A 144,179-nucleotide genomic window follows, 5' to 3' on the forward strand; every position below is an offset into this window, starting at 1 on the left:
GCTGGCCCAGGGACCACCACCTCCCAAGGGCTCAAAAAATATAATGCAGGGTGTCCACCACATCCCGTGGCTAAAGTGAAGATTGAACGGGGCCCCCCTCCTGGAGCAAATTTTTTTCCTGTGGACAGACACAGCCAAAGACTGGCTCTTGCTATGTCCTGGGGTGCCCACCCCTGGGACATAGCTGTTTACAATAGCTTGGCGGGAGCTTTACCGCTCCTGCCTAAACCATAGCAAACTGTGATCAGATTTGAGAAACGAGAAAACCAAAGGATACAGAGACTTTATAGTTAGACTAATATTTCACTTGTACAAAACCTGTGAAATTCAGCAGTTATAGTTAATTGAGCTAGTATAACACGTGCCCCGCGCAATGCACTGCTTATGACCTTACATATTACATCACTCATGACATGTACAGCAATCCCTGTGACAAGGTTATCAATTGTGGCAAACCTGTAAGTACCCTGTGCAAATCCCCCCAAGTTTTCCTCTGGTGCTCCAAAGGGAAAGATTGGCCACCAGCACCCTCAACTCTGATGAGGACAAAGTCCTCAATCTGAACAAATGAATAAGTTCCCTGAGCAATCTGATGTCCAAAAGATGTCAGTGTTATGTTTCATATAGGTACCCTAATATAGGCCCGGGTAACATCATATGCTTTCACCTACATCACCGCCCCTACACTACACAGTAATAAGCCTTTTAGGATTGAACCTTTACCTAGTTCTAGTCCTGGGCGCAGAAGGAGAGTTTCCCTGAACAATGGCGTTCCATGACTACATCTTTAGACTGACACAGTATGAATGAATATTCATAAGAGTTCTTAGAAACCAGGCTGGGGCTACACCACCTCCCTCCCCATATCTACGTACACGGTTCTTCCCATACGTCATACTCAAATCCAACAATGGCTAATACAAGCAACAAGGTACAAAGGAGCCCTAGATACTTACTGTAAATATATAGCACCTCTGGCTAGTGTTAGTTAGAGGGAACCAAGCCAACACACTGACCAGAGACGCTGAGGCTCCTGCATGTAGACGCTCCAGCTCACAGCGGTCTAAACCTCCCTTGCGGGGTGTCCAACACAAGACAAAAATAGGCTCCCACATTCTCACACTTCAGGTAATGGGGTTTGACTAAATCCTAGAGGGATTCTTGGCTACACACTTACTCACATGCTAGGTACACTTAGGTACATCTAGATAAGCATCGTAGTAGTATGCGCACTTTTATCATGCATTTTATATTCATGTATTTATTCATGCTTTTGCAAAATTGTAGAACTGTACTATCCTTTTATATTCATAGTATTGCTAATCATATATCATACATCTCTGCTACTGTCAAATGGTTTTTGCAGCTCATACATTTTACACGAGAATACCAACTGTTCAATAAATCCTTATTGAAACGCCCAGACTGTCTATTCTGTTTATCTCTGAGATAAATTAAATGAGTACGAGTGACTGAGCAAAAAGTAGTACATTGTTTCAACTATCTAGCGGGATCAGGGTTGTCATGTTCTAAGGTTGCCTGAAACTAATCTCTCCCCGATAAGAGGAGACACTAGTGGCACTGTGAGCTAGCTTAAATGCAAACAGGCTACCATTTCATGGTGGGGGTGCACAGAACCAGTCTGCCACCAATCCCACAGTTTATGTTGCCCAAACGTACAGGGCCAGCATGGGTACTATAGGAACTACATGACAAGTACAAAATAAAGTACATTCCTTTGTCTTTAATTTTCTCTTCTTCATATGAATTCAGATGGCTTCAAGGAATCCTGTAGCCACTTCGGTCAATTTTGTAGCCAAAACGTGGGCTGTACAGAAGTCATCACACTGAAAGTTTTGCTGTTGTAAAACCGTATCAGTTCCCCAAATACTCATAGAACAATATTAAAATAGTAGCAGTACTCCTCTTCATATATATATGTATTCATTCTCCGACGGTAAAAGTTGTCATCACCCTGTAATCTAGCTCCTTAGTGATCATCGTGAGTACTCTCCTCGGAATTACCAAATTTGGCAGAAAGGTAGATGTTGGTCCAGAAAGCACTCTTTTTGTTAAATAGTGGTAATCTGTTCAGTAGTTGTGGAGACATTTAGGATTTTTAATATATACATAGGGGGTAGTAGAGGATCTGTGTCCCCAGCTGAGATCTCGGGCTGAGATTTAATTGGCTGCCAGCACTTCAAACCAGGAAGTGTTGGCAGTCATCTTGTGACATGGTTGAACTGAGTCATATAAAAAACATTTTAATAAAAGAAAAGGGGGCAGGGAAGAAACACTCTGACCCCCAAGGCCTCTTGGCCCAAAAAGTCATTTTTTTAAATATTGGTTGGAGTCGGGCTGGGTGCGTGAATCCTGCCAAAGATTTTTAAAAAATAAGCACAGGCTCCCGCGCTTTATTATCAATGGGCCCCCAGGTGGGCCATGTCCTGGGGGCTTTGCAAATTATGGATGGGGTGCAGGAGTCCCCCCTCCTGGGACTTCTTAGGCCTCGAGGACCACCACCTCCCTGGGGCTTGATGTTTTTAAAAATGCAAGGAATGTCCATACTGCCTCCCCCGCTGTCCTGGGGCTTCTTAAATTTTACGAAGGGGGTCACCTTGGACCCACCTGCAGCCCCAGGGGCAGTCACCTTCCCAGGGCTTTAAGTTTTTAAAAAAGCAGAGGGGCCACATGCATCTCCCTACCTCCCCACAGCGGCGGGGACCACCACTTCCCCACAGCAAATAACTAAACTAAAATTGAGAAGGGCTTTATGGACCCCCTCCTGGAGCCAATAATGGCCCTAGTGACCACCACCCCCCACTGCCGGATCCTGCAGTTTCCCAGGGTGCCCACCCCCATGAGATTGCAGTTTTCTAAAGCTTCAAGCCATAGAAAACACTGCACCGCTTCGAGTAAGCAAGAGCAGAAAATGCTCGCACTTACTCAAAGTGGAGCAGAATAGCATTTACACACAGGGAGCTGCATGTTAGCAGCACCCTATGTGTAAAAGCAATGCCTTTTCCCACAGGAGGTGGGGAGCCAGCAGGAACCGCGGGGACCTTGAGGTCACTCCCGTGGTCCCCAACCCTTTGCAAAGTGGGTGCCCAGGTTGGGTCAAAGTCACCCACCCTACAGGCCGGTCTCCAATGGGATGGGCTTTCCGGGTTTGAAATCGGCCCGGGAGAGGAGTCGCACCCTTGCATGATTTTTTTTTTTAAATAGGCTGGGCCCTAGGGGATGAGGTGCCCGGGTTCAAAATCATCCCCGGAGGATGAGCCCCTCGGTCTCCTCCCTTTTATTTTAAAAATACTTTTTTTTTAAAAAGGTGGGGCCCTGGAGTATGGATCCCCTGGGCTGAAATCAGCCCATAGAGGGGCCATGCTGCCCCACCTCCCTCATTACAAAAAGGCCTGGCCCCGGGGTATTGGGTCACCAGGACCTGAATCGGCACAGGGAAGGGGGGCCACACAGCCCTCCTCCTGTAAAATAAAAAATGCGGGACCGGCAATTCACCTGAGGATCCACCACTTTCTCCACTAATCTGCAAACGCCCCTCCTGGTGCAGTGATGGTTGGAGTACGAAGTCATCATGGATGCTGTGGGTTCTTAGGGTCCAGGAACCCCTTCTGTTACCTCCAGTAGGTCCCAAACAGCAGGATTTCTGAGAGGACTTTGAGGCCATGCCCCTTTACTTCACTACTCTGCAAATGTGCCTCCTGGTCCACTGCTGGTTGGAGAATGAAGTCCCCTTGGTTCCAGAAGGGCCGTGGGGACCAATAAGACCTCCTGTTACCTCCAGTAAGCCCCACACAGTAGAATTACTGCGAGGCAGTTGGAGGCCATGCCCCCTTATCCACACCTCTGCAATCATGCTTTCTGGTGCACTACTAGTTTGGGGATGAAGTCCCTGTGAATGCAGTGGATTTTGGGGGGACAACAAGCCCTCCTGTAACCTCCTATAAATCCCACACAGCGGGATTGCTGAAAGGTCTGAAAAATATCTGATTCATATGTGACTCAAAACAACTATTAGGAAGACTCATGGCTGATCATTCCAGGACAATCTGTATGTCACAGCCAGCCTGCAAGACAAAATCCAAGATAAGAAGGTGTGTCATGCACTCATCAATGGACAGAGAGAGAGAGAGGGAGAAGGTGCAATGAGCGCAATGGTACTCGGGCATTTTCGGACATCCATTCCAAATGTTGTGTGTCTATCGCTATTGGAGCAGCATAATTCAAAGGCTTGGCATCAATTGCAGTGCCAAGGCCACATCACATTTATAAAATGCAAGCAGTACTCAGACCGACATTAGGAATTAAACCTGCTTTGTCTCCGTACATAAGCGTTTTGTTGAGAAGTTCAGACTGTAGGTTTGGCTAAAGTTTCCTATGGAAAATTGATTTTGAAACTTTTTTTTTTTCAATTTCACAGCAACTACTGAACGGATTTACACCACTTTAAAAAAGTTGGCTTTCTTAACAAAGACTGAAGGACAGCTGCACCTCTGACCTTGGTCGTGAATAAGGCTGGTACCCCAGGAAACAGATACCATACTACATTTTGACGGCTCCCACACCACGAACTGCGTTAATGAAAGAACTACTTGTCCACATCTCACACACAGTATTCACTGCATGAGGCACCCCTCCATGGGATGCCCTTGACACTGGTATTAAACGCAATTTATAAGTACAATTGTTGCACACACATAGGACATATTGCATAGAGCTGTAGCATATCATCCACATAACTGACGCCGGTCAGGAGAGTGCCGGCTCTAGGAGACCAACAAACCTAATGGCAGGCCATCCCGGGGACATTCACAACCCCTGGCACGTGGAACTGTACTGTGGCCATATGCTGTATCTGTTGGGATCTCTGCCAATGACAGTGCTGCTGATAAGTTACTGTCTAAACTTCCGTCTTGTGTACGTGTCCTGCGTCCAGCCCTGGCTCTACTGTCGAACATGTACATTTGAGTGGCCCATGGAGGTCTGCCTATCCAACACAACGGTAGCTGAACTGGATTCTGACTTGTGTCTGTGGCCCCTTTTGGCCCACAAACAGGAGTGTAACTGGGATTCCTGTGCGTGGGATGCATTGATTTGTGGATTATCTGCTGGCAGCAGTGAAATGAAATGAAATGAAATGAAATGGGATTTATAAACGCGCAACTAAGCCCGAAGGCATCAAGGCGCCTAACCAAAAAATCAAAGAAGGCAAATCCAGAGCTAGGGGTAGGCTTTGGCAAATAGCCACGTTTTGAGCATCTTCCTGAAGGCTTGCTTAGTGGGGAGGGATTTAATCTCAGTTGGCAGAGCATTCCATAGCTTAGGAGCCAAGGTTGAAAAGGCTCTGCCACCCCATTTGGCTCTGCGGACACGGGGAATTGCCAGCAGGGACTTATTAGCTGAGCGCAGAGCTCTGCCAGGGGTATAGGGAACCAGCAGTTCCCTCAGACCTCTAGACCCATGGATAGGAGATTGCACAAATCATCGTGATCAGTGACCACATCTAGGCGCTACCTTATTGGGCTGTGGTGCGTATTGGTGAAATGGCTTGCATGCAGCACATATGTCTGGACCAGTTAATGGATTGGGTCTACCTCGTGTTCGTTGAACTCGAGAACAACGTACTTCTGGAAATGATTTCACATGAGGCTGCGCTCGCATTCATGGAGGAATTAGTACGTACCTGCAGTTACAACTGATTGTAACCCAGAGCACTGGTCCCAACACCTTGTTGCATCTTGGAGGAATGGTCACATATCCCATCACAACAGTGGACATGTCAGCATTCGCCCGGACTCAGAATGCATGTGCGTGTACCTACACGTGTTGGTACGCACCTTTGCAAGGTGATGCAGATCCAATGGGCTGTGGCTCTGATTCCCTAACACAGGCAATGAGTAGATGGCAAACATCACATAACTCGTCCAGAAGGGTAAGGTGGGCTGAGCGCGTTGCCACCCGTAATGATCTGTGTTCATTTTTGCATCCCCATATAGTGCACCTCAACATGTACTTATGCTTTCTGTTACTAACTGATGCATTTGTCTGCAGTTTCTGGCACTAGCCTTGCCCGTACTGACACACACATGCTAATAAAACATACCCTACTTCACCAGTGTCCAACTGTGATGAGTGTTGATGAGAATGACAAATCGTGGTCCTCATTGAGCATTGTCCGTACACAGGGAGGGACTGACTGACGCATGTACTTTGGGGGTGAGTCCCTCTAGCCAGCTTCACCACGAAGCGATAGAGATTGTGGTTGTGACACCTATTGATACAACTGTGCCCTTACGTGTACTCTGTAGGGTAAAGATACCTTCAAGGGATTTTACTGCTGTTAGATTTTAAACAAAATTTCAAAACATCAATTAGCGGCCTCACAAACTTGGTGCCGATAGTGCAAAAAGCTGCAACAGTAAGTATTTGGTCAATATACATAAGCCACCAAAGGTGATCTTAATGAGAATGAGAGCGACAAAAACGGTGTATATGAAAATTTCTTTATTTAATACTTCACAAGGAATAAGGGTACAAAACAGATAGCACTGTTATAAGAAGTACATTTCATGTATGTCAATCAAAGAGAACTTCTATATAACAATTCTGAACACTTTTCTACCTATTTACAATTGATTTACTGATCGGATAGAAAAAGCGTGTGTCGACGTTTCGGTCTCTATTGTTGAGTTGTTGAGACCATCTTCAGGACCCTGAAAATCATATCTTGAGAACCCTAAAAATAACAGAGTTATTATTAAAAAAAATCTCTCAGTTCTAAAAACATTAAACTTCAGTTATATATACACAATACACTTACGCTCTCTATAGAACCTCACAGTAGTTAAATGACTGGGATTTTTGCCATACTTAATAAAAGCTCTAATTATACAAATGACATTTAGAAATAGACAGGTCAACATAAATTCTTAACCTATATATGGTTACACAACTTCATCAATACATCATTTATAACACTGGCTTTTAGCATGGCCCAATCTATTTACATTACACATGACAGTTAACAAGACATTTGAAGAAACCTAGTATAGTCAAATATATACCTTCAAAATTTGGAAAAAGACTGTCAGCTATATTTCATTTATCCAGTCCCTTTCGTGTTCAGTACATGTGAAACTGGAAGACACACGAAAAACATCTTTTAGCGTACTACAATCATTGCTCTAGATTTGCTATAATGCGTGCAAATTCTTGGAGCTTTATCTGCTCGAAGACTTATTGGTATCGACATAATTTGTTACTCTGAGCTCCAGGCGACTCGGAGGCTTATTAGGATCAACATAACATGTTACTCGCTGCGCATCCTATTTGCAGCTCTCATATGATAACCACGGTGGAGTCTTTTGGGAATATTGAAAGACATTGATGTTTTGATTTATAGTCCGCCTTTATGTTATCGTAGCTAAGGACACACAGTTCTATATATTTATTAAGAAAACAAGTTGGACAGCAAAGCATTCAACAACTATTTCAGCTGACCAACATTCTGTTAGATATTAACCTATATATAGAGATACAGTTTGGACATTAACAAGTAAGCTGTCCTCAATTATTTTGCTTCACCAATATCCGTGTGACTAATTCATTAGAGGACCACGACCTTAAAGAACTGGTGTTTGTTACCCCAGTAATAAATTACATCATACGGCATAAGCTGGCCTACTGTCTCAATTAAACAGGTTGGTAAATGTACCTGTCAAATAAGGGTGTAGTTGCCTTCCCGGATATTTACTTGTGGATTAAAAATGATCAGTGGTGTCCTAGAAAAAGAGCGCAATATCTCGATCAATATTCATTCCACTAGAGAGGCAATCAGATTTCCCATCCATTTAGACAAGTACATACCTACTACATAGGGCAAATGGCAGCGCGTGTTCCGCTAATTGTTAATTTGTAAAGGAAAACGGCAGGTCTATTAATGAAAAAATATTAAAAATATATCAGTATATCTCATATTCTCATAGACATGATCAAATACTTTTGCAATCGGTTAGAACCCACATAGGGATATCTACCAATGATCTACAATTATTTATATCTCATACAGAAATGTCCCAGAGGAACCTTAACGGTCAAAAGTGGACAAAGTAAGGCATTCATTTGATAAGAAAGATACCTGCTTCACAAAGATCCTCGCGGGGCGTCTTACGCTACTTATATTGTTTGTTTAAAGAAGACGGCAGGTCTATAAATGGAAAAAAAACAGAGATCCATTAGGAGTCTGTTGGGCAATATGATCAACCTAGTTGAGTGAATGTCATATAGATTCAAACCCTAAGTTTGGGTAAAAGTCTCTCACCTGGCTCGAAGTGCTCAGAGAGTTGTCACCGCAGCAGGGGTTGAATATACAGCAAAAACCAAAGCAATCTCTCACTCGTGTTTTAAAGGCTTGTGTTTGGAGATCGAAATGGGACTAACATTACGGTATTGTCAGATCCAAATGCAAAGTACACATCAATTCGGCGGCCATCTTGGAGTGTACCTAATTTTATCACACTCAAAGGATGCCAGAATCAAATTGAACTAATAGCATGCCTCTATAAGTATTGGCAGCATTCTTTTTCAGTTAAACAGTAGACATTAATATCCATTGTGTCCATATGAGATATAAATGATTGTAATTGTAGATCATTGGTAGATATCCCTATGTGGGTTCTAACCGACTGCAAAAGTATTTGATCATGTCTATGAGAATATGAGATATACTGATACATTTTTAATATTTTTTCATTAATAGACCTGCCGTTTTCCTTTACAAATTAACAATTCGCGGAACACGCTTTGCCATTTGCCCTATGTAGTAGGTATGTACTTGTTTAAATGGATGGGTAATCTGATTGCCTCTCTAGTGGAATGAATATTGATCGAGAACTGTGTGTTTTTGGCTACGATAACATAAAGGCGGACTATACATCAAAACATCAATGTCTTTCAATATTCCAAAAAGACTCCACTGGTTATCATATGAGAGCTGCAAATAGGATGCGCAGCGAGTAACATGGTATGTTGATCTTAATAAGCCTCTGAGTCGTCTGGAGCTCCGAGTAACAAATTATGTCGATACCAATAAGAGCAGATACAGCTCCAAGAATTTGCAAGCATTATAGCAAATCTAGAGCAATGATTGTAGTACGCTAAAAGATGTTTTTCGTGTGTCTTCCAGTTTCACATGTACTGAACACGAAAGGGACTGGATAAATGAAATATCTCTGACAGTCTTTTTCCAAATTTTGAAGGTATATATTTGACTATACTAGGTTTCTTCAAATGTCTTGTTAACTGTCATGTGTAATGTAAATAGATTGGGCCATGCTAAAAGCCAGTGTTATAAATGATGTATTGATGAAGTTGTGTAACCATATATAGGTTAAGAATTTATGTTGACCTGTCTATTTCTAAATGTCATTTGTATAATTAGAGCTTTTATTAAGTATGGCAAAAATCCCAGTCATTTAACTACTGTGAGGTTCTATAGAGAGCGTAAGTGTATTATGTATATATAACTGAAGTTTAATTTTTTTAGAACTGAGAGTTTTTTTTAATAATAACTCTGTTATTTTTAGGGTTCTCAAGATATGATTTTCATTGTCCTGAAGATGGTCTCAACAACTCAACAATAGAGACCGAAACGACGACACACGCTTTTTCTACCCGATAAGTAAATCAATTGTAAATAGGTAGAAAAGTGTTCAGAATTGTTATATAGAAGTTCTCTTTGATTGACATACATGAAATGTACTTCTTATAACAGTGCTATCTGTTTTGTACCCTTATTCCTTGTGAAGTATTAAATATTTTTTTTTCATATACGCCGTTTTTTCGCTCTCATTCTCATTAAGATCACCTTTGGTGGCTTATGTATATTGACCAAATACTTACTGTTGCAGCTTTTTGCACTATCGGCACCAAGTTTGTGAGGCCGCTAATTGATGTTTTGAAATTTTGTTTAAAATCTAACAGCAGTAAAATCCCTTGAAGGTATCTTTACCCTAACGTACATATTGCCCAAACCCTCAAGGGTATATTGGGTTGCTCACTCTTTGGTTACCCTACCTTACGTGTACTCAGCAATGTGAGTATGGTATCCAACATCCTGTCATGTGGATCAATGTGATTCATCATAACAGGTAATGCCTACACAGATGTATGTGAGTAGGTAATGCGAACAAATGTTATGTTGCAACATGTGATGAGGGACACTGCTTCTGTCCTGCTACCGACTTTGACTTTTCTACACACAGCTCCATTTTATACATGTACGTAGGCCTATGTTGGGGGATTGCGAGATTGTTGTTCATGTGCAATGAGACCACAGCTAGTTCATCCCTTCACAGTCATCTAATTGGCCATGTGTCAGGCTCATAGAAGTGTATTGTTGTCATTTACCGGGGTGTATTTTTTGTGCAATCGATGTCCCTATATTCATCTAATATTTGAACTTTGAGTGAACATAGACATGACACATCTGTGTGATTCTGAATGTTTTGTTCACATTCTGTGGTGTGTCGGAGTTGGAGCAGTATATGGTCGTGCAAAGCCCACATTACATGTTTGCCCAGTGGTGGGCCAACCACAGTCCTTTGGGGAATGAACAGTTACACGTAAGAGGAAGAGTTTAGTCCACAGCCGTATTGCTGTGTCATTGGCAACCAGAGTGGCAATAGCAGTCCATGTCGGGGTCCAGTTGAATGTTGCAGAGTATTTAGGGGACAGTGGTAGGTGTTGTTGTAGGGCATGATGCATAGGGCTGAACCAGGCAGGGACAGGCCATTTGGCGGGGATTGATGCTGCTACCTCCATCTTCACACAGTCCTTACCATCCAATCACTACCCATGTACTCATGCAATGAGTCAGGCACTAACTCCGACACTGCTGAAATGCTCCATGCACTACCTATCCAGACCTCTAACCACCTACATTCTACTGATTCACTCCTCCAATTACCCAGGTAGTACCTATGCAGTCCAGCAATCCCCCTGTCACTTCCCATGCACTCCACCAATCACCCATTGCACACCATGTAGTTATCCAATCACTCCATCAATACCCAAGCACTTATAAATTCACCATGCACTCTCTTTCAGTACTCTAATCATCCAGTCACTAAGCATGTACTCATGAAAAAACCCAGGCACTAACTAATGCACCTGTACAATTCTCCATGTACTACCCATGCAGACCTCTAACCACCTACACACTACTGATTCACTCTTCCAATTACCCAAGTAGTACCCATGCAGTCCAGCCATCTCGTTGTCACTTCCCATGCACTCCTCCAATTACCTAGGAAACACCATGTACCTATCCAATCACTACGCCAATACCTAAGCACTTATAAATTCACTATGCACTCTCCTTGCAGTACTCTAATCATCCAGGTACTACCCATGTAGTCATGCAATGACCCAGGCAGTAACACATGCAGTGCTGCAATTACCTGTGCACTGCACATGCAGAACTTTGGATCAATCAATCTCTATGCATGTACTCAGTTCAGTTCAAATAACTTTATTCGATTCTTTAGAATCATAAAAGTTTGCATATATATATAATAAAAAACAGTTAAAAGCATTTACAAATTTTGCACATGTTCCCTTCCCTAAATCTTGGTATGTCAGCAGAAAATTATTCAATTTTAAAATCATCATACAATTCCTCCTCACAATTTATACAATTGACTAGTTCTTAATACTGCCTGCAATAAGTAACATTTACACAGTTTCATGTTTCACAGTTCATAGCGTTTTCTGATTGAAAGTGCAATTCTAATAAAACTAAGCACAGCACTTGAGGTTGCAGCCGTAGATAATGTCTTCAAGTAGTCAAAGCCCTTCTGATAGGAACAGGGCCGAATAGCTTTCAGTATGGGCTTAATAAAGTGTACTCTAGGATCTGTATAAAGTGAACAAAACAGAATAAAGTGCATTGTTTTCTGTTTGGCCAGATTGTTACAGGGACAGGGGGCTAGTCTCTCACACCAGCCAGCCTGTTTGGGATAAGCCACTAAGAAGTGCAATGTTCCAAATCAAAATCAAGTCAACAGAACGCGCGATTGCACATGCAAAGTAAAAGACAGGTAAAATTGCTGGTGTCTTAACGCCCCACTATCTAACATACCCCGGTCCTGATTAGACATACTTAATTCAATACGGTATGCATTTTTTATAATCATTTTCATGTTAGATCGGATGGTGTCTGGGTTATTGTAATATTTATCTAGGCCAATTTTATAAAAGGTGTCCTTAACATAACGTAACCAAGGAAGTGACATTGCATTATCCAAATACATGCAGTCCTTAAGGATACCCCTAGAAAAAGTCAAATCTTCTGAGGACCAGATTTTACCCCCATGACATAAGTGGTGCAATATGTATCCAGTCTTTCACATATTCAAGGCCCACCTCAGAATGGCAAAATGATGTTGAAGAGCTACTAGGGATCATTAATAATCTTTTTTAAAATGTATTCTCTAAAACCTGAATCTGGTAACTCTTATGGTAACCCCATACTCCGGCACCGTAGGTAGCCACCGATAAACATTTTGACTTGTATAGAGATATCATTTCTGCTACCAGCTTGTGTCCTGTTTAAAAGCCAAACGATACAGCCCCTGGAAGACGTCGCCAGGATTCACTCAATTCAAAAAATTCATTGGCATTCAAGATGTTTTTGTTCAGTTTAACTCATATTTATTCTCAAGTATTTTTCTCCAATGTTATTTCTTTTCATCATGAGTTCCAAAAATTCTGCCCAATGCATTTCGGGCATTAGCCCTTCTTCAGGGGACTTTATATTCTGTAATTGTAAAGTAACAGTCTTACAAAAGAATTGCTGGTACCATCTGATTGCACAATTCAAAGCATCATGACAACATAAAGTGTGAATTTGCCTTGTTTTTCTGATGTGATACCTGTCACTTTTGCTCAGTGAACAGGTGTTTAGTGAAAAATGTTAAAATGTGCATAAGAACCCTCCAAGAGTGTTCAAGTGTCATACATGGAGTCATGTGAGCTTCACAGACGAGTGAAAGTGATATACTGGAGTGTGAAACCTAACTGTACGATCATGCTACAAGGGACATGTGAGACAACGAACAATTCAAAGTGGAAACGAGACGAGAGTGAAAGAAACTGTGGGAGTCCATTGTGTATGGAATAAAAAAATTACTGACACATAATATTGGTGCATATGCCCGATTCCCGACACTGGGAAAGGTAAAATCTGTGAAAACATCGTACATGAGTGGTGAGACGTCTGTTGTCATACGTAAAAATGTGGAAGGCGAGTTAGGAAATTGGTAGTAAACGTACGATGTTGACGAGTCCAACGTGTATTACGTTACGGAGTTAACAGTCGAATAACTGTACGAAAAAGTATGAAAACATGTGATTAGTAACAAGCAGGTATCGCGTCTAAAAAAGGCACTGTGCGTCGAGTTTACTATGAAGCTGACCCTGTAGTAAACGGAGGATTGTCCATAGTTCATGTGCAAATTATCCGTGGATTACTGGTGTTCGTTTGCCGTTAGATCAAAAGAGTGTTTAGAACCTCTCTGGTCTGCCTATTTTAGTCACATGCCGTGTGGATATTGAGGAAAGACTCTCACGGCAATAGTGGATAAAAGGTGAAAAAAAGACTTCAAAGGTGAACGCGGTTGTGACGTCACGTCACTGTGATTCAGGGTAAAAATTATGAATTGATAAAACTAAAGTGCAATACGAAATGTGACTGTGATAAAAAAAAGGTGTAAAAACTATTGCCACAATTAAATGCGGTTACAACTGGAAGAATGGTAAAAAGCGGTGTGTTAAGTGAAAAATAACCCGAGTGAATCACACAAGTGAGGAACGCGAATATGGGGCACCCAGAATGCACCTTATGGTAATTTTAAGAAGTGTTCCTTCAAATATGCGACAAATTGTTAATAAAAAATTATGAATTATAAATGTTCACAGCTACTTTACATGTCGACAATGTCCTTTGAGAAAAAAAACATTTATATTCACATTAGTGTGCCGCAGGTGGGCCACACGACATGTATCCACCCACTACCTCTGTCAGGTCAGTTAAAAATTTGGGGTGAAAATGGATGACACCCTATATATGAAATCCCATATTCAAGTAGTAGCCGGACAATGTTTCGGCTTCCTTAAAATGCTGAAACAATTCCTGGCCCTCCTCGAGGTACCCCACAGGAAAACAGTGGTTCAGGTCTTGATTGGATCTATGTTGGATTATGTAAATATATTATACCTTGGACTACCGGAATACCTACTCTTCCACATCCAGGTGGTCCAAAACTCCACAGCAAGTGCCATTCTTTTACTCGGCCCCAGGACGCGGATGTCTCCCCACTTGAATCTCTTCATTGGCTCTCGATCTGCAAGTGGATCCATTTCAAAGCTCTTGTTCTGGCCTTTAAGGACCTACATGACACTGGAGCCTCCTGTCTTAGGAAAAGAGTCCAGCTCTATCATCCACGGTGCCCTCTGCGTTCCTCGTCCCTGTCGCTAGTAAGCACCCCTGTGTTCCTCCGTTCTCAAAAAGGAGGACGATCTTTTCAGGTACAAGTTGCCAAACTTGTACCTGCTGCCTGCATGCCGCTTACTTTGAGACAGACGCATAATCTCCTCCCTTTCAGGAAGGCCTTAAAGACCTGGTTGTTCCAGCAATAGCCTGCGCTGTCTGAACTAAACCAGCTCGTCACACTCACCTAGTGCCGGGACACTCAGCCGATTAGCTGTACGCTCTACAAATACCCTGGTAACATGACATAACATAACATAACAATAACCTAAAATACGTTAGATAGTTATAGTATTACATTTCACAATTCCAACACTTCACGTGAACACAGTTTCAAGATTATATGTGGGTGCATTCTAAACATGGTTATGGTGCACCTCTACAAATGAAATGATATTTCCGCTCTATCATATCTCACTTCATGAGTGCAACTCCTTGTGTTCTAGATATGGTTTTATGCCTTTCTTAATAACTACTGCACATTCTAAAAGTGCACGGCATAAACAATGCATACAGGACCGCTGAGTTTTATTTGCTCTTTATTGCTATTCTTGAGTGAGGGGAGTGTCATCCCGACCAACTTGGGCTTGAGTCTTGTAATGGCCAAGCTCCACTCTCAACAATGGAAATCAATATATTGCCTGACGCTCATGTAACACTTGGCCAAAAGCTACTATATGAAATACCTCACTGTTCTTCGCATGAAAGGCTTGTCAGGCATGCGATAAACTGCCTGCTCACTATCCAATAAAAGCGTTTCAATCCTTACAGTAAATGCGAAGGGGTGCGCACAGTCCACGGACCTTCTGCTGTGTCACCATCATCTGCAGCTCTGACTCACCTGTGCTGTCAGCACCATGCGGTGACGTCACTGCCATTCCTTGCCCATCACCCCCTCTTTTTCCTGTCGGGTATTTGCATATCTACCTTTGTTGAGGCTGAGTTGGCCCAATCAGAAGACGCGAAGGCGCGTGGCCTCGGGGTTCTGCGGCTGGCCCCGCCCTTTCCTCCTCCTCCTGGCTGCGGCAGCGGATCCGGGAGCCTGGAGGCGGCTGCACTGGCTGGGCAGACTCTTGAAAGAGTACCCGCTCCCCTGCGCGTGGTGACAGCTGCTCCCACGGGCCCCGCCGTGTGCCACGCGGTTGCACTGTGCACACATTCGCGCCTTGGACGAGGACACAGGGTCAGCCCTCGTTAAGAGACCGGAGCAGGTTCATTTCTTGCGTGGGGACACCGGAGGACTCAAGATGGTTTGCGGAGGCTTCCACTGCTCCAAGAACTCGCTCTGCGCGTTAAACCTCCTGTATATAGTGAGTGTCGCCACACCCTCCTTTCTCTGTGCAGTCGTCCCCTTTATCTTCCCCACCGTTCCTTCCATTCATTGCCTCTTCCTGCCTGGCTCCATGCATCTGCACTGTTACCAGGTTCCCTATTCCCAGCATCCCTTCCTCTTGTTTCCAGACGAGTATGTAGTTGCGATCCTTATGTGTGCCTTCAAATAGCCCCTACCAATGTCTATTCACCATCATTCACACATTATCTTATTTCCTCCAGTTCGTGGACACATTCATTGTGCCCCATACATGTTTTATCTCGTTTCCTTCCTTTGCTCCCACCTCCTTCCTTCCTTTTTTTTCATCCCCCAATGGTCTCCCCTCCAATCTTCCCTTTCTTACCTCATGTCTTCTCTCCTTTAGTTCATTTTATGCTCCCTTTTTCTCTCTTTCATTTACACCCTCTCGTTTTTTTTTCTTACGTTTCCCTCTTTATCTCTCAGCCTTCTTTTCTACCCAGCCTTCTTTTCTACTCATGTAGTCTCTCCGCTACTTGTCCCACCCTACTTTGTCTTGTTTTACCATTTAATTCTTACCCCAAAACTTATGTTATTTAATGTCTTTCTTTTTATGATTTGATCAGTGTCTCATTGGTTTTGAAATGTTTACTACATCGGAGTTCGCCTTACCGTTCAGCCCCTTACTTAACTTCTCTGACGCATCTCTTTCGCTGATTTCTTTTCATGCCGTCTTTTTTCCCCTTCTTTCTTTCCACCCTCACGTGTCCCTCACGCCCCCACCCCCCCACTGCCCAACTCATCTGTATCCCCCCTAATGCTGCACCTTCCTGCTTCAGCTCTGTCTTTGGGCATTTCCCGTCACACACCCAAACAATGCCTGCATCTTCCCTTGCCTTTTCTTGCATTTATTTACTTCTCTGTGACTCTGGAGTGCATTTGCTGTGGCCCTCCATGCTCCGAGAGAGCAGAGGGTAGGGGGCCAAGCCCATGCCTTGTGCATCCATAGCTACCCTGTGTGTGCTGACAAAGAGATGGGTGGTTGTCCTGCTTAGAGGAATTGTTTGAGAAACGTTATGTTTACGTGAACTTAAAAGACCTCCCGTGAAAAGTACTATTGATTTGGGGGCATGATGAGCATTGGGCTGGCCAGGGTTTAATACATATTATTAACCCCTACATTATTAATCATGTCACACGGATGGCATGTTGAGTGGGACAGCCAATGGCCTCCATTTTTAGGTCTCGCCTGTCGATGCGCATGCGCATCGAGCTTGCGAGCCTATTGCGGCTTAAACAGTCTTTAACCAAGTTGCAAGGAATCGTGGCGATTCCTTGCAGTGCCCGTGACTTTTAAGCTCAATGCGCATGTGCATTGAGCTTAAAAGCGCGTGCACATCAGTTCCCTCAGCCGCAATCGCCGTCTGTTCCCTCAGCCGCATTCCTCCGACACCTTTTGAAGTGAAGCTTAGCTTCACTTCAAAGGCCCAGCTTCTTCACACCCACATGCCGCTCTCCCCGCTCCGCCCCCTCCCCTCCCCTGCCCGCCGTGTGCATTTCTCCTCCGCCGGCCGTACTTTCACTTTGACGGCCGCAGGCCGTCTCTCGTGTTTCTCCAACTTTCAGCGTGCGTGCTTGTCTTTCTCTTTACCCATCTCCCTCTTGTTTACCTCATTTTTAGTACTCTTGTTCTCTTCTGTTGCATGTTTACCTTTTTTTTTTAATTTGTCATTCTCTGCCCATTTCTCCTTCTGTCTGTTTTCACTGCTAACCCGTCGGAACCCGTCGGATGGACACTTTGACGGCCGTGTCGCATTTCTCCTCCCCCTCCCCTTATCTGCCTTTCCCTCCTCCTCTCCTCCCCACTCTCTCTCTCCCAGCACAACCTTGTTTTAAGATAGCCTCCTCTGGGTCTCGTTTAAACTTGTTTCCTTTAACCTTTACTTTTTGTCTGCCTCGCACAAGAAACCCCTACCTGGTGTGCGACGTATTTTTAAAAGTTGTAATTGTAAATTGTATACACATAGTGCTTGCCAGCGCCGAACGAGCCGTTAAGCGCTTTGCAGCAAGTAGTACGCAGCTCTGGAGCCACATAGGGAGTAGATTAATAATATATTCTTCCTTTTCCTTGCAGAATTAGTTTCAGCTGAAAAATAGCATTGTAGTAATACCACATGTTCGTATGCCTCGCACAAGAAACCCCTACCTGGTGTGCGACGTATTTTTAAAAGTTGTAATTGTAAATTGTATACACATAGTGCTTGCCAGCGCCGAACGAGCCGTTAAGCGCTTTGCAGCAAGTAGTACGCAGCTCTGGAGCCACATAGGGAGTAGATTAATAATATATTCTTCCTTTTCCTTGCAGAATTAGTTTCAGCTGAAAAATAGCATTGTAGTAATACCACATGTTCGTATGCCTCGCACAAGAAACCCCTACCTGGTGTGCGACGTATTTTTAAAAGTTGTAATTGTAAATTGTATACACATAGTGCTTGCCAGCGCCGAACGAGCCGTTAAGCGCTTTGCAGCAAGTAGTACGCAGCTCTGGAGCCACATAGGGAGTAGATTAATAATATATTCTTCCTTTTCCTTGCAGAATTAGTTTCAGCTGAAAAATAGCATTGTAGTAATACCACATGTTCGTATGCCTCGCACAAGAAACCCCCGACATGGTGTGCGACGTATTTTTAAAAGTTGTAATTGTAAATTGCATACATATAGTGCTTGCTAGCGCCGAACAAGCCGTTAAGCGCTTTGCAGCAAGTAGTACGCAGCTCTGGAGCCACATAGGGAGTAGATTAATAATATATGCTTCCTTTTCCTTGCAGAATTATTTTTAGGCTGAAAATTAGCATTGTAGTAATACCACATGTTCGTATTTGCTGCTACTTAAACCGTCACCGAGTCCTTTTAATAAGACAAATCTCTCTGTTGACAACATGCTCTGCTATTAGTCTGGCTGTCATGATTGGCGATCTAATTTCTGCTTTTTTTTTATTAATATAAAAGGGAAACAGATTGTTTTCTGTATTTATTGACATTTAAAAAAAACGAAGCACGTTGAGCCTTACTAAATTACATCCTTCGGGTTTGCATTCGGGCGGGACAGTTTTCCATTTGAAATTAAAATGAAAACTGCATTCAACGGTTGAAGCAATCAGTAGCGCCTTGAATGAGTGCTGCAATGTGTAGAAATACTGAGGTGAACGCGCCCCTGGGTATTTTAATCAGAAAGGAGAATGCATTGTTGTGTTTGTATTATTTACACTCAGTAAGATGGAGAGCAACACAGCGCGACGGGCCTTTGTGAGAAGGTTTTTTTCAGCGCTGAATGAATGAACACTTTAACAACTGGTGTTACTATGTCCTGTTTACTTTTTCCTTTAACCTTCACTTTTTGTCTGCCTCGCACAAGAAACCCCCTACCTGGTGTGCGACGTATTTTTAAAAGTTGTAATTGTAAATTGTATACACATAGTGCTTGCTAGCGCCGAACGAGCCGTTAAGCGCTTTGCAGCAAGTAGTACGCAGCACTGTTCGGGTTCCTCTTTACAATGAGCCACGAGGAGCGCGTGAAGTGGATGGTGGGTGGCAAATGGACTCAAAGCGGCCGGTCGCTTTGGTGTTCGGATAAGCATCAGATAAGGATCTGTCTGGCCTCGAACACCTTCAAGCAGCGGCAGCCTGCCCTTCACACGCCGGCCTCCCAGCCAGCCTGTCTCTGAGTGCCAGCACCAAAGAGCGGGGTTTGATGCCCTAAATGAGTATTCCTTAGAATTTTTATGGGCGCTCCTTGCAGTTTGTAGTTACATATTTACAACTGCAGCTCGCCTGAAGAGCAGAGTGTGTGCTGGGTGACTGGCAAGCGAGCAGCAAATCCAACAGGCTGCTGCAGTGAACTGAAGGGACGAAGGAATACAATAAATCATATTTATAATAAGAAGAAGACAAACCTGTTGTATGACAGGTGGGGAAGACCCCGGAGCTGTCGTGAAAGTTAAAAAAGAAACTTAAAGATAGTCACACAACGCCGAGAAGAACATATCTTTAAATATTCGTGCCTCATTTAGACGATATTCAACAATTGTACCTAAGACAGGATTCCTCGTTCCATTTTGTATCTTGTAATATTATACTTTTTGGTAAAAGCCGGGTTGCTTTGAATCTGGAGCGGATTCACTTATTTTTCAGCTCGAAAAGTGCTGCGCATCAGGCACTTTAGTGTAATTTCTCTTTTCCAAGCCCCACACAAATACAATTTTATGTATGTATGTGGATAGATTTGTATAATGCTCGCAGACAGTCGTACATTACAGATCGTGTCATACCCACACCCCTTTGCCTCCAGTAACCCCAAATGCACCCTGCTCCCGCCAACATATTTTGATTTGTAGAAGGTATATCTGTTTTAGAGGTAACTCCAAATTCAGGTCTACAGCGTCAAGCACTCGCAAGGCAGAACAAGCAGACCGCCCACCACAATCCCCCACCTCCAGTGTCCATAGAAGGGCAGCAAAACAACGGCTGATTATTCGGCAACCACCAGTTCTTTTTTTCAATTCGAGTTTGTTCTGATGCTCGCACTCACTCTACGGCCCTCACTCTACGGCCCTCACTCTACCGCCCTCACTCTACCGCCCTCACTCTACCACTCTAACGCCCTCACGCCCTCACTCTACCACTCTACCGCCCTCACGCCCTCACTCTACCGCCCTCACTCTACCACTCTACTGCCCTCACTCTACTGCCCTAACTCTGCCACCCACACGCCCTCACTCAACTGCCCTCACTCTACCACTCTACAGCCCTCACGCCCTCACTCTACTGCCCTCACGCCCTCACTCTACCGCCCTCATGCCCTCACCCTACCGCACTCACTCTACTGCCCTCACTCTACCGCACTCACTCTACCGCCCTCACTCTACCACTCTACTGCCCTCACTCTACTGCCATAACTCTGCCACCCACACGCCCTCACTCTACTGCCCTCAATCTACCACTCTACAGCCCTCACGCCCTCACTCTACTGCCCTCACGCCCTCACTCTACCGCCCTCACGCCCTCACTCTTCCGCCCTCACTCTACTGCCCTCACTCTACTGCCCTCACTCTACTGCCCTCACTCTACCGCCCTCACTCTACCACCCTACCGCCCTCACTCCCTCACTCTTGCCCTCACTCTACCACTCTAACGCCCTCACGCCCTCACTCTACCGCCCTCACTCTACTGCCCTCACGATCTCACTCTACCGCCCTCACTCTACCACTCTGCTGCCCTCACTCAACCACCCTCACTCTACCACAATAAAATACACTGCACATATTCTTCACAAAAGTAATTTACAATAGTTTAAGCTATTGCTATTATAAATTACAAGAACTTTTATTTAACTATTAATTATTTAAAAAAATTAAAAGCCATTTGTATTTGTTATATGAATACATGTAAGTCACGTACATACAAAACATGTGGCATTACAAATGCTATAGGTGTCACATTTGAAAAAGTTAAAAGTATTGGCATTGTAAATGACAAAGCAATTAATTTTGCTATTTTCAAGACCAACACATAAAAAAAAGTTGTCATTTACAAAACCAAAGCTCCAACTCTTCTAATGCGAGACCTATTGCATTTCCAATGCTTGTTAATTCAGTCTATAAGTTTTGGTATTGGACTGTTTTGGCGTTTTTCTCAGACAACATCTAGCAATGATCAGAGGGGAGGGCTGGGTGTGTCAGCACAACCCCCCACATCTGTTCTTATTCCTGACATTTAACTAAAGGTTTCGACTGGCTCTGTTATCTATCAGCCATGACGCATTGGAACGCAGGCTTTGAGCAGCTGGAAGGTAATGTAAACAAGTTTGTTGGCCGTGCCATGTAAAGATATAGGGTCGACCATAACCGATTGAGTCTCTGTGTTCATTAATAAAGTTAATTACAACTTCAAGGCAAGGATGTCAATGTACCAATAAAGTGGGATTCTATGCAGCGAGTAAAACTCACAATAAACAGTGGTTGTTCAAGCTCCTGTGGTGAGACTTGTGTTTCAGTATCCAGTGTCGGCCCAGATGGGCCAGTGTAATGCCCCATTTTAAGACTAACCATTGACAACTTAAAAGGTGCGCATTTAGTTTAACTGCATTTAAATGCAATTGTGAAAGAATATCATGAATATCTTTGCTGGAACGGGCTCACTGGGCCCTAGGTTGGACACCCCTGGTCTAGTGAGTGGGATGAGGTGAGTGACACCTGATAAGCGCCTGGCCCTTTGCTCTGCTGCTCTGTACCTTTAAGTGATACCCTAGACTGGCGCCTTGGGTCACTTTACCACAGAGCCACGTTCGGCCGGTGTCCATGCCATGCTAGGGTTTCACTTCTAATCTCCAGAACAGCTTCGCGGGTGATCTACCGATAGACGGTCGGGGTTGTTTTACCACGGGTATTTTTAGGATGTCAGATCTAGTATCGGTATCCTATGTGAGGGAGGGGAGCAGTGCTTTAAATGGGCAGGTGCTGTCCGGTACTGAGTACCTGCACTTCTATAGTCTCATTTAAAGCACTGCAGGAGGGCCCCAACATGCTTAAACTGGGCCACACTGTTATAGATTGACTCGAACCCTCACCTATCTTCCTGTTGTGGAGTGGGTGGTAGGTTTACTGCTGTATTTTATTTTCGAGGCTATGCGGTCTGATGGAGACCTAGGCGAAGCTGGAAGGCCTGTTTTGTCCAGGGCCCTGTGTGTGTGCATGTGTATAAATAAGAATGTATTTTTCGCAGGGGATGTCACTGATTCACAAATTGCCCTAAAAAAAAAAGCCTCCTGGAATGTGTGGTCCGTTTAAATGATTAGTTTCTGCTCTGTTATCAGATAATGACACGTTGTCGTTGAAAAGGACAAAAGGCCGGCGAGTTTCCTGAAAGTCACCTCCCTGCGTGACTCGGTGACGCAGTGGCTGCTGGCACCACATGGTCATATGACCTCTTTTAGCAGTTTTGCATTTTGTTCGAGAAGTACAAGTTTCAGCGTCTTCTTAATGCCAGAATCACGAGAGTCACCTCAGCTTGTCTACTCAGCCTCTGGGGTGGTTGACGTTCATGATACACTTGTCTTAAGAGCTTTTATTTATTTAATTTTATTTATTTATAAAGTTTTATATAGCGCGGACTAGATCCCGAAGTATATCAGAGCGCTTTTTTATACCCCAGCATGCGACTTCTCCACCCACCATCAAGGTGCTCACTGCTTCACGAGACGTTTGGCAGTTACTCTTTGCGGGTGTAGAGCTGAAATCACATGACCTGGTAACACGCAGGCAGCAGGTTTTCAAAATCATTTCAATGTTGCTAACTTCACCATCCCGGAAGCACACATTTCACTATTTGTGCCCGTGGGCGTGGATATAATCAGATATAATCAGATATAAACATCTGGGCGTCGCGCTGAGGTTTGTACAGTATGTTCTGGTTACCACCATGACGCAGTGGCCCTATCTGCATAAATCCAGCAGTTCTCTCTACCCTTGCTCTAAATTTGGAGTATCTGAAAGCCTGCGACCCCATGCTCTCAGCAGACGCTGTAAATGTCTACACCTTACTTTTAATAGTAGCGCCAACGTTCTTGGCTGGCATGGTGAGAGGCATATGCAGGGCTTGTTTTTTAAACAAATCGTTTTTTTAATCAAATCGTCTAGAGCGATGAAAGTGAAAGAATGTAGGGGCATATTATCAAGGACCGGTGTCAAAATTATCGCAGTTTTATCGGCAGTTTCCTGTTTTCCAGTTTAATTGTAACATCAGTCCTTGATAATATGCCCCGTAGTGTGTCGGTATAATAGCCCATTGAAAGAAAGACCCGAAAGGTTTATTCTAGCGCTTCTTTCAAAGTCTAGCGTGGGCGCCTTCTTTCTTGAAAGCTCTTCTCAAGCTCTTGTGTTCTTTCTGACCATTAACCCTAGTTACAGAAAGGGTCCCAAGGCTGCGACATTGTTCTTCCATGACTAGGAATGCACATTTAGGGATCCATTACACCCTAACAGAGATCGGGACCGTCCACCTAAAGGGCGGGGGTCCCGACATTGGCATTAGGATGCGCCCGCCACAGTGGCGGGCGCATTCCTCAATGTAACATTGTGGCGGGCGGTGCTCACTGCACCGCCCGCCACAATGTTAAAACAAATGCACGCATTTGCATAATCAAAGCGGCAGGCACCGCGCGGTGCCTGCCGCTGCGATTATGCAAATGCAGGGGGGTACCACAGGTACCCCCCCCGTGTGCCACCCCCCTTTGGCCGTCACTCTGGGGGGCCCCCTTTCCGTGGTGGCATTGCCGCCACGGAAAAGCATTGCAAAATGCCCATTGTAATATGGCTGGCGGTGTCTCATAGACACCGCCACCATATTCAATGGATTGAATGAATGCCTGGCGGGGGCAATCTGCCCGACATCCTAATGGGCACCTTAGAGTCTCATTGCCCTGGCCTAGCGCCAGGAGTCCTTTTGCTTCGTATGTGTGGGTGCTGCACTTTTCTCCTACAAACATGCATTCAATCATGTCTTGGCATGCTCCCTGTAGACATGGCAACGTAAGCTCAGAAAATAAAGTACCTTTTGCATAGTCCGGTACTAATATGATCGCTTGAACCTCCCTCGAGAGAATACATACAGAACACTGTACTGAAGCGCGCGCGCACACACGTGCAAGGTTATTTCCTGTCTTGAGATGAGCACACAGAATCGAGTTTGGAAGCAGCGTTTCTGGAAAAAAAACACAGAGGCATTCAATGCAGTGCATGTATTTAGTAAGATGTAGCAGAGAAAGTGAATTTCTGGTTCGAGTCCACGTCTTTCAAGTGTTTATCGATTTGTCCACAAGGGGCCTTTTTCAACGCTGCTGTGTTTGATTGTCGAGTCTGAGGAGAGTCGGTGCTCAGTGAGTCAGAATATTTGAGGATGCCCAGACAAGAACTACTCCCTTAGCACAATGCCCAGTGTATTATCTGCACACTGTGTATAGTTTTCCGTTGGGCCTACTTACCGCATGGTATTTTTAATGTCTCTTTCATAGCACCCATTGCTGCTTTAATGTGGTTATTTGTTCCCGTTTTTGACGCAGCGCTATAGACCCCCGGTTGGCCGGAGGACTGACGCTGGGTTCGGGACCACCTATTTCAGTGACTCAGTATGATGTTCCAGCTGTTCTGCTCTTAAGGGCAGAGAAGTATCTATCATTTTAAGCAGTTCTTATGCATTCCCACTAATGTTCTGGTCTTTGGACTCGCTAATGTTAGACAATTAACTTGGGTGAACACTGCAAACCTAAAGCGTAGGAGTGTAGGTTGAAAAGCTGATCTGAATTAGTTAAACTCCTATCAGGTTGCAGGGATCACACTTTAATGATGCAAGCATCGTGCATTCGTCTGTTTGTGAGCCCTGATGTGAGCTTTTGCCCCTGTGAGAGTCAAGCCCTGAAACGAGAATTGTTGCAAGTCTGCTGGCATCTGTGAAGATGCTGTGTAGTGATACCTTGTCGATGTGTCCAGTCAAGATGCCACTAAAGTAGAAACAATTTCCTCATTCAATGTAGGCTACCGTGTCTCCCCAGATGTAGTCTGTCGCTCTCTGACACCTTCCCTGGCTAGCATCATAGCTGCCTCTATCTCATGCCTGTAGGACAGAGGGCACAGAAGACGCGTGAACATGAGTGCTGCAGTTGTCCAATCAGACTGGAACCACACCGCAGGGATTAGTATTATATCAGGAGAGGTGTGATATGCAGCGGTGCAGTGAGTATCTTGTGCGTTTGGTATCTAAAAGCGGATTCTCTCAAAGCTAATACTCTCAGAGCTAATACTTTCAGACCTAATACTCTCATTCCCAGGCCCCTCTAGGAAGTTCGCTCATCATTGTAAATTTGTAATTTTTTCTTGTACATCCCTCACCTTGCTTAGCTGTGTTGGATATTGTGTTTTTTGTACCCTACCTTTTCTAGTCTCCTGTTTATTTTTGTAACGCTCTATTGTGTAACACTGTTCTCATGTAACGTAACTGGTTCTATTGTACAGGGCTCTGACACCTTTAGGTAATGTCCACACTATATAAAAATGCATTAAATAAATAAATAAAAAATCCTTCAGTGAGCAGGGTGAATGTGGGCTTTAGGATGCCATGTCCTTTTTCTTGGAATGTAGCAGGGAATAAGCGTCTTGCATTGGTGGTGACTTTCGAAGGCCACAAGCATCTTGTATGTCACTTGCAGATCCCTCACAACAGCACCCCCATCCCTCCCCTACCTACCATTCTTTCTGAGACCTTCAACTAAACTAGATGCAGCTTCAGCTTGGGTCAACATTCAGATTTTATCAATCAATCAATCAATTCTTTCTTTATTCGTCCTTCCGAAGAAGGTCATAAGTGAAACACCATATTAAAAACATTCTATAAAATCATACACGTCTCAACAATACAAAACTAATTTTCCATTTAAAAAGAGTACAACAGCAAGCAAATACTGTAATTTTTTCTCTGAACTAAACTGACAATGCAAAGCGATTGGGTTCATAAGTAGCAACAGATATTATCTAGTATCTAATAGTGCAAAAGACAATAGCAGCCATAAATAGCAGCAAATACATAACCAATAGTACATGGTTTTATCACAAACCGCTACTTTCAAGTAGGATAAAAGCCTGCAGCCTGCCCTTTCAGATCTTTTCGGTGCTTCAACTGCTACATTGTTCTAATTCTGTCTAACCTAACAGGTCTTGAGTCGGGCAACGGTAGGACTCTATGGCCTTTATTAAAAAAAAAAATAAAAAAAAAATAAAATAACAACAAAAAAACGAAGTGTGTGTGTGTGTTTTTCATCACACCCCCTAACTTCTTGCCTCCCGACTACCCTTCTTTCTGCGATACAACTGGTCTAGTGCTCAATCCACCTTCCCCTCTCCACAAGCCAGGAGTCTTAGCTCCATAATGGGTTACAGTGCGCTCCCACCAGCCTCAGGACTCACCTACTGAAGAAGAAAGTCCTTAACAATCTCCCTGATAGCCAAACCCCTATCCCCTGCTTACCATCCAATGGTCTTCAGGCTTATTGATCTAACGGTATAATGTTATTTTTCCCTAGGAATAGAATAAACCACACAGCTTTGGAAGTCAGTCTCTTATAATCCCTTCCTACAGTTGGCACTAGAGAGAAACTATTTTTGTGTTTCCCTGTTAGTCAGCCTATAGGTTAGAAGCATGTTCTTACATGCCTTCTGTAAAGTCATGATAAAGGGTTAGGCTTCATAGGTTGCTGTCCCACAAATGCTCTGACCCCCAAATACTTCATTTAAGCCTATAGGTGCACCCCAAATACGCCATCTCTCAGGAAACTGAGACCTGATATTTCCTACATGGGGGGTCTACCCTGAGCACACAACATCTCTATTAACAGTCCAAAGTATAAAGACAGATCCTATAAAGTGTTCCAAATTATCAATTCTTTATTCCAATATTATTCTTTCAGGTCACTTTTCCAAAACTTGATACAAGGGTAGATTCACAGATATCCACAGTTCAATCAGGTCGCTTCTCCAAGATACAACTTGATGCAAAATTCACAGAAAGCCAACACGTGTTTCTTCTTGTGCAGTTGCACAAAAAAGACTTCTTCAGGGCTGATAGAGTTTCAGTATCTCACGTCAATGATTAATGCTTTTCAATCTTGTTATATCTTCTTCTAATAGTGTCTTAAAACACCCCTTTATCAGCGCACGCGAGTGAAGGTTGTCATCAGACATGTGCTGTATGTATTGGTAAATACAACTTGGCATAGTAGTATTGGGTGTAGAGCAGAGTATATCACGTGTTCATGACCTCGCGCAAATCTCCTAGTCGGGCATCCTTCTCTCTAGCGTGCACCCTTATTTACTCCCTGGAAGGTTAACTTGGTAATGGCCTGACATTTGTCTTTTTTGGTCCCTGCATGGTTCAGTAGTGAATTTATGTTAAATCCCTGCCTCTGCAGCTCACTTCTGTTACTTGTGCTTTTCGTTTTCTTTCCATTGTGAGATCAGCACTCCACTTTGGTTGTGAATGGACACTGGGATCTTCTACTCCTTACGGTACCTGGTTAACCAGCTGATTAGAGATTTTAGATGTTGATGCACTCCAGTTGTTCCTCCACTGGTAATTGGGAGCACACATGTCCTTGCTACTCTTTCTGGTGATAGATGGCATCACAAGGTGAATTGTTGCATGGAAAGCACACAAAGAGAAGCAAAGCCTGACAACAGAGCCCTGGGATTGGTGGCCATATTGGAGCTTGCCTGGCACTGCTACCATTCTAAATCTTACTACTACTGCTGGCCATTGGCTCCATCTAAGCATGGGGTGTGGCTGAGACAATAAGATAAAATAGAGACACCTAAAGATGAAATATCCAGGGTTGTTGTCTTTTTTAGGATGAAGGTGATATGATTTCATGCAGTCCATGATAAAATGCACAACATCTTTAAAATAATCAATTATCAGAAATATGGTTGTCTGTTAAATCTCCACCATGTTTCCCAACATTACTTATCTATATATTTAATGTACTAAATCCATATCGAATCTGTTCCGCTGTATATCCTTTCTTGGATGCTGTTATGTCAGATCTTTATGGCCCTGCTCTGAATGAATAAATAAATAACATAGCCTAAGTACATTTAGAACATTGGAATGTTGGGGGCTCCATTGCAGACAATGGAGCGCTCCCTGCTTCTACGGGTCGGTAAAGGCCCGCAGAGCAACATTCCAATGTTCTACAAAGGCTTCTCGAAGTTCGAGGGGATTTATATCCCCTCGAGCTTCGAGAACCCTTTGTTTAATTTGTTAGAACGTTCTGCCCTCTAGTGGCAGAGTGTTCTAATAGCCTTATAGCCCTTCGTAGCAGGGCTATACCGGCTATTAAAGTCCCGCTGTTTCTTTAAAGTCCCTCGCCTTCGGCTCGGGCCTTTAACGATTCAGCGGGCCTTTAATAGCCGGTATAGCCCGCTACGGCGGGCTATAAGGCTATATTATTACATTCAGGTGGAAGGTGTTTTTCAGGAGGTAACCGGAAGGTGTTCTTTAGGAGGGAGCTGTTGACACTTCTTTTTCCTAGACCCTGTGCTTTTGTTCATATATTGCAGATTTTTGTGGATTCCAGATTGGATTTTGTTTTTATTTTGGTGTCTTCTAAATAAAGTATTGTGTTCCTCTCAAGCTAGTAGCAGTGTTTGTTTACAGACAGCGGGTTGAATTCCATGATAGTCTCCTTCACTGAACAGTCTCGAAGAGACAAGTTGGTTGGTTTCTCGAACCACTGAGTCTTATGTGCAATGTGGACTTTTACAGTCACAATCCATACTAATGTTGATACGCACTCTGGCTTTGGAAGAAGCATATTAGAAGCCGTTTTCGCTGTCTAAAATATGTTGATTTGTTTGTGAACTTGCCTTCGTATGTAGAGACTGAATGAGCCGAGAGCTGCAATGTCAAATCTGGTTTGTAACTGCACTTCAGTCATTTCTTTGTGCCTTGATGCCTGTTTGCTACTGTTTAATTGAGAACTTCTAAAATCATAACACCCCTGATCTGTTATATATTTTTAATTAAAGAGTCAGTGGCAAATAGATACCGCATTAATGGACACGTACCTTTAAAACGGGTGTGGTATCCAGTGATTTGGGTGGGTGGAAGTGGTAAGAACTATACAACCAAAGGTTCCATTCTCGTTTGAAACGTTATCGATGCTTGAAAGGGTATGTCTGCCCCTAGATGCAAAACCCCAAATTTAATATTGATTAGTGGCAGCAATGACTCTTGACAGTTATCCCCGTCTACCATAATATGCTTTACAAGATTTAGGATTTACAAAGTAGGCAATGTGGAGCACTTGGGATGCTAGAACTACAGACTGGATGTTGGTGGCTGACATTGTAAGCCACATTGGCTTCACTCCAGTAAGGGCTCAGAGGAGGGGTTGCTTTGAAAACTGGCCTTAGCTGCGAAAATTATAATGGAACTCCCTGAAGTTAGGAAAGTTTGGATTCAGAAAACTAGACCCATGAAAGAAATTCATGCCGATGGTCCTTGAGGAAGGGTGAATAACTGGAAAGAATAAATAGGCCTGACATTAAATTACAATTCCACTCTTTTCTCCTGTGTTATTTTTCATTCATGCTCGAGTCTTTAAGTTTGTACCTGTTGTTCTGATAAACAAACTGCAGCACTGTTCTTCAATTTATATGTATAGTTAGTACAGGACTGAGATATCACATGGCATTCGTTTCCAGCAATGTATTTATTCTTTAAAACTTTTTCTTGTAGCCATAGCAAAATAGAGATCACGAGAACCAAATTTAAAAACACCCAAGGGCCTGCGTTAAGCTGTTAAATTCTTGCATGATATTCTTGTGATAATGTGAGCAGTCTAGTAGTTGGGATGGGAGGAGTTACGGGGTTGGAGGAAGAGGAGGAGCCAGAGCAGGAAAGGGGCAGTTAGAGTAGGGACAGGGACGAGTTAGGAGTGTGAGAATAAAGCTCCTGAAAATATGAAGGAAGTGTCTGTCATCTTTATGCCCAAGACACTACAGCTGGCGACGAGGATGGGATGAAGTGACCTACCATCCCTACATGAACAAGGAAAGCGTCCTGTCCCTGGGCAGCACGAAAACGTGGTCGCCGTCGCGACATGTGTGCCCCCAAAGAGATCGCCGCCTAAAGACCCAGGCAAGCGATAATTGACCCAGCTCCGCGATTCGCTGATCGCGTAGAGCCCTGCCTGACGAGCGTGATCGAGCGCTGGAAAGAATTGCACCCGAGCGCTGCTTCGCGCCAAAATCGTGAGTTTACCCCCAATGCGTGCAACTCGGCACGGCGTTGGAAGGGACCAGCGAATGAAGCGGCAAAGTCGGGAGCCCGCCCGACCCTCTCTGGAGAGTCCGGCAAGTGAAGGTGTGTAGAGCGCCGTCCCCGTGGTGCTGCCTGCAAGACCGGCGATCCGGTGAGTCCCAGTGATCAGATCGGCGTGCAGGGAATGAATGAAGTCGAAATCTCACGGGAGCCGAGATTTCCCTAGCGGCGGCCATTTTGGAACCAGGCAGCTAATGGGACAATTCCCTTGTGCCATGCGGAAGCGGGCATTTTGAGGTCAGGCAGTACAAGGCCTAAGCAAATGAGCACTGGTAAAGGCAAACAAGCACTGGTAAATGCAAACAAGCACTGGTAAAGGCAAACAAACACTGGTGAATGCAAAACAAGCACTGGCAAGTGCAAACCAAGCACTGGTAAATGCAAAACGAGCACTGGTGAATGCACAACAAGCATTGGTCAAAGCAGGAAATAAGCAAACAAGCATTGGTAAATGCGAAACAAGCATTGGCAAAGAGCAACAAGCACTAACAAGAGGAACAGTGATATTGATACATCTGTCCAGAAATGTCAAATTCGCCACTCCAGAATGGTGGCGGTGCAGCAGCGGATGCCCCGGTCGCAACTGGAGTTTCACACCTGCGCGCCCCGGAACCACTGACCCTGGTGGCTGGCGGAAGCATGGGCCCCAGATGGCAGGAGTGGTTAGAGGACTTTGAGGACTATTTTGAAGGATCAAAAGTCACGGGAGACAGAGACAAACTAATTGCACTACGCAATCTGGTCGGTAAAGAAGTCTGCAAATTGATCAAAGAGCTGCCGACAGATGATAAAGGAACATATGATAAAGTGCGAGATGCGCTAAACAAAAAGTATGTGCACAAAAGAAATGTGGATTACGAGAGATATGTATTCCACCAAGCCCGTCAAGACAAGGAAGAAATGATGAGTATGTTCATATCTAGGCTACGCCGACTGTCTCAGTATTGCAACTTTGATGCGTTCTCGACGGAAGATGCCATCCGATTACGAGTCATCGAGGGTTGCCACTCAGAGACTCTTCGAAGGCGACTGCTAAGGAAAAGTCATAATCTCAACGAAATAGAGGAAATGACTAGGGTGCATGATCAAGCGGAGGAGCATGCCAAAAGTATGGAGACGGGGCGTAGTGAGAGAAGAGAGCAAGCATATTGGATGCAAACTAACAGCAATCGCAGAAGATCAAATGAGCGACAGAGAAAGTCCCGACCGGCGTCCCGTCATCAATACAAAGGTCGCCGATGCTATGAGTCTGGTCGGAGAGACAAGAATGCATACCATGCCAGAAAACCAGAGCGCTCAAGAAAATGCTATTGATGTGGGTATGACTTCCCACATACAGATGTGTGTCCAGCAGTGGGTCAACAATGCCGAAAATGTGGACAAAAAAATCACTTTGAGGTGATGTGCAGAGTATATAGCAAGGAAAGAAGGAGTGAAACAACAAAGTCGTTTTGCCCAGATATCAAGCGACATCATGCAAAAGCCGTACAGGATAGAGTGATATCATCCTCTGGCTCGTCACATTCCAGCAGGGAGTCTTGCAGATCCCAATGGACAAGAAGGTCGCCGAGACGGTCATCGTCGAGAGAATCGAGATTGACATCTCGGGAGTCAGTATACACGGATGAATATATCTGCATGGTAACAGACCCGGACCAGCTAAAGAAATATCCCCCATTAGACATCAAAGTGGGGACACATGCGACCAAGTTTGTTTTAGACAGCGGAGCGTCATTAAATTACATGCCCGTGACCAAATATAACAAAATGAAGCCACCACCCCTCCTGAGTCCAGCGTCACCCAGGGCCTCACCTGAGTGACATGATATCAGCATTGAATGGAGCCAGGGTATTTACCAAACTTGATCTAAATAAGGGATTCCACCAGCTGAAATTACACGAAAAGTCAAGGTACATAACGACATTTGCCACTCATCTGGGTTTGTTTCGATACAAACGGCTGAGTTTTGGTATCTCCTCTGCGGCGGAAATATTCCAAGAAGTCATCCGTCAGACTATCAGACACATACCAAATTCACTGAACTATAGTAATGATATTCTGGTGTATGGGTCGAGCACACAAGAACATGACAAAGCGTTGGATCGAGTATGCCATGCTCTTCTAGAAGCTAACCTTACTCTCAATAAGGACAAGTGTAAGTTCCATCAATCCACTCTTAAGTTCTTCGGACATGTGTTCTCGGGGGCTGGGATGAAGCCCGACCCTGAGAAAGTGACAGCGCTCAATACCACCAAGAGCCCTCAAGATGTGAGTGATATCCGATCGTTTCTGGGCATGGCGAGCTATTGCGCCAGATATATAAAGGACTACACCACCATCAGTCACCCACTCCGTGCCCTCACCAAGCAAGGACAACCATTTGTCTGGAGCCCTCAGTGTGAGCAGGCGTTTCAAGAAATTAAACAGGCGGTGGAATCAGCTGACAATCTAGCATACTTTAACCCCAAGAGGAAGACAGAGATAACGGTGGATGCTTGCCCAGTGAGTTTGGGTGCAATCCTAGCTCAGTACGACAATGACACTGATCGACGACACATCGTGGCTTATGCCAGCCGCAGCCTATCAGACACCGAGAAGGCCTATTCCCAACCAGAGAAAGAGATCCTCGCGGTCGTATGGGCCTGCGAGCATTTTCATGTGTTCATCTATGGCAAACATTTCACCATGGTTACGGACCACCAGGCGCTTGTCCCCATCTTTGGTAATCCCAAAGCCAAGATGCCACCTCGCATTGAATGGTGGGGTTTGCGCCTGCAGGAATACACCTACACAATAATACATAAACCGGGAAAGGCAGAGAATCCTGCGGACTACATGTCCCGACACCCTCAAGCATCCCAAGCCTCACCTCCTTCAATAGCCGAAGAATACATACACTTTGTAGTGGGCTTAGCCCGGCCACCGGCAGTCCCTTTGGAAGCGATACAGGAAGCTACTGCGCAAGACAACAACCTTCAGAAAGTAGTGCGCCGACTGCGCACACATCGCTGGAGACATGACAGTGAGGAGGAAAAGAATGATCCTCAAGTTCGTCAGGAAATGCAAGCTTTCAGGCATATCAGTGAAGAGTTATCTGCTACCTCAGAGGGGCTCCTACTGAGAGACCATTGGATTGTCATCCCAAGGCAGTTACGTCAAGGTGTGATTAACCTAGCCCACGAAGGTCATCGTGGAGTTGTTGCGACAAAAAGAGCTCTCCGGGAGCGAGTATGGTTCCCACTACTTGACCAAATGGTGGAGCTCACCTTAAAGGACTGCCCCCAGTGTCAACTGGTGAAGCACGGGGATTCCCCAGCTCCTCTTCAAATGACCAAGCTACCCAGTGGGGTATGGCAAGAACTTGTCATGGACTTTTATGGACCACTCCAGTCAGGCAAATACGTGTTGGCCATTATGGATGAATACTCGAGGTTTCCAATAGCACAGTTTGTGTCCTCCACCAATGCCTCCCGCACGATTGCCGTACTAGATGAAGTGTTCGCCGCCTGGGGTGTCCCCAAAGAACTCAAAACAGACAATGGTCCCCCCTTTAATGGACATGAGTTTAGTGAATTTGCAAAACATCTCAACTTTCGACATCGCAAGGTCACGCCTCTGTGGCCACAAGCCAATGGCACCATTGAACGGTTCATGGCAACCTTAAAGAAGACGTTTCAACAAGCCACCTTGGAAAAAAGAGATCTACAAGTGGCTCTCAATGAGGTCCTGAGAGCGTATAGAACAACACCACATGCTACTACAGGAAAGTGTCCTGCCACCCTCATGCTGGGGCGACCCATTAGAACACGGATCCCGACATGGGAAGGAGCTCTGCAATCAGTGTCTCCGGCACGTGTCCATCGAGAACTAGCGTTGGCTGATCAAGCCGGCAAGAGCAAAATGAAATCGTATGCGGACACTCGACGGAAAGCAAAGTCTCCATCTCTGCATACAGGAGACTGTGTGGTGGTTAAGCAAGAACAGTCAAAGAAAACGGACTGTAGATTCAAAGATGAACCTTTGGTTATCACCCAGCAGAAGGGTACCATGATTACTGCCGAGTCTGAGAACAGATGATTTACCCGAAATGTTTCCCATTTCCAAAAGTGTACCCCAGCCATGAAAGAGGTCCTTGACAGAGCCACGGATCAACGAGATGCAGAAGGACCTAGTCAAATGGGTGCAGCAGAGAGACCTGATCATCAGATAGAAGCTGCGTCTGAAGATACCGGCGTGAGTCTCCGACCTCAAAGAGACATCCACAAGCCGAAAAGACTGATTGAAGAACTATAATCAAGTCAGTTTCGTTCTTTTGTTAACAAGGGGGGAGATGTGATGATGTGGGCAGTCTAGTAGTTGGGATGGGAGGAGTTACGGGGTTGGAGGAAGAGGAGGAGCCCGAGCAGGAAAGGGGCAGTTAGAGTAGGGACAGGGACGAGTTTGGAGTGTGAGAATAAAGCTCCTGAAAATATAAAGTAAGTGTCTGTCACCTTTATGCCCAAGACACTACAATTCGGTACAGAGTTAAAATCATTGGCTTTAGAAAATTTAGAGGCCATTTTGGTGATTTAAATAATAATGTTTTCCTGTCGTTCCATCTATCTGCTGTTTTTCAGTGTTAGCCTTCTGTGAGAATCATGTTCTGTTCTTGTGTTGGAACTCCTGGCAGGTATTTTATGTTGCACCTTCTGCTAGACTGTTTGCTCAGTTATGGATCTTTCTTGTGGCCCAGCCCTCATCCCTCCAATACTGTAGGAGGTGGGTGGTGCTTCTTACCAGACACCCTGTCCGAGTGCTTGTGTGAAAAGCATGCTTTTAGCTCCTTTCTGAATCTTTGAAACATATTTGTTCTTGAAAATATTGGTCCAGCCTCATCACGTAAGTGTTTTCCACCCTGTTGCGTTATCAACCCCGCATGTTTTGAGTTATCTGGAGGGTTTGTTGCATGGTGTTGTTTTTAGAAGGTAGCCAGAGCAATTTCCACAGCAGGGTTTGCGGGTGGTTGGTAGGACTTTGAAATATATTCCTACTTTCGCTGAAAAGTAATTTCATGACAACCAGGCTTAAGCTCACATGTTTCTTCATTTTTAAGTTTAAGAACGAATTAGCTACTTTATTCTGTTCTACTTGAACTTCAGCCTCTGTATTTGTGTAAATCTGAATACTTGGTGTTACAGGAGCTGAGTAAATGAGAATCTGGGTTCTGATCAGGTTTATGTGTAGTTAAATTGGTGCTGTGGCCGTCTTTATCACCGTTTTGAGGAGAAGAGTCTAAGTCAAACAGAATTGACCCAAATTCTCCTTAAGTTCAGTCTTCTAACAGAAACTTGCAACAATTTCAGGAGGCTTTCGGTCTAAGGGTGATTTCTACTTTCTAACACCTGCTGACCGGTTGCATTCTAAAATTGCATAGTAATAATGTTGTTCTGGGAATTATTTAATAGTTGTGCTACGCAAAGTTGCCAATAACATTCCAGACAGATTATATTAATGAAGTTGCTTGCTGCAGAATCTGCCTCTCAGTAATTTGTTGAATCCCGTTTGAGATCTTACTTTGAGATTCAGGCCCAGCAATTAAATGGCTGAAGATAATGATGCACACATTGCTTGCCGTTCTATTAACGCGCATAGTTGAAAGAATAAAGTGTTATCATATTCATCAGTCATCTGTTTTAATGAGAAAGGAGCTGGTATTAATAGAAGCAGGTCTGACAATCCAGACCGCCATTGGCTATTTATTTAGTTATCTTGCACCCAGTAAGTGGTTAACCACCCAGTTAATATGAAGCCAATTAACAATTATTAAAACTAAATCCCAGTGAGCCAGAGTTATATTTTAACAGATGTGGGCCATATCCGCGTCACCTGACTGTACACAAATTGAGAGTAAGAGTGATGGTATGTGAGATTTTTCTATGTAGTCAATGGAAAAACAGATACACTGGGCTAAAAATAGAAGGTGAATTTTCGTTGACCCAGAAATATTTCTCGGTTCTGGTTTCGAATTGTTTTGATTCCATCTGGCTGGAATAACCAGAGTTTCTCCTTATACAAGCGTTCAATGCTGTTGAGTTTCCATTGCCAGCTGCATGAATAATCAACTGAAAGATTCCGAAGATATTTAATGAATTTGTGAATAATGAGCAAGCCTGCTGTTGATCACTACTGATTTGACTGTAATCGTAGGATAAAGACAATGCTTGAACTGCCTTTTCTGCGTATTGGGCCAAGGATGCGTCTCCGCTGCTTGACCTTAAATCAAAACACATGATTGGCAAATTGAATATGAAGCGTAAATATTTTATTATAAATATTTAAAAAAAATGTACATGCATGATACCACCAAGTACATATCAAAGTCATTTCTTCACTGTAAAATACATGCATCTTCTACTTATCATAAGGGTACATGCCACCGTTACCCTTATGAACCCATGTTTTGAGTCAAGAGGTTACAGATACATTGGTGACAGATATGTACTCCATCCCTCTCTACCGCCTCTCATACCGCTTTTTTCCACACTTCTCACCTTTTTTTTTAGCTTATTCATTACCCAAATCTACTATCCCTCTCCACTGGCTTTCCCCACACTTATCTCATCTTATTTAGTCTCCTAATTGTTCAGTGTCTTCCTTCTATCTCTAATTTCTTTGTCCTTGCTCCTTTCCTCTCTCCCGCCTTTTCCCGTCACCCTATATATTTTCCCTCTTTCCTATTAAATATTGTGTTATTTAAGCAGCTTATAAAACCAAACTATACAATGCAAACTTAATAAAACCCTACAGACAATATAACCTAAATACAATGATTAACAAACGGATTAAACATAAAAGGTAGGAAAAGCAGAAGAAAAGAAATACTGTTGATGGTTATAATGGGAGATAAATAGGTCCTTGGTTCATAACGTTGTTACACTTGGCTCTTTGCTGATCAAAGTGGCATTGCCTATCAATATACTTTGCCCACCACTTTTTAGAATAGCAGATCTGCCGTATCTCCAGAAACCATGCAGAGTATATTGGGTGAACCCAAGCAATAATCAATATTTTGATGGCCACACGGAAAAAGTTTAAGCCATGATTTTTAGCTACTTAAGCATTACGACCTCCCCAGTCTCCACTGGAAGACCCATGCATCTCCATCTGAAAACACCTTAAGTGACCATAGGACAGGTGGTAAACGTGTATGCTATCTCCCTTCGTGTTGTGCTGTCTCTTGGTTGTTCTCCATCTCTTGTTCATGGCTCCCTTCATTGTTTATCCTGCTCGCTACCATTTTTGCATATTCTTTTCTCATCTTTTAGTCCTCAATGTCTTTTACCATTCCTGCCTTTTCCTCCACCCATCCATCTCCTTTATCCCTCTCACTCCATTGCTTCCCTCTAATTTGCTCTTTTCACTTGCCTTCTTACCACGGTCATTGTTTCTTCATGCATTCTTGTCCTTATATCTTCATCCCTGATCTCCCGATCCAATTCCGTCAGTTTGTTCACCCATTATTCCCATTTTATCTGCCATTATTGCCCTCAAATCTGTCCTCCCTTTGTGGTTGTTTCGCTTGTTTATCTCATTCGCCACCTCTTTATTCTTCTTTTACTCCCTTTTTTTCCTGGTTCATTTTTGTTAACTCTTATTTGGACAGGTTCTCCTTCTGTCAATGAAAATTATGTTTTTTCTTGTACTTTTTTTCTTCACATAACTGTCATTAACTCTCTCTCATTGTCTGTCATTAATGCTTACTCGAGTTGGTTCTTTCCACCTCACTGGCTCGGGTTTTTTCAGTGTGTCTCTTTCCACTGTATCTGCCTGCCACCCACCCCTTTTATGACTGCCTCTTTCCCTCTTTTCTCCCTTTTCTCTTCTGTCTCTTCTTTGTGTTCCAACATTTTCACTTATCCCTCTCCACTCTTATTTGTCTCCTCGTTTCTCTCTTCATTTGGTTATTTCTTTCCGTGCTTTCTTCTCTGACTAGATTTCTTTATCACTGTCATCATTCATCTGTCTCCTGTCCTCCTCTGCAGATAGGAGGCAGGGAATGAAGGCGTGTAATAGTGATAATCTTTGGAGGGTCTTTCAACAGGACACGCTGTGAAAACTCTCAAATGAGTTTGGTGATATCCCTCTGCAGTAGCAAGAAGATGAAGTTGTAGCTGCTGAGACTAGATCTGCAAGGGATGCACACAGCTGCAGTTTGTGAAGTGGGATTCATTCTTTGCGTCAAACATTCTCATTTATATGACACCCCTCAATCTAGGATTTGCTGTCACACATTTTGAGCAAATTCTCAACTGTGTTCGTGTTACAAAACCTAAGATTACAGTGATAATTTGCACGTAATGTTATCTATGAACTACATTTTTTTCTTTTTCTTCACCAAGTTGGAACATTCCACTCCCTCTAGCCCCTTTTGGTTCATTCCCTCTTTTGCCAGTTTAAAACGTTGATGAAAATTCTGTCAGTTGTGGAGAGCTGGAACGTGGAATAAAGCTCCACTTACCTATTTGCTTTCACCTCCCTCTAGTTACGTTTATAATTTATAGAAGGCATGCCAGGTATTTGAGAGCTTGTATACTGAGCTGTGTGGGCAGCTCAACATGTCAGGCAATGCGTGTCATAAAGAACAAAGAATATATTTAGGCTTAGGCAAAAACACTTTGGACAACAACGTGAAAGAAACACAGAATATTTTTGCTAAAAACCAAGCACCAAACAAAGAAATGAGGTAATGGAACCAGAGGATTACACACATCCACATATATAATTAAACTCAGAACAGTGATAGCAAATGGATTAAATGCAGATGACGAACTGCATGTACACCTGAAATAATTACAACCTCTGGAGAAAGTCTATAGTAAGAGAAGGCTCTATGTATAGACTGCAAAATGGGAAAGCACACCTGTAGTAAACCAATAGAGAAATCTCGATTTTTAAAAAATGTGTAGACTGGCAATATGAAAGAACGCCCAGGAGAAGGTCCTAATGTGGCCCTGTAGGTGGCAATAACTAAGCAACAAGTTTATGAGAATAGCCAATAAGGGAGATGGAGCTTACAGAGTAAAAGTACAATTATTTGGGTAGAAACCCAGATATTCTTACTAGATCAATGGTACTAGGAAGAGTAAAATTGATATAAAAAACTGAATATCACAATCCCAAGAAGGCGGGGAACTTAAAATAGTAACAGGTGACTCCAAATCCCACAATAGACTGGGTGTCTACTGCTATAAATATAGAAACTGATAAAAGACTAACTTTGACCATGAGAAAGACCAGAGGTTGTTAGCAATTGGTCTATTTCACCATGAGTAACCCAGTTGTGCCTTTGAAATTAAAAGAAAGAAAAAATGAAAACCTGTGCTGTCGTGTAGTTCCTATATATCCTATACAGGATCTGCGCGTTCAGATAACATAAACTGTGGGATTGGTGGCAGACTGGTTCCAAGCACCCCCACCGGGTATGTTAGCCTGTTTGCATTAGCTAGCACACAGTGCCACTAGAATATCCTCTTATCGGGGAGAGGATAGTTTCTGGCAACCTCATAACATGACAACCCTGATCCCCCAGGATGGTGGAAACAATATACTACTTTTCGCTCAGTCACTCATGCTCACTTAGGGCTCGATTAGGATCGCGGTTTTCCCGCATCCTCCGGGCCGGCGGAAGCCACCGCCGGTCCGGAGGATGCGGGAAAACCGCTGTGGTGGCACAAAAGACCCACTGCCAAATTAGGATGGCGGTGGGTCTCAGAATCCGTCCGCAGCTTTTCCGCCGCGGTCGGCCTTCCGACCGCAGCGGAAAAGCTCTAACATGGCTGGCGGTGTCTATCAGACACCGCCAGCCATATTAGGATAGCGTAAATCATATGCTTTTCCACTGCGGCTTTTCCGCCGTGGAAAAGCATACGGAGATTGACTTCGGGGGCCCGTTGCAGGCCCCCTTGGTGAAGGGGGGGTGGGGGTGCACATGGGGGGTACCTATGGTACCCCCCTGCATTTGCGTGGACAAAGCGGCAGGCACTGCGCGGTGCCTGCTGCTTTGTGCACGCAAATGCCGTGCATGCATTTTTAACATTGCGGCGCCGCCGCAATGTTAAAGATTGAGGATGTGACCGCCAGGGTGGCGGTCACATCCTAATCTGCATGGAGGGACCGCCGCAGCCCCTGCGGACGGTGCCTCCTACTCCATGGTGGCGGACAGACTCAGGTCCGCCCGCCATCATAATGACCCCCTTAGTTTGTCTCAGAGATACACAGAATAAACAGTCTGGGCATTTCAATAAGGATTTATTGAAAAGTTGTTATTCTCATGTAAAATAATTTGCTGTTACAACCAATAGACAGTAGCAGAGATATATGATTAGCAGTACTATGAAAGTAAAGGGATGGTGAAGCTCTACTAACTTGCAGTAATCATTAATATATACAAGTTCATAAAATACATGAAAAGAAAGTACTTACTCCTGCGATGCTTTCCTAACTAGATATACCTAAATGTACCCAGCATATTTGTAGGTGCTATGCCAAGAATCCCGCTCAGGTCTAGTCAACCCCATTATCTGAGAAAGGAGAGAATATGGGAACCCGTCCTGGTCTCGAGTTGGACATCTCGCGAGGAATGTTAGACCACTGCGAGCTGGAGTATCTGCATGCAGGAACCTCAGCGTCTCTGGTCAGTGTGTCAGCCGGGAAGTCACGGTCTTCTCTGTCTCTCTAAGCAAGACATGATGTATATATACATGTAGGTCTCCCCAGGGATCCTATCTTGCTGTGTTACTGTGTAGGTCTAAAAGGATGACATTGGGCTTAAACTTTATACATAGATATTATATGGGAGATGTTCGCCCTGATGTCAGTCCTGCTCTGCGTCCAAGAAGCCTCATCCATAATGTGAGTTTTAAACCAGGGAAAAACCCGCGTTCTGAATGCAGTGTCGTATCTAGGTAAAAGGTCAGTCCCTATGAACTGTTATGTAGGTAATGTAGGGAAGGACATAGGTAAAAGGTTGCAGTGTTACCTGCGCCTATGTAGGGTACCTATATGGAATATACCAGTGCTTCAAGTGCATGTTTTCTTCCCACTGCAGTGAAAGAATCTTCGTTAATATTTATGAGTGGGCTCGTCTATTGCTGTACTATGCAGATTCAGCTACATTAGGGTCAGCTGTTCGATCTACATATTAATTGCGTTTCTTGGCAGAGACATTAAACCCCAGGCCACTCATGAAGGTGTTCACTATCCCAGATGGCAATGCTTGTGCTATTATAGTGATAATGTCAGACCAAGGGCTTCATACCCTACCATGCTGTCTATCCTTCTCTGGCTGATATGTGCCCTTTCTTTGTTGCGGCAGGGAAAGGGAAAAAGTAAGAAAGTAACAATTACAAGGAAATTCATTCTTCTAGTAATTTGGAATTGAGAGTAATTGTGATGTGTACACTTGCGTTTTCCAAACCAAATCTCTCAGCAAAAGAGCATATAGACCAGTTTAAGGAATGTTTTGCCTCGAAAACTAATTAAGTCAAGGTAAGAATTTCCTTTTTTAAAACACCATAATATGCTCCAATTGCCGGCTTACTACTTTTGTTTAAAAATAAATTACTAACTCTCTGAAGAGCATCACCCATTTCTGCTTCCTTATTTTGTGCTTCCCTGGACTGTTCTACCCTACAGGAGCTGGGGAGTACAACCTCCGACCTTTCGCTGAGCTTGCTTTGTACTCTTTCTGAACCTTGTATCCTTATTGTGTGCTCTTGCAGCACCAAGATCTAAGAAGTAGCATGTCAAGGATAAACAGTAGCACCAGATATCAATAGATAACACTGCTTGAAGCAGAGTTTGCCTTTACAGAGCACTGCCTGGCTTCATAAAGATGCAGAGAGACGCATTGCCTCCCAGTGGTCCAGCCCTCTTTGGGTTTGACTATAACCAACCGACCCATTGACGTCTACCTGACCTGCAGGATTCAACAACCATCAAACATGGTCTGTAGGATTCCTGTGAATGTTATTTGAAGACTGATATCTCAAGCAGTAAAGCTCTAGTGCCCAATAACCTTGAGGAACCCATCGGAGAGCCTGAATAGAGCTGTACCACCTATCTGGAAAAGACGAACCCCCCACAGCCTTTGTAGTTCTATCTGCCCGTTCTGAACTGATCTGTTTTCTAAAACCATTCCTTCTTTGAGTTTCTGTACTACCTATTCAACCTTGTTTAGCTCCTGTGGAACACAGTCTGCAAACAACCAGTGCTGGAAAGAGGTACTCCTCAAAAAAATATCCAAAGGTAACCTTTATCAGCTGGAAAACCTGACACACTATGTTGCAATGTATACGTGCAAGCCAGCCTGATTGTTGACTTTTTACACTTGAATTGTCAATTGTGATGTGGTGGGGCTTTCCATTTACCTGTTAATACCCCAAATTGAAAATCTCCCAACCTGGTTTTCTGATGCTCATTAACCGGATGTATGACATTACAATGCATGCTTTTACATCGCATGCCTTTACAACGCGGTTTTTACAACGCAAACCTTTACAACTCATAGCGCTTTGGGGTGCTGGATAGTGAATAGTTTAATTTACTATTCCAACTCCAGTCCCCGTGGACACTAGGGAAGGTGTTGGACAGTAAATTAAACTTATTCCCTATCCTAGAGGGCCCCCCAGCGCAATGCGTTGTAATGGTTTGCGTTGTAAAAGTTGCGTCGTAAAGGCACTGCGTGGTAAAAGTTGCGTTGTAAAGGATGTTTCCCTCATTAACCTGCTTCCATCCTGCAGTCCATGTTCTACATCTTCCAGACCTAAAGAACCCAGACTCTTTGTTGTGCACACATTCCATACCATGTACAAATAATACTTTCTCTTCTGCTGTGTAAGAGCTGAACATTGGGTTCAACCGTCTATCTAATTTAATTCTTCTTTGTGAAAGGTGTTACGTAACCATTATTAGATGTCAACTCTGAAAACATCTTCCAGCCACAGAATGTAGTTTGTTTGCATTTAATTACACCATGATTGTCTGACATCATATGTTTGACAATAGAATCGGGGAATTTAGTTACAAATTAAAAACCCTTGACAGTTGAAGTGATCTACCCTAAAGTTCTCTCCAAAATGAACCTTGCCCTTGGTTAGTAATTATTGCTAGAGGGATGTACGACATTACAACGCATGCTTTTACATCGCATGCTTTTACAACGCATACCATTACAACGCATAGTGCTTTTGGGCACTGGATAGTGAATAGTTTAATTTACTATTCCAACTCCAGTCCCCGTGGACACTAGGGAAGGTTATTGGATAGTAAATTAACCTATTCCCTATCCTAGAGCACCCCCCAGCGCAATGCGTTGTAATGGTTTGCGTTGTAATGGTTGCGATGTAAAGGCACTGCGTGGTAAAAGTTGCGTTGTAAGTGATGTTTCCCTTGCTAGAGTGTTGTTCTCTTAGTCATTTATGGGTATTGTATAGCATTGACTGCATTTTTCATTTGTTTTCTTGAGCTAGGTTTTTGAACCTGCAACTTAAACTTTCTTTGAGTGTCCTTCACCTTCCCATTTATTGTTATTTATAACTTTTAATGCATTTCATTTTTTAATAGCACATACCGCTTTTTACACGTTTGATGCACATCTTGTGTCTCATGCTTGGCTGGCTGCTGATTAGTACTGTTCTTTAGTCTCTTTGGTTTGTCTCTGTTAGATATCAGGTGTACACTTGCATCATTTTCATCCACTTTAAACCAGCCTTTAAAGTCTACTGAATCCTTGGTATGAGAACATATGGAGACGGCCATCTATTCTAATACTTGGTATGCTGATCAGTGCATATTGTGACACACACATGAGTTCACCATTTTTATTGGTGGCAATCACCGGGCTTTACTATCCACAAATAGTTCAAGTGCCATGTTGAGGCTTTTAGTGTCTGGCACTTGATATAAGTTTAAATAATTGCTAGCATGGTTATTCTCCCGTATGTGCTGTTGGTTGTGATCTTTCGTAGACGTTTATTTCAATTAATTCCAGTTTTCTGTATGCTAATGTTCTATTTGATTGTTTATTATGCTCTATGGTGTGTCCAAAACAGTTACTTGGTGTTTCTAATTTGAAAACGTGAGAGTTATAAAAAAAAACACATTTCTTCATGTGCAATATATATATCTATGTTCACTTGGTGTATGCTGACAACACCAATGCACTAAAAATGTATTTGGAAAGATGAGGTTTACAAGGTTTCTGTCAGAAATGAATAAAAAAATATATATTTCGATTTTGTCCTAAAGTATTTTAAAAAAAGAAACTCAGTTCTGTCAGAAACCTTTCTGCGGAAAATGTGTTGCATAAGCATTGGTGCAGCAGTCCAAATCATACTCGAAAATGTTGTTTGCCCTCTGGCGGAGGGTGAGGATTTCCACCATTCAGACATACACAAAAGTCTCAAGTATGGGCGTGCGCAACTTTTCATCGTGTTTGGTAGTAAATCGTGTGTTGTCCCCAGAGACAACATTAGATACTAGTCTTTATGTTGAGATGAAGAGAATAAGAAATAGCTTGCAATCCAAAGAGGTATCTTAATACCAGAAACTTTAGAAATGTTGCCTCCCCTTGGGCTAGTTGCGAAAACATGGACACGATTTCTGTTGTACCTAAGAAAGGTTAGTGTAATTGACTATTCAGATGATTTTGCACACTAGTGTTGCTATAAAGAAAGGAAAATGTATGGCATATTTTAGGTGGCACCTCCATATCGTTGAGTCCATTACTTTCCGTGACCCTTTACTTCAGCCTACACCATTACTTTGACGGTAATCACTTTAATCTGGCAATTTGGACTCAAACTTCAAGATCCAGTGACAAACTAGTTTAAACATGTAAAGGTAAGTTTTACTGCACCCCGGAGCAAAGTCTTACAACCACCCCTCCGCCCCCACAGAGATCTTACAACCTTCACTGCCATTCTCCATAGTGAGGCCCGTTCATTGTACACATCAAAGTATATTTTGTGCAGATTAAAGAAAAACAAATCACGTTTATATGTGAGTAATCACGATCGGAAGTAGGACTTCTCTTTTGAGTTTCCCCGAAGATAACTGCAAACATACCTGTGTGTAAATGTAATAATGATAAAATTATTTATAGAGCGCCTGGTTACTTCAACCAAAGTGTGCCCGCGTTAGGATTCAATTCTCAGACACAGCACCTTGGCAACAGTCTCCCGAAATGACCCTTAAGTTTGTCTAAAAAGACAGGTTTTAAGTTTTTAACGAAAGGCCAATTCATTACCTTCCTGACTGAGTACAAGATGCTGGGCTTTCCACTCTTTGGAGGCCTGCAACCTAAAAGAGCACTCTCCCATGCGTGCTCTTTTCATAATGGGGACATCAGCTCAAGAGCTCCCGCAGACCTGAGACTACTGCCAGGAGAATAGGGTTTGACAAGAGAGTGCAAATACCGAGGTCTTTTCTCGTGCAGGATTCAGGGACAGTAACACTTGGTTTTAAAAGACACTGTCTTGCCCAATGGCAGCCAATGCAATTTAACAAGAGCTGGATCCGTAGGTGAGCGCCTCGGAAGGTTCAGCTGCAGATGAGATGCTGCATTCTGCACCCTCTCTAGTCTCCGCAACTTAAATTGTGAGACTCCCAGATATAACTCATTGCAGAAGCCCAATCTGGACATTACCAGGCCCTGGACCACCAACTTCCTGGTGGCTTCTGATAGGAACTTAAACATCTTTTTTCAGGGTTTTCAGAATCCTAAAACATTTCCCCACTAGGCTGGTGATCTGACTGTGGGACAAGAGTCTTGTATCAAACCGAATGCTGAGATGCTTAACTTTCAGCTTGGGATCAGGAAGTGGCTCCAGTGAAACTGGTCACCATGCAGAGGACCAGATTGATGGTTGCTTCCCTAGGATAAGAACCTCAGTTCTTCCAGCATTTTGTTTGAGGCAGCTGTGGTTCATTCGCTCAGCCAAGGCGACTCATTGAGAGAAAATGTGTTTTGTGCCCGTGCTAAATTTGAGAATGTTTTGAAAAGTTGGAGAGAACTGCTCTTATGCTGCAATCATAGCTTAAAGAATAGAAGGAGGGTAATTCTCCTTTTATCACATTCTTACTTTTTAACCGGAAGTCCCATCCTGTACTAATAATGAAAATGGATGTTCTCTGGGAGTAAATTGTAGAAAGGGAGGTGGATGCCTCCTGGTAGAATTAGAAAGACTAAGGATCTCTGAGATCTAAGAAATATTGGAGCGTATATCGAGGTGTGAAGACAGAAGGGTAACAGTGCAGGTGGATTTATTCTTGTGCTGCTGGGGCAGGAACCTACCAAGTGTTTCATCTTTACCCTTCCACATCTAGGGACCGAGCCAAGACTGAACTAGGCTTCACCCGACTAGTCCTTATTCTCCTTTGAGAGCCTTTATGAGCATTAGAGGGTATTAGGGTGTGATCCCTGCTCAAATTTGTGACATGCCTTCGCCTTAGCAGGAGTAGGTGACATTTTAATCTTTAATGACTGCATTTTATGCTAAGATTGCCAAACTTGATTGTTCTTCCACTTCTTTTGCCACTCATTATGAGTATTTGTGCACCTGTAGGCACTATTGCTGCATTTAAAAGAAACAAAAAAACAGAGACTTACAAAGTCAAATAGTCTGGCCCATGCAAACTGGAACTTTATCTCTTTTTTCAAATTAATGTAATGGACCTAAAAAGCATAAAAGTAACAAAAGTAAACTTGCTCCCGTCTAAATTTGCCTTGCTTATACTTGCTTAAAATGCAGCTAGAAATGGCATTTAAAAAGAAATAAAAAGTGTGAAGCAATAGCATAAATAAAATCAGATAGTGGTCTACTAGCCTGGGCCTTGAAGTAGATTAATGTGTATGTGCATATATATGTGCAAGAGCAAAATATCCATCACTTCCAGTGAAGAGGTCACATGACTGAATTGGGCTGACGTATTATCACATGCTGTAGGTTGTGTTGGGCGGAAGCGAAATGTTGACCAGACAAATGGATAAATAGGGATACACGAGACCCCCCTCAATGTGTATATATTTTTATCATGTTTTGTGGAAAACATGAGGTTAGCAGTATACTGAAGCGGTTTCATTACAAACTGCATGGGGCCCCCTCCATTTTGTGTTACACAACTGCTTTTTACATCTCACCCAGAGACCTAACCAGCAGACACATGCCATAACTCATAATGATGTGAGCTCGCTTCAGCATGAGATGAACTGCCCCTGAGACTCCAACACCTCAAAGATATCCATAAGCTTAAGTCTGGATGGGGAGCCGGAGAATAGTAGGGGCCTCCCAAGGCTGTAGGGACCTGTGTTACTCCGCTGGTAAAATGGTGCATGGCTACTGCTTGTGTCAACAACTCAATTCTTGCAGATTTTGCACAATTGTACTCATTTGATAGCATCTCTATCTCACACATGTTGCTGTTTAGATTACTAGACCTTCTCCGCCTACCATTTCTTTTGATCTTCATGCACACTACACCCCTCAAGTGAGGTTGCCATTGCTAACCTGTTTAAATGTGGTGGTCTTCTACCTCGTCCCCAATAGCGCCTCAGTCGACTGCCTATAACATAGACCATTTAGATACGTTCCTGCATTTCGCATAGCAGAAACTGTGGTACTTAACACAGTATATGCAGAGTAAATTATACCCACAAGGTAATTCCAGTTATGACCCATACAACCACTCATACACCCATTCACTCTCCAATACAGCCAGTGACTCACCCATACAGCTACTCATATTCCCACTAACACCCATAGAGCCACTCACACAGCCACTCACACGCCCATACAGCCACTCAGACATCCATTTGTGCAGTTATTTGAGATAGGGCATTTGTGTGTCGTGGGGAGGGACATATTTTGCTTTTCATCAATGAATAGTTGCTTCAAATTATGGCGTAACAATTAGTCTTGGGTATAGAAGGTTTCACTGGTGCAAATATAAAACAGTGTCAATCTGTTAGTAGAGTTGCTGATTGTGTTACACATAATGGTACCATTACCAAGGCAAAACATGGAGCAACCAGAATGCAGACTATGCTATTTTTGGAATAAGTGGCTTTAGAAAATGGTTAACCCCTTGAATGAGGCAACAATAATTAGTTCCCCATTGTTAACATGAATGTTTGATGTAAAATTAGTATATTGTTTGACTGCTATTATACATATATACATTATATATATATATATATATATATATATATATATATATATATATATATATATATATATATATATATATATATATATATATATATATATATATATATATATATATATATATATATATATATAATGTTTTGTTTTTTAAAATCTCTGTGGGTTACTTAAAATGATACATACATGTGTTGTACTTGGTTCCTTAACCAATTTTCTCCATTTTAGTAGGTGCCTGAAACTTTCTCTGAAATGTACGGGAGCAGATTCTGTTTGCTCCATTCTTTATCATGTACCCTTCAAAAAGGGTTGTAAATGGATTTTAATTGTATTTTTGATACTAGTGCAATTATTCTTTCCTGTGGTTTCGATGTTCCATTGTAGTTTACCAGGCAGCCATTGGCTTTTATTTTGTGTCAGCCATGATTGTTTGTTTGGTATGAGGAAGGTTGCTTCATTGTGGCTATATTGTTTTAGGGGCCGTCACTCATACAACTAAACCCTGCAAAGGATGAATGCGTAATCTGCCGAGTTTTCTCTAAAAACGTTGTCCCTGGTGATCACTGTTGACTATGAAAACCCTTTGAAAGCTGGGAGGCACAGATTGAAAGAGTGCATTATTTCCGCTTCCTTAGAATGTCTCAACTCCAGCATCTGTCACAGTCGGCTTTTACGCTTTAGCAAGCTAAGTATAGACTGGAGCGAGCTCGCACATTTTGTTTGCACCCAGCCCTGTCAGTTCCTCACACTGCATAATCGATTACCACGCAGACCGGTGTTTGTCGTGTCTGACTTCAAATCGCCCTTTCTATCAGCAAATTTAAAGTTCCTGACAACTTCGACTCATCCTCCCTTATTCCAAGTTTTGCATAATAAGGTGGGGAAATGTGTCGCACTCGTTAAATACAGTCACAAGGGCTGTGAGATATTTACTAGCTTTTGCAGATATCGCCCATTGAAAGTTTTCGACATGAAAATTGAGCTTAACATGCAGAATTTGAAAACACATACCCCCAGATTCATCAAAGTCCTCTTTTGCGAGTCCTTAATAGCGATTATTAAGGAATCGCTATTAAAGACTCGCAAAACGGGATGCATGTAGAAATCGCAATATTTTTTGCGATTTCTACTGCTTCCTTATTTGCGATTCGCTAATTGCTAATCGCAAATAAGGAATGGCCTTCCTATGGGCCTAAGGGCCCATAGGAATGAATGGGGAGTCATTCCTAGTTTGCGATTAGCAATTAACGAATCACAAATAAGGAAGCGATTTCAAGGGTGCCAGGGTGTCCAAAGGACACCCTGTTTCACCCCATAAATGGTAATGTACACTGGTGTTGCGCACACACATGTCCAAATGACATGTGTGTGTGTAACATACAACTTAGAAAAATGCACTAAAGTGCATTTTTCTAAGTTTTCGCTATTTACCACGTAGTTAGACTTCACGGTAAATAGTGGCCCCATATTGCGAATTCACAATTTTCAAAAGGTTCATGAATTGCATTTAAGGAATCTCAAATTGAGATTCCTTAAATGCAATTAATCGCAATTTAGCGATTTCTAGAACTGCGATTTTTGCATTTGGGATGATGAATCCGAAATGCAAAAATAGTGCTCAGATTCTCAGAATCTGGCCCTTTACGAGCCGATTTCGGCTTGATGAATCTACCTGATAATTCTTTCTGCTTGTGTGTGTGTTGAATTCTGCTTGTGTGTGTGTTTTTGTGGGACCTTTTTCCCTTGGTAGAGTTCGGATGGTTTGTCCTTCTAAAATTGTGAGGGAAAAACTATCACACACAAAAATGATCACACAATTTACACTTATAGTCCCTGTGCAAACTTTTGCTGCACCAGGATCGTAATTTAGCCCTGAATTTGTAATCGAAGCCTAGAGGTTTGATTGCTAAATTGTGCAGCAGTGTTTTGAAAACTTGGAGTAGCAACCTTGAGTTATACTTCCATGAACTACTTTGATATAGCAGGCTTACTTATCCTACGTGTTTTATTGCAGCCCCATTCATGGTAATCAGCAGAGAGTCTGCACACATGGATATAGATGCTGCTATGTAATAACACTTTCAAGATCACACCTCTTTTAATATGATTCAGGTTTCTCATTCATTCTCTGCTGCTATCCAATGCTCGCCAGCTTGACTAGCGCTATATTGTCACTTCCACTAGTATGTTGCGCGGGAGAGATCAGTGAACTAGAGGGCCAAGTTCCCACACAGCTTGCTTTATATTGTTTCTGTTTTGGATTTCCTTGGCTTGTAGGTGGAAATTTGTGTAATAATCTTTTCACTTCTACACCTCTGTCTTCTCATTCACTTGCTGCATGTCAGCCCACAATAGTTTTTGACTCCCTCTTTGCCCCTTCCGGCTTATTCTCTTCCTCACCTGAGCAAAGACTAGGTTGCACAGGTATCAGAATTCCAAGTTTTGTGATGATCACCATGCTCCCCTATTACCTGCCAATTTTTACCAGAGGAAAATGCCCTATAAGTACCGGTTTATGTAGATTATGGTGCGTAAAGATCCAAAATTCACGGTTACCCAATTTTAAAGGTCAGAGCTTGTTTAGGAGAGTGCTTCTCTGTTTCTGCTAAAATACTTAATTTCTGTACTAACTTGAATCTCGCCATGGTTCCCATGTACCACCCTTTCTAGCCAGCTTACTATATACGTGCATTGTATCCCTTTTCAATGGGCCTTCCCGTTTGCCTCTTTTCAGGACTCACCCATCACATGCTTCCATTTGAACATTTTTAATTCGATTTAAAGTATCTGTTCATAGTTGGCTTCTTTTTTCCACAGCCATCAGGACATTTCTCTGCACTTCCTTTCTACTCTTGTCTCTCACAGGATCGAGGCAGATATATTGTCATCAACTTACTAACTACGGATTCCCACAATTTGCAGTAAAATCTGACTACAAAGATTTAGAATAGTCTCTGGGTGAAATGGCAATACACATAATTCATTACTACTACTAAAACACAAGTGTTGTGTGATCTCTTGGTCGTATAACTTCTCTAATACTCCCCTGTGTGGCTGTGGCTGACAATCCATTCGTATGCTGTGGTACTTACTTTTAACTTGGGGGCCTGCCCTCCCCTTCGTTAAAGTGCACCTACTGTGCAATCTGCTTAAGGTCACTTCACTTATATACTGTGCAGCCAGGTGACTAGACATGGTACTTAATTACAGAAAGCATGGGAACCCAACAAGATAGCAATAGATGCACAATTCCACATAGCATGCACAGGGAGGGCTAAGCTGAAGAATCTTTAAATCAGAGAGGTCATGGAAAGTGCCTTCTGCTGACCCAGGTAGGTGTTCAAGGCCCTTCTCCACCCGCAGGCTCCTGCCCGAGCCTCATCCCAGGAGGTCCAGTGGAAGAGCCTGGTCTTCTGCTGGTCCTCTCGCTGGGTGTCAGCCTTTTCTGTGTTTCCTGTTTTTGCCTTTTCTCTTGTGCCTTTTTCTCTGTTTGCCCCTTTTTTATTGCTTTTTTTCCCACGGCTGCTGCTCCCGCAGCCCCTCCCCCAGCGAGTTCCTGCACCCACCTCCCAGCTGCTTCCACTCCCCCCCTACTTAATGGCGGCCACTGCGCAGCCCCGCCACTGGCGCGCCGCAGGTGCACCAAAGTCAAACCGGTCTGCGCCCGTCCACCAGCCGACCGCTACCGCTACTAGCGCCAGGGACCCCGGTCCCCTGCCACTACGATCCTAGCACTCTCCTCGCTCTCAACCCTGGACGCACAACAATTGCCAGCTGTCAACTCCAAGCAACACCTACGGTACAATCTCCTGCCGACACTGCCGCTGCACCTTCACCCACCTCCGGACCCAGACAGCCATCCCCAACCCACCCGACGCACCCGTACACAAGCCCCTGAGTTGCATACTCCTCAACATATGCTCCCTGCACAGACACGCCGTAGAAATATATGGGACCTCCTCAACACTCACTCGCCCCACATCGCCTTCCTCATGAGACCTGGACCAACTGCAGTTCCGCTCCATACATCGCAATCTTCATCCCAAACGAATACAAGATCCTGAGGAGAGACCGCCCAAACCGCCCAAGAGGAGGCCTCGCCATCGTTAACAAAAGCTCCCTCCGTCTAACAATCACCAACCTGGACGACACCTCGCCCCTCATGTAACACATCTACTTACAGATCCAGCCCAACCCTAGACCGATGCTCCCAAGAACACTAGCCTACAGACCTCTCGGAACCCGCTCTCCTTTCACCAACGTCATCACAGACTACATCACTCCCCACACCCTCACCTCAACAGACTACATACTGCTCAGAGACCTGAACTTCCACCTAGACAACCTCAGCAATCCTAACACCACCGCCCACCTGGAGAACCTCACCAACACAGGACTGAAGAAACTTATCTCCACCCCCACATACAAGGCAGAACACACACTCGACCCCATCTTCGCCGTAGGAAACAACAGTCACCTCATCCACACCACAGAACCGATCTGGACAGACCACCATTGCATCCATTTCTCTTTTTCAAAACCCACCGTACTCAAGCGCACGCCTTCCATGCAGAAACTAGAACAAAGTCTCTGAAGAACACCTCACTTCCACCCTCAGCTGCGCTCCTCCCCCTACTACGACAGACACCAACACAGCAGCAAGCAACCTCCACCACTGGATCACCAACTGTGCCAACACCCTTGCCCCCCTCCAGACCACCACCAGACAACACAACACGAAAAGCCACCTGGTTCACCACGGAGCTCCGAGAATCCAAGCGCTCTTGCAGACGACTGGAGAAAATGAGAAGAAACAGCAAACCAGCACTCTCTGCCTACAAGGCCGCCACCACGGCACACCAACAACTCATCAAATCAACAAAGAGAAACTTCTTCCAAGACCAAAACCTCTCCAAGTCCCGCAACTCCAAGGAACTCCCTGTCATCATTCACCAGACCCATCTGCGAAACTGTCCTCCCAAGACCTCTGCAACAAACTTAGCTCCTTCTTCCTCTGCAAAATCAAGATGCTCTACGACAACTTCAGCGACTAAGTTCACGGAACCCCCGCTACAGCCCCCCCAGCGATGCCATCCAACAGACCCTCCTCACCTGGACTACTCTCACCACAGAAGACACCGCTAAGACTATGAAAAGCATCTACTAGTGCCGCCACCACCATCACACCCAAACTACGGCGAGCCATCAACTGCATCCTTGAGACCACTTTATTCTCAGAAGACTGAAAATGCGCTGAAGTCAAGCCCCTCCTCTAGAAGCCCTCCACAGACCCGACAGATCTCTAAAACTTCAGGCCCATCTCACTACTCCGTTTTGCCGCCAAAGTCATTGAGAAAGGCGTCAACACTCAGCTAGCACACTTCATAGAACCCAACAGCATCCTAAACAGCTCTCAATCCGGTTTCCGTAGCAACCGCAGCACGGAGACCGTCTCATAGTCGCCACCAATGACATCCGCGCCCTCTTCGACCAAGACCACACAGCAGCCCTCATCCTTCTGGAACTTTCAGCAGCTTTCAACACCGTCTCCCACCGCCCACTAGCCGTCAGACTTCACGACGCTGGAATCCAGGGATCAGCCTCAGACTGGATTCAATCTTTTCTATCAGGCAGAACACAAAGAATAAGACTCCTGCCCTTCCTCTACGACCCTACAGAGATCAAATGTGGAGTACCCCAAGGATCCTCCCTCAGTCCCATGCTCTTCAACATCTGCATGACCACCCTCGCTTCCGTCATCAGAAAACACGGACTCAACATAGTCGTCTACGCCGATGACACCCAGCTCATCCTCTCCCTCACCAAGGAACCCAACACCACCAGGTGCAGTTTCCAAGAAGGAATGAAAGACGTTGCAACCTGGATGAGCATCAGCTGCCTGAAGTTCAACTCGGAGAAAACACGAGTCCTCATCCTCTGCTCCAGCCCTCTGCATGGGACAACATCTGGTGGCCCACCGCCCTTGAAAACCCACCCACTTCTACGGACCACGCTCTGTATCACACTCAACTCTTCACTCGCCATGAACCACCAGATCAATGCCCTATCCTCCACTTGCTTCAACACGCTCTGCATATTTCACAAGACCTTTAAATGGATCCTCCCGACACCAGGAAGAAAATCACCCACGCACTCATCACCAGTTGACTGACTACGGAAACACTCTCTATGCTGGAATCAACCAAAAACTCCTCTGCAAACTCCAGACTATCCAGAATCCCACAGCCAGACTTATCCACGACACTCACGACATGACCACATCACCCAACAACCTCCAATGGCTTCCCTTCGAAAGAAGACTAATCTTCAAACTGCTAACCCATGCCTACAAAGCCCTCCATAACCCTGACCTCAATACCTCAACGAACAAATCTCCTTCCACTCCGCCAAGAGAAACTGCCGCTCTGCTGTCCTATTCCTTGACACAGTTCCCCGCATCCACAGGGCCAGAGCGGGTGGCAGATCCTTCTCCGAAGAACTGGAACAAACTCTTCAAATGACCTGCAGAGCTGCGCGCTCCACCCCCAGCGCTTTAAGACCCTCACTGGTGAGTAGCGCGCTTTAAAACCCCTGATTGATTGACTGATTGATAGTGCAGGAGATTGTAAATGTCCCCTTTTTATAAATTGCTTAAAACCAGTGTTCGTCTGTTTCTAGCAATGACTATTTTTGCTGGTACCGGAGTTAATTGCAGGCACATCGAGGATAAGTTCACAATCACACAAGTTCAAATGGTGATGCCAGGATTAGAACCAAGTTTCACGGGTAATACTCCCAGAGCATGAACTCCAAATGGTGACCCCCCTATAAACACCTGGATGCGAGGCATTTGAAAGTAAAGGGCAACAAATTCACAAGGCTAGCCTAGCCAAGGGTCTGGCCTAGCTCTTAGAGCGCATGCACAAGCCAATGCCCGGAAATCTTTGCTATGTAAATCATACAGCAAACATCACTTAAAATATTATAATCTCAATAAAAAAAAAAAAATTGTAACATCTGGAAGCTTTGACATTAATACATCACGTTATAACACTGTGCTGAAAGTGCTTTTTAAAAGTGATAGTTCACTAATGGTTCATGTTTGAAAACTAAGAGGAAAGACAAAAGTCACGTAAACCCTGTACGTGGCCCAGACTATTATAGAGAAACATAATATTCTAATAAATCAAACGCAATAGGCTTTTGTACAACTGATACTCTGAACTCACATATTTGAAAGTGCTTTCATGCGCACTTTCAAATATGATAATGAAGAAATTGGAGTTTGGTGAAATAAAATATTTGCCTTAGATCACACAATTTAAGTGGGGAAGGTGTGATTTATCCAGATTTTATGGTTTCACTTTGTATGAATCAGACACTAAATAGCTATCTATTTGTCTTTAATTATGTTAAGGCTTTGTTTTTAACCTCTTTTTGTGTTTTTTTCTATATCACAAATTCGACCTAAAGGAATTGAAGCGCATTACATGAGCACCAATTACATTACACAGGGTCACATTAATTTTTTATAGGCACATGGCACATTAAGTAACGTGACCAGAATCACAGGATATTCAGCCAAAGCTGAAAACTGCACCTGGTTCCCCAGTTCCAAAGTCGACAGCTTTGGTCTTAACAAAACATTGTGAGTAGAGGGAGGTTGGCAGGCTGAAGCCAGTTTAAGAATTGTATCCGTCATCCATTTATCACAGAAATGGTGCTGAAAATTGCACCAAAATGCATTCATTTTGTAACATATTCTTGGGGTAAGAACCCCCCCTTGCTCCCCTCATAAACCCCTGGCTCACTCGCTTCGCTCACTCGCACTGTGATTCATTAGTTGGTCTTACGCCATCACCACTTTCAGGTTTCACCAGCCGCCACTGGTTCCCCACAAGTAAATCTAATGGCCCATTTACACCTGTACATAAGGTATCAGACTAATCAGCTGCTAAAACAAGCTAAACTGTAGCAGAGTCACAACATTTTATCTGATAACTAAAAATGTCACTCAATATTTATTTTCTAAAATATCACTAGCGCTGTGAATCAGATGAGGTATTGGTATTGGTTACTGATGTTTGATCCTGCAACACAACGTAATTTTCTTGAAACCTCTTTCCATGTCAATATGGATTTTAAATATGAAGAAGAAGCCTTGGAGACTATGTAACTATGAATTGATTTATGTTCTTATTAATACAGTGTTTCTTCTATAGTTATAGCTAAGTACTGTGATTAAACCGAGCATCCTGCAGAAAAGGGCAATCATTTGGGTCAGCAGTAAACTTCCAGCAGACTTACTTGAAGTGTGCAGCAGTTGGCTCTATTATTACTGACACCTTGTCCCTGGATCCGCTTCACAGTTTCCCACTTATCATGCCAAAGCATTTCCTGTATGGATAGGTTAGACTCGCCACTTTTGGCAATTGTTATCTATTACTTTTGCTGGCCCTGTCAGTAGTGTTACAGAAAGGAAGACCACGCACAAAACATGGAAGGTTAAGTAAAACAGATTGTGCATGTCCGATAACCTATTTAGGCAAACATAGTCACTCTTTTTTGTTTTGCTGCCAGACAGAGATGTCATTCCTTCTGATAAGAACTGTATGTAACTTGGGCATCATGTTTGACAGCAGGCTTTCTCTAGAAGCCCAGATGACAAAAACAACAGCCTCATGCTTTGCAATTATTGGGTCCCTTCGCAAAATTTTTCTACTCCTACCTGCTCAGTCACGCGCGTTGGTGGCAAGGTGCACCATCCTAAGTAGGCTAGCTTATTGCAACACCCTCCTGCTGGACTCTCCCAATTTTCTGCTGGACAGATTACAAAGGCTTCAGTCAGCAGCAGCCAGATTAGTTCTAGGGCTGCCTAGAAGATCCTCCGCTTCTGCAGCTTTAGCAAGACTCCACTGGCTCCCTTTGAGGCAGAGGGTGCAGTTTAAGTCTCTCTGCCTAGTTTTTAAAGCTCTCCACGGGGTGGGACCGGCGCTGCTGCGCAAACAATTTGTCTGGTACACTCCTTCAAGACTGCTCCGTTCTTCCTCGGCCCGTCTGGTGAAGGTGGCAGAATTTAGGAAAGTCAGGTCAGGGGGTAGATCCTTTGAAGTAGCAGCAGCAAGATTGTGGAACAAACTGCCCTGGGAGATTAGGCAAATTAGGGAACTTCTCCCCTTTAGGAGACGTGTAAAAACCTGGCTGTTCCCTATGAACTAGCTGGTCAGCTTCTGTCTCTGACCTACTCCCCTATCTGAGCTGCTTAGCGCCAGGATGCCTGCAAGGTGATAGTGTGCTATATACATTTCATAAATAAATAAATAGTACATAAATAAATAATAAATAAGTAAATAAATAATACATTTTATATGTCAGGACAGACAACAATCTTAGCAATTCCAATTAACGTAAAATCTGATATGTAATAGTGGCATTCCATGATTTTAAAAACATCTCACCTGTCGAGTACATTGATAATTCATCACATTTTTTCAGTTACATTCCTAAAGGAATTTCATTAACTTCCTTCTCCCATTTTTCACTTTCCTGTGAATCGTGAACTCTTAGTTCAAAAGTATGTCTTTGTATTAAGGTTCCGCATGGATCTCTGTCTTTAATTTTGATCAATTGTTGTTAAATCATTAAAAGCTCCCTGTTTTTCTTGTGGCAGCTGGTGAGAATACACAAAATTCTCCATATCAAGTTCTATGTTTTGAGGAACAAGATTTGTCCACAAAGGTTAGCTGTAATGATTGAGCCACATTCCGATCCAGAAAGACCAGGGCATTACTTTGTCCAATAAACCGTAAAAAATTGCAGTGCTATCTTGGAATAATCCCTAATAAAAAAAACTTGCCAATACATTGAAAATACTAGTCCACTTGCATCGAAAATTGAGCATGCCACAAATATGTATATACAAAATTGGGTTCCCCAGCACACGCTAATGTCAATATGTATTACATAAATAACATATTAACAATTCTTGTCTTTCTTTGTATTTGTTAGGTTCATTCTCATATGTTCTTGTTTAGTTCTTTTTTTAGCCTTCCGTCGTCCCAGCGAGTACTCTTTGTCAAAGCGTACTCACTGGGACGAGGAAGGCTGCACAAGCAAACAATCGGGGGGTAAAACTGATGACAACAAATAATAAGGGATTATACTGACACGACTGGGAGAGAAAAACTAACAAAGACAAGGAGCTATTTGGGCAAACCGGGACGGAATTACAACCGGTTAAAAGGTAACATTAACCATACCGACGAAACAGCCCTGAGGATGTCGCGGCCACCAGCCATGGGTGACAAAACTTGTGTTGGCTATAAAGAGGCTAAAAAAAGAACTAAACAAGAACATATGAGAATAAACCTAACAAATACTAAGAAAGACAAGAATTGTTGATATCTATTATTTATGTAATACATGTTGACATTAGTGTGTGCTGGGGAAACCAATTTTGTTTATAAACTTAGTGATTTTGGCCGTCCATTTAAGGAGTGGGTGATCTTTTCACCTCAAAGCACTGCACATAAATAAGTTCACAACAACTTTCAAGTATACTTCTGTAGAGTGCCACAGAACCTTCTGCAAACCTCACCCGCTCTAGCGTATGTATATGTATATATTTTTTCAGCTTTCTCGCTACCACTTCTTGAGAAAAAGCAAGACCTTCTAAGTTTGCTGTCTACCAGCCTTCTATTTTCCCTGGTAAAATATTATATGATAGTGCTGTACCCAATTTTTAAATATATTTACAATGGCCTAATTGTTCCTATCCATGTTTTTCTAAACAATTCTGACCCACTTTTTTGTGATGGCAATATGGACTCCTATTAATGGTAAAGGAATTGTTTAAATAAAATGTAACTATGGTGACTGTATGGGGGAGGTTTCTACATCCATGCTGGAGCTTGGTTTGGGGAGAAAGAGGACTCATTTACAGATATTGGTAGAACATGTGTGGAGATTTGAAACTGTTCTTTCAAGGCTTAAAGGATTGACCCCCCACCCTTGCTCCCAACTCATCATAGAGTTGATCCATCATAATACTGCAGGTTCTCCTACTCCATGTACTGTTGTCAGGTACCACAAATACTGGAGGGAGAAGGAAATTCCCCTCAAATAATGATTCCTTCATGTCTTTTTGTGACTTGATATGACCTCCGTATAGGAATAAAAATCGATTGGGTGTCCTCCCCCCGTACACACACACTTTGTCCCATCTGGCTTTGTTGGCTGCAGACTCTGTGCATTATGCTACTGCGTAACGGTGACATACGGTAAAGCAACTTAAATCATGTACTGTGCTTTGGATTCACCTACTATGCTTATTTAACTCTCCTGTATGGCTATGGTAAATGGCAGAAGAAATTTACTCATTGCATAGTGGTTAAATGTCAAATGTGTGCTGCACTGTGGATTTTTACCACCAACATATACACAAAAATATATGGCTGCATGGAGCACTATTATACTCAGGTTGGGCTACAGTTTCAAAGCACTGCAGGTACATATGGCAGGGAAAATTGCTTTTGTCTTAAGAAAATATATTTTATAAATCAATCTAAAGTTTGCCTTTTAAGGCAACCAGGTTAGGTGCGTAATATATAAACATGTGGCATGCTAGATATCAAGCATAAAAAAGCCTCCCGGGGGAACAGTCACCCAAAAGCTGTTCTTACTGTGTAGGTAAAGCTACATTTTCCATAAACATGCCTAGATCTAAATAGATATACTTTATATATCTGCCTTTGAAAATGATAGAGAAACAATTTTTCACTCTAGAAGTGTAGTTTAAAGCTGAAAGTAGACTGATAATTTCCATTGAAAAGTGAGTTTTTCTGGCGGAGGAAAAACTGGTTTAGAACCAGTTTGCCTCTCAGCTCACCTCCAGACATTTAAAACACATTCCTGGTTTGGTGACCCTGATCCCAGAAGACAAGAAGGTGTCTCTAAGCTGAGCAATGAAGGGATGTTGTCTATAGTAGGCTACTTAACATGTATTACCCATTTGAGAGTAGGACAGAAATTGTTCGCAGAACAAACAGCAGCCTTAACACTTCCTCTTTTGACTTCATGATGCCAAATGGAACTGGCAGGAAATATTCCCATTCGTTTCCAGGGCCATCCTGGATTTCCAAACTCTAACCTCAGCAGGAGCAAAACCCGTTTGGACCCTGACAGAAGGGAGGACACTTAATCTAAAAAGAGTAGTGGCTAGAAGGGGACAAGAGTGCCTTCAGGTGATGAGGGACAACAGCCATTTGGTTTCAGGGTTTCTGGAAACTATTACAGACAACAAAGAGTAATTACAGAAAAAAGAGGTGGCATTGTGCAGGAGGAGAGTCGGGGTTGTGTGTAGGAATTTCACCAATCACTACTAGTGCACAGGATGAGACTGGCACACCACTATCACCATCACATTTTCTTGGCATTCCTGGGTCTAGAAGGGAAAAAGAAAACATCTACAATAAAAGAGATTCTCTGACTGCCTTGCGGGATATATGACTTATACTGCTCCCAGGGACTATAAATGCTCTCCAGTGGTCAAGTGGTTGAGCTCCTTTTATCTTGAATTGTGACACAAAAAACTGAAAATAACCAGGTGATGAGAGAGAACTGGACCCTGCATTGGCTGTGGATGGAGAGACACTGGTGACGAGAAGCTTACCCTGGGGACTTGAGGACTGCCTGAGTGACCATCCCACATTTTCTGTGCAGAAGGAGAAGAGTAGGACTTAGTGACTTTGTAATTTATTCCAGTACGGAAGACCAGGATAAGATATTGAGGCTTCCCTTAAGGCAGGGTGGGTTAGAAAACCATGTGTGGGTTGCTCCGAGCTTTTTGCAACTTTGAAAGCTGGTTAAGTGGGACTTTAAGGTAAAGGTATCCTGTTGTGTGGACTGCTTCCCAGCTACAGCATCCTGGACCCGGTGGGTGAATTTGGAAAACAAGAAATTACTAAGTTTAAATGTAAAAGCTTGGACCAACTTGAGGCAGCAAATCTATCCCAGCAGTGAAAAGACTGTGGCAGCTATGAAATTCCCCTTTGTCCTCTGAGATTTTGGCACCAAAATCAACTGCTTCAGGAGACATATCTGACTTCGAGGGACTCTCGACAGTTACAGCTTTTGACCTTGTCCACTGTAATAGTGAGAGCACCAAAAAGTAGGCTAAGTCAGAAGTTAAAAACTTTGACCTGCTTGACATACCCGACCTCCATTTTATCATAGTCTTCTGAAATTCCTCATAAGTGCTAGTCAGCCACAAGCTGATATTTTTCATTGACACTTTTTGCCTTAAAACTTTAAAAATTCCTATCTCTCGTCCTATATCTGATTTTTGTTTTGGTGTCTTTTTCTTTTGAAATATTTCTCTTTTCTTAATTGATTTGGGAATTGTTTTGGATTTGTTTTTCTTTTCAGGACTCTAAAATTATTGTCACATCTTGAACTAAACATGCGTTTTTATGGAGAATTGGCCTCTTATTGTGCCAGCGCTACCAATAAATTAAAATGGTTTAATTGAGAACTGTTTTGAGACCTAACCATGGTATGTTTATTAAACCAATAAGGGAACTCCCCTCTCCAATTAATAACCCATTTTCCAACAGTACGTTTATCTTTAGAAACACTATTTCGAACCAAAAGTTTCAGGGCTGAAACCTAGGGTTTTCGAATCAAAGTAAGAAAAAGGGTGAGAATTGAGAACTTCATTTCAAGTCAATGAAGCAATAGGATAATTTCATCTAATTTATTTAACCATTACAGAACTCAATAATTCACAATGTTACAATCTGAAGTTCTGCATACCATCCCCCTTCCTCTACTAGCTGTTGCAAGAATTGAATAGCTTGTGTTGTCCGTCTGTGAACTGGGTAAATTCAGGCTACCCCTCTTCATTGTGTTAACACATTTGACCCAATCTGATTTTTAGTAGCTCCTCAATGTAGCTTAATAACCTTCATTGGATTGAAACCCAGGCACATGGCTTGAGTAACCATTAAGTGTCCTCAAAAGTTGGCAATACTATGGTAACGATTTTGATCTTTTCATATTAAACATACACCCTGAGGTTTCCCTGATTACCATGGCCTGCTGCTCATGGCTGTGGATCACAAGTGTGAACTAAATTGTTCTCCATGCTTGCCATGACTTCCCTATGCCCCCTTTCCTAAAAATGAGTCTTATTACATTTCATTTTCTAACTGTACTAGGGTTTTTTCCAAATAGTCTGTGTAGAGTAGAGGGACAGCGGGCAGCCCAAGCTTGTTCCTCACCTACTCTAAACGTTGGTGATCTGAATGAGTTTAAAATTAAAACCGCTCCAGGATTTGTTTGTTATATTTACCCAAGTGATAACGTGCTGGGGCATTCCTAACCCAGCCATATCTGCTCATACAGGGGTGTGTCATGCCACTAGAATTAGAAGAATTTGCAATGTGTAGTCGCACACCCTTAGACCATCAAATCATGAAATATAATGTGAATGTTTGCATTAAAACCCCAAAAACTTTGCAGCATAGTTCTAAAAAATGATTGATGACCAGCACAAACACCCATCTACTAAGTCTTGCAATTGCTAAAGGCATGTTCATTTCTAAATGTTGATTTGGTTACGAGATATATATGGGGGCCATCCGACTTCCTATTTTTCTTTTCTTTTCACGTCCTTTTGTAAAACCGATTCAAAGAGTCACAGGAAGTACAATACTAACAAAAGGGACATTGATGTGCTTTGCACAAACCATGACATTGGATGTTCTGATTGTGGCGTAAAGTGGACGTCCCAAGGCTCCAAGACGCTGCAACAAGTTGGCTCAGCATTCATGGTCTAAGTACACTGTAACATAGTTATTGTAGTTGCAATTGGGTAGAATGATGAGCCAGTGTTGTTATTTTATGAAAAGAGCAAAAACGTATGGCCATCTTTTAACATACAGATAAATGCAATACAAGTAACCAAAAGATAATATCACAAATTTGAATGCAACATATTTGTACTAATCAAATACAATCCCACTGGATGCCAAGTTGCTATCCTAATATAGCCCTGCCATCCCTAGTTAAATTACAGCAAACACACTAACAGAATAGCAAGATGCTAGTAATCCAAAATCGTGTGCTTCTTTGTTTGCAGGACAGCTTTTAGTTGATCAGGCAACATGCATTGACTCCTGGTTTCGGTTAGAGTCGTATGTCTACCAAAACGTGCTTTGCAAGATCATAGTTATGATATAGTCCCTTTGTGTGTGTGAAATGAAATATGTATTCTGCCTGTGCCAGACTAACTGGATTTCCGAGTTATGCAAGGAATGTTGTTAAACTTTGATTATCCTTTCTTCACTCTAGTGCTCCTCCCTCTGCAAGTTGTTTCCCCTAGGATAGTATGACTTTAGTGTTTTTCCTTTCATTTCCAAAATGCAGGAAATCCTTAATGGATGTAGCTTCCTGATTAAAGTAGCGCATTTTTAAACGAGTCTTTTATTTTCAGTAGACTGGTCCTTGAAAGGAAGGACCTACTTGTTTTTAATTTTTAGATGTACCTTTTCTGTTGTGCGTGATGTGTGTGAATAAACAGTTGTGAAATCATTCAGAAAATAAGAACACTAATCCCTATTACATTATTCTGTATTATGGTGACTGGCCAAGTTGAGTCTGCCAAGAGAACTTGCTTCAATAAAGAGCTATTCACTCGCAAATGAGGACTGCTAACCTTCACAACAAAGGGAAAACACTGAATAGATTTGAGCCACAAAGCTCAGAGTTGCTAACAAGCTTACCTCTTGGTGCTCGAATCCCACAGTAGGTTTCATCCCATATTTGCTGACACTGAGGCGGGAAAAGGCACACAAAGGATCAGGTACCGTGGGAGTGTCAAGAGGTTTTCTAGCTTAGTTTTGCATATTTTTCTTTTCAATCTTCTATCTTTCAGAAAATTATTTACCACTTTAGTCTAGAACACAAAGCAGGTACAAATAAATGCATATATAGACAACAGCTACATTCAAAGGTTGCAAAAGCTTTTTTGATCAGTTTCCCTTTCTGGGAAGTCTCACAGAGGGCAACCTGAACCCAGCATGGCAAGAAACAAAGGTCTACTTTAAGCAGATATTTTTGGTGAGAAGGAGAGTCCTTTTCGTATCAGGCAAAAGCATTTCATGCCATTGAACCACCTCATTTAAATACCAAATTATAGTTTTAAGGGAACCTGCAGTGGTGCCAAGGAATGTTTCATAATTAACACAAACAGAGAAAAAAAAACATTATTGCCAAAGGAAGAGGAATGTTCTATTTGGTAATGCTGCATATATTTGCTTTGGAGCACTCTAGCATAAGATACGTCCCTGCAGGGAATCAAATATGAACTGAAATTCAGGTGGCAGAGAACATTTTTCATTAATATTTTTATAGATTTAGGAGAGGAGGGGTATTCAATAGTGTAGATGGAAGAACGTTCCAGATGGAAGTGGTCTTTTTAAGGGGGGCTCTGGGACTGCTTGGTTTGTTTTGAACTTTGCAGTTTTAAGGTGGATTTACTGTATAGGATCTTGAGGCTTGCTGAGACTTGTTTTCTGTCTTTTATGTAGAGAGGGGCATGGCAACTTGGGAAATACATTTTACGTCACGCAGATCAATTTATGTTGGATTCTGGTTTTTAGGTACAGCCAGTGTAATTCTTTTAAGAGGAGTGTGATGGTATAGGTTTTCTTTCAGAAGGCTGACTGGGGAGATTGATGAATGGGTGCTTTAGGAGATTTAAGGTTGTTGGCAGGGTCTCTAGTTAAGGTCACCTTTCCAGTAACAGAATGGAGTCTGACCCTGATATTAAAGGTGGACTTACAGACTACAGGTGGATTGAGAGCTTGAACTTGTGGCCCTTAGTTGGAGATTGACTTTCTTTTGTCAATGTGTTGTTTTAAGTGGCTTTCCACCATCCGCAATTTAATTTGATCCTTGTTGGGAGAAATGTCAAGTAACTTTGGATTTCATCAGCATTCTCATGGAAGGGAACCCTCATCAACCCCAAGATTCCAAGCACTTGGGTGTAGAGAATGCCAACTTGGGGTGCCTTACTAATCCGTGAGGGCCTCTACTTTGCATCCACACCATTAGAAGATTCTGTTTGTAGATTAGTGATCTGTTTTCTGTTGGTCAGGAAGGAATTAATCCAATCAATGAACCTGACTCGGAACCCTAACCACTTTCCCAGGATATATAGAAGTCGCCCTTAGTTTGTTGTAAAGTATGAAGAGAGAGTTATGGATGTGTCGGGAAGGAGGTATTACAATTATTCATTGTGAAAGCATCACCACTCAGTTTATTTACTGTGGTGGCTTGAATGCTGTTCCAGATTTAAAACCATATTGCTGGGGATCTAGGACAGTCCAGTATTTATTTGCTCATCAGTGCCTTTCTAGCTTTATGATCTGCCTTCACCCCCAGGGCTACATGATTGGTAAACTAATTATTTTTTTAGTATGTATTTTAGTTCACTAGGGCAGGGTTTTAAAACAACTTTTTGGTTGACTACATTGTTATTGACTATTTAATAGAGTAAGGGAGTGAGAAGACAGTGCCAAGGGAAGAACAATTTGGAGTATCTTTTACAGGTTCTTCAGTTGCTTTCTCCAAATGTCTTTGTATTATTCTTGTTTTTTGTGTGTTGAAATTGGAGGAAGGACATCAAAAAAGGTTGATGGTAATGGCTGGACCTGTTTGTTGCAATAGTAAGTTCACATTTTATGGTGTCTAAGTGGCAGACTTTGACAAGATTAAGGGCCTTATTATGAGTTTGGTGGTCCTCCTGCCAGCCCGCCACCGATGTGCCAAGAGGAGGACCGCCAAGTCCATAGTATTCCACTCACCAGACTACAAGTGCAATTCATGGTGGGCATGCGGGTGGGCTGCTGCGGTCTCACAACGGTGGGTTGTTACGTTCATAGGGGTGCCTAACATGCAGCCCATAACCATGACAGTGCCTGCAGCATGTTCCTGAATGTTGTGGCATGCATGCCACACCGTGCAGGAATGGGTGTGCAGTTATAGGGGGCACAACATTTTCCCCCCTCACATGCACTCTCAGGCCCAGAACCGGTAGGGGGCCCTGTTAAAGCCCCCTTAGTTTTTTCTCCATCTCCCTTTTCATGGGGGGCTCACCTGCCTTGAAAAGGGTGGTGAAAATACAACTCATACTATGCTAGGCGGTGCCAGCAGCGGCGCTGCCAGCATGTTCAGGCCAGTTGCAGATCACCAGACCAGCAGGATTCTTGCTCAGTCTTGTGGCAGTCTAACCAACACACTCGGAATACTGTGGGTGTACCCGCAGTGTAGCGTGGTAGGACTCCAACCATGAGTACTGCAGTCCTGAAGTCCACTGTACTCGTAATAAGCTCCAACACTATTTTCTCGGTTTAGAGATGGATAAGATGTTACCATGTTCATGTCTACAACTTTTTATTTTATCTTATTTTGGAAGGCAACTTTTTCAAATATCTTGAGATAAAGTTGAAATTCTCTAGGAAGAAGTAGTCTTCTGGATTGGTTTTTGGGTTTTGCATTCTGTGAATTAATTGAGAATCTTTGTCCTGTGGGTATGGGTTTTGAGATTAAAGAATGTTAAACCTAGCCTTAGATTTACAGTGTTTAAGAATGATTTAAAAATTGAACTTTGAATTTTTTTACATTTTATTTGCTGTTAACGAACTGTTACCTCTACACGTTGTCTTTGTTATGTGCGTATTACTGTGTGCTTTGTGTAAAGTGTATGAAGAATTAATTGTGATGAGACATTGAGCGAGAAATGCTTACATTAATAAACCCTTAAAATAATGAGAGCCTTTTATTGACTGGGAATTGTCACTGTCTTTCTTCACACGCCACTTTAATGCATTTTTCGCATTATGTTATAGAACTATGTTCCCCTGTTGAATTTGAGAATTTTCTTTAACCTTTATGTCAGTGTCTAATTTGACACAACGTTTGCCTGCAGATGAGCACCATAAAGCCAAACAATCCTGCTAATTTGTCTTACATAAGATATGCAGTTTGAAACGTTGTCTATAAAGCATTGTTAAAAAAAATCTGAACCTTGCATTATAACATTGAGACCTGTTTGCTTCGTCAAATGCTTGTTTTATGGTGTATTGGTGTCAAGAAAGATAGCAACAAGACCACTGAGACGAATTACAATAGGCATAGTAAAAATGTGACTTGACCACTGAAGCGATACAAAACATTCTTCAGTGAAACCTGTCAGTCTCCAGACATTGTAATGCTTACCTGTACAGCCTTGCATAGTGATTCCTTTTATGCAAATGCACATTGATATGCTGGTATGGGAGGCACTGCATAAGGCGCTGCTAGAGATACTCTGCTTTTCCTTTCCCCTCATCTTTCATCTTTCCCAAGACTAATTTATAAGGAAGATAGCAGAATTTTTTAGAAGCGACCGAGTATTTCATTATATTACCGATTCTTTGCACAACTTTATTTTTTATTTTTTTATTTAGCAAAATAAGACTGCATTATACTCCTGCATTGCAGGCAAGAGAAACTTGCAGTTACGTGGTAATATTTTAAACTGTAACATTTGTACCCTTTTTGTTTCTTTTTAAGAAATGGAAGGTGGGGTAGAAAAGACAGGATTGCTAGTACTTTATCTGGAATCCAATGGAACTGATAAAAGAGTAAGGGCCACATGTAAGAAGCTGTTTGCGATTCGCAAACTGTGTTTTGGTATGTATGAGCCAAATCGCAAAATAAGGAATCGCAAAAATTGTGATTCCTTATTTTGCTCAAGCAGTTAAGGAATCGCAATTTTGCAATTCCTTAAATGCTATGCATCAAGAATTTGTTTTTTGCAAATCCTCGTTAAGAAATCGCAAATTACCACCAACTTTTAGTTGGTGGTAATTTGCGATTTCTTTTACAAATGCACTTTTTGGCATTTGTAAAGGTGCCATGTGGCGCTCATACATGCCCTTAGGGCATGTATGTGCGCCACATGCGCACACATGTAAATTTCAGGGGTGCAGCAGGGTGTCCTTAAGACACCTTTGCACCTTTGAAATTAGAGAATAACTTCCCATTCCTTCCTATGGGCCTCCTGGCCCATAGAAATGAATGGGAAATTATTCCCTATTTGCGATTAGCAATTTGCTAATCGCAATTAAGGAATTTTAAGAGATCGCTAATAAAAAGCGATTTTCTACATACATCCCAAATTGCAATTCTCAAATAGCGATTTTTCCAATTTGCGATTTTTAAAAAATCGCTATTTGGGAATCACAAATGATGGTGATGATACATCTGCCCCTAAATGACGTGCAGTTGGCCATATTGTTCTGGCTTCTTTCCATTGATGAGTGAGGCAATACACACGTCCCCAGTGCACCAATTTGTCACCATTGGAAGCACATTGCCAAGTGGTTTTACTCCTGGATTGAAAAATTAATTTGAAAGGGCACAAATGAAATGTGGAGCGAAGTTGTGGTTTGGCAAACTGGATAATCTCATTTAATTTTATGCAGGTCAATGTAGTCAGGGTATTCTTCTTTTTAGATGTGAGGAAAAGAAAACAAGCAGAGTAATCTGTTTATGCAATCTAATGCAGAAAAATAATATAAGCAAACTGCGTCAAGGAATTAAGGAAGGGTGACATAGTCCAAGAAAATAATCTTAATATGATGTAATATGTTCTTATTCCCTTGCTTGAACCGTAACATTCACTTATTGTTTGACTAATTATTGTTCACTCTTTTGATTTTCACATTGTCGCACATTAATAAATCCAGTGCAAAAAAATCCCAAAAGCCATCCGCAGTGTTGCAGTAAAGAGACAGAGAAACATATGTGCCCCTGCCTCTATTCTTTTGACACACATTCAGCTACAGCAACCATTCCATCTCATTCACACCAGTTCACAAACACACCCCTACAAACCCATTTGCACCATACCACCCTCTCTTAGGTGCAGACACCTTGATAAATATAGTTGTATGACATTAAAATGCTTGCCTTTACTACGCATACGCCTTCATTAACATTAACAATACCTTTACCAATCATACCAGTACACACCTTTACTGCGCAAGTCTTTACCACAGTATATTTTTGCAATAAAAAAATATTTTTTAAATCATAATTTTTTAAGAACATCAATTCATGAGTAAAACCAATGATAATATATTATTAACAGTAGCATTAGTTTAAAAAATATAACTAAAATATGCCCGGGCCAAGATGGAGCACCCCTGTACCTGAGGTCACAATAAAAACGTCTAAACTCAACGTGTCCTTAATTACAGATTCAGTAATGCATTTATTTTTTAAATTACAATGATCAAACACATATTTTGTTCTTTAATAAATGATTTACCTCTAAATTACCATAAAAATGTGTGTTCCCAATTTGTTGATCAGAGGAATTCACTATTCTAACTCTAGTGAGGACCAACTTGGGGAAGATGTTGGACACGATGGGGCATATTTACTATTCAAACTCCAGTGAAGGCCAAATTGGTAAAGGTGCTTGACACTGAAGGGGCAGATCTACTAACTCCACTGAGGGCTAATTTAAGGAAGGTGTTGGACACTAAAAAGTATAAATGAAACATTTGAAAAACAGGTGAAATATTTCAGCATATATACATTTTATTAAAATTGTTTCTATTTTTCATCTTCAATCAAGGCCCAATCTAATAGAAAGGTTTTGCAGAACCTGTATTAAAGAAGCATACCCAAATCATGTTTTAAAAAATACAAATATACAACACAATACATAGACTAGTGAAAACAGAGAAATCTATCAAAATTTTTTTTTTCTAAGGATGTGAAAAACAGAATGAGGACAAAAGAAAATAACCAACACCATAAACGAAATGTATCTTAATTCACAAATGTAGGTGTGTGTTGTCCACTTTTTCCATGCATGGATTAGCCATCTAAACAAGTCAGATTGCAGAAGGAAACAACATTTTCCAATTGAGAGATGGAACCTTTCTTCCGCTCTTGGTGAGAGGATTTTGAAAATAATCACCATCAGTCAAAGGTAATTTAGCAATCCACAAATCTGTTGGCCAAAATATCATACCATGAAAATAATATTTTTTTAAAAATACAAAACAATCCTGCCTCCATTCTTCTTTCATCACTTCTTGTTCTTCTTTGTGGAAAGAAGGACAATGATTGTAAAATATATTAAATATATACTTCCCTATGTTTACCATTAAGTGTGGTAATGGCATGTTAGAAAAGGTATATGTTTGTTAAAGACTTTGTTGTAAAGGCACGTTGTTGTAAAGACTGTGGAGTAAAGGGTGTATCCCAATAATTACAGAAGCACAGCGGAACACTGACAGATCATCAAACCCACACAGTCCTCATCGCAGTCACACAGACTTCTTGCCATAACTCTAATACCATCTCAGAAGCCCTGACACTCGCACACACTGTTGCACTCAAACCGTCTCAGAAATCATCACACTACAACAGATCACAATTTGACTCACCATCACATTACACCCACTTCCCAGACACTGCACCCCCACCTCGTAGAGCACATTGCGAAACAACATTGCACGTTATCACTTGGCCACAAGCACACTATGGGCCTGATTACAATGGCAGGTTGGACGAGCATCTAACCGTCATCGCAGCACGAGTGGGACCGTCCGACAAGTAGTCGGAGTTCCCACCCAACAGCTAAGGATGTGACCGCTGTATAGGCGGTTGGAAACATCCCTTTTTCTATTGCGGCTTGTGCTGTGGCCCGGAAAAGGGACACAGCACAATCCACAATAGGAAAAGGAATGTTTATAAACATCCATGCACTGTGCTCCAGGCACCATGTGGTGCCTGGCACACGGTGCATGGATGTTTGGGGAGACACCACATGTGCCCCTGAGGCCACATCACTGAGGCCTACGGGGGATGGGTGCCTTGCTAGGGGCTCCCAAAGTCCATTTCCGACAGCCATTCCATGGCAATCAGAACGCCATAAAAGGCTGTCGGGAACTGACATCCTAATCCTTATGGCTGTACCTCTGTAGGCACCACTTCCATTCCATTTAGGGACTAGGCTCCAACCACCGCCCCAATGGACCCTTAAGCCTGTCAGAGGTGGAGGTCTCTCCTCCGCATCTGCTGCGCTCCAACCACCGGTATTATAATCCGGCAGTCAGACTGCTGCCCTAGATGTCAGGTGGACGGACACCGAAGATTTGTCAGTGGCGGTCACCCCGACATCGTAATCAGGCCCTTACTGTCTATCTCTGATGAAAGCTTGCACTACTGCTGAAAGTGCTGAATACATTTTATGTCAGTGCAGTGAGCTTGTACTTCTGTGTATGCTGCACTGATCTGTTAGGAAAAATGTAAAGATGCATTACTGTAATATGTATTTGAGGGGAAGCTGGAATTGTTGTCTGGGTGTAAAAAGTGAGCTTGCACTCATATCAATGTTGCTACTGTTCTGTGTCCATGAGGGGCGCTCACACTGCTGCAGCACGTGCAGTGCTAGTTATATTTGTTCCAGGCAGCATGCACTATTGCTTTCCTTGTCTTACTGTTTGTGTCATTACAGTTTTGTGTGTCAGGAAGCATGCTTCCTCCTGTGTTGTACTTTGTGTTTGTGTTGAGAGAGAGCGAGTGCAGGTATATATCTTTTGCATTGAGGAACATGGCACTCGAGCTATTAAGTGAAACCTTTTGCAATGCACAGCATAAAAACCATTGCCTTGTCAATCATAGCTGGCAAGGTTTCAGATTGCTATGTGTGACATTTTCATAATTTCAGAGTGATTATAAGTGACATTTCAACGACTATGTGACACTTTCTCGAGAGCAAAATCAAGCAGTAAAAATGTGGGAAACCTATAAATATCAGAAATTACACCCATTTAAGCAATGAGAAACTCTAAAACGATCTTAAAACTGCTGCAAAGCACCAGAAATGGAAGGGCACTAACTGGAGCATGACTGCAGTTCTCAGTAACAAATATAGCTGCCATGGTTTCCAGTTGACTTATGTGTGACATTTTCATGATTTTAACATGAGTATGTGTGACATTTCAAGCCTTAATGTGTGACACTTTGAGAGACACTTTATCTTGAGTGGAACAAAGCAGTTATGTTCCTGTAATGTAATAGAATTAAAGAATGAGCAATTGTCGACCTGCATTGTGTAGATTGGACATTTCCACACCACGTTCACAACATATTTAAGATCATAGGAAGGGCCCTGCTACACCTCCCTCACACAGTCCTACAAAACTATACACAACAAGCATTCATGCAACATAAGCTCATTGCTAAACATCTTGCATTTGCATTAATAGTAGTTTTCAATGCTCTTACCAGCACAGAGTACCTTTTGTGAAAATTACAAGATCAAGAGGTAAACAAAAAATAAACTGGGCTTTGTTGGTGACTTGAAGATAGTAGGACTGATGGACTGGAGAATGAGGCCACTATAAATCTATTATAATTTTTCATTTGTTGCTTTATATCAAACAAGGGCCTTACGCTAACGTGGTGATACTTTAAGCATCCATGCCATGAATAGAGCCTGATCTGTTTAAGTCTGGGAAGGCATTTTATATTGTACTGCTTTTTTATATCATGAGTCAGATAAAAAAAATACAAACTCCACAACAAAGTCAAAATGAAACCCTTTATTTTTCTCTGCAGTTTTATATTGCGCAAACTCGATCCGAAGGTAATGTAGTGCTTTACATGAGCTGCAGTTACATTACACATGGGTACATTAATTTGTTTTTCTTTTGAGTGCCGGGAGATTAAGTGATTTGTCCAGAATCACAGGATCTTGAGCTGCCGCCGAGACTCAAACCTGTTTCCCCAGTTCTAAAGTCAACATTTCAGGCCCTTACTCATGCTCTTGTATATTTTACTAGCATAAACACATGGAGGTATAGTGATTGGAACTCCGAGGGAGAATAGTTCGCTTTTCTAATGAATATTTCCTTTTATATATTCAAATGCAGGTTTTAGGAAAACATGTTGTCATACTTTATTTGCTGGCCCATGGGATTATTTGCTTCATGCTTGAGCAGTGTGGATTTTGGCCCAAAGGTGATCATACAATACAATGGGTGGCTGTTGGTTGTTGCAGCGGGAACACACCAGCTGTGCCCCTTCCATCATACTACAAGACTGGAGTGGATTCTGACTTCACATGCTGCGTGGGCGGGGCCTGCTAACTGCATAAGGCACGTTCCTAACTCCATAAGGCACGTTCATAACAAAATCACACCAGAAAAACGAGGAAGAGCCAAGCCAACACTCACCAAGAGGCAGTGAGTGCCTTAGCCATGCTGTATAACTTAATAATCAGTAATCAGGAAATTAAACCAAACACCTTCCCTGTTGCCTGACTCAGCATCAACTCATCGGGGAGCTCGTCAGTAAAATCTGATGCACAAGACCCAACAGGCCTGCAGTCAGCCTAAACGTAAGAAGCCAATCAACACTCTGCATTGTCGCCGCTATGTTTATTTACCATGCATGGCATTTTGACATGCCACATGGTATGCTTGAGGGAGAGGCTGGGCATGACTTGATTAAATGGGAGCAACAATAACTATTTATAACAACAAAGAATAGCGATGGGTCAAAACAATATGGAATGACTAACTGTGCAACTGCCAAACTGTCCTCTTAAACCATGGTCAGTGACCTAACTAAAATTAAGTCAAAAGGGTACTTCATTCATGTTTGAAGAAAATACCCATCAGTACTCGACCTGTACCGCCCTTTTCATCATATGGGTTCCTTCATACCAAGAAGGAAGATAGTCTACAACAGTTGTTTAGAATAGTAGACTGGAATGTAATCCAGTGATGTCTAAACAAACAGTGTGTTTCAGACAGCAGACAGCACAGACAGCACAGAGCACGCTCATCAGCACTGCACTAGGTGCTTAAGTAAAGCTCCTCGTTGAGCACACATGGCACGCATGGGGTAGTCAGGGCACTATAAATGCTTGACTGTATTTCAGTACAGTGATGCGGACCACAACACTGAAATGCATTAGTCTAAAACTTGAAGCGTGGTACTTGGCAGGGCTGCTCAATGCTTGTTGATGCAATGGTGCAGATGCCACAAGACTATTCCTTTCTACTACTGTCTGTGACTTGCAGGTTTTAGGCAGCTGTTTTATGCAATGTCTGTTGGTATTACGGTAGTTGCCTGCAGTCTTTTCTGTGAGACCAATGTGAGCTTAATTTATGATTTCAAAGTCTGTGCACCTACTCGCAGGTTACATTTTAGTCACCCTTTCTAAGGTCACTCTATTCTCTTTTTGTGAATCGGAATTTAGTGTATTAGCACGTTTGTCGAAGACCTCCAATGTATTCGTTTTATAATGGCAACCTTCTTTTCTTCACTCACACACTTTAATTTGACAACAACTAGCCTACAAGGTCTGTAAAGTGTCTGTGTTCTTCTCTGCAGCTGTGGTTCCAGAGGTCAGCTTCCAGCTGGCTGGCTCTTTACCTTTCTATTGAACTATTAGAGACTCTTAAGTGTTTTGCTGTTCACAAGGACGAGTCAGGAAAACTCATTTTCCGAAGTATGTTTAACTATGTAACAAAATAATGGTGGCATCTGGTGTGGTGTCCCATAGTAGTACGGAGATGATACATAATTATTTTTAAGAGTGCCACCCATAAAAGTCCACCACTTGAAGAGTCCGCTCTTGTTGAATGCAATGAGAGTTAAAGAAGTCCTGCAGTTTACCTGGTCCAAAACCCACTTCTTACTGCTCTCTTAGTCATGTCCTAGATCAGCCATCCAATACTTATTATTCATCTTCATCTACAGCCATAGGTCACTGTGGAACCTTTCCCGCAGGGAATTTAATATACATGTTTTGTTTTAGAAAACTTTCTAATGGACTGTTATTTGGGCTTTGCCACTGATTTGTCATTAAAAAATTGTTATTCTATAAGATTGCTCTTAACTTCTTTTGTACATGATGATGGTAGATAACCTATCACAGTTTATACTGTATTAAAATCTTTAGTAAGTTACAATGGTGCTGTTCCAATGTTTCGACCCCCTTCCTCATCACAACCTAGTTTTTGACCTACATGTACACCGTCTTTTCCCCACTACAGTGCCCCCACACACCCAGTCAGAGCACCTTGTGACTCAGATGTTTCCCATTGGGCAACTAGTAGGAGGCATTTTTTTGACACTTTGTACTGTAAATAAATAGTCCTTATATTTCATATGCATAGGGTGGTGGGTTGATATCAGGCAGGTACTCCGATACCAGTTTAGTCTGCTGTACGGATGTTATCTTTTACTACCATGTCTGTATTTTGATTTTTTTTTGCACATTAATTCTTTGTTTGAAGTGTGCATTTTCATTAACGTCAGTGCTAGCTGGATGAGAATGTAATGTGATGCACAAACCGTTCTGGGACTGCTGTGTTTGAACAGAAGTTCTTTTTGTTAATGTCTACTTCTTTACACAAGCATTACCTCATTGAAGTGGTACGTAATTCACATCCGTATGTGACATAATTTTCTCCTCCTCTTTCTCCATTTCAGATGGTCAGCCTGCTGTTGATCGGGATTGCAGCGTGGGGTATTGGTTTTGGCCTCATCTCCAGTTTTCGTGTTGTCGGCGTGGCGGTGGGCGTGGGAATCTTCTTGTTCCTGATTGCCTTAGTTGGATTGATTGGTGCAATCAAACATCATCAAGTCTTGCTGTTCTTTGTATCCTTTCTCTTTAGTAACCCATCACATTGATTTCAATGTACATTTTCGTCCATTATATAAAAATCATAAAAAATACCACTGTTCTACACTGCAAAGTTTTAAAAGGCTAAGATATAAATGTATTGCTGTAGCATTAAGGAGTTGTTCTTGTCTTGGAGAGCTTGGTAATCTCCTAAAATGGTTTATGCGGCCTCTCCACCAGGCAAAAACTGATGGGGGGCAGCAATGTTTGATTTCATTATGAGGGATGATAGAAAAGTTACACCAAGGTTCTATCAAGGCCCACCCTCAAGAAGAGGGAAGCAGTTACATCAGATTGGTTATATTAAAAACGTAATTAACAACAAGCCTTTTTGGCAGGTAAAGGGAAGGCCAGGCTTGGTGTATAGGTTATTAGATTTCCTGAAATGTGACATGTGATGTGTGTTTGTGTGTCATGCGAAGAATGAAGAATACCAAAGCCCTATGCCTAAATGTTCTTTCTAATGAGCTATTCAAGAATATGAACCCCTTAAGTACTGAGGTTTCTCCACCCGCCCTCTTTGTTGAGCCCAATAATTAAAATTCTTGGGTGGTTTGTTCTAAGCCTCTATATATATTTTGCCACAAAAGAAATCCAGGCTAAACTTGTCTCAGTATGCTTTTCTACTTACAATGCCCTGCAAATTTTGAAGTATGGGTGTAAAAACGTAGTTTTCTTATTTATGAAACGTGCAATTCTGGAACTTGCTGCTAGCTGCAAAAGTCCTACTTTGCTGCTTACCACACTTATTCCAATGAAAAAAATACTACAGATGTGTGTGTGGACCTAATGTACCAAGCAGAACCTCGTCTTAATTTGAACCTTATGAAGTCAATCTAATGTTCATGTGATTGCAGTTTTCATCCTTTCGGACCACATGGTAGGTTTATTATCTCTGGAGACCAGGGGGTGCAGCATTGTAGATCTTTTGCCATTGTCTGGAAACACTCACAAATTCTTTCACATGAACATGTGGAAAATGATGTTTTTGACCCATATGTGTAGGGTCCACAAAGGGCATACCTTCCTGGATTCAACTAGTTATTCAGTTTTTAAAAATGGCCAGGGTTACAAGGAATCCCTGGCCCAAATGTGGCAGCCATTCCCCATGAGAAGAGAGGTAATCAGTTGATTATATCATAGTTTTTACATTTGCCAGGTATTTCTGGTTAGTACATAGGCTGAGACCTAAGCAAGCTACACCAGCTTGAATTTCCTTGGGTCTCTAGGTTTCAGAAATGCTCAGGTTTGCTAGGGTTTCCTGTGTGCTGGCTGGTCAACAAAGAGCTTGAATACGGCAGCCATCCCCTGTGTCAAGTGAGAGGGAAATGGGAAATGTTTGGCTGTTGTTTTGACATGTGGGCTGACAGAGAGGAGATAAATATGTCTTTATGCCTCCCCTGGGCTCTAAAATACTCTGATGCCCAGGGGTGGGGCCCAACGCAAGATCAGCTGCTGCCCCAGCTCATTCCTTTACTCACTTTTATTTTCCAATAGTGGACTTCCTGTCAACCTGTGGGGGGCATACTGGTGGTTAATGCCCCGATATTTCCCTGGATGGAGGCAGATACACTTTCTGGGGCACAGGGAATTAGAGGGGCCCTATGCAGGAGATCCTCCCCATGCATTTTTTTTCTAACAATTGTTTTTGTCTTTCTGGAATAGTGAACTTTCTGCTAACCTGGATGGGCGGTTTGGGGCACTTACTCCTACATATGCCCACCCTGCGGGTAGCAGAATGCTCACCAGACGAACAGGGAAAACAAGTGAGGAATGGAATGGCGTGCAGGGCTTGTCCATCTTTTCATACGCTGCCCCACCCACCCAATGCATTATATAGTCTTTCTGGTCCCCCAGGGAGGCAGATTGGAGAGTTTGCTAGATACCACGGATTGATACCCAAAAGGAGTGATGTGGAGCCAATCTAGGTGTTGTGGCTCCCAATAATTTTGGCCAAACAGGAGATACATTAAAACACAATTAACCTATGCATGACCCAGTGAACCATTACGTATTATATTATACACAATAGAATTGGACATTTACATACATTTGGTCGAAAATGACATCAGATTTATTTAGCTTGGGCCTTCTCTGTCATAGTGTTACCTGTGGGCAGCTACCAGTCTGAGTCACACAACAGTCTTCCTTACACAGTCTGTACATGTACATGTGTGCAGATGAAACCTGCTTAAAGCCCTTCCCCGGCTGACACAGTAGCTCAACTTATTTTGAAATGTGGGCACTGGAGGTTACAGCTCGAAGCCATTTCTCATACAGCAGTGGTCCTTAACCTTTTGACTTCTTTGGAACCCTTACTTATCCTCCATTAGAAACCAGGTATTCCAGCCTAAACCGTTTCTATGATTTGAACGTGAAAACATAAACAAAACTACAGACCCAAGTGCACTTCAAACAAATACACATATTATAAAATATTTTTTTAAATTAAAGAAATATTCAAAAATCGAAATTTTAATGAAACGTTTTGGGCTTTTCAAAATTTGGGTTGATTTCTAAAAGACTAGAGTCTAGCATATCACTTTCTCTATTTATTGGTCTTAATGCAACCTCTTTTTTTGGGTCCTTAATAGTGCTTCAGTAGAGGCAGCCAATCATCCATATGTCTGTTTGGTGTAGTTATGCTGCTCCTATGAATCAAGTGAAGGATACCACCAGATCATCAGGGGTTCATGAACCAAAAATTAATAAGCCATAGCGCATTTCACTTGATGAGGCTCCACACAACACAAAAATGCCTTTTTGTGTATATGTACACTACACTTATTGCTTGGTTTGTGCTTTGTAGATGCATCAAACTAGTAGTAGATAGCGTGGCCAAGTGGGAGCAAACAAACATCACATACCAAAGAACATATGTGACCTTTTTCCTAATGTGCAACATTGCACTGTTACGATTAATATGTGGCTCAACATAATCAAAATAATGCTCCCCGTTATGGTCCATGACATCTAACATTCCGCAGTACATGGTGATAATAGCTTACATTCCACACAGCCAGATTAAATATGTACTTTGCTATCATGGTACTCTTCGGCACTCTCTAGCAAAAAACACTGCTAATGTGTGTTCGTACCCATGTGCAAACCAATGCTTGCACAGGCATATCCAGGCCCACTGATGCTCTGACCCACTAACACATCCATACATGTCCATCTGCTGGGCAGTGGGCTTACCTACTGACCTAGAGCAGTCGGCCATTTGACTTCTGTGAACCCCCACTACATCATTACTGGAACCTGGAGACCTCCACTGAGTCATTGTTGGAATTATTGGACTTAGCCTAAGCAATTTAGATGATTTGAACTGCAAAACAACACACAAAAATACAGAAACATTCATTAAAAAAAAGGATAAATGATGAAATATTTTTTTATATTTGTTTGTGAATTAAATAAACTATTCACATTTTAATGGGAGAAGGTTGAAGCTTTTCTTAATTCAATTTAGGCCACCCAACGCCACATACCCATGTACTGCATTGTGTTAGATGGACTTTCACTGCTTCCACGAATCACTCTGAAATGCCAACTTTATTTTTAGCCTCTAGTTTCAAATTCCTTCACATTAACAGAACATATTCTTAAATGTTGCTTCTTTTATCTGCATTTGTTTTCTAAGCAGTTGGGGACCCCCGGTATAGGCATTGTGGACCACGACCCACAGGTTAAGAACCCCTGACCTACAGAATGCCAAAGCCCTGTGACCTTGGCCCTTACTTTAGCAAGTGACTGGACCTCCACTTCGAAGCACCTTGAAAGACCTAGACTCTAGAGAATATCATATCGTAAGAGAAGGCCCTTGGCAAATGCGAATTCCTTCGTATTATTTCAAAGCCCAGACATCAGTTTGACCCATTGTAACCAAAGATCTTGAAGTTGAAGGCTTCTCAATCTACCGTTCGCCTCTAGTCAAACATTCAGATCCATAACCAGATGATTGGTTGTATATTTGCCATTTCGTAGGGCTTTGAGTGAATATTGTTCTTTTGAAGGAAGGAGCTAGGTTTGTATCACTGAAATATGGCTATCAGTCCTTAATCATCCTTCAAACAGTACATGATCATTCTCTTCTTGGTGTTCATCCTTCAGTTCTCTGTTTCATGTGCATGTCTGGCACTTACCAAGGATCAACAGGTAAGGAAAGGTTATTTTAATAATGGAACTTCCTATGTGATAACATTGACTGTCCTTTCAAAAGACTTTGCTTTTCCACTTTTTTCCCAACCTTAGAGGCTAGTAGCTCGCACTTATTAGTAACAATACAGACTACACTCTTCTCAGGACTTGGACTGATCTTGTTTCTTTTGGGTGCTTGCATTCTTTGTTCCTCCTTTCTACCATTCACACCCCCTCTTCTCCAATCAAAATACTCCACAGTGTTCTCTGTTAAAAGCTCAAAAAAAGTCCTCATCTAGTAGAGGAAAAACAATTAGTTGAGTCTTATTGCTGTGTGAAAGGATATGACTTTGAACCTGGATAGCCTCTGAAAACAATATGGTTGTCATGGTATTTCACTCTCCTGAGTCTGCATTAGCTGCTTGCTCCCGCGAAATTGAAGGGCAAAGGATAGTTATTGTCTCCATAAGCTGTATCCGGTTCATTTTTATCCGGATCCTTTAAACTTTCAAGGTCATGTCTTTCTAGAAATGCCACTTTCATGCCTCAGTGACGTAAGTCTTATTTTATGAACTGCTTCTTCATTTAAAAGCTTGATGCCTAACCTGTAAGCCTTTGGTGTTTCTTTTAGTATGTTAGCTTTGAGGCATATTTGTCGACATTCAGTCAGTAGTAGGCATGATACAGCTGAACCATACCTTATGCAAAAATAAGGCATCCGTTGTCACAGAAAACAAACCCCCTTTATAATTACGGAAACTCAATAGCTGCGAAGGAAAGGTTTTCATTCCAGAGGCTTTGGTGTGGTGGATGTTAAGTAGGTACATTTACAGAACCCATGCATTGTCAATAATTACGAAATTAAATGGTTCAGGGTCACAAGAGTGCAATTAGAATCTAAGATCGAAAACCGGGTTAAAATCCTCGTTATTGAGGAACCTTAAAACAGCGCTCTAATTAACGCTGCTCTTCAATTATTTGATGAAATCTTGCAGAAATTACAGAACACTTACATGCCTTTTACTTATGCCCTTACTTCTATTCTACATATCAGTATTCAAATAAGCAAGTTCTTTGTTTCTTTGGATATAAATATGAGAATATTGATAACCAGTATGGCTACTGAAGAACCTTGGGGATTCTGTTGTTGAATCCCTTACAAATGTGCTGAAGGAATACACAAAATGTAAAGCCTAAGTTAGCCTCATCCCTCTCGACTTCCTACTGGAACAATCGAACTCTTTTAATCTGTGCTCAGCTGAATATCGAGTATAAAAATGTTCCTTAATTCACTGGTGTCAAAATATTCACGGTAGACTTCACACTTTAGAGCTTCATATAGGTACCCGCTTGGAACACACAACAGCAGCAGCTGTCCATTGGGGAATTCTGCCTGCATTTTCCAATGTCATTTATGCAAAAGTGTCAAACCCAAATTGTTAAATTGTAAATTGAAGTTAGAATAGAAAAAGGCTCAATTTTCCTGTTTGCTCCATTGCGCACCTTTCAAAAGGTGCACCAGGGTGCAAACAGAGCACCATATCTCACTGAATACGCTGCCTTCATGACAGTTGAGAACGTGCGCGCAAACAAGTGAGATACGGAGCTGCTGCTTTAAGCAGCCTCTTCATGAAACACTGCGTAGAAGGCACCCGCCTGCACTTTCAAGAGAGGAGAGAGATCCCCTTGCAGGCAAGTTGAGTCACTGACTGCACATGCCTGCAGGAGAGTGTCTGTGGGGTCCATGGGACACCCTTATGCCCATCAAGAGGGCAGCCTCAAAGAGGCACACCAACAGTGCACCGCCTTTTTGTGGCACACTATGAGTGTGCCTCATGAGGATATGTTTGTCTCTGCGCCCGTATTGGTAATATGGCGCAAGTGCAGAATCAAAATGATTCCCTCATTTGCCTGGGGCCATGTATAATATACGAATATGACCCTTTACAACGCACACATTACAACACGTGTCATTACAACGCATTTTTTACATCGCAGAATCCATTACAATGCATGTCGTTACAACATACAACGCATGTTGTTACAACCCATAATCCATTACAACGCAATTACTATTCTAACTCCGCTGGGGTGTTACTTTGGGGAATGTGTTGTAATGGATAATGCGATATAATGGCATGTGTTGTAATCGATTTCGCGTTGTAAAACATTTGTTTTAATGACACGCGTTGTAACATGTGCATTGTAAACGATGTTTCCCATAATATATGTATTGCAGAGTGGTCCCTTCTGTGATGCCGAAGTGCCATGGGGGCGCACAATACAGGTGCACACCCCCGTTGCTCCACCGGGCCACTTCCTATGCTGCAACCTCAGAAGTTTGGGTCAAACTCATGTCACTGGTATTGATTTTCTGGCATTCTATAATATTGCACAGATGTCATGCTTTGGCCAGCTTGAAGGTGTCAAGGGAGCACAATATTTGCAACCTTACTGGAATAGTTTTGGTGAATTGCAATACTTGTTTGGTGTCCTTTCTTCCCGTTTGCACTCATATGTTGGACTGTTCATAAAATTGTAAATCTATTTAATAAATATATTGTATGTAATTGTGCAAGTTAAGCGTACATATCACCCCTGCCCCAAAACCTACTTCCAGGTGAAAGGTCAGTTCTTCAGTTTTGTGCACAAACCAAAAACTGAGGAGGTGACTCCAATTTGCAGCGGCAAGTTGTTCCAGGATTTAGGAGTGAGGTAGGGGAAGGCATGATCACCAGATCTGGTTCTGTGTTTGTTGGGGAGAGTTGCAAGAAGGAGTCCAGCCGAGTGGAGGTAGGTGTCTGGTAGGTTTGTGAAAAGAGTTCTGTTGTAATGTTATCCTGTTGCTTCAAAAACAAACCTCTAAAGCCCTCTGCTGTGCCTTCTTGCTGTTTCAAGCCTATCTTAAATATGTGATCTAATACGAAAGATAATCTAGCTAACTTTTCTTATGGCACAGCATTGCTTTAGAACCAGTGTAGTACATAAGCAACCCCATGCTCGATGGATGGAGGCTGAACGTTTCTGCAATAGCTAGACCTGTAGACTGTCAAAGAGTGGAGAAAACGATTGCAAAATTGAAATTATGATGTTTTCTTTGGCGGCTGGTACTGTAGCATTGCTTTGCTGTATTCCTTTCAGTGCAGCTGAGCCATAACATGACAGCAATAACTAATTTTGGTCACAATCTGTGATATGAAAGTGTTCATACAAAATGTAAACTTTTCTCACCATGGGGACTTGGGAAAGCTCTGCTGCAGAATTATATTGCTCAAGTAATAATTCACCATCAGCAGTGGAAGTCTGCAGGAGAATCCCTGCCTTCAACAAGACCACTTCCTGCCCACCAGGTTCACCACTGACCTGATTGGCACAGGCAGGGTACGGTGATTGTGCTGTAGGGAAAACCTCATAGTTTGCAGCCAAGCCTCTGGTGGTAGGCACACAGATTGTATTTTTGCCCACTGTGTTGGCACTAGTTAATGTGATGCATCACTGTTCATAGTGAGAATGCCATGCAGCTTTGTTTCTAAAGTACAACTCCAGCTCATCACTCAAGAACACACTGCATGTTTTCCCCTTATATCTTTTATTCTAATTTCATTTAAAATCAAGCATATGTCAAATTCAAGGGCACGGAAATCAAGCCAGTTCGTTTACCATAGTGAAGGAGTTAGGTCAAAGAATGATTAACAGACAAATGCGGGTTATTTTAAATTCGCTTAATACCAAATGCGCTAACCAATTCTTGAAAAAATAATTTAAACAATCACATTATCTTTACTGGGCAAGAGCAAGAGAGAAGCAGCTATTTGTAAATGGGCATGATCACAGAAAACTTAGACATTTTTCTACTCAAAGTAATTTCCAGTCCTGGATGATTTACTCTTTTTGGGGCTTGGCCAATGAGGTGCACCCTGCTTTTATAGAAAAAATAAGCAAGTCTACATTTGTTTCAGTTAAATTCTGCTGGATTCTTCATCTTTTTTTTTACATGGCATAGTTCCTTCCATAAGCACCATGAAGGGCTAGTGAGGCTGCTGCTTCTGGTTAAATTTTGACAACATGTTGCAAGTGTCATAGTCGCGGTAAATGTTTTAAGGTGAACAGACCTTTTATTCCAAGTAAGCTTTTTTCCAAATTCCAAACACAAAGCAGAGCATCAACCTCTGACTGTTTGTGTTCTATCCTATTTGGTTTAAATTCAGTAGAGATAGAAAAGCACAAAGTGACTTCAGGCAAAGATTAGAGGTTTCTTTTCAGTAGCCGCGGTCTGTGCAGGTGACAGCGGTGGGGCCACGTAAAGGGGGATTTTGAGGGACGATGCAGAGGGAAAATTTAATAAATAATTTTCCCTCTGCATCGTCCCTAGAAATCCCCCCCTTACACGGCCTCACCACTGTTACTTGCACAGACCGCGGCTGCTTTTCAGTCAGAAAAAGGTCAGAAGGCCTTTCAATGTACCTGAAACCGATGTCTTTCAGAAGAGTTGGAACACATCACTCCATTGTGTCATTCCACAGACTGAGTTCATAGTAAACCTCTCAATAAGACAATGCTTGTATTTTGGATGAGGGAAGTAGTTTGACAAAGAGAGCTGCAAATACTAATGTAATTTGCAGGGATGTTATTCTCCCTTAAGCTAATGAGTGTGGTGTACTAAATGGCCTGTTAATTGGTGTACCACCCAGATACTCAACATGATTTATGTTTTGGGGAGGATTCTGAATGATGAGGCTGACACTCATTTTTTACATCACAACAAAAAAAATCACACTGGGTTAAATTTGTCACATTCAACAAGAGTGTAGCAAGAGTCTTTTAAAGAACGAGAGCACTAGCGAGCAAGAAATGCCTGTCTCCCGGTTGTGCCTCTAGCTACCCCATGATCTACCTGCAGCTGAAATTGGCTTGATTGTTATGAATCTGCTAAAATCATCAAGCACTAACGTGTATATCGAATCATAGATACCTCATTTGATTCCTCTCAAATGGTTCTTCTTGTTTAGTGATTCAATTCTTCAATGTCCTGTGTTCATTATAGTTGCAAATATCAGCCAGAAAACAGTAAGGAGCACTGTTGGTCCCAATATTTTCTGGATCTAGACAACTCCAATTCTTTTCATTGGTGAAAGTGTTTACTTTGGCCAACTGATAACTGAATACAGAATCAATACTTCTGACCTAGGCCCAGGCTGTGTTCTGCAGAAGAACTGTGGCAGAAACGCTTTTCAAGGTATTTTGAAATCAAAATCTCCAAAAACTCAATAGATTAAAAATCCAACTCTGGAAAGAACATTACTTTTGAGAAATATTACCTGATGGGGCCCACCTATAATTATTTTTTATCATAGATATCTCTGAGCAGCAGCAACCGCTGGTGAACGTTTCTTTAACCCTCACCAAAATAAGGGGGAGGTACAAATGTGTTCATTTAAAGACCTTCAGTACATTTTCAGCATATGATAGTGCCTTCAACCATATGGCGTATGGTGATCCTATTTTAGCTAATACATTGAAATACAACTGGTTCAAGGAAAGTGGGTCTTTTTTGGACTACTCCTTTTATGAATTCCTGCCTGAAATGATGTTCTCTTTTTGTGCATGTGTAGGTTTCATTCATGAACCCACCTTATTCTGCAAGCAAAGAAAGTTTCTTCGAGGCATGGGTCCTGACATTTCTACTGCTGTAGAAATTACAGAAACATTTACTTGTCTTATAGGTTTGATCGATCAAGCTCCTATTACTGTTTCTTTATTGTTGTGCCCTTTGTCTGGACTTTTTGAAATTTACGTGCATGGTTACTGTCAACTACACTGTGAGCCTTCTCTTTTTGAACACTAACCTTTGCACTTGAAAATACATTTTAAAAGTGTGAGTTTACTCACAGGACCTTCAGTGGTAATATATATTGTAAAAGCAAATACCAGGAGATGATGGACGGAGCGTTGAAACTTTTCAGACACTCACACCCAGTCACAGATTTGGCTTGAATCCATCATCGTTCTTTAGCTCACTTTGCCACCCCAGTTCAGACACAGCTGTACGCAAATCAGTCTTGACCCTGTGCCTCATGGGAAAAGTCCAGCCCGAACTGCCAAGCCATGTCTTTCCTGGACTGGAAACGAGCATCCTGGGACCGGGTTCGGGCTAACAGCCCTCATCAACCAGGTTAGCTTGAATCCAGTGGCAACGTCAGCAAGGGACCCACGTCTGGACATACCCTGCCAACCTAGGGCAAACATAGCAAACACCAGGAGAAGAGGGACGGAGAGCTGAGACTTTTCAGACACTCACCCCAAGTCACAGATCTGGGTTGAATCCATTATCGTTATTTAGCTAACTTCGCCACCCCAGTTCAGACACAGCTAAATGCACATCAGTCTTGACCCTGTGCCTCATGGGAACAATCCAGTCGAACTGCCAAGCCATGTCTTCCTAAGACCAGAAACAAGCATCCTGGGACCGGTTTCGGGCTAACAGCCCTCATCAGCCAGGCTGGCTTGAACCCAGTGGCAAAGTGAGCAAGGAACCCATGTCTGGGCATACCCTGCCAACTTAGGGCAAAGGAAACACCAGGAGAAGATGGACGGAGCGCTGAAACTTTTCAGACACTCACCCCAGACACAGATCTGGGTTGAATCCATCATCGTTTTTTAGCTCACTTCGCCACCCCAGTTCAGACACAGCTATATGCAAATCAGTCTTGAGATATATATTGTTGCCCAGTAGGTATCCTCTTCTTTCCAAGAATATAAGTGCTCTTTAGCGGTAATGTCTGAACATCATGGAATTGCTTTTTGAGTAACTTGCTTTTTGACTGTTCATCCCTGTGATCCTACCTAGTCAAATCTGTTAGGGTGCACTTGAATATTAAGGGTGATGATTTATGTTTTGTATTGCAAATGACTGCATGTACTTGTAGATCAACGATGTACTCCTGTGGTAGACAGTGTTGACGTAGTTTAACAAACTTTCTCAGTAGTGCACCTTTTGAATCAATAAACAAAATTTAGTCAACTTGGCAGCAAATGAAGCCTGTATGTAATTGGTAAAAGTTTCACCGTGTTGTGCCTATAACTCAAAAAATAAATTGTAGGATACTGTTCACGCCTGTATGCTTTTTTTTTTTAGCATAATCTTTTAGAAGTGGGATGGAATCACACAGAAAATGCAAGACAAGATGTGGAGAGAAATCTGAACTGCTGTGGATACATGAGTGTGCCAAATGACACATGCAGTGCTGTAAGTACTCGCTTTCTTGTTTTTAGTTCTACTTTACGTTGGCAAATGGATAATAATAATGGCATGCAAAACTCTTGTGTTGGCAGAACAGGTGCATTTCTTAGAGAAGAGTAAACATCTGCTCTTTAATTGGATTTGTTCACCAAATCTGTTTTGACTTCAGTAAATCATTTGGTAGTTTCCTACATGAGATACAGAAAGTGAACCTCCCCAAAAGTAGCCAGGCAATTAATTTTGAGTGAAGTCTTAAAAAGTGTTTCAGTGATTATGAAACGCGGGGAGCCATTACTGAAGTAGCTTAAGATTGTTAGATGGATGCATGTGGACTAACATAGGCGTCACTAATGGACCTTTTTATGTTGGAAATTATGCTGGATTGTGATACTTTTATTTAATTAAATGATAAATTCACTCACTAATGGGACTTAAAGTATTCTTCATTCTCATAACTGAAATCTGGACATTTTGCTTAACAGTGGAGAAGGCATCCTAGAGTAAAGTAGGTGGTAAAGGTACACAGTGAGAGCAAATAAAAGGTCTGGTTGTTACACATTTTTTATTGATGTGAGAAATCGTATCGCTAGAGTTCACCAGTCTAAAATAGAAGTACTGAAGGGTCGGGGTGCAACAGTGGACAACGATCAAGCTTCAGAAGCAACGATTCCTCTTTATTGTGTAGAAACGTTAACACACATCTAAACATAAGGGCTTAGAGATGAAATTTATGAGTTTGGGCGTTGATGTAACTGCTACATTCAAATATTGTTTGGGGGAGGAAACATCATTTTTGAAATGTAAAATAATTCTAAAGCTATTGAAGAAAAAAAATTAGATGAGATACAAATGCCTTCTAATCCTTGAAGACCAGAACATTATATTGGCTTTGTCGGGTGATAAGGTAAAACATCTAACACTATGAATTTGTAATCTGAGTGTCGGGTGTAGGTTAAGGTTAAGGAGAGAGTATACATTCCTTGTTTTTTTGGTATAATACTTACATTATGTACATATACGTATGATGAATCTAAATTGAATGTATTCATGTAGCCTCTGCTTATCCTTAAAAGTAAACTTACTTAAAACATTCTGTAGTGGTTGGCCTTGGCTGGCTGCAACAAAGGGTGGGACACATAAATATCAGATCTCTTTGAACTCTGGCTTTCTATGATATGAATATCAGTTATTTCAACAACTTTTACATTTGGAGTAATTAAATTGTCATAGGTCCATCGGGAATACCTTTGTATTGCCGTTTCTTACATTAGGAGTGCCTTTACTTTGCAGTTATGCTGGTATATTTTAATTCTAAAAATGTACCTAATACTTTTAATTTAATTTAGTGTTTTTTAAATTATATTAACACTATTTTGAATGTAATGTTATGTTTCAATTGAATCTTTTTTTTATGATTATGTTAATTTACACTACTCATCTCTGAACTCAAAATAGATCCCTAGCTGTTCCTAAATAATACCATCCCTGAACACTAGAACCTCCTTACTATAGCTAAACATTACCCATCTCCCAACCCTAAAAAACCTTTATTAACCTTAAACACTACCAGTCGCCGCCGGCATAACTCGTGGGTGGGGCGGGGCGTCGCGCAGGGAGGGGGGTTGTGTGGGGTGGTTTAATTTAATAATAAAAAAATATTTAACTTACCTTCCCGCTGACTGGATCCCTTGTCGTCTCTGCTTCTGCTCCTGCTCTCCTGCCTCTGGCATCAACAGGAAGCAGGGAGTCAGGCTCCCTCACCTAAGGAGCATTGTGATTGGTGGGGATGCCGCCCAGCCAGGGGCTAATGGCCCGGCCATGTTCTACATGTAGGATGGATTGGAAAAGGGCAGAGTGCGCAAGACTGGTTTGGTCGGCCCCAGATGGTCGACCAAACCACCCAGGCGCACTCAGGAGTGGGCAGACCATTCCTCCCCTGCTCATCCCTGTTCGCAGAGTAGCCCCGCCCACCAGCCCATAATCAAACTCTTCTTCTTTCTTGCAGTGCAAGAAGCAGAAACATAAAATGGTAGGTATTACAATCTTATATTTCTGCTCCTCGCACTGCGAGAAAGCAGTGGGGTGACTCTCCTCTGTCCTAGTGGAGAAGGTGCCCTGAACGCTACCCAACTCTGAACCCTAAAAAAGTCCCTTCTACCCACATAAATACCCAACCATGTGCCCTTACAAATATATATTTTATCTTTGAAGAAAATGTATTCCTAAACCTAAAAAAGTAAAACTATATATTAAATTCAATATTCATACATACTAAAATTAAAATATTTAAAATGTATTGATATTCCTATTTGTGTTTCAGTGTACTTTAAATATGGATTTCCTTAAAATGAAATAGCAACAATTTTAAACCAATTAGAACTTATAATTTCTCTAAATGTAGTTTACAATGAATATAAGAACTAATACAGATTAAATACACCAATGCTTAACTAAAACATATTAAAGTGTGCATATGGATTTATGTATGTTTGTGTGTACTCTAACTAATACATACATATATATATTTATAATGTTAAAGTTTGGTGACATTATACTGAACTGTGCAATTGTAGGTAAATCTGTTTTTCTCCGTATGGCACAAATTATTTATCTGCGTAATGTAAATATTTAAAAAAAAGTGTGCGTGAACCTGTCTAGCAGTATCCTAGGTACAGATTCCCAATCTCATTGCATCCTGGTTCCTGTCATGTGGTAACGGCCAAATTCCACACACCATACTGTTGTATGGCAGGATATTTGAGATATGTTGTCTGTAAAGACATCAACTGCTCTTTTCAGCTAGGTCTTTGCTATGCTATATACTTCTAAGGAAGCTATTGATTGCTTACCTTCCTAATGCTTTCATGTTAGTTTCATGAGTAGAAACCAACACAATTTACACCTGTGTGTGAGTGTGTGTGTGTGTGTGTAGGGGGGGCGAAGGCGTTCCTATTTTCTTTTCATCAAATGTTGTACTCAATACTTCACTGTGTTTGTAAGCTCTGTGGGCAATCCATCATTTTTTCACTTCATGGAATTCCAGATTGACATTAATAGTATACTTTTTCCCCTGAAACCTTTGTTGCAGACAGTAATAACATCACTTTATGTACAGGCTATTGTTCTCCATCCCATGCACCTACAATGTGCATCATGGCTCTCTGGCTAGCACTGTGAAATAGTCTCTAAAATGCCAACATAGATTCTATCTGAGTTTTATGTTCTACATTTTTCAGTATCAGAGGACTCTGAGTTCTATTTAATGTAATAGATAATTATTAGGAAACAACCACTGTTTACTGCCAACTTGTGGTGTCACAGGCTAATGTGTTTGTTTCAGTGGAAACCACATGCTGCTATTCTCTTCTCCTTGCAGCAGAAGATACTGTATTGGCTTGCTCTTTAAATGAGAGATTTTGTCACAGACATATACTGAAAAGTAGTACAGACATTGTCAGTGTAAGGTAACTTATTCCCTGGGTACTTTGTGTACACAATTGATACAGACGCGGCAAAATGGTGTGATTACCTCAGAACCAACACCTTACTTTCGAAATGGATGGTCATTTTGCTGAATTTACTTTTCATCACCTGCTCCTAAGTCTCACAGTGTGCACTACCTAACTGATTAAGTGACCCTCAAACTGCATGAAAAAAATGATACCAATGTTGGGAGCAATGTCAGTGTTGAAATTAGTCACCTCCCCCTGGCGGAACCATGTAGACCTGTGGTGTTGTGTAGGGAGAGAGATGATATTCGTCAGTCCACATTTGCAACCATTTTCAGTTTTTTTCTAACTAGCCAGCAATAAGAAGGTGACCTTATATGTAAGAAAAAAAAGATCAGTCTGCTTGCCTTGTACTAAAAAATATTTCAAACACTTAATACGTCCAATAACTGAGCCTCCTGTTTAGGCAAGATCGGAACTAGGCAGGACCTTCTAAGTGAAGTTGCCCACTCATGGACTTTGACATCCTTAGAGCATAAATTGGGTTTTCTGCTGTTTTATCACATCATTGATTTCCTAGCTACTTGCAAGTTTAAATAACTAAAATGGGCAAAATGCCAGAACACCTTGTGGAGGGTAACAGGGCACACAGGAGCTACTGGGCCCAACCATGTTGGTTGAGGCCTTGTAATACTGATATCCCCAGGCCTGACCTACTATGGATAATGAGCAACTGGGCCAATTACCCCTTTTGCACTCAACTCACTGTAGTAGCTGTGGATGAGCAGACAAAGGCTCCCTCGAGGAAGAAGTTTAGATACAAGTGAGTGAGCACGACTCGTATTTAAAAGTGCACACAGTACTGACAATAAATCAATGTCCAGTCAAATACTTACTTTTGTAAGAAAAATAGTTATTTAATTTCTAACTCTACACATGCAAGATACGAACAACATTCTTAAGCAATAGCACTGTACCCTTGAGGTTAGAGCATTAGTCATTGTCCGACACATACCTGCCCGCCACCTTTCTTATAACGTGGTTGATGTTATTCTCTGTTCACTGGTGGCTACATCCGGGACTGCTTACTAGTAGTCCGTACTCAAGAGTTCCCCCTTGACTACATAGTAATTACTTAAAAGTGCCTATGGTGCTGCAGCCCCATTAGCAGTTACTCCCCTGGGGTTCCCAAAGGCCCAGGTCTATTCTTACCCACTCCAGCACTATGGAAGCCTTCAGCAGTGAAGCAGGTGCATTCTCTGTGAGTGCTCCTAAGTCTTGATACTGTTCGGCAAAGGCGGGCTGCTCACATTACACGCGGCAGCACCCAGCAGGTGCAGACTTTCCTTTGGGCAGCACTGCAGTTTAGTTTCAGTGATCGAAGCTGCTCCGGCTTTGCAAACATGAGGTAATTCACTCTTTCACTAATGGGGGGTAGGGATTCGATCCTCCAGCTTCTGACTGGAGTCCTAGCAAGGGTACAACATCTTCGGTGGTATCCAGGCATTTCTCCAGGAATCCGTCAGGTGCAGAGCAGTGTGTGAGCTTGACCCACTGGTCACAGCAGTAATCCTCCTATATGGGCAATGCCCTGAATTCTTCATCACAGTGGTACCAGCAGGTGCCTGGCAGAGGGAGTTGCTGCGTTACGGTGTGGACGCAGACTCGACGGTGTGATTGCCCTCCCTACGTTAGCCCCTCATGGCATACAGAGTCACTGATATCACAAATATCATGCCAAAGGGGGCCTCTGTTGGACTTATTTGGGCCAGAAGTCTCATGCTTCTGGCCCAAATAAGTTTAAAGTTGGCTACCTGTAGCATACGTCACCAGAGTAGGGTGGTGCAAGCCTGGCACTTCCTACTTGGCGCTCCTTGCACTGCTCTCTCCTGGCATACAGTGGTCACTGGAATGTTTCCGCACATGGGCAATGACCCAATTGGTGCTCAGCTATTCTCCTCACCCCTCGCTCATGGAGTACTCTCTTTAGGATTCCCCCAAATGCTCTCCTCTTCCTCACAGGGCAAACTCGTCTTGGCAAGCAGGCTGGTGCTGTGTTCCAGGCTCAAGGGCTGTTGATCTTGTTTTCCCTGGGTGATGTCCCCTGACCCAGCAGGGAGACTAGAAGGCTTTGGCCCTCAGTCCTGGTCACAGACAGAAGTCTGTCAGAACTTCTCATTCTCACACAGCCTGCTTGGCTGCTTGGCAGATGATAAACTTTGGGGTCGCAACCTTCCCTTTTATGCTCCATTCCCAGACACCAAAATACGATATAGGGCCTGAGTCTTTGAAGTTTCATTTGGTGTTCTACTCCTTTCCTTTTCTTTCCTCATGAAAGGATGTCTGTGAAAGCAGGCAATACTCAGAAGTTGATTGCCACACAATGCAGTTCATGAGAGGGACCAGAGTTAACACCTCCTAGCCCTACTATTAATGATTTCCTTATCAGCCCCATCTCCTTCCTTGAGTTGTATCCAAGCCCCTTCTTTGTGATCTATCACCAAATCAAAGTGCCACCTTTTGTAGCGTAAAGGGAGAGTCCCTTCCTTCAGTGTGTGTCTCATCCAGTTTATAGGAATGCAGCAATACACATCTGTCTGGGGGTATTCCGGTACCCTTCATGTCTTCACTAGACAGGCTTGGGCTTCCCAAAATGTAACACAGGGTCCTCCATGTAATGTACCATTGTAATCAATCAATCAAACAAGCATTTGTTTAGCGTGACTACTCACCCCTAAGAGTCTCAAGGCACTGGAAGTGTGGGGGGGGTGCAGGTTTAGTCCATCAAGGAGGGGGTCTGTCGAAGAGCCAGGTTTTGAGATTTCTAACGAAGATAGGAAGCTATGTTGTCTGTCTGAGGTGGAGCGGAAGGGCGTTCCAGGCATTGGCCGTGAGGAAGGAGAAGGAGCGGCCTGATGATTTGGTTTTTCTGGTGCGGGGAACCACGGCGTGGGAGAACTGGGCTGATTGTAGGGTCCTTTGGGGTGCATGGACTTGGAGTCTGCTGTTCAGGTATGCTGGTCCGGTGTCGTGGAGGGCCTTGTGTGTGTGGGTGAGCATCTTGAAGGGGACTCTAGCCTCAATGTGGAGGCAGTGGAGTGTGCTGGGAGATGTGGCAGTGTCTTGGCAGGTTGAGGACCAGTCTTGCGGCGGCGTCCCGGATGTTCTGTAGCTTGCAGGTGAGGTTTTTGTTTATTCCGGCATAGAGTGCGTTGTCTGCTGATGACCAGGGCGTGAGTGACGGTCTTTTTTTGTGTTCGAGGGGGATCCATTTGAAGGTCTTACATAGGAGGCAGAGGGTGTGGAAGCAGGAGGACGAGACAGAGTTGATCTGGCGGTCCATTTTGAGCTTGGAGTCCAGGATGATTCCCAGGTTGCGTGCGTGGTCCGTAGGAGTGGGCGGGCTTCCGAGGGCGGAGGGCCACCAGGTGTCGATACAGGCATCAGGGTTTGGGCCCATGATGAGTACTTCTGTTTTGTTGGTGTTAAGTCTAGGCAGCTGTATTTCATCCATTTGGCGACAACTTCCATGCCTTCGCAAAAGTTATTTCTGGTGGTGTTGGGTTCGAGGGATAGGGAGAGGATGAGTTGGGGTCGTCTACCTATGACACAATGTTGAGTCCGTAGGTTCTGATGATGGGGGCGAGCTGCGCCATGTAGATGTTGAAGAGCGTAGGACTGAGGGAGGACCACTGGGGGACTCCGCAGGTGGTTGGTGTAGGGTCCGAGAAGAAAGGGGGGAGTCTGACCCGCTGCATTCTGTCGGAGAGGAAGGAGCGGATCCAGTCGAGGGCCTTGTCCTGGATACTTGCTTCGTGGAGTCTGCGTATTAGGGTGTGGTGAGAGACTGTGTCAAACGCCACTGAGAGCTCGAGGAGGACGAGGGCTACTGTTTCTCCTTTGTCCAGTAGGGTGTGGATGTCGTCTGTTGCGGTGAGGAGGGCGATTTCCGTACTGCATTTTTTGCTGAAGTCGAATTCGGAGGAGTCAAGGATGTTGTGGTCTTTTCGATGAATGTGGTGAGTTGGCTGTTGATGGTTTTCTCAATGACTTTCACTGGGAACGGGAGCAGGGAGATGGGTCTGTAGTTTTTGAGGTCTGTGGGGTCCGCTGAGGGTTTCTTCAGGAGGGTGTTGACCTCGGCGTGTTTCCAGTCGTCAGGGAATGAGGTAGTCGCCAGGGAGCGGTTGATGGTGTGGCAGAGCATGGGTGCAATGGTGTAGGCGGCTCTGTTGAAGATGTGGTGGGGTAGGGGTCCATGGGGGCCCCGGAGTGGATTAACTCCGGAGCCTTACACTCGCAGTAGAGTCACAGCACACTTACCGTCCACCACTGTTACATCCATGAATTGTGCCATTACAGGCACACATACATTCAGTCTGTGTCTACTGTTCAGTAAGGTAGCTTTTCTGTTTTGTACCAGGGTATACTATTAGCCAACGCACACTGCCAGCACACACATTGCCCATATGCTTGTTGCCTACCACTTCACCCATCATGTATTGTACGTCTCGCAACGAACATACCCCCAGCATATGCTTTCATTGTGCATGCACTGCACAACACTACATCTCACAAGTATTGTATTCCAAACAGGCATACACACACCCAGTACATGCACTAACTACATATATACTGCACGGTACTGTTCCATCCCTCTACTGTACCCTTCCTACTCACATATATGTGGAGTAGTGTGGCTCACTGGTTAGAGGCGGCATACCCGGGAGCAGAAGTAGGCCCGGGACCAGGGTTCAATTCCCGACGCGGCAGGGTCGTGGACTTGGGTCAGCGGACTCGATAATTCTCGCTTCGGTGCTTAATCTAATCAGGGGTTCCACTCGGCAACTATGGGCATTAGCTTACCTAATCTCCACAACGGCCCCATCAATTCCGGGGATGCCTGGCTCCACCTTGGGGACTCCCAGCAGGGACCATCCCACAGGGAAAGCCAGGACGGGTTCCCCAGAGTTATACAGCGCCAGGAAACCTACGGACGGGTAGCAGTGCGCTTTACAAGTTCAAATACATTTACATTTACATATACATCCAGCATTGAGTCACTGCTACTGTGCTGCGCAGCACTCCACATCTCTCTGATGTAGGCCAAGGATGAGTGAAGCACACAGCAGCAAAATATTTAAAAAGGTGAGTGAGACTGTACCCCTCACTCTAGTGCACGGGGTAAGAACATGTCTTTAACCATGCAGAGGACTTTTCCTTCCCAACACACAACTTTGTAATATAATTGTGCCTTTAGCTCTGCCACAGTTTTTTACCACGATGTACCTTGCAATTAAAGAACCCACTCAAGATAAGATGTTTCCTTTCGTCCTACAGGTCGAATCATCATCCATGCTTTTGTTGCATCAACATCTGAATATATGCAACCTGCCATTTTGGTCTTTCCTTTATATCTATGAAATTACTGATTAAAGGCAGACGTCTGCTTTCTTGTGGTCGTATAAAAGACATTTAGTTCATTTAAGTGCACAGAGCAAATTCCACAGCTGAGCTGGGTTGTAACTGGATTAGGACACACACATCCCTAATGTGCAGCTCCAGGGCTCGATCTGCACACGCCACACCTCTAAGGTCAGCTGCACTTCAGTTTGTTAGCAATGATTCATCTTGCAGGCATGTAAACAATATTTTCCTTTCAGTCAGCTGCCTTGTAATTTAAAATTCAATCAAGCACGTAGAATGGTTCTGCTTTCGTTGCGATTTAACAAAACAGGACACCTTATTAATAAAGTAGATCCTTAAGTCTTAACTTAGACTTAATTACGTTTTTCCATTAACAGCCAAGTGGCACACATTAGCAGGTGCAAGCCATCCATCAGGGATGTATTATACCCGGGGTGAGTCACGTGGGGGTCAGCTGATGAATATTAATGAGCTGGGCATATGGTTTGTGCTTGAATGCAACACACTGAAATTCCACGAATTGGATGGAAGCATGTGCTTCACACTGGCTGTCCATCACTAGAAAATCTGTTGGCAGGTGGATTCATAACACCTGGCCTTTAAAGAAAGAGGGTTCAAAGTGGGACTAATAGGCTGCCTTCTGATGTGGGGGATTTCTGGAGTACTCCCCTGTGTCTGATACTTGAAATCCAAGGTCACACTAAAAATGAGGTTCTGCCATCTAAGTACTGACAAGACACGAAGTTTTGCTTGCAAATAGAGAGCAAGGGGCAACCATTTGTGTGCTGTCTTATTCATGGCTGGTTTGAAGGGCACTTTGTAAGTGGCAATGTGTCAACGTTGCATTCCTCTGCATCTTTTGGAATTCTGGCGCACCGTCCCAGCTCATGTGCGAACCCTATCAACCGCTTTACAGTGACGCATTGAGTTTTTCCTTTCACCTCAGTCTAAAATTCATGGAATATTGTTTGCAAATTGTCAACTTACTGCCCCAGTGTCTTCTGTGGTGTTCCTTCTGGCACTCAAGGCAGCTACAAAACTAGGACAAAAAGGTTAGATGCATAAGAGCACATTTGCTGAATATTTTGGCATTCTGTGTGTGTTTGGGCAGAAATGCCCCCTGCATGGTAATAAAGGTTTGTACCTCATGCCTTGAGTGATCCCACTTAAGGTTATCTGATATCCTGATTTGTTTGACCCAGCATGCATACATGACAGTGAGTGTTTACTGAACCCTTGGATTTCCATCATGGTTATGATCCCAAGAGCCTTGCTGTATAGTCTGGAGGAGTTCACCAAACATACCGTGTAGTCGTCATGGGACTACGTTCCACGTTCTGGGAAATATAAATTGGCTGCAGCATTCCACTTTTCTGATTGGTAGTTCTAACCAGACATTTGTTATGTTCAGGGATAGGTCTGGTGCATATAGGCCAACTTGTGTAAAGTTCTGCTTGAATGTAATGCCAGATCCTGCTCTGACATCCAATATTTGTGTTGTCTAATTGATGACTGGTAGTATTGTTATATTGTTAGTGTGTGTAACTGTGGACTAGTGGGACCCATTTGGGATATCCCTTGTAAAACATAGCCCAAGATGAAGGTTGAAGTCCATTGTGTGCATACATGAGCAAGTGTCGTGGGATGAAGACAGGACTACCTTAGTTATTCATATGTGATCTGTTAGCAAGGGTCTGATTATCTCTTCGTAAGCACAGTCATTTAAGTTGATAATGGGGAAAGGGAGGCAAGTCAGCAGATTCTCTTTTCAAGGAGAGGAACTCTTCTAGTCCTGGCCTGCCCCCTCTGCTACTGCTACTGAAGAGTAGTGACAGCCTAGTGCAGTCTTTTTGTTCCCTTCTTTCAAGCGCTTTTATTTTGAAACATATATATGTATATTTATACACAAAGAAAAACCTGAAATACAATGAGCTGATACACAGCCTGGTGCAAAGTCTCAATACTGTGTTGTGCTCATGTTTAAGTGCTTCTGTTGGACCCGTTATCATCACTACTTGCTCTGAGGCTCACCATCATTAACAAAGACTCTGTTCAGAATGCAGCAGCCGACTTGGTTTTAAATCTGCCAAGACAAGCATCCTCGAAGAATGCACTGGAGGCATTACACTGGGTGCCCATCCAGAAACAAATTACATTCAAGGCACTATGCTTCGGTCATCGTATCTTGCTGGGCAGATGCCCCTTGTACCTACTCGAGTTTGACTCCCTACTACAGAGAAAGGCAGCTACTTGGCAGCAAAAAGTTGGAAATCGCAACCCTTGTCCCTCCAGGAAGAAACATTAGAGAGACTCTTCCGTAAAAAATTGAAAACGTGTCTCTTTACCCAATAGGAAGGAACTGTTGCATGAATGTGTGAGGTACTGATTCCTGAAATTACAGTGAGTTTAAATAGCACGGGGACATCCCAGTGGGTGTAACCAGGAGCTCTACAATTGCAGAAATATCAATGTCTGTTGTACAGAAGGGAAAATGAACCAAGAAAAGGAACTGCTCCATACTGGTATCCAGATATTGACAGTGGGTTTAACATCCCTAGCATGGAAAATGTGTATACAGTTGGGACCCAAACTATCATACTTAGTTCCAGTAGCATGCTCTTCACTGACAAAAGGAGGGAGTGCTCCAAAGAGTCCTTAAAGGACTGCTAATATTGAGGGCTGGTATCTTTGATAGTTTATGTCCTCCTCACCTATGGCAGAACTGTCTAATCTGCTCATCTTGCTGGAAAGCTCTGGGTTTGCCTGTGGCTAACCTTGCTAAGAAAGCTGAAGTGCCACCTGACCCTGCAGGAGGAGACTGCACGAGGAGGTGAAGTCCAACCGATGTGCCTCAAGTGTTGGGCAGCGCAGAAGAAGCACACTGAACTGGGTAGCGGAAGCAGTGCCACTTCAAGTTTTGAGGGGAAACAGTCAAAACAACATGGGCAGAGCCACGTGTGTTGCGAAAACGCAAATGCTACCCTGGTTGCCTTAACTATGAATATGTCTTAACCACGCATATGCGTGGTCTAGCTGCTGCTGGTCAGAAGCACAAATGAGGTAGAATCAGGAGAGAACGTGGGGAGGTAAATGGGGAATCTTTTAGGGCTTAAGAGAGGGTGGGGTCGTTTTTAGGGCTTGGGGGCTTGGTATAGATTTTCAGGGTTTGGGGAGGGGTTGAGTAGGTTTGTAAATTAGGGGTTAGGGGTTTAAGCCTCAAGGCAGTGGAAGGGGTTGGGCAGCTTTAGTGACAGTGTGGGGTGGGGGGTTGGAGTAGTGTATGTTAAGGGGCAGGGTTTTTAGCCTCAGGGCAGGGGGTGGGGAATGGGTAGTTTTCAGGCAAGGTTTTGGGCCTCAGGACTGGGGAGCAGGTAGGGGGTTTGTAATTTAGGGGTAAGGGTGGGGGTAGGGGTTTCAGGGTAGAAGTGACCTTAGCCACGCATAAGCTCTTACCATTCATGCCTTTACCACAAAATTGCTTGGTTAAGACGTATTCGTGGTTCGGGCTGCGTGGTAGAGGCATGCATGGTTTAGCCATGTATGCCTCTATCATACAGGTACAATGGCCATGTCTGAACTGGGGTGGCTGAGTGAGCTAAAGAATGGTGATGGATTAAACCCAGATCAGTTGACTGGGGGTGAGTGTTTGATTTGCTCAAACGCTCCGTCTATCATCCCCTTTTATATCGCTTTGTTCGCCCTAAGTTGGCAGGGTATGCTCAGACGTGAGTCCCTTGCTCACTTGGCCACTGGATTCAAGATAGCCTGGCTGATGAGGATTATGAATCCAAAACTGGTCCCAGGATGCTTGTTTCCGGTCCAGGGAAGACATGGCTTGGCAGTTCGGGCTGGACTGTTCCCATGAGGCACAGGGTCAGACTGATTTGCATATGGCCATGTCTGAACTGGGATGGCTGAGTGAGCTAAAGAATGGTGATGGATTAAACCCAGATCAGTTGACTGGGGGTGAGTGTTTGATTTGCTCAAACGCTCCGTCTATCATCCCCTTTTGTATCGCTTTGTTCGCCCTAAATTGGCAGGTATGCTCAGACGTGAGTCCCTTGCTCACTTGGCCACTGGATTCAAGATAGCCTGGCTGATGAGGATTATGAATCCGAAACCGGTCCCAGGATGCTTGTTTCCGGTCCAGGGAAGACATGGCTTGGCAGTTCGGGCTGGACTGTTCCCATGAGGCACAGGGTCAGACTGATTTGCATATGGCCATGTCTGAACTGGGGTGGCTGAGTGAGCTAAAGAATGGTGATGGATTAAACCCAGATCAGTTGACTGGGGTGAGTGTTTGATTTGCTCAAATGCTCCGTCTATCATCCCCTTTTGTATTGCCTCTATCATACAACCACTGTTGACAGTTTAACATGCTGGTCATGTGTTAGAGGACAGATAACTAGTGCAGACTCTGCTGCTACATCGAGCTTTGGATCAAAGACCCAAGGACAGCACTGAGGGAGGATCACTATCGGAAGGTGCAAGTTGGACCACTTGTATGTGTTATAAGCCGCTACACACTTGTGTGTTCCGAATTCATGATCCACAGGAACTTGAGCACTAACTGCGTCTCCTGCTGCTAAAACTCCAGCGATTATTAAACCCAGCCAGACTGAATCACCCGAAAGAACCTTAGTTGGCGCATACAGACTTGCCTAGGGCCGACAGACTCAGGGAAGCTGCTTGCACCATATTATACTGAGCTCACAACGGTACTAGATTTATGCCTGAAAGTTCCCGTTCCTGTGTGTTTAGTACCTTGTAGCACCCATTTTAGAACCATGTTGCTGATTAACAATTCCTATTTTTAGTATTACGTTGTGCTGTCTTATTGAAGTATTTCTCCTACAAACTACCTCCATAACAATCCTTGGACTGCTCACACACTCTTCCTTTAGAGACATTTGCTGAAAGGTTGTACCTGGCGCCCAGTTTACAGAGCCATAGTAGGTCAGGCCCCACCATATCCGTGCTAAAAAGGCCCCAAAAACAAGTGTTGTGGCCAGATGTTCATGCTTACCCTGTGATTCCCAAAAGGGTTGTGACAATGTTTCATCTTTGCCTAGTGAGGAAAATCTTCAATAGTAAAAGAAGTGAACTGGAGGACTGTGGGGTTTCCATGCAGTGCACGATCCCAGTTCCTAAGAATGACAATATTTATGAAATCCCATGGCATTTGTATCGTATGTGACTCACCACTTAAGACAATGAATTGGTTTGTTGGAGCTGCTCCCAGAAAGATCTAGGAACATCCTGGGTTATTTTATTTAATATAATTTTACATTTCATTCATTTCCTACTTATGATTAAAGAACTATTCATTTAAAATAAATAGGTCATTATCAACATGATTTACTGAGATTATTGATCTGCTGGAGGTGACAAATACGGCTATGTGATGAAGAAAACGTGAGCTGTAATATATAAAAGTATGATTTGTTTTGCTAATTCTATTTAATTCACTAGATCAAATAAAATACTAAATGTAATAACATTGAAAACCCCGTTTAGCAGAACAGATGACGCTAAACACGTGTTGATGTTTCGTTCAATTTAAAGAGCCCATCACTGAGAAATTCCGGGCAATATCATAGCATTGGAAACAGTTCAATTCCGTCATGCGAGTTATGGTTCTTTGACTGTTTTTAAAGTCTTACAGCTGCACTGTGGGATCTCACCCCTTGGAATCATTTAAGACACCCTAAAATAATTTTGAACATGCAAACATCTGAGACCATGATAAAGCCCTATCAGTGAAGCCTCATTTTAAAATGACACACAGCTCAAGTTGTGTAGAGTAACACTTTGTCAATCTGTCTCTGAGTTCCAGAACAAGTGTGTGAGGTGAGTAGCTTTGTCACTCAGTCGAATTGGTCCAGTACCTGAGGCAGTAAGTAGTGTGTATGCTGCTCTTCTCAAGCACAAACACTCAAGATGAGTCTGCCATTGTCTTACTGCAGCCCTGCTGGTTCACAACACAAGTGTTTCATACAGATTAGCATTTAAGAATCACATGGATTGAAAGTAGTCCTCTTCTCAGTTACAGAGTGGTGAGTAGGTTATTTTGCAATCTTGATTACAGCATGAGTGTCATTGTCTCTGTTCTAAGCTCACAGTGTACGTTTACATGCTAAAATGGGATTAAGTCTTTAGAGGGCTGCTGGGGAAGGAATAGAGATATTTGAAGCTCTGGTATGGCATTACATGGGCACAGTCATTACTTTAGTTATTGAACTTGGCGACTTGGTGCACCTTCAAGTTGTGGCGGTGCATAGTATTTAACATTTTCTCCGAAGTGAAGCATATTCCAGACAGTTTGTTTCGGACAAAATATTGCTGACTATGCAGCCTACAATTGCGGTTGGGTTCATTGCAGTAGGTTACAAACTTTCCTTCTGTTGTGGGGCTATTGCAAAGGTATTTTTTTTCTATATGGATTACAGTTGTGTATATTACATTAGTGCCCCAGTTATTTGTCTTGACCTGCAAATAGTCCCTTTGTTTAACACTTGTGTACTATTCTTGGGTTTCAGAGCTGCTTTCAAACCCAGAGCTGCAAACCGTGTGCACCAATACTGGAAGAATACGCTGGAGAAGTCTTGAGATATGTAGGAGGCATAGGTTTCTTCTTCAGTTTTACTGAGGTGAGTCAAGACTACTGGATGAATTTAAAGATCTTAAAAGATCAACCTCTGTATGTGTCAATAGAGTTTATGCCACACTCATATGTACTGTGGCATAAAGTATAATCACTGTTTAATTTGTGCCACAGCGCACTTCAATGTAATTGGTCTGTACTCTGGCTACCACTTCTGTCCTTAGAAAACAATATTGTAAAAGGAATACTGGGGAAACTAATGTCACAATGTAGTAGTGCACATTACATGTCAATTAAGGTAAAAAACGCCCCATATCTATATCATTTCAAAAAATCTGTAACAAATTAAATGACCCAACACTCGACTGCAAATGCACTGCTTCTTCAAAGGGAAGACACTGAATCTAATCCTAACAAAATGAAATTACATCACAACTTATGTCCACAATGGTGTTAGCTACAGAGGAGATGAGTGTTATTATGGATAACGGAGGAATGGCTGCAGTGGTCCTTTTGGACCACTCCGCACCTTTTGACACGGTGAGCCATAATGTTTTCAAACATTACCTAGTGGAGTTGAGATTGGAGGCACAGTCCTTAACCTCCTAGTGTCTTTTGTGAGTGATAGAGTGCAGTCAGTGTCTTTCGAGACTTTACCTCCAGTTCCTTCTCCCTGCCTTGTGGGGTTCCACAGGGTTCTTCATTGAGCTGCATGCTGTTTAACATCTATGTGGCACCATTTGAAAAAACTGATTAGCTCTTTTGGCTTTATTACAATATTTTATGCAGATGACACACAGATAGTTGTGTCTGTTACCAGAAATGTAGAGGAGGTAGTCTCCAGTTTATTAACTGTATGAGAGCAACGGTTAACTGGATGATCAACCAATGTCCTATACTGAACTTGAATAAGACAAAAGTGCTCCTTTTTATGTCATGACCTATCATTCTGGAATGCCTCTTGGTGGCCATCTACTATCGGCTCTTTACCTAAACAAGTCACCAAAGTGAAAAATGTTGATGTAGTTTTCGATTCTAAACTTACGTTCGCTGAACAGACGAATCAGCTTATTTCATCTGGTTTTTACCTTTTGAAGATTCTGAAATTAATTCTCCACCACATCTCGTCTGATCTTCAGACAACAGTTGTCTCTTTAGTGTTATCAAGGCTGGATTACTACAATGCCTTCTAGTTGGGCACGAAGGAAGTCTCACTAAATAAACTCCACAGCCTGCAGTTTGCAGCAGTCCGGCTTCTGAAAGACATTAGAAAATACCAAACCGCCTCCCGGGGGTTGGAGGAGCTATATTGGCTCCCAAAGAAAAACGAGGGCGTAAAGCATTCTGTATTGCACATAAGGCCCTTCAGGAGATAGGCCCGGAATATTTGAACAAAAAAGTTCCATGGCTTTCTCCCAGAAAATGCCTTTGATCAGCAGTGACTAAAACTATGCAAGTTCCCAAGATCTTTAAAACTACTTGGGGAGGTAGACATTTTGCTCATGCCACCTCTTTGATATGGAATCAAATGCCTTCGTCCCTGAGATGTCAACCTAATTTGTTCAATTTCAAATAGCATTTAAAAACATGGCTCTTTTCTCTATCATTGTATTGTACATGCTTTTGATCCTTCTCAGCAGTATTGTCCAGGTAAATGAAAGTGGCAAGACCCCTTCAGTCTTTAGTCGTGATTTACAAACAAAAATCAAATCAAATGTCCCATTAAAAGGGGTTAGTGTTGCCAGCTTACGATGCCGTTTGAGTCAGAACTTGACCCAAACCTATTCTTATAGGAAACCAAAGACACATTTGGCCCTACAAAAAGCAATGCAATTCACAAGACCAAGTTCTGTCAAAACTAAAAACAAACATAGAATAGATAAAAACCTAAGCATAAACACTAAAGCTATTTACCTAAAATTCCCAGGATTTTTCTGATTAACTTTTTGGGAAATTTTCATTATGCTGCTTCTTGGACTAACCCTTCGGCTTACTAACATTTCTTCAAAACACTCCTAAGCAGGATTGTGACACCATAAATTCAGGAGGCTGGTGTAAGTGGACAAAAATAATTTAATAAAACTTACCACGGCTTCTCACATCCGTCTCTCCTCCTCATCCCTCTGCACATTCCGAACAGGAAGCACATCCAGGCTCCCCAAAGCCAATCACAACGCTCTAATGGTTCGGCCCTCAGCCAGGGAATGGGAGCTTGGACGTGTTCTCCACCCAGGCTGTAATGCAGCCTGGGTGGAGAACATGCAAAGTGCCTCTTGGGCCGGCCAAACATTCATGCACACTTTCAAAGTGTGCTCACCACTCCTCCCCAGCTCCTTTCTTCAGAGCAGCCCTGCCTCGCTCCGCCCTACAAATCTGTTGCAGCAGGACAAAATAAAACGATAATAACATTGAGTTATTGTCATATTATTTTTCCTTCATTTAACTGCTGCAGAGCAGTGGGGCGATGCTCCTCTTTGTGGGAGCTTTCTGACATATAGAGGGTGGGGTTTGTGCTATTTATTCAGTAGGGCAATGGAGGGGAACCACCTGCACAGTCCACCATTAGACCTGGGATATGGGGTGGCCACCCTGAGGAAGAGGTAGAGACTGGAGCATAGCCTGCTAGTCAGGCCTGTCCTGTGACATGGGTCTCCCCCCTGACTTTTGGTGCGGGTGAAATGGTTGGAGAGCCTGACCGATGTAGAGGTGACCTACGAGACATCCGGACCCCTCTCCAAGTTGCTGGAGTGGGGACACGGACCTGACCACCCCTCCGCCCACCGAGGTGTTCGTATTTACACATACTACCAAATTAAATCCGAGCTGAAGTGGAGGCTAAGAGGTGGACATGCTGTAAAATAATCTACAGTACTAGGTCCCTGAGAGCTGTTACGTCAACAGATAGACCCTGAAGGAGTCAAACTATGTATCACCTCCTCAAATATTGACCCCCTGACTGATCTTGATAACTCTACCAAAAAGGCCAAAAATAAAGACCCTGGGCTGCCAACGCAAGGGAAAATTGACTGATACATGAAAAACCAAAACCCCATGGATTGTCCCAGAGACAGAGGAACCAGACAATGCAGCACTCCTAAAGGCCATTAATGCATCAAGAGACACTCTGGAGAGACGAATTACTGAAGTTCGCTCCGAAGTCTCCCTACTCAGGTACGACCTCCGTAATCTCTCTGAAAGGGTCACCCAAGCAGAAAACAGACTATCAGAAGTGGAAGACTCAATGCATAATCTCACTCGAACAGTTGCAGGACTCCGGTCCACCCTTGCTGATGTCACCTGGAGTGTTAATGATGCAGAAAATCGGGTGAGAAGAAATAATCTGTGATTCTTAGGTTTTCCAGAAGAAACATGGGCTGAAACATATGGGTGTTTCTGGAAACTTGTCTCAGAGACTCCCTGCGTATGGTGAAGATCTCCTGCTTTGTAATCGAAAGGGCCCATAGAGACTTGAGCGCTAGACCCCCGCCTGGTGCCTCTACAAGACTAGTCATCACCCGCTTCCTGAATTTTCAAGACAGGAACATGAAATTAACATGAAATGAAGAGAGGTGAGGAAAATGGGAGAGATTTATCATGCTCAGTCTAAGATCGTGATACTCCCAGACTACTCAAAGAAGTACAAAAACAGAGACGGTCCTTTGACTCAGTTAAAGAAAAACTAAGGGCAATGAACATACAGTACGTGCTCCTGTTTCCGACCTAGTCATCGTACTGTTTGGGGGTATGGCTATCTACGTCAGGACACTGGAGGATGCCTTACTCACTGACCTGGGTGAGGGCATAGTGGGAAGCAACAGTTGGCAGCATGGAGGGCAGTGACTGGGAAGCTTCACTCACACACCCGAAAGAAGTAGCCATTAAATCTAGATTACGATTGATACAATTAAAGATCCTGCATAGGATATATTACAACAGGGCTTGACTTCAAATTTGGCAGGGCTGACTCCCCCACTTGTTTACACTGCAAAGCAGATAAGGGCACATACATACATGCCTTATGGGAATGCACTACAATACGCTACAACTGGTCCACCATCATAGAAGAAATACACAAAATACTTGGAGAAGGCATTCCAAGAGACCCCAAGGTTGTTCTATCGAGATTACCATCAGAGGTAGATACCCAACAAGTCAAACTCTTTTTTTCTAACTTGGGCCTAATGGCTCCTTTACAACATCCTAGTATACTTCTGAAACCAACCATTTGATATATTCAGTAGTAATTCCGAGGAAGGAATTCATGGAGAAATTAGTCCATCTAATTTGCAAAGCTATTTACTATGTAGACTTCTATGTAAACTTTAAAAACTCACCCTGATGGGTTGCAGGACTTGATCTATCGTCATAATATTCACTACGAAGAAAACCAATATGTTTAGTATAGTCAAGCACGTCTTTAAAACTCATCTTGATCGTATCTTCCTTTGTTCTATCTTTGACTGCAGAAAGATTCTCTTTAACTCTTCCTGGTTTATCAGATGCCCCCTAATAGCAAACAAACAAGAGTGAATGGACCGCTAGTGCCATCATTCTTTTCATGCTTCATCCTGCCTTTTGTCCAGTATATGCCCTCCCAGTGTTCACTAAATCTCACTACTGTCATACTACAAGAGTTCTCCCAGTCTTTATCGGTTCACATTTATTTGAAGATTCTTTTGTCCAGGCCCATCGTCTTACATGCACAATGTTCATGGGCCTGTTGCCATGAATAAATGTATCCCTAAAAACATTTTAAATTCCGAATCATTGGTAATGCGCTCAATAGATTAGTGCAATTGTTTTGATCCTTGAAACTGAGAGGGAAGGGACTGTATCAAGACTAGTCAGAGAAGTGTGTGTGCTTAGGGTGAATAGCTGACCTCTGCACCATCATGTTGTGTACATCAGAGGGTGAATAGCTTACCTCTGCAGGATCACATTGTGGACATCTGTGTTAGAAACGGGACCCTGGCCGGCCAAGACTCGCGTCGAGGTCAGTCAGGGATCACCATTTCTAAGGTCAGGGCTAGGGAGTCACACACCAAGATAACCCCCGCTCACCCTCTAGGTAACGTGGCGCGAGCAGCAAGGCTAATCTCAGAGGCGATGTGTAAAGCGTTTGCGCGCGCACCCCAGCGACAACAACCAAAGGCCCACCACAAAGGAAACTCCACACAAGGTTATATCAAAAATAGCCTTTGTATTATAATAATAAGAACACATTAGATAACACACACACTTTACAATGTGCCAACAGGCACGGGCAAGATTTACAAGGGATTATGTACAGGACAGGGCCACCTGGACCACTGTCAGGGGTATGCACTTTTTAGAAATAATACTTGTAGGTATAACACTTTAGCACATCAACATACAATGACTGTAACACAGAAATAGTAAATGTAGCATACAACCAGTAACTACTGGTAAAGAGAAAATACCTCCTACGCCACCCTAGTCTCTGTAGGGAAATCACGCAGGGAGCTAGGACCTATGGAAGGAAAACCTATCACCTCCTACGCCACCCTAGTCTCTGTAGGGAAATCACGCAGGGAGCTAGGACCTTATCATCAGGACCTATGGAAGGAAAACCTATCACCTCCTACGCCACCCTAGTCTCTGTAGGGAAATCACGCAGGGAGCTAGGACCTTATCATCAGGACCTATGGAAGGAAAACCTATCACCTCCTACGCCACCCTAGTCTCTGTAGGGAAATCACGCAGGGGGAAGGAAACCTAAAATAATCACCTAGGCAAGTAACATTTAGCAAAGGCAATCAAACATCAACATTCCTCTAAGCAGGTTACTTTTAGCAAAGGGAAATAAAAGAACAAGGCATTACCTAAGCAGGTCACTTTTAGCAAAGGTAATGACACCAACAATCCTCTAAGCAGGTCACTTTTAGCAAAGGGGATAAACACATAAAGAATTACCTAAGCAGGTCACTTTTAGCAAAGGTAATAATAAACAAGAATTGCACATGTAACATTAAAACACATTCAGAGGTGCAGGTTAGAACTTTTGCGCAAGAATCATATAGCAAAGAAATCACAATGCGCAGGGTGCATGTAGCACAACACTCAAAATGTCCCTCAGGCCAACTGGCCTCGAAAGGGGCGGAATGCCCTGAGTCTCAGTGTCAGGGAGGTCTGCGCAGGCAGCACAGACACAAAAGCCTAAACGTAGCAACTGTCCACTAAGTGCTGGACAGTTGTAAATAGCGAGTAGGCAACGTTGGAGCCAGGTGGGCTCAAGAACAATGGTGGGGAGACACAGCGTGGGAGCCTCGGGGCTACAACCAACTAACTGCCTGTGTCCCCCTAGAGCCTCTCAGGGCTCGCAAAACAAATGCGCAATTAGAGCTTCTGCGCTCTTAAAATCATAAGAATGCCCCCAGAGCCTCTCTGGCTCGCAATCAATGAGGGCGATGAGCCTCGCTGGGCTCGAAGAACCACTGTGCCCCCCACGAGCTCCTCTGGCTCGTAAATCCTCTATGGCTGGGGCGGGAGCCTTCCTGGGGCTCAATAAATCAATCACATTCCCCTCAGAGCCTCGGGGCTCACTCGAATGCCACAGAGCCTCTCTGGGCTCGGACACAGCTAGGGCCTCACTCGGCCCGCACACAGAAGGGGAGGGGCGGGCACCGACAACGTGCCCCGACGCCCTCCTCCCTTCCTCTACTCTCCCGCCTCACTCACCGGCTGGGTCGCTGGGCGGCTCGGGGCTCCTCTGCCACTCCGGGGCTCTCCTCTCGATCGGGAGCCTCGGGACGACGCGCCGGCCGCTTCCTGCTCCTTTGGCCTGGCTGGATGACGCGGCGGAAGGCTCGGCCGGCTGGGCCAATCCCAGCGCGGCCGGGCTGTGACGTCAGCGGCTGCTTCCTTGCATCCCCGGGCTGCGGCGGTGATCACGGGCGATGCCGGGTGGGCTCCGGCTCGCAATCAAATAAAAGAACACGGGGCAATGCCGGGTGGCACCGGCTCCCCAATTAAAAGATAAAGCGAGGTGGCACTCGCTACGCCGAAAATCGGCGAAAGTCAGCGAGGTGGGCACTCGCTAGGCAGGCAAAGCGCTCCACAGCGCTAGAATCAAAATACAGCGCGCCCAGCGCTTAGGGGTAAAAATAAAGCGCTCCACAGCGCTAGTGGGCAAATAAGCGCTCCCAAGCGCTAAGAGCAAAGCAAAGGCTCCAGCAGGGTCTGGAGGCAGGCAGGGGGGCAAGGCAGGGCCAGAGCCAGCACACTGGGTCTCCAGGCAAGGAGACAAGCCAAGTGGCGGTCCTCCTGGCCCCAGCAGCAGCAACAGCCCCCTCTGGCAAGGATCCACAAGTAGAACAATTTCTGTGGGGACACAGCCCCATATTTATACAGAGAAATCCTTTGTTAGGAGGTGCAGGGTGGGGGGAAACCAGTTGCAGCTGGCTTGGGAGTACCCTTGATGGCCCAACCACCCCTTTCATTCACTGGGGAGGCTAGGGTCATTAGACAAACCACAGGGGGGCGGAGCCAGCATTGTGTGGGGAAAACCCAGCCCATCCAGGACACAGATCTACTCCTCCCACACATCACTCATGCTGATCTCACACTCACCACCGGGCAGACCCATCCAGACTTCCTGGAGCCTGGCATGCCAGCCAGCTCCAGCCAATCACGCTCCACTATCCTCACTGCACACATACATCAATGTCCAGAAGTAGCACTTCCCTTCTAGACACATACAAGCCGCACATACCATTGCGCAGCATTCACTCTCACGAGTTCATACATACTAAACTCGAGCCTGCACTCCCCACACATCAGGAACTACCAGGGCACACACATTCCCCATGCATTCCTATGGGAGAGCAGGCCAGCCATACTACACGCACGCACTTTCACTCTGGGACACAGGGAAAAAGTGCGCCAAGACCCAAAAATCACTACACAGGGTCACAAATAAAGGCAAAAAGATTCGGGGTGAACCTGCCCTAAGGCCCAAGTCTAACACGACCCCCTTCCAGCCAAAACGCAGGGCAGACCGATCACCACCGTGATGGACTTCCCTGCTTGGGGCGATAAAACAAGGACGCGGGCCCACAACTGCAGGGACACCTTCCTGTTTTACGCCACGGTGAACCCCTAGGGTTCCTTCTAAAACTACTGTAGGGACTAACTGGGGTACCCCACTGATACTCTCCAGCTGCCCTCGGCCAGGACCAGGCCCTAGGCCATTCAGGTACCACTGGATCCTGCCTACTCACAAAGTGGGGGGTAGTAACCCCTGGCACATAACAGCCATTTTCCACTCTTCCTGTCTGCAAGACAGGGCTAGACTGCCACTGGTTCTCCAGCCTAGGGTCTACAACCTTAGGTGGACCAGGAGTCTCAGGGAAGGCTCTCCTCCCCTTACCTCTTCTCCTAGGGTTCCTCCTCCTCCTGCGAGGGGTCCCCTCTAAACAACATTCTCCCAACCTAGGGTTTAACCCCTCAGGTGGTACCGGGGTCAGAGGTGGGCTCTCCCACCCTCTGCACCCCCTTCCAGAGTCCTGCTCCCTCCCAACCGGGGCGGTACCTCTGGAGAAAGAACTGGTTAGGACACTGATTACAGTAGTCCCACCCTTCAGGTCAGGCTGATCCTGAACCTGGCCATCCAACCTCTGGTCTAAAACCTTCGGTGGAACCAATGCCTGGCACTCCAGGACTTCTGGGGATTCACACAACATCCCCAAATCACTCCTTTCACTGGACTTCTGTACTCTCCCTCCTGGAGCGGTACTGCCAGCTTCTAGGACCATAGAAGCTCCGCTTACAGATGCTCCAGGTTCTCTACACACTAGGAGATCTCCCTCAAGTGAACTAACAGGCAAGTCTAGGTTCCTTTCCTGGTGTTCCCTAAAGAAACCATCCAGGCTCTGTGACAGGGCTTCGGGCGTCTGGGGACTCTCGGTCACACACTCACTCCCGCTCCACTGAGACAGGCAGTCAGCCCCTACACCCTTCTCACTAACCAAGGACCTAGCTGGGCTACTCTCACCCTCCTCCACCACACTGGGCTGGAAGACACCTGACCCACTATTGTTGGAATCACTCACTAGTGACTCAAAAGAACCTCTCGCACTGTCCCAGCGTTCTGCTTCCTCTGCAAGGTCCCAAGGACAAAAACACTTCAACTTCAGCAGGTGCTGGCGCAACTCTGGACAAACAACACTGAGCAACTGCTCTTTGAGGAACATATTCACCACACCGTCCACCTCATTGTCCGAGTTAGCCGTCAGCCAACCCCACATTGCATCCGAACAGTCATCCACAAAATACCCCCACTTCTGGTGAGATGGTTTCTTAAGGTTCCTAAACCTCAACCTATTCTCCTCCTCTGGGGAAACAGGAACCATACTCGGGGAACTGGGAGTGGGACTGTCTACACTGACATTTAAAAAGCTGCCACCACTGGACTCCACCCTCCCTGGGGAATCCAGACAATTACAACTGTGCGCAGGGAAGAGTCTATCCTCTAGGGCTGCTCTCTCACGGATGATGGCCCTTCTCTCCACCTCTATCCTCTCCTGCGCTAAGAGTCTTTCGATCTCTAGCTGCGCCATAGCCTGGGCATGCTCTAACATGAGCTGTTCCATCGCTAACTGGTGCTCCCTTTCTTTCTCCCTATCTTCCCACTCTTCTGGGGACAGGACAAGGGATGGGGCGCTGGTACTGACACTGGGCCCAGCAAGGGACTCCCTACCTATGGGGTCCTCACTATCTGCTGGGGCCCAACCACTGTCATCATCCAACTCACATTCTTCATCAGAATCTTCAGGGCTCCCCACAGACTCACCACCCTCATGGCATGTGGCCTGGTCCCTTTCCTCGCTGCGCTCAAGATCCCTTTGATCCTTATACCATTGGATCAGGTGGTTCCTAAGTTGGTTCTCAGTATCTGATTCATCCACCCCTATGTCTCTCTCTCTACAGAACCTTTCCAACTCCTGCATACTGTACCAAACTAGATCACTGAGATCAAAAACAGGCTCCATTTTGGCAGACGTTCTAGAGACGAGATCACACAGGGAACCTGGGGGTCTGAGCTAAACAGGAGTACACAATTAACACAATTCAGCAAGATTCCTATCTCAGAACTTGCACTCCACTGTCCAGCGTAACACACACTCATTCACACACAACCCTCCCCTCGGACTGGTAAGGCAGTTTCTACCACCCCTGATTATCTCAACCTGACCACTAGCGACACAGGTACCAAACTCTGGGAGCAGGGCGGGGAACAAGGTACTGGACAAAATACAAATGACACCTTTCAGGAGAAGCAAAACTGAACTTCCCTAAAAACAATAATCCCAAAAATGTGGTTATCTAAAATTGCAGAGTTTTGAAGTGTGGCCTGTCGCCACTGTGGTACAACGCAAACGCAAGTCCAATCCGCACCGCTAGCCACCAATGTTAGAAACGGGACCCTGGCCGGCCAAGACTCGCGTCGAGGTCAGTCAGGGATCACCATTTCTAAGGTCAGGGCTAGGGAGTCACACACCAAGATAACCCCCGCTCACCCTCTAGGTAACGTGGCGCGAGCAGCAAGGCTAATCTCAGAGGCGATGTGTAAAGCGTTTGCGCGCGCACCCCAGCGACAACAACCAAAGGCCCACCACAAAGGAAACTCCACACAAGGTTATATCAAAAATAGCCTTTGTATTATAATAATAAGAACACATTAGATAACACACACACTTTACAATGTGCCAACAGGCACGGGCAAGATTTACAAGGGATTATGTACAGGACAGGGCCACCTGGACCACTGTCAGGGGTATGCACTTTTTAGAAATAATACTTGTAGGTATAACACTTTAGCACATCAACATACAATGACTGTAACACAGAAATAGTAAATGTAGCATACAACCAGTAACTACTGGTAAAGAGAAAATACCTCCTACGCCACCCTAGTCTCTGTAGGGAAATCACGCAGGGAGCTAGGACCTATGGAAGGAAAACCTATCACCTCCTACGCCACCCTAGTCTCTGTAGGGAAATCACGCAGGGAGCTAGGACCTTATCATCAGGACCTATGGAAGGAAAACCTATCACCTCCTACGCCACCCTAGTCTCTGTAGGGAAATCACGCAGGGAGCTAGGACCTTATCATCAGGACCTATGGAAGGAAAACCTATCACCTCCTACGCCACCCTAGTCTCTGTAGGGAAATCACGCAGGGGGAAGGAAACCTAAAATAATCACCTAGGCAAGTAACATTTAGCAAAGGCAATCAAACATCAACATTCCTCTAAGCAGGTTACTTTTAGCAAAGGGAAATAAAAGAACAAGGCATTACCTAAGCAGGTCACTTTTAGCAAAGGTAATGACACCAACAATCCTCTAAGCAGGTCACTTTTAGCAAAGGGGATAAACACATAAAGAATTACCTAAGCAGGTCACTTTTAGCAAAGGTAATAATAAACAAGAATTGCACATGTAACATTAAAACACATTCAGAGGTGCAGGTTAGAACTTTTGCGCAAGAATCATATAGCAAAGAAATCACAATGCGCAGGGTGCATGTAGCACAACACTCAAAATGTCCCTCAGGCCAACTGGCCTCGAAAGGGGCGGAATGCCCTGAGTCTCAGTGTCAGGGAGGTCTGCGCAGGCAGCACAGACACAAAAGCCTAAACGTAGCAACTGTCCACTAAGTGCTGGACAGTTGTAAATAGCGAGTAGGCAACGTTGGAGCCAGGTGGGCTCAAGAACAATGGTGGGGAGACACAGCGTGGGAGCCTCGGGGCTACAACCAACTAACTGCCTGTGTCCCCCTAGAGCCTCTCAGGGCTCGCAAAACAAATGCGCAATTAGAGCTTCTGCGCTCTTAAAATCATAAGAATGCCCCCAGAGCCTCTCTGGCTCGCAATCAATGAGGGCGATGAGCCTCGCTGGGCTCGAAGAACCACTGTGCCCCCCACGAGCTCCTCTGGCTCGTAAATCCTCTATGGCTGGGGCGGGAGCCTTCCTGGGGCTCAATAAATCAATCACATTCCCCTCAGAGCCTCGGGGCTCACTCGAATGCCACAGAGCCTCTCTGGGCTCGGACACAGCTAGGGCCTCACTCGGCCCGCACACAGAAGGGGAGGGGCGGGCACCGACAACGTGCCCCGACGCCCTCCTCCCTTCCTCTACTCTCCCGCCTCACTCACCGGCTGGGTCGCTGGGCGGCTCGGGGCTCCTCTGCCACTCCGGGGCTCTCCTCTCGATCGGGAGCCTCGGGACGACGCGCCGGCCGCTTCCTGCTCCTTTGGCCTGGCTGGATGACGCGGCGGAAGGCTCGGCCGGCTGGGCCAATCCCAGCGCGGCCGGGCTGTGACGTCAGCGGCTGCTTCCTTGCATCCCCGGGCTGTGGCGGTGATCACGGGCGATGCCGGGTGGGCTCCGGCTCGCAATCAAATAAAAGAACACGGGGCAATGCCGGGTGGCACCGGCTCCCCAATTAAAAGATAAAGCGAGGTGGCACTCGCTACGCCGAAAATCGGCGAAAGTCAGCGAGGTGGGCACTCGCTAGGCAGGCAAAGCGCTCCACAGCGCTAGAATCAAAATACAGCGCGCCCAGCGCTTAGGGGTAAAAATAAAGCGCTCCACAGCGCTAGTGGGCAAATAAGCGCTCCCAAGCGCTAAGAGCAAAGCAAAGGCTCCAGCAGGGTCTGGAGGCAGGCAGGGGGGCAAGGCAGGGCCAGAGCCAGCACACTGGGTCTCCAGGCAAGGAGACAAGCCAAGTGGCGGTCCTCCTGGCCCCAGCAGCAGCAACAGCCCCCTCTGGCAAGGATCCACAAGTAGAACAATTTCTGTGGGGACACAGCCCCATATTTATACAGAGAAATCCTTTGTTAGGAGGTGCAGGGTGGGGGGAAACCAGTTGCAGCTGGCTTGGGAGTACCCTTGATGGCCCAACCACCCCTTTCATTCACTGGGGAGGCTAGGGTCATTAGACAAACCACAGGGGGGCGGAGCCAGCATTGTGTGGGGAAAACCCAGCCCATCCAGGACACAGATCTACTCCTCCCACACATCACTCATGCTGATCTCACACTCACCACCGGGCAGACCCATCCAGACTTCCTGGAGCCTGGCATGCCAGCCAGCTCCAGCCAATCACGCTCCACTATCCTCACTGCACACATACATCAATGTCCAGAAGTAGCACTTCCCTTCTAGACACATACAAGCCGCACATACCATTGCGCAGCATTCACTCTCACGAGTTCATACATACTAAACTCGAGCCTGCACTCCCCACACATCAGGAACTACCAGGGCACACACATTCCCCATGCATTCCTATGGGAGAGCAGGCCAGCCATACTACACGCACGCACTTTCACTCTGGGACACAGGGAAAAAGTGCGCCAAGACCCAAAAATCACTACACAGGGTCACAAATAAAGGCAAAAAGATTCGGGGTGAACCTGCCCTAAGGCCCAAGTCTAACAATCTGTCTTTCACTTAGGTTTGTAATTGGACATTATTGTGCATTACTTGCTTTGCTTGCAGTTTCCTGCCATTTATTCTCAACCTAAGCCATACAGATACCTTAGAGTTTTTTCTTGTTCCAGAGCTATTTGTCATCTTTCAAGTGAGGAGGAAAAACTGCCTGTCCTGGTAGCTTTGAGACTATTGAGTGAAAACATATAATCCTATTCTAAAGATTGTCTTATTCAAGTTGAATGTAGCTCATTTGAACCAATGAATGTTGCTGGTTTTTGCTTTTGCATTTCAGAACAGTCTATTTTGGTCGTCATCACTTTAGCTTGCTGAGTCTTTATATTCTTGCCACTTTCTGCTTCAGCACTGAACAGTATTTTTCCTGCAAAAGAAATTGTGTGCATGCTCTGGAAGCATTGATAAACCCCTTTATAGGCTTACTATAGCCAGTCCTTGTTTTCTTTCCGTTGTAGAGTAGCGGTCTAGACTTTTCATTCAGCACTACTCTTGAAATATCGCCACTCTATTTTGTCCAGTTTTGTACAGGTAGCCCTTTTAAATCTGCTAACCTTATGTCTAGTTAGACATGGCCTATGGCATTACCTCTTCCTGGATTCCTTAGATTGGAATAAAAAACCTTTAAGAAACTAACTAACTAACATGTAGCAACACTGGAATTGTTTGCTCACAAGTTCCTTTTTTATTAACTACCACTAACAGTTTTCTAAAGAGTTAATAATGCCCCCTGTATTGATAAATTCCCCTTTCTAATACCAAGGACAAAACATGGAGGGTGCTCTGTCAAGGCATAGATACGACTGTCTTCTTACACATTTCAATAGCTATGTCAAAGTTTCCAGAATTGACAAAAGCTAAGCACGAGATGTACAATGGAGTGGAGTGGTGTGGCTCACTGGTTAGAGGCGGCAGACCCGGAAGCAGAGAACGGCCCAGGACCAGGGTTCAATTCCCGTTGCGGCAGGGTCGTGGACCAGGGTCTGCGGACTCGATAATTCTCACCTCGGTGCCTACTCTAACCAGGGATCACACTCGGCAACTCTGGGCATTAGCTTGCCTCATCTCTACAACGGCCCCCCACATTCGCCGGGGATGGCTGGTTTCACCTTGGCGATACCCAGTAGGGACCATCTCACAGGGATAGCCAGGACGGGTTCCCCAGCGGTCTACAGCGCCACGACGCCTCAGGGCAGCAGTGCGCTTTACAAGACAAATACATACATACATACAATATAATCTTCATGTGTATTGATTAGGAATAACTCAATTAATTGACTTAAGTAACATTTTTATTTTACAGAATGTGTACATCTTAAACATAGCCATGATGTTTGTATTTATTTCCTTCCCGTATCAGATTCTGGGTGTCTGGTGGACCTACAGATACAGGAACCAAAAGGATCCTCGAGCGAACCCCAGCGCATTTCTTTAATTGAGAAAGGTTTCAGAGACTAGATAATCTTTCAGAAAATAAACACAAAAACAATCTTCGCTCTCATCATGAACACAACGGCAGCAGAATGGCATTCGTTTGTGAAGATTTGGAGATGTTTTTCCCAAGTGAAAGCGGAGTATGTTTCCTAATTACTTGCACGCCTATTTTGGAGCAAATGGAAATCTGAAGGTCGACAGCTATTGATCACTCCTTAAAATCATTTACATTCACATTCTACCATATTTGAGACTTTTTTGCAGTTTTGGCTGTGTGTAATATGATTTCTGTCACTATTGCCTTTCCATCTAGTTATAAAATATGAAGGATTTTTTTCTACAACACTAACATCAACTGCAGCAGCGTATTAAATCTTGTGCTCATGAAATTGATTGTCTTGAACCCTGTTAGTACCATGTCCTAGGATATACAATAAAGGAAAATTCAACCTTATCGAAAAACTCCTGTAGCTTCACACTGGGAAGCACAGGAGGAATAGGTAGCTGCTATAAATTCCCAATATATAGAAGTGGTAACCCAACTCAAAATTTATCATTTAGAAGACAGAAATAACAGAGATATTAGAATTGTACACATATGAGAAATTGGTTTTCTGCTTTTGTATTACTAATTTCCACCTGGTGTGATTACATTTGAGTTAAGGAAAAGGAATTCTGATTAGAAAGCCTTTTCAATCTTTTTATTTTCAGGTGTTTGACTAGTAAAATACTGAGCTGATAATGTTCGTAAATGATTTACCAGAATTATCGGTGGTATCAACTCAAAGGTTATGTGCATCAAGGAGACCACTTGAAAGTATTGGATATTCTCTTGACAATGTCATTCTTCTTAAAAACTCTTTAGAGGACATTCCTTCTATGCATATTGTTTCCATCAGGGAAACTGCAATTAAAATGCAGTTTATATAACAAGGTTGACCGAATATCCTTTTTTTAAATTAAATATATAGAACCACCCTAACACATATTGCACAAATGAGCACGCCTGTCAAATATGGTTAACTATACCATGTTCACCTGTTGGACGTTGATTTCTTTCTGAAACATTTTTTGACCAACTATGGTTTGTTTTGCATTTTATAACTTGTTTTGTTAAAATGAATATTTTGACAGTGCACTGGTGATTTGTTTTTATTCAGTTGACTCCTGTCTGTGTTCAATATTGTTGTATTGGTTAGTTTACTTAAGTGAAAGATTTCAATTTGAATGTGATTGTGTATATTTTATTTGAAATGGACTGTTTTCAGAAGTTCATTAAATAAAGGCAATGCAAAATCATTTAGCAAATAAGAGTGAGCCTTTGTTGTTAGGTGTAGGTACGGCATGCATCATGTTTAGATGTGAATGGCACGAAGGTACGTTTTCTTCAATTTGGGGAAATTGTGTGTTTTTTTAACCTGGTAACTTGTTTGACACAGGTTCTTATAAAACAGCACAACAGAGATTTTGTGCTCCTGAAAACTACATTCATTGAGAACCAATAAAACAAATATCCACATCGTTGTGCCACAGTAATCTTATTGATTTTCCAATGCACAAACTTGGTAGCATCTATTTTGACGTGAATAATGTATATGACTGTGTCGTATGTGATCATGTGCACTTTATCATCATATTTCAATTGTCCTGCAGCACAGTTTCAGAGGCTTTTCAGCAGTTGGCCAATGCTCAGATATAATCTTAAATTGTAGAATGACTAAGCTTCAGCTGTTAAAGTCCCCATCTTGACCAAGATATGTTTGTATGATTTGAGTCCATTTCAGGTTTGCACCAGCGATATGGAACAACATTTTTCACTCATTTAATTTTTAAATCACATCACAACACAAATCCTGCTACATTTTACTAATGTAATTTTCTGAATTTGCTTGCTACTTGCAGTTGCCCAAACCTAGTAGGTTTATATCCTCTTTTCCTAGTTAACTTAAATGTGTCAGCTTTGTTCCATAGATGGCATATTGGGCATACCTGACCCTAAGACCTTTTAGTATCTACCAGAAAGGTTTTCTCGATTTTTGGTTTCATTAACTAATTCCTGATGTTTTGTCGGGGATGTCGTTACAACACCAAAATGTCTTTTCGTATTCCGTAACGTACATGTATGCAATTGATTCTACTCATCTTGGTCTCGTCTGTTTTCTTTTGGTCATTATTGAGTCATTTTGTTGCTTCGCATGACACCTTTCTTATGAGGTTCACTAATTTAATGTAGGTTTTCAAATTGTATGATCACTTCCTGCTGATTAAAAAAAAAAAAATTAGGCCTGTGCTGTGCAACAAGGCTTTACTTTACATGAAAGATGTTGAAAACTGTTCTTGTTAGTGAAAATCATTTAATCTATTATTCTTATTGTGGTTCTGATGGAGCAAGGATTCGCATGTTACGCGACTTGCTTGTACTCATGAACCTCGAATAGTGTTAATAGTCTAATCAATATGTTTGTCTTACTAATATTGCACATTTTACACTACACGGGGTGTCCCAGTGACGCTTGCCTATGTGTTTACTAAACAGTAATAACGCTTGCCACTAAAAATGGCCGCTGCTTCGCGGAAATTTAGTCTGCGCATGCGTCGGTCATAACCACGTGATGTGACGTACTTGCAGTTCTGGTGGGAAACGTTTGCTCATGCGCAATACTGCTAAAATGGCCGCTTTGTTTTCTCATATGCTCCGTGCTTGCAAAGCTGCTTTCGCAAAGTTGTTCGTTCCGCACTTATCCTAATGCTATAGTTATTATAAAGTAAGGGGTATAGTGTAGCTATTCGTGGTATACAGTGTATTCAATTTTTCTGTATTTCTAAATTGTTTTCGCTTACTTTTCATATACTGCATTCTTTGGGGCCTGAGAAACACTCGTGATTCCATCTTGAAAAGCCTTTCTGGTACTCGTCACGTGATGAGGGAAAGAACCTCATGATGCAGTGGAGCCCAGCCAGCTGGCAGCCAAAGCCAAGATGCTCCTGGGAACCTGAACTGTGACCAAGCTGCTGAAACCGACTGGTACCTAAAATTGTTACAATTGTATTTCACTACTGTATACTCTATTGTATTCTGTAAATCTAGTGTCATGGGAAGCTAGAACTTAAGGGGTGGGTATGAGAACTGAATATTAAGTCTGGGAAAGTCAAAATCTTAGGTAAATGGTGACCTAATCCCCTCCTTTGTCCAATCAGAACATGGGGATCCTTTCACTTGCAACATTGGTGGGTGGTACACTGACCCAAAAACAGTATAACTAGCCTAGGTTTAACTAGAGAAATTGTCCGACTTGTCCGAATAGCTGACCTGTCACTGACCCAACGAACACTATAGGTGATTGATACAGAGAGCTGCGGAGCACTCTGTCCTTAATTTTCCACAAACTCAATCGGGGTTTGGAAACCTTAAGTGCTGGCGAAGCACTTTGCTAGGAGATTCGAGAACCCAATCGGGGTTATTGACAGATTCCTTGCAGAGAGGGAGTAGCGCAGGCGTTGCATCCGAAGCTGCAGGTGTTGGTCGTACCCTTAGACGAATCCGGTCCTGATCCAAATCCTGGGGTGATCCTGTCCTGACTGTCCATGAGCAGTACCTGTTCGCCTACCGGCAACCTAAGTCCTTGAGGGTCCTGTCCCCACTTTTCCCAACTGAACCGTGGCCAGGATTAGTTCTTCAATCTGTCCTAGGTAAATATAATCCATGTGGGTGTCCATCATTCTAAACTCTTTCCTATTGTCTTGAACGAAGTATACATTTATATATGTCATTTAACCTTCTCTCCTTAAATGAGGTTTTTCATGTTTTATGGTTTATTAGCGTGTTCCACTTTTTACCTACCTTTAGAAAATGCTAAAACTGTTTGCATATATGGTTGTTCCATTCTTACCCTTCCTATAGAGAATTAGCATATCTGGATAAATCAAATAGTCTGAATCTCATTTCCTCTGAATCGTTAGTAAATTTCGAAAGTCTACTTTGATTAGTATGTTCCCTTTCCTTACCCGCCTTTAGTGAAGTTGTGAAGTTCTGTTTATAAAAAATAGCGTGTTCCTTATTTTTCCCTTCCTTTATATTTCAATTTGTAAATGTTTCTCACTCTCATACATAGTTATACTATTGTTATGATTCTCGTGATAGATAGTTTGATTGGGGTGAACCTTTGGCTCATGACACTAGAAGATAATAATGATTAGATAAAGGTCTTGAAAACTTCCCGAGTTTGTGGTTATTTAAGAGTACAAAAACATTATTCAGCTGTATATGGTATTTTTGTTTTGTTTACTTATTTTCACAGCTAGCTCCCTGATCCATTGTGATCATAGGTACCAGTAACAGTGGAGTGGTAAGTCGGGTACATTGGAAATACAATAGGAAGGAACAGGGTTACTGGTAGTAGAGTGTAAGGTTACCCGATTAATAAATATGGAAGATTGAATTTATGGGCCCAATGCGTATATGGTAAAATTGTGAGTCGGGTGACCTGCGCGCTCTATCAGTAATTTTCTGGTAGCAGAGCTATGGTTAGGGACTAGTTAAAGATAGGTAAGGACTAGTTAAGATAGGTAGATAGGTTATATGCTGCTAAAATGTATTTTGCTGCTAAAAGATTGATCAATCGTACTGCTTTGAAATTGCTTTGAAATGTTTTGAAATGTTTGAAAATTTTCCCTGAAATGCTGCTATATTTTATATGTAATTAACAACTCGTTAGTAATTGTTATATTTTGTCAGGAATCCCCGGGGGCAGAATAGCGAGTGGTGAGGAGAATCCACTTCGCACTGAGGTCAGTGGCTCGAGGAAAACTAGTGCATGGTTAGGCAGAACTGGAAGCGCTAATTAGGGTTTCTGTATGAATAGTTGAATAAATGATAGCAACGAGTTCGCTAATGAAACTTCAGTTGTGATATAACCTAGTAAGGGTCACACGAGAAAGGAGTAGTAGGCTCATCGGAGCTTGAGTGATAGCAAAAGAGTTCACTAGTGAATCTTTAGACTTAGTATATATCCCGAAAAGAGTGGATGAGTCGAAGAAGTAGCAGGTTCTCTAATGCTTGAGTGAAGGGTAGGCAGAAGAGATCTATCTGTAGTGTATGAAAAGTAGACAGAAGAGGTTTACTTACAGTGAAACAAATCTTTCCTTTCTAGACACTCGAGTACAGTGGCGAATGTTTTACGTTGTAAATTAAATAAAGCACTTGCACTTTAACAAAGAAATCAAGTTTCCGTTACCTTGTGAAGGAGGGAGTCAGTTGCGGAGCTGCTCTGACGTCACTCTGTGCCGCGCTGGTATTGGTAGAAACAGCGGGTGTGTAGCGGAGCTGGTATTGTAAAGGAGGGGTGAGCGCAGAAGCGTGAGAACTTGTCTCACGAAAAGGCCGCGCACCCCCATTGGTCAGAAATATTTTGCAACCAACGTGTTGATTGGTTGCTGAAGAATAAAAGACGCATTTGGATTGGGAGTGATTTTGTAAACAAGGTCGCTAGTGGAAAGTATATGTGGCATTCGTATACTCTGGAGACTAGACCGGATCCAAGATATCTAGGGTTTGGAAAAGATCAGTGGAAAGGTCGTAACTACAACATTATGTACGGAGAAAAGAGGAAAAAGACTTTAGTAAGCAAGATGAAAAATTCTTTCAAGAAAGACAAGCCTATCAAAACTAGAGAAGGAGTTGTCATCCCACCACCTAATACTCCCGCATCTTTCATGATGTTTGATAAAGGGTACCTCTCTTGTGTATGGTTGGAAAATTGGGTGGAATACACGAAGAATGACGGAATTTTGGCATTTCCGTTAGATGGTACATTTAATAGCAGGATTCTATTCAATTTGAGAACCCGAATGAATGATTTGCATCCCAGACCCAGATTGACACAGTATGAAGCCTTTGAAGAATGGGAGATAGAGGCTTTTGAGCGAGACAAACCTAGAATGGACGAAGGGTTAACCAAATGGCATCCTAAAGTAAAACAAGAAACCCAAGAGAAAAGAATGAAACAATGGAGACAGAACATGATAGTAGAAGGACTGTACCCTATGATGGCACTAGGAGAACCAATGGGAGAGAAAAGGACAGATAAAATAAAACATTTGATGACCGGTGGGGATTCAGATGACGATTATTTGGAAGAATTGTTAATGAAGAATCCACCTCCTTATAATGAAGGACCTAGATCCTCAAGTGTAGGGGATGCTTGCCTAGGACCCCCTTACCAGGAGGGATCAAGACCAGTAAGTGTAAGAGACGGCTGTCAAATACCTCCTTATCAGGAGGAGCCGAGACCTTTAACCACAGGGAATCCATTCCTGAAACCTAACTATGGTGAGGGACCCAGTATGACTCATCCAACTGCCCCGACTTATGCCCCAACCCTGACTCCGCAAATAGTACATGAAACAAACCTGGAAAGAGTACTGCAGGAAAGAGAGTGAGAGGCTATAGCTAAACAGAGAACAGAATTAATTCAGAAAATTTCCCAACTAAATACAAGTCCAGAAGCCTTGACAATTCCAGTAACTATTGGACCAGTTGTTCCTTTGTATGGGGATAAACAGGGGTGTCCAAAGACTTCAATTATTACCCCAGCTGTAGTGCAGCCGAGAAAAGAGCCCTTAATTGTAGATGATCAAGAAAGTGAATGTGAGTCTGTGATTTCCTTGATGGATTTACCGATAAGGGAACCAGAAAGGGTTTTACGGAAGAAGAATACTCCTTTCAATTCAGGTGAAGTACAGATTGAGTCAGCTTCTGGTACTAGAAGTGCCGCCGTAGTGACTCCTGAAGAAATCGAGAGATGGAGTCGAGAATTAGAGAAACCAGCGGCTAGTATGGGAATAGATATTGGGAAATCTAAAGCGTTGCAAAAACCCTACAGAGCAGAGTTCTCAGACAAAGATTTAGAAAACATGAATGTGTCAGGGAAAAAGGTACAGATCAGAGAATTGTTGAACCTGTTGCAAAAATGGGGAGAATTAGAAAAGTGGAAAGCCAGATGGGCAAAGAAAAAGGAGGAAATTAGATCAAAACAGATGGCTTCCGAGTATGTCTTAAAAGAAGCAGACAAGGCAGAAAAATTATATCCTATGCGAGAAGTGCCAGGTGAAAAATATGTGCATGTTCCATGGTCCCGACAAGATATTGTGTCCTTTACCAATGACTTCCCGAAATTACGAGAAAAACCTGTAGATTGGTACAGACAGGTAGAAAGGTTTGTGAAGGTTCAGAAGTGTCTTTGGAAAGATTTGGATGGTTTCTTTGACATTGTAGTTCCTGTAGATTTGTGGACAGAATGCAAAATTGCTATTGATTGGCCTAGTGAGGAATTCCCGAGGGACCCTAACACAGGGGCTCCTTCTGCTGATGTAATGAAAAAGTACAATCAGGTAATGTTGCATCTGAAGGGGAAGGTGCCTGCCAAGGAAACTGATTGGACCCGAATAGATAGAACTACCCAGGATAGAGATGAAACTGTGCATTCCTATTATGAACGACTGTTACAGGTGTTCAAAACGTACAGTGGCCTAGATAACATTGAGATGAAGGACATGACCCATTTCATTTACAGGTTTGTATCAGGCTTAAGACCTGAAATTTCACAATGGATCAAAGACAATAAAATCTGTTGGCAATCTAAACTAATTGATGAGGTTCTAAAATACGCCAAATATTGTGAGGATGAGATGGCTGACAAACGAAAAGCATTGAAGGAAAAGGTCATGTGGGCACAAGTAAAATTAGCAGAGCAACAAGAAAAGCAGTTAAGTAAGATGAATAGTAATACCCAAAATCAAGGTTCTGGGGGTGGAGGAAAACCCAGAGTAAAAATGAGCCAAGAGGAGGCCAAAAAGAAGTTCCCCTGTCACGGGTGCGGACAGATAGGGCACTGGAGAGACGAGTGTCCACATGTACAGAATGGTAACGTCCAAATTAATGATTTAAATCCACAGACGCAGAATGAGAAACCAAGAAAGACCAAGCAACAGGTAAAACAGAATCAGTTGCCTCGTGCACCTAGACAGAATTTTAGGGGCAAAGCACAGCAGGGTGAAGGCACCGAGGTTTGGGAAAGAAAGGAGGATAGAAATGCAGCAACTTCGCAATTTTTGTTGAATGATACCTTCCTCTGTGATAAACCTTACTGACGGTGCCTGAGGGGGGAGTACGGGGAGTGTATGCTTGGCGCCTCCTTGTCGGTGGACCAGTCAGGGCCATACATTGAAGGAAAGGTTGAAGGAAATGATGTCACCTTTCTGTTGAACACTGGGGCTACCCGTTCTACTGTGAGAACAGCAGACGTTCCAAACCTACCCCTCTCGGGAGAAGCGATCCAAGTAGTGGGCGTATCTAATCAACTGATTAGTACGCCAGTTACCGAGCTCATGGAGATTACAATAGGGAATTTCAAAGAAATGCATAGATTTGTTGTCTGTGATTCCAGTCCTGTAAACCTATTGGGACGTGATTTGCAGTGTAAAATGAATTGTACCATCTTTTGCACACCAAAAGGCGTTGAAATTCAAACTTCAGACGAAGATGGAATATACAAATTAATGCTAATAAGACCTGACTCAGAAATTAAAAGACTGACAATACAAGACTTACCTGAAGAACTCCAACAGACAGTGAAACCAGAAGTATGGGATTTTACTGGAAAAGATGTAGGATTAATGGCAAATGTTGACCCAATTAAAATAGCCATAAAAGAAGATGCAGTTTACCCAAATACTAAACCATACAAAATGAGTGCAGAAGTGAAAGCAGGAGTTGCCATTGAAATAAAAAGATTGCTAGAAGCAAACATCATACAAGAAGTGTTCAGTAGTCCTTGTAACTCGCTCATAATCGGAATCAAGAAACCTAGTGGAAAGTACAGGATAGTACAGGACCTGCGAAAAGTTAACAAAATTGTGGTTCCTTGTTGTCCTGTCGTGCCAAACCCTGCAGTGATTCTATACCAAATTCCATGGAATGCTGGATGGTTTACCGTCATTGACTTATGTCATGCATTCTTTTCAATCCCATTGCATCTAGACAGCAAATTTCTTTTCTCATTTGAATTTGACAGTCACGTGTACGTCTGGAATCGCGTCCCTCAGGGGTATACAGAAAGCCCCTCAATTTTCAATCAGATTCTGAAAAAGTGCCTTGAATCCTTGGTTTTACCTGGAGATTCAGTTTTGGTGCAATATATAGACAACCTCTTAGTGGCGTCTAAAAGTCAGAAAGACTGTGTTGTTGACACCATTGCCCTACTGAACCACTTAGGTGAAGGAGGACATAAAGTATCACCTGACAAACTACAGTTCTGCACCTCTTCAGTAAAATATCTGTGGCACCAGATAGAGAAAGGTATCAGGAAAGTTACTTCAGAAAGAATTAGAATAATTCGAAACATGCATTTACCCAATACTCAGAAAGAGTTCAGAATGTTCCTTGGAGTTGTAGGATACTGCAGACAGTGGAGTGTGGGATTTGCAGTCCTAGCGAAACCTTTGATAAAAATGACAAAGAAAGGAGCAAAAGACCCAGTGGAATGGGATGAGGAAAGCATGACAGCTTTTACAAAAGTACGAGAATGTCTGTGTACAGCTCCCGCATTAGGAATGCCTGATTACTCGAAAGAATTTGTACTGTTCTGTGATACACGAGACAATTGTGCACTGTCAGTCCTAACTCAAGAGCATGGTTTGACTAGGTGTCCAGTAGCATATTTCTCTGCTACTTTGGATCCAGTGGCTGCTGGATTACCTGGATGTCTGAAAGCAGTAGCTGCAACTTGCATGAGTCTTGAACAGAGTGAATCCATCATTATGGGACATCCTGTAACTGTGTATGTTCCACATGCAGTTGCAATCTTACTGACCAGGACTAAAACCCTGTATCTCACACCTAGTCGGCTGACTAAGTATGAGAGAATCCTTGTGGGTGCAGCAAATGTAACCATTACTCGGTGTAACATACTGAACCAAGCTACCCTATTACCAAATTCACTGATTGTAGAAGCAAAGGGAGAGGTCGAGCATGACTGCATTGACCTGACTGAGTTTAGTACCAAACCACGCCCAGATATCAAGGAAATGCCCCTGCCTGTAGAAGATTTCGAGCTGTTTGTAGATGGCTCATGTCTGAGGCATGAGGATGGAGGCCTAAGTGCTGCCTATGCTGTAGTTACAATATCACGTGCCGTAGAAGCATCCTATCTATATGGAGTAAAGTCTGCACAAGTAGCCGAATTGATTGCATTGGCAAGAGCTTGTAAATTTGGGAAAAATAAAAGAATAACCATATATACTGATAGCCAGTATGGTTATGGGGTTGTGCATGACTTCGGCCAATTATGGCTGCAAAGAGAGTTCCTGACTTCTTCAGGTACTCCTATCAGAAATGGAAAAGTGGTACAGGAATTACTGGAAGCAATCCAGTTACCAAAAGAATTGGCAGTGGTCAAGTGTGCTGCTCACAAATCTGGCGATGACAATGTGACAGAGGTAATCGATATGCTGACCAACTGGCCCAACATTGTGCAAGACATAGAATGTCAGTCAATATCAAATTGGGGGGAAGCGGAAACAGCTGCCAACTTATGGTGTTTGAGAATGTACAAACATGGGAGGAACTGAGAGATTTACAGAATGCAGCAGGACCAAAGGAAAAGAGAAGATGGAGAAAGTTTGGTTGTCAGCAGAGGAACGAGGATGGTGTCATTGTTTGCTCTGATGGTATACAATAACAAGGGGAGCTTGGAGGGAAAGACGGGTACCTAAGGGAAAGCCCTCCACTCAATGTAATTCCAACACAAGAAATCCCTGTACCCAGGACCTTAGTTAGTAGTCATCTAACGGGCATGAGAACATCCTGTACCAGAATCCTCTATCGTCAGATTCTAGATCTACCCCCTCTGTGATTGGGTATCTATTGTCTCTAATGCCCTACTGTCCATGCCTAAACACTATTTGCAACTGCTAATAGGGGGTTCCCGTGTGCATTCAACTCGACGCGACCTATAATGTCAACCCTACTGGGGCAATACATACAACCACACACAAGTAATAGAGACAGGAAAAAATGTGTGGCGGAGAGGAAGGCACCACACGGGCGAATACCCTCTGGGAAAATTGGTTAGATGTTTACCAATACAATCGTACAGGTATCGTAACGGGACCATAAATCATCCCAGGAATCCTGGGATGATTTATGGTCCCGTTACGATACCTGTACGATTGATACTACATTCTACAGTAAGGCGGAGAATTGCCTAACCAGCTGGTACGAGAGAACATGGCTGGTATAGGTGTCCTGTTTTAAAGATGTCCAACGCTGGTGCAGTAACAGAGTGCTAACCCTGATGAATCTGCCATAAGATTATTGTGCAGTGAAACATGTTGGTTACAGGTAGTGGTACGCAATAATAAGCTACCAGCCTTTTTAATTCAGAAGTGCATACCTTATTCAGTAATAAAGTGGTATAGGTGGTATGACTGCTGATCTTATCTTTACTCTGTATTGTATGTCATGTTAAGGAGCGATGCTCTGAGCTCTTTTCTCTGCACCTTTATTTGTATTATTTTTCTCACTAAATTCTTTTTGTGTTGTGACACGTTTGTTCACTGGAAAAGGAATGGCAACCGATGATGAGAAAGGGGCAGAGTATTGGTAAACATCTAACCAATTTTCCCCGAGGGTATTCGCCTGTGAGGTGCCTTCCTCTCCGCCACACATTTTTTCCTGTCTCTAATACTTGTGTGTGGTTGTATGTATTGCCCCAGTAGGGTTGACATTATAGGTCGTGTCGAGTTGAATGCACACGGGAACCCCCTATTATCAGTTGCAAATAGTGTTTAGGCATGGACAGTAGGGCATTAGAGACAATAGATACCCAATCACAGAGGGGGTAGATCTAGAATCTGACGATAGAGGATTCTGGTACAGGATGTTCTCATGACCGTTAGATGACTACTAACTAAGGTCCTGGGTACAGGGATTTCTTGTGCTCTGATGGTATGCCTGTAATGACTGATAGCTTGCTTGCTCCTATGGCCCGGCTAATACATGGAGATGCGCACATTGGTAGGGATGCCATGGTCCGTGTCTTCAGACAGACATGGTTCAATTCAAAATTCAGAAAAGTAGCAGAGGCACTCTGCCAGAGGTGCTTGACATGTCAGCAATACAATCCCGGGAAGAAAACAGTAGTTTTACCGGGTAAAATTGGGAAAGCAGAAGGTCCTTTTATAAGGTTACAAATTGACTTTATCCAGTTACCCTCTTGTAAGGGAATGAGGTACGTCCTTGTCATTGTTTGCCTATTTTCAAAATGGGTAGAGGCTTATCCTGCAAAGAAAAATGATGCCATCACTGTAGCCAAATTGTTATTGCAAGAACTAATACCTAGGTACGGTTTTCCAGTCACAATTGAATCAGACAGAGGTGGGCATTTTCAGAATGAAATAATAAGTCAAATCTGTGAAGCATTCCAAATTACTCAAAAACTGCACTGTGCATATTGCCCAGTGGCTTCTGGAGTGGTGGAACAACTGAATGGCACTATCAAGTCGAGACTAGGAAAGATGTGTGAATCTACTGGCTTGAACTGGATAGACGCTTTACCCCTTGTCCTAATGGGAATCAGAAGTATTCCAGACCGAAAGACAGGCCTGAGTCCCCATGAGATCCTGATGGGAAGAGTAATGCGACAAGCATGGGTACCAGGACACAAACTGATAAGCATTTCTGATGATTTGGTACTAGAGTACTGCAAGCAACTGGGTGACCAAGTGCGTTCTATCTCTCACCAGATTGGGGAAGACGCTGTCGCCAGCAACTCCAGTCCATAATCTGAATCCCGGTGATTGGGTTGTACTAAAGAAACACACCCGATCAAGTTGCCTTGCACTGAAGTGGGGAAAACCAAGACAAGTAATTCTGGTAACCACAACAGCGGTGAAGTGTGCAGGTGTGCTAAAGTGGATCCATGCCAGCCATACGAAAAAGGTAACTGAAGACGAAGAAATTGACGCTGAAGGTTGTCCAGCTGAGGGGTCTCCAGATGTTGGTCCTGAAGTAGCTGATGACGAACAACCGAGCACCAGTCAAGATGAATGGATCCCAGTAATCGACCTGACATTCGATCCAATAAGAACCAGAAGCCAAACCTACTTAGATAGAGAGTGGGATAGTGAGGAGGAGACAAGAATAGAAGGAGATAATCAGATCATCGAAATCCATGTCAAATCTGATGAGGAGGAAGGTCATATAGGGACAGAACAGGTTATCGACACACCTCCAAGAACTCCTGAGACTGAAAAGGGACAGATAGAAAACAGGGCGAAAATTCAAGCAGAAGAAAATCAAAGGTTCGAAGTGCTTGAACAGGATCAGATAGAAATAGACGAATGTGTTGAGGACACAGAAATTGAAACGTCCAAAAGTCAAATCCAACATACACCTGAACAAGGCCAGCTTAGCGACCAGGCAGAAGAAACCGAAATAAGACCTGGAACTAGTCAGACAGAAAGGGAAGAAGAAGACATTGAAACAGAAGTGACACAACTGAACGAAAATAAAAGAGCATTAGAAGAAAACCAAACAACAGTGCCAGTTAAAAGATTCAAGAAAAAGAATAGAGAACCAAGGTACATCAAAAGACTGAGACTAAGACTGAAAACAGTAGAGGAGAAGCTTGAGCAAAGGAAACAAGGTTCCAGTAAAACAGAGCAAACTGAAGAAAACTCTAAGCGAAGAAGTGCCACCAATAAAAAGACTGAACAATAAGTATTGGGATCCTGAATGGACTTATCTGGTGTTAGAGGAATTTGAGGATCTTGATATAAGTGACGAAAGTGATGAAGAATTGACTGCTGACCAGTCTACCGAAGAAGAAGAACCAACCTGAAGTTGCCCTGTGTAAGCAACCTGTGCAAAGTTACAAAGAGGGGTTGGAAAGCTTCTTTTGAGCGAAAATGTCTGATTCCAATGTGAATGGAAGACCTAGACGCAATTGTTGTAAAACATGCTGCAAAGTATGTGTATGTAGTGTAGCTTTAGTACTAATATTATGGATAGGACTACCAATTACTATTCCTTATATGATGAGTAAAGATACTAATTTTGACTCTACAAAGACTGTGACAAAGGACACAGAAGAGCTGCAAACGAAAAATACACCACAAAGTGTAGAAGGACAGGAGAAACGACTTGGCATTAGTCAAACTAAAATGGACTTAGAAGCACCAGATGAGGAAGAACTATATTATCACAGAATCAAGAACAGGACTCATTTAAACGTATTTGCAAACCTTTTAGTACATTATGTAGAAGCCATGGAAGTAGAAGACTGTTATGTTTGCATGAAGCTACCCACTTCTGTAGGCGAGGGAGTGACCTACCATCACTTGCCACTAACATATGGAATTTCCTGTAGTATTTTAGCTAGCTTATTCTATAAAAGAGGACCCTTACAGTACTATTACTCTAACTCAGACGTGATATTTTCTGAACTTCCTATACGTGGAAATCTGAACCCTGTACATACAAAAAGTGATGTAACACGTTATATGGGAGAATATTTTCTGACTATAGGTACCATATATTTAGGTGAAGCACATAGAGATAACTTGACATGGTCAATACATGAACAAGAGAAAATGTTTCTAAACATGGCAGAGAAAAGAAGAGAACGTTTCCAAAGAAAGGCGAATGATAAAAGACAGAAAACTCCTAAGTGGGCTGAAAACATGGGAAGCACCTCAAATGGTGGAGCTAATCCTGCTTTGTTGCTGGATTTCGAAAGAAAGGGAAAACTCTGTCTTCACAGAGAAAAGACTAATTATTATAATAACATTTTCATTGGTTCCAGTCAATGTGAACACAATTACAAGGTAATTGGAGGTTGGGGTTTCAAAAATGGGTCAGAACCTGTGTTTCCCGGAATTTATTACATATGTGGAAACAAGGCTTATTTCAAATTGCCGGATCACTGGTATGGAAGCTGCTATTTTGGAATTGTCTTCCCAAAAATATACCATGTGAATGAAATTGCTGGAAGCAATGAAAACACTAATGAATTAGTGCGTAGTAAAAGAGAAAGCGTAGGAGAAATACTAGGTGATATCTTTAGTGCATTGATACCAGCAGTGGGAGTGACTCTGAACACACACAGAATTTGCAAATTGTCAACGGTAGTGGATCGGTTATCTACTGACACTGCTGCAGGTTTCCTGATGGTCAATACCGAAATGGTTGCGATCAGATCTATGGTTTTGCAGAACAGACTTGCTCTTGACACCTTATTAGCAAAAGAGGGCGGAGTCTGTAGAATGTTGAAAGCGCAACATTGTTGCACTTACATACCTGACAAAAGTGTTGAAATCAAAAGGTATGTGAGGAACATTACAAATTTGGAAAAAGAGCTCAAACCACTGGAGGTTGACAGTGCCTGGAAGAGACTAACTGATGGTCTCTCCTCTGTAGGTCATTGGTTTTCTAACATAGGTAAAAATCTTGTGAGTAAAATACTGATGCCAATAGCAGGTATAGGTTTAATTGTGCTAATTGTCGTAATCTGCTGCAAATGTCGAAAACACAAAAAGAAATATGCTATGAATAAAAGAGGAATGAAACGGAATGTGGATGAACTAGAATTGGAGGAACTGAATAATCAAATTTACAAAAGGGTGAAGAATTCTCACCCTAACAAAGAAGTAAAAGAAAAATTGAATCGAATGTTTGAAGAAATTGAATTGGGAAAGCTGTGAGAAGTTGGCATCTGGTTCCATTAATAGTGATGATAGTAAATATCATCAAAGAGGGGATTGATGGAGCAAGGATTCGCACGTTACGCGACTTGCTTGCACTCATGAACCTCGAATAGTGTTAATAGTCTAATCAATATGTTTGTCTTACTAATATTGCACATTTTACACTACACGGGGTGTCCCAGTGACGCTTGCCTATGTGTTTACTAAACAGTAATAATGCTTGCCACTAAAAATGGCCGCTGCTTTGCGGAAATTTAGTCTGCGCATGCGTCGGTCATAACCACGTGATGTGACGCACTTGCAGTTCTGGTGGGAAACGTTTGCTCATGCGCAATACTGCTAAAATGGCCGCTTTGTTTTCTCATATGCTCCGTGCTTGCAAAGCTGCTTTCGCAAAGTTGTTCGTTCCGCACTTATCCTAATGCTATAGTTATTATAAAGTAAGGGGTATAGTGTAGCTATTCGTGGTATACAGTGTATTACATTTTTCTGTATTTCTAAATTATTTTCGCTTACTTTTCATATACTGCATTCTTTGTGGCCTGAGAAACACTTGTGATTCCATCTTGAAAAACCTTTCTGGTACTCGTCACGTGATGAGGGAAAGAACCTCATGATGCAGTGGAGCCCAGCCAGCTGGCAGCCAAAGCCAAGATGCTCCTGGGAACCTGAACTGTGACCAAGCTGCTGAAGCCGACTTGTACTTAAAATTGTTACAATTGTATTTCACTACTGTATACTCTATTGTATTCTGTAAATCTAGTGTCATGGGAAGCTAGAACTCAAGGGGTGGGTACGAGAACTGAATATTAAGTCTGGGAAAGTCAAAATCTTAGGTAAATGCTGACCTAATCCCCTCCTTTGTCCAATCAGAACTTGGGGATCCTTTCACTTGCAACATTGGTGGGTGGTACACTGACCCAAAAACAGTATAACTAGCCTAAGTTTAACTAGAGAAATTGTCCGACTTGTCCGAATAGCTGACCTGTCACTGACCCAACGAACACTATAGGTGATTGATACAGAGAGCTGCGGAGCACTCTGTCCGTAATTTTCCACAAACTCAATCGGGGTTTGGAAACCTTAAGTGCTGGCGAAGCACTTTGCTAGGAGATTCGAGAACCCAATCGGGGTTATTGACAGATTCCTTGCAGAGAGGGAGTAGCGCAGGCGTTGCATCCGAAGCTGCAGGTGTTGGTCGTACCCTTAGACGAATCCGGTCCTGATCCAAATCCTGGGGTGATCCTGTCCTGACTGTCCATGAGCCGTACCTGTTCGCCTACCGGCAACCTAAGTCCTTGAGGGTCCTGCCCCCGCTTTTCCCAACTGACCCGTGGCCAGGGTTAGTTCTTCAATCTGTCCTAGGTAAATATAATCCATGTGGGTGTCCATCATTCTAAACTCTTTCCTATTGTCTTGAACGAAGTATACATTTATATATGTCATTTAACCTTCTCTCCTTAAATGAGGTTTTTCATGTTTTATGGTTTATTAGCGTGTTCCACTTTTTGCCTACCTTTAGAAAATGGTAAAACTGTTTGCATATATGGTTGTTCCATTCTTACCCTTCCTATAGAGAATTAGCTATCTGGATAAATCAAATAGTCTGAATCTCATTTCCTCTGAATCGTTAGTAAATTTCGAAAGTCTACTTTGATTAGTATGTTCCCTTTCCTTACCGGCCTTTAGTGAAGTTGTGAAGTTCTGTTTATAAAAAATAGCGTGTTCCTTATTTTTCCCTTCCTTTATATTTCAATTTCTAAATGTTTCTCACTCTCATACATAGTTATACAATTGTTATGATTCTCATGATAGATAGTTTGATTGGGGTGAACCTTTGGCTCATGACACTAGAAGATAATAATGATTAGATAAAGGTCTTGAAAACTTCCCGAGTTTGTGGTTATTTAAGAGTACAAAAACATTATTCAACTGTATATGGTATTTTTATTTTGCTTACTTATTTTCACAGCTAGCTCCCTGATCCATTGTGATCATAGGTACCCGTAACAGTGAAGTGGTAAGTCGGGTACATTGGAAATACAATAGGAAGGAACAGGGTTACTGGTAGTAGAGTGTAAGGTTACCCGATTAATAAATATGGAAGATTGAATTTATGGGCCCAATGCGTGTATGGTAAAATTGTGAGTCGGGTGACCTGCGCGCTCTATCAGTTCCACCCTCCTTCATGGCCTCCCAGACACCACATTGGCACCCCTATATTTCAATTTCTGGTGTCATTCTTGATCAGCATCTTAACACTGGTGACGAGTATGGGAGGTTAAGATGCTGATGAAAAATGATGTCCGAAATGTCTTATTAAGTTCCTTTAATGCAAGATAGAAGTAATGACCACCAGCCTATCCAGCAGTGAGATTCAACTGACAGACGTGTGTGCCTCAGCTCGATGTTGATGTACCGAGCATTGTGTTGTCATTACTGACCTAGATAACATTCCAGTAGTCTGACTCAAGTAGGTTCCAATACAATCCCCTATTACATGCCATAACATCACAAAACCATAACAAGTTATGGATTTTGCATATCTGGGCACTTTTAGCACCACCAGCAGACAGGGACTGGAGGAGCACCACTTGGGGAGTCAAACTCACTCAAGCTTGGTCCTGGTGTGGCAGCAAGATGGTTGGAGGCGTTTGTCCCTGAGCCTCTAATTAGGATGCCAGCCAACCAGCCCTTGGAATCACTGTGGTAGTCCTGGGTCCAGCAGGGCAGGCTTCTGAGGGCCTAATGGAAACTTGATGCAGCAAAGCATTCTTTCCAAGTGCAGCAAGGCAGCCTTCTGAAGTACACAGAAGACCACAGCAGAATGCAGTCCTCAGAAAGTTCTTCTGTAAGTCCAGAAAGTGAACTAAAGAGTGGGTATGATAGTCTTATCTTTGTACTTGGTGCACCACTTGAAGTAGGAGAGGTTTCTGCAGGACTTCCTTTCAAGTGCTAGAAGTTTCCTGCTTCCCCTGCCATGGTTCCAAGCTGGCTGCATGAAGAGCACAGTGGTTACAAGTCCTTTGTGTGAAGACAGAGCACAGCCTATTCAGTTGCATGTGGAGCCGTGCCAAGGTCCCCCAATCCTGCCAGTTGATGGCCCATCCAGGCGCACCTAATCCCTCTATTGTGTTGCTGTCTGAGAGGAATAAACAAAGTCTAACTGCCAACTACACCCAGTCATGTAACCTAGGAACAGGCTGTAGGCACCAAATAGGGCAGGAGAAAAACAGTTTTCCAAAAGTGGCATTTTCAAAATTGTAACTTAAAATCTGACCTTACCATTAAAGTGCATTTTTAATTATAATTTCTAAGACACATAACATTAAATCTTTACCTGTTCACAATCAAAAGGTAGCACTTTGATAACGTAATACGGCAACCTAGTATTATCCTATAGGAGAGGTAGGCCTCACAGTATTGAAAAATGAATTTAGGGATTTATCACTACCAGGACATGTAAAACCTAAAAGTATGTGTCCAACCTTTTTATTAAAATGCACCCTATCCTATGGGCTCACTGGGTGCCTACCTTGGGGGTGACCTATATGCAATAAAAGTGGAGTTTAAGGCTTTGCAAGGGGGTTATATTGCCAAGTTGAATTGGTAGTTTAAAACTGCAGTCAGGCTGCAATGGCAGACCTGAGACATGTTCTAGGGGGTTACTTAAGTGGGTGGTACAATAGGTGCTGGAAGGATGTATGACATTACAACGCATGCTTTTACATCGCATGCTTTTACAACGCTGTTTTTACAACGCATACCATTACAACGCATAGTGCTTTTAGGCGCTGGATAGTGAATTGTTTAATTTATTATTCCAACTCCAGTCCCCGTGGATAGTAGGGAAGGTGTTGGATAGTACATTAAACACATTCCCTATCCTAGAGCGCCCCCCAGCGCAATGCGTTGTAATGGTTTGCGTTGTAAAAGTTGCGTCGTAAAGGCACTGCATGGTAAAAATTGCGTTGTAAAGGATGTTTCCCGTGCTGGAAGCCCACTAGAAGGAAAACTTTTAGAGGACCTGGTTATATAACATTTTATAAGGGAAAATGAAATATGCCAATCAGTGAAGTCAAAAGGTTTGTGGGAAGACCACCCTAAGGCTGACAGGTCTAATAATTCTGCATTCCAATTTCAAGTCACTGTGACCAAGTTGCTCAAAAGTTTCCTAGAAGCAAGTGCATAATCCATCTTCCTTGGTTTATGGTCGGCAATCAGTGTTTTAGATACAAGCATTGAGAAATCTTAGTCAAATTTTAAGCTCTCCCTCTTACGGCCACTTCTCATTTATGCATACGCAGTTATCTGAGCCCAATGAAACGTATTTAGGCCTAGTATGGGAAAAATATCTAACCCTTGAGACGGCCACCACTCATTCATGTATTTTGAGATTACTAATGGTGTTCTGAAGAGAGAGTCACATTTAACCCTCGGTGTAGGACTACGCTACGCTCGGCAATTTGCGTAATTTGCACAACTACGTGCTACGCGACTATGTGCTACACCAATTGCACGTAGCACAGTGCAAAAACGCATAGTGTAGCATAGTGGGCATTTTTTGTTTGCTTGCGGACCTCAAAGTCAAGTTGGCGACCGCGAGCGAGCAATATAAAATCCCGACAAGACTTTTTCCTCGTTGCGTTCAGCTAAATCAAGTGAGCATGGAAAATAAACCTCCCGGCGAGATTCTCAACGCGGGGAGGTCAGGTTTCTCATTGCGAGTGGTCGCTTATAGTCGTGACCACTCGCAATGAGAAACTACCAGTCCACGTTGAGAAAGCTGCCGCTCAAGTACAAATCTACTCCAGCGGCAGAAAACGACCGCTTGCACTGGGCAAGATGTGGTTTGCAATGATTGCACAGTGCGGACAAGCATCCGGCACTGTGCAATCAGTGCGAACAGCATTTTACACACTGCACTACGCAGTTCGCGTAGCTACGTGTAGCTTGCGTAGTGCGAAGTGCACTTTGCGTAGCTACGCATAGCTCTACTACGCGAACTACGCCAAGGGTTAGTCACAATAACTAGGAGGTTATGTCCCAAACCTATGTTTGTTTCTTCTGCCTTTGGTTGATTAAATGGATTCAGTAAGTGTTGACAGATTTGAATGTCTTGATGCCTGTTTATGTTTGTGCTCCAACAGCCCTATGTATTTAATAAAATAAAGGCCTGTTTGTTACATAATATATGAAGAGATGTAATGTAGATTTCAATATAGTCCTTCTATATTCCAGTTGATAAAATGTTACCAAAGAGTTTTGATTTTTCAATGGTGAGTTACCATACATGAACATTGTAAAGTCTAGATTATGTTAAAGACACAGAGGTTAGTATTATTGTGTACGTCTTTACCTCATATGTTCAGCATCAACAACAGACAAAAGAGGAAGCTACTACAGTTCCCTGAACACAGGTAGGAAGTCTATCAAATCATGCAACTTTAATCTCCACCTGGCTGTTTTTTCATTCTTGTGTGACATCCTGTGCCATGCTTAAACTCTTGAGTGCAGTAACATGCATTACATCAAACATGGAATTTCTGAATTACATTATTGCTCAGTCTTCAAATTACCACAAGGCCTTAATTCACTATCCACCCTACTCAATAGATCCTAAACCTAAACACCCAGTTGTTAAAAGATGTAATAACTTAAAAGTATAATATTTCCACAGGTTACTTTATTGTAACCTCATTGTTAATCTTCATGGTAAATACAAGAACAGAATAATCTCTCAAATAGTCATACTACCTTCAAAGGTGTTGTTATGTTATGTTACTTGTTCTTATAAAGCTTTCGAATGCCCAGAGGTGTCTTGGCGCTGCCTTAGTCTAAAACAGTGTAAGCCACAACTTTACTTGATAGAGGCTCTAGTGGTAGATAATCTAGGGTATTATTAATTAAAGAGCTCTCCTAAACTGAAGAAGATTTGTTATTTCCTTCAGTTTGAGAGGAAGAGAGTTCCACAATTTGGTTGTGCAGGTGACAAAACATTTGCCATCCCAAAGGGATTTCTGGGGAGTATAACATTTTTTGCCGCCATTGACCGGAGGGGTCTGTAGGAGGTGTACCAGGAAAACCTTTGAATTAGATAAGCAGGTCCTGAGTTATTAAGTGCCTTGAAGGCAATACGTAACACCTTGAAAGCTATTCTTTTTTTTTTATGGTAGCCAATGCAACTCCTTGAGTGCTAGGGCTGCTGACTGGTATTTAGTATTCCAAATAGAAGTTGTGCTGCAGCATTTTGCAGTGTCTGCAATTTGGTGAGCAGTTTCTTTTGCTTGTTGATAGACAAGGCTTTGCAGTTGTCTCTTTAGATGGTTATCTGGGACCAGGGCCTGACTGGCCATAGCGGTGAGCCGCACGGGTGGGGGCCGGGTTTGGACCCCTGGGGGCCGTTTTTGTTACAGGGCCGTTTTTGCAGCAAAGCATTTAGTGATGCAGTGTACTCGACGAAATTTGTTTTATTTATTTAAATGTTTACTTACCTGTAAAACTCAGTAATCCATACATTACTACCCCTACCCTGCCCCTCCCCCTCCCCACGTCACCGCCCTGCAGGTACTCCCACTGCCGGCCGCGGCTGTGTGTTTGACCCGAGGCGATAATACTCATATTATGAAAGTTCCATGCTTCTCCTTTACCCTGGCAGCTATGTCCTTCATCAGTTTAAACTTCAACTGAATAACCATTTAGTCAACCAATTTACCTTTTCCTGACAGAAAATAAGAATTGTCTCACTGAAGAAGTACACAAACTACAAAAATCATAACACTTCAGACATGGCACTAAACACCATTTTAGTAACCCTGGGCGGTGAACTACGCTCCGCTCATGGAGTTTGCGATGTTTCGGCAACTTCACGCTTCGCAGTGAACGCGAATTTATCGAATACTTTGCAATCTACAGCGTAGCGTAGTTCTTCTCTTCCTCGCGCTTAATAGCGTTCTCGCGTGCGCGATAACGACTTACCGTGGTTCTGCGTTCGCCTACTTGATTTTCTCTCCCGGTTGCGTGCGCCACGAGGTTTGTAATCTGGCCGCACAATCCCGCGAGAGGGAGGCCTGTCCTTTCATGAGGGGCCAAGTTGTATTTCTTTGAAATTTCATTCAGTAGGCCCAGAGGTACCCATGGGTCCAACCATGTTTCTGTGGTGTCTGTTGAACTTCACGTTTTTAAACATCATGGATGGCATTGGATTCAATCGCAAACTGTGTTTTTTTGGAGTGGAATTTCAGTTTTTGGGTGTGTGTTAATTAAATATTAGCTTTTCAGCCAATTGTTAACCCTAGGAGTTCATATAGTTAGTGTAGGCCTGCTTGAGTTCATTGTATGTACTTTCTGTGGGTGGCCCGGCCATGTGGTGGCAGCCATTTTGTTGGACCAGCCACTGTGCTTTTGCCATAGGCCTCCAAGCTTGTGGCCTACTCTGCCAGTAGGCCCAGAGGTACTACCCAATTCATGGGTGCATGAAAGTTAAACAACAGTTTTTGTGGTGTTTGTTTTATTTGTAACATCATGTATGGCATGGATTGCTGTGGATTGATTTGCAAAATGTGTTTTTTGGCGTAGAATTTCAGGTTTTGGGTGTGTGTTAAATAATAGGGCTTTTTCTGCCAGTAGGTAACCCTAGGAATTCAGCTTGCGTAGTTTTGGTAACTTTGCACAGTGCGACGACGCGACCTTACAGTTTTTTGGTCTTCTTTGCGTGCTCAAAAATGACTTTTTGTACAGTTCGCGCTGCCGAACACGACGAATTTGCAATTTTGCGAGCAATATGTCTCGAGTTGCATAAAACCTTCTAGAAAATGATGATTTTGTTTATTTTGCTAAAAAACTCCTCAGGTTGTCATTTGGGTGTCGTTTTTGGAGCATGAAGCCATTTTTCTGTTTTCATTTTTTTTTTAAAAGAGGAAGGAAGTTCCCCAGAGACCTCAACTTCCTGTTCCTGCCCTTGTATGTACTTTGTTGTTTGAGGGTGGGCTGACCATGTGGGTGGCGGCCATTTTGGGAAGCCAAGCAATGTGCTTTTTCCATAGGCATGCATTGTCTGTCTTCTCTTTCTTTTCATGTTGTTGTGGGTGGCCAGGCCATGTGGTGGCGGCCATTTTGTGTGACCTTCCACTGTGCTTTTGCCATAGGCCTCCAAACTTGTGGCCTATTCTGCCAGAAGGCCTAGAGTCCCAGAGGTAGTCATCGCGGGTGCTTGTTGTAGCTGTTTCTATGTTGTCTGTTGAATTTACACATCATTTAGGGCATGGATGGCATTGGATTGAATTCCCAAATGTGGTGTTTGGGGTGTAGTTAACTTTTTGGATGTGTGTTAATAAATGCATTTGTTGTTGTTGTGTAACTTTCCAACCTTTTTAGCCATGCAGATTTTATTTTTTGCATTAAGCTGTGATGTGTAACAGGCATCCTCCTTTGTCTGGACATATAGGGATATAGGCCTGCTTGAGTTCATTGTTTTCTGGGCTTTACCCATGTGCCTGTGATGAGTGACCATCTGGATGGGGGCCGTGGTGGTGGTAGTAGTAGTGTGCTGTATTGTTTTTGCCACATAGGCCTGTGTGTATTTCCATTGTTCCTGTTAGCAATGGGGATGGAAACAGTAAGCTATCTGCTGCAGGTCACTGATGCTGCATCCATCTGACATGATGCACAAATTAAGGATAAACAAGTTCCACTTCCACTACATTTGTATTTTAGTTCTTTGGTATTCTTACTCTTACTGAGTGTACTAACACTACAAGTAATTACAACTAAAGCACAACAAATTCCACATTTGACTGATGTTCTTCTGCCTTCTTTGCTTATAGGTGCACAAAAGATTGAGGAGGGGGTGTCTGTCATTATTCATCGCCCGTTGCACTGCCAGACAGAGGTCCTTTTGTTGTACGTGACGTATGGTGTGACCTGACCAGACATCTCTGCAACTTGTGCAACTGAGTGCTGCTGACATCTGAATAAGATGGGCCCAAAGAAAGCAGGTACCAGGTCCTCCAAGACCAAAAAGTTGCTGAGAAGGAGAAGGAAGAACAGAAGAAGGAAGTGACACTTAAGTCTGGTGTTGACCCCAAAACCTTTTTTGGGAAACCAAAAAGTACGCCTGCAGCAGCGGTGGCCGAGGGGCAAGCTGGGGGCAGCACCTCCGCATCAGTGGGCCCAACCCACCAACCCAGGCCCAAGTAGATGCGTGTGGGAGAGGTAGCCAACCTAATGGTGGAAAGCAGTGATGCTGAGCTGACCGAAACGTATCGCTATCTCAAAGTAGTACACAATCAACGCATGAGGGAACACAGCAGATAAGTGGTGAACAACAACTGCAACCACTGCCCGCAATAGTAGTTGTTGTTCCTCCCGAAGTAAGGGCAGGTCAGGAAATTGGCCTCATGCAGAGCAAGAAGAAGAAGAAGCCACTCATGCAGGAGATCTATTGTCTTCCAAATACCCACCAAAGAAAAGGAGGGTTAGTCCATCGAGTTCTTCGCCAAGCATCCCTTCTGATGATCTAGATCTCACTTGGGAGCCACAACAACCTGAGCATGAGAGGAAGACACATCCCAAGACCAGGCTAGGGAAAAGAAAGGTTCCAGAAAGCCTTACACTTATGGAGGTCGATGTTGAACAGCAGGATAATGATGATGATGAGTCTGACCCAGCCATCACAAGCATCACTCCCGGCCCCGAGGATATGGAGACCAACATTTTTACCCTATCCAGAATGGCTGCGACTAGTAGGGATGTAGTGCGCATACCTCCAACACAGGCAACACCAAAACGACCTCCAGCTTCCATATTTACATTAGCAAAGAGCCGGCAGCATCCTACATCCAGCACTAGCACCACCTCAACACACCCTCCAGTTCATTCGGCATTGGAAGTGGCACCTCTA

The 144,179-nt window shown here is 43.2% G+C and overlaps 1 protein-coding gene across 1 annotated transcript; it reads left to right on the plus strand.

Moving 5' to 3' along the window:
• The first annotated feature begins 15,506 nt into the window (after positions 1 to 15,506).
• TSPAN13 (tetraspanin 13) lies at positions 15,507 to 120,035 on the plus strand. The gene is made up of 6 exons (XM_078663776.1): positions 15,507 to 15,876; positions 76,560 to 76,727; positions 80,830 to 80,910; positions 88,028 to 88,138; positions 103,548 to 103,658; positions 118,443 to 120,035. The coding sequence occupies exons 1-6, from the start codon at positions 15,814 to 15,816 to the stop codon at positions 118,515 to 118,517; spliced, it is 609 nt and encodes a 202-aa protein (XP_078519902.1). The 5' UTR covers positions 15,507 to 15,813; the 3' UTR covers positions 118,518 to 120,035.
• Positions 120,036 to 144,179: the final 24,144 nt, after the last annotated feature.

Source organism: Lissotriton helveticus, chromosome 10 (assembly GCF_964261635.1).
Source record: "Lissotriton helveticus chromosome 10, aLisHel1.1, whole genome shotgun sequence".
In the NCBI taxonomy this organism is placed as follows: Eukaryota; Metazoa; Chordata; class Amphibia; order Caudata; family Salamandridae; genus Lissotriton; species Lissotriton helveticus.

What these genes read in the sequence shown, in the direction of transcription:
- TSPAN13 (XM_078663776.1), top strand. Translation starts at nt 15,814, where the DNA reads ATGGTTTGCGGAGGCTTCCACTGCTCCAAGAACTCGCTCTGCGCGTTA. An exon ending in CGTTAAACCTCCTGTATATA is followed by an intron (nt 15,877 to 76,559) that starts GTGAGTGTCGCC and finishes TCTCCATTTCAG; the next exon opens with ATGGTCAGCCTGCTGTTGAT. An exon ending in TCTTCTTCAGTTTTACTGAG is followed by an intron (nt 103,659 to 118,442) that starts GTGAGTCAAGAC and finishes TTCCCGTATCAG; the next exon opens with ATTCTGGGTGTCTGGTGGAC.